This window comes from Anabrus simplex, chromosome 3 (genome assembly GCF_040414725.1).
Source record: "Anabrus simplex isolate iqAnaSimp1 chromosome 3, ASM4041472v1, whole genome shotgun sequence".
NCBI classification, from domain to species: domain Eukaryota; kingdom Metazoa; phylum Arthropoda; class Insecta; order Orthoptera; family Tettigoniidae; genus Anabrus; species Anabrus simplex.
In genome coordinates, this window is record NC_090267.1 from 466,153,707 (window position 1) to 466,297,885 (window position 144,179).

The 144,179-nt window shown below is 40.5% G+C and overlaps 1 protein-coding gene across 1 annotated transcript; it reads left to right on the top strand.

The window, feature by feature from the left end:
* The first annotated feature begins 58,890 nt into the window (after positions 1–58,890).
* On the top strand, positions 58,891–109,608 carry LOC136866527 (EARP-interacting protein homolog). Its single transcript, XM_067143575.2, has 7 exons — positions 58,891–58,965; positions 59,153–59,378; positions 62,030–62,274; positions 68,896–69,077; positions 76,573–76,698; positions 86,381–86,542; positions 105,360–109,608. Exons 1-7 carry the CDS (start codon positions 58,924–58,926, stop codon positions 105,520–105,522), a joined length of 1,146 nt encoding a protein of 381 aa, XP_066999676.1. The 5' UTR covers positions 58,891–58,923; the 3' UTR covers positions 105,523–109,608.
* The last annotated feature ends 34,571 nt before the right edge of the window (positions 109,609–144,179 follow it).

The following is a 144,179-nucleotide window of genomic DNA, read 5'->3' on the forward strand; positions in this document are numbered from 1 at the left end:
ACCACTTCCAGGATGGCTGAGGTAGGAATCGAACCCACCTCTACTCAGTTGACCTCCCGAGGCTGAATGGATCCCGTTCCAGCCCTCGTACCACTTTTCAAATTTCGTGGCAGAGCCGGGAATCGAACCCGGACCTCTGGGAGTAGTATAATTGGACAGTTCGGCGGCCACCTCCACCTCAGGCTCCCAGTGGCCACCTCCACCTCCACCTCAGCCAGAGGCCTCCCAGTGGCCACCTCCACCTCCACCTCAGCCAGAGGCCTCCCAGATGCCTCCTCCACCTCCACCTCAGCCAGAGGCCTCCCAGAGGTCTCCTCCACCTCCCGCGGGAAATTTGAATTTGTAAACAAAGCCACGTGCTTTTTGACAGCTGTCATCGACAACAACGCATCGCTAACCTCAGTACTGCCATCTTGACGGGGCTAAACCTCAGTAGTGCCAACTTAACCTAACTAGCGCGAGGTAAACAAAGCCACGTGCTTTTTGACAGCCACGTGCTTTTTGACAGATTTGTAAACAAAGCCACGTGCTTTTTGACAGCTCTCATCAACAACAACGCATCGCAAACCTCAGTACTACCATCTTGACGGGCCTAAACCTTAGTGGTACCAACTTAACCTAACTAGCATGAGGTAAACAAAGCCACGTGTTTTTTTTGACAGCCACGTGCCTTTTGACAGATTTGTAAACAAAGCCACGTGCTTTTTGACAGCTGTCATCGACAACAACGCATCGCAAACCTCAGTACTACCATCTTGACGGGCCTAAACCTTAGTGGTACCAACTTAACCTAACTAGCATGAGGTAAACAAAGCCACGTGTTTTTTTGACAGCCACGTGCTTTTCGACAGATTTGTAAACAAAGCCACGTGCTTTTTGACAGCTGTCATCGACAACAACGCATCGCTAACCCCAGTACTGCTATCTTGACGGGCCTAAACCTCAGTAGTACCAACTTAACCTAACTAGCGCGAGATAAACAAAGCCACGTGCTTTTTGACAGCCACGTGCTTTTTTGACAGCTGTCATCCGCCATCTTTAAACTACAGAGCACCATGCTGCCCTCTTTCGTCACCTGTCATCGGCAGTGCTGCCATCTTGACGGGCCTAAACCTTAGTGGTACCAACTTAACCTCACTAGCTCGAGATAAACAAATCCACGTGCTTTTTGACAGCTACGTGCTTTTTTGATAGCTGTCATCCGCCATCTTTAATCTATAGAGCACAGTGCTGCCCTCTTTAGCTACTTACCTTTGAAATGTGCTGGCGGATAATTTGAAAAATGCTTTTCGACAAGCAGCCATCTTTAATCCAGAGAGAACAGTGCTGCCCTCTATGTGGTGGCGGCAAATTGAAAAATTCCACATGCTCTTGTTTGAAAACAAACTCACGTGCTTTTTTGACAGCTGTCATCTGCCATCTTTGAGCACAGTGCTGCCCTCTTTAGTTTGAAATGTGGTGGTGGTAAATTCCACGTGCTCTTGTTTGGAAACAAAGCCACGTGCAGCTGTCATCCGCCATCTTTAATCAACAGAGCACTGTGCTACTATCATGCGGGCAATTTCATCACCTGTCATCCGCCATCTTTAATCCACAGAACACCGTGCTGCCCTCTTTATGGCTACTACCTTAAGCACGTAGTAGCGGACAATTTTAAAAGTTCTGTTAGCTATCATCCGCCATCTTTAATCAAGAGAGCACCGTGCTGCCATCTTTAGCTAGATACCTTTGAAATGTGGTGGCGGCAAATTGAAAAATTCCACGTGCTCTTGTTTGGAAACAAACTCACGTGCTTTTTCGACAGCTACCATCCGCCATCTTTAATCAACAGAGCATAGTGCTGCCCTCTTTAGTTTGAAATGTGATGGCGGCAAATTCCACGTGCTCTTGTTTGGTAAACATAGCCATGTGCTTTTTTGACAGCTGTCATCCGCCATCTTTAATACAGAGAGCACCGTGCTGCCCTCTTTAGATGTAAATTCGTCACCTGTCATCCGCGGTGCTGCCATCTTTAGCTAGATACCTTTGAAAAGTGGTGGCGGATAATTTAAAAAGAAAAATTCTACAGCAGCCCTCTCTCGACGCTAATTGCATAAGATGGTGGCTATACATGACTCCTTAAGGGTGCTTACGCAAGATGGCTGCTATACACAGGCTCTTATGAGACGCCCTTGGGATGCTTGCACAAGATGACAGTTATACATGGCTCCTTATGAGATACCCTAGGGATGCTTGCGCAAGATAGCGGCTGATCTTATGGGACGGCTTAAGGGTCCTTGGACAAGATGGCTTGAGACGCCCTAAGGATGCTTGCGCAAGATGGCGGACACAAGATGGCAGCTATACATAACTCCTTATGAGACGCTTTAAGGGTGCTTGCGCAAGATAGTTGCTACTCTTATGAAGAATGCTAGCTTAGAGGCTAACGTGTCGTGATAGTTCGATTCATTAAATTTAGGGCTTAAATGCAAAATGTTAAATATATCGAAAACGGTGCACCGTAGAGCAAAATGGACAAAATTTTTCTGCCTAATACCCAAGTTCGCAGTATGAGGAACAAGAAAATCATAGTCTAATGATGGGATCAACGGTTCGGTTCCTACTTAGGCCCTTTGGCATTTGCTCTGTTTTAGCTTGTATTGAAGCGAGTCTTCGTAACATGATCAGGTCTAGCTATGGTAGAGAGTATAACGTACCGTGCAGGTTCGATTCATTAAATTTGGAGGCTTAAATGCAAAATGTTAAATATCTCGAAAACGATGCATCGTAGAGCAAAACGGACAAAATTTTTCCGCCTAATACGTAGGTTCGTAGTATCAGGAATAAGAAAAAACATAGTCTAATGATGAGATCAACGGTTCGATTCCTACTTAAGCCCTTTGGCATTCGCAGCTATCTATTTCTACAAGATGGTGGCTGCTCTTATGAGAAACAAGATGCCTTGAGACGTCCTAGGGATGCTTACGCAAGATGGCAGACACAAAATGGTGACTATACATAGCTCCTTATGAGACGGCCTAGGGGTGCTCGCACAAGATGGCGGCTACTCTTATGAAGAAAGCTAGCTTAGAGGCTACTGCGCAAGATAACAGCTGCTGTTATGCATGTGGTGGAGGGCAATTTGAAATTCTATGTGCTTAATCAACAGAGCACCCTGCTGCCCTCTTTAGCTGAAATGTGGTGGTGGATAATTTGAAAAATTCTTTTGACAGCTATCATCTTTAAAAACAATGGCGACTATACATAGGCTGTTAAGGTCTTATCATTCTCCTCCTCCTCCTCCTCCTCCTCCTCCTCTTCCTCCCCCCTCCTCCTTCTCTACCTCCCCCTCCGCCTCTTATGTCAAGGCATAGCTTTATATCGAACAAGTTTAAACCTGCATCGCGAAGGCAAGCGTGTGCAGCGATAACATTATTGTGCATGTTTAGACATTCGAAACATAAGAAGAGTAGAATCAAACGCTGTACTCGATACGACATGTGATCAGAACATTGATTGATGCGTTCAGAAAAACAAAATAAGTGATCAAGACTAGAATCGAACAATGTACTCAATACATCATGTGTTTAGAATATGTCAGGGGATACGCTTGTTCTAAGAAGATCAGATTGAAACATAACAAGACTAGAATAGAACACTGTAATCGATGTTGTTAACTTCAACATGTGATCAGAACATTGATTGATGTGTTCAGAACACAAAATAAGTGATCATGACTAGAATCGAAAACTGTACTCGATACAACATGTGATCAGAACATTGATCGATGTGTTCAGAACACGAAATAAGTGATCAAGACTAGAATCGAACACTGTACTCAATACAACATGTGTTTAGAACATGTTAGGGGGTACCCTTGTTCTAAGAAGATCAGAATGAAACATAACAAGACTAGAATCGAACACTGTAATCGATGTTGTTAACCTCAACATATGATCAGAACATTGTTTGATGTGTTCAGAGCAAAAGTACAATTTTGATGATTTGCTTAGTGTAAAATCAAAAACTATGGAAACACACTGTGCACATATCGCGTAGCTAACTCGCTCAGTAAGCAATATTGCAAAACTACAACTTCAATGATTTGCATAGTGTAAAAATCAAAAACACACTGTACCCATACTGCGCAGCTAACTCGCTCGGTAAACGATATAGCCAAAGTATAACTTCAAATTATTTACCTTCCATCATTCGTCTTGTGTGTAAAAATCAGTCGAACAAGTTATCGCATAAACATGGCTGAAAAAAAATCGTGATAGGGTATGGAACCCAGGGGTTACATCGTATCAGAAGGGCAAAAAGGATGAAAGGACTCTTCCTCCTCCTTACCGCACATTCCTTGGCTAAAGGGCTAATGGGCTAAAGGGCTAATGGGCTAAAGGGCTAAAGGGCTAATGGGCTAAAGGGCTAATGGGCTAAAGGGCTAAAGGAGCAACAACCTCGTCGATCGCTATCAGCAAGAACGCTTGTACTTTGTTAAGTGTAGAAAATTAATCTTTATTTGTAAATGGTTTCATGTTCAGAACAAGGAATGGAAAATCCCCGAGGTGCGATGAGTTACGTTTTTCGAACTAGTGTTTGGAACACTGAACTTTTCAAGATGATAGCAGAGAGTTTAGCAATGTTCTGTTGTTGGATTTTAAATTCCGCGCTACAACATGCATAAGGTGGTAGCCTTGAGGTTTACCGCCGTAAAGATGGCAAGAGTGAGGTTAACAATGTTCTGTTGTTGGATTTTAAATTCCGCGCTACAACATGCATAAGGTGGCAGCCTTGAGGTTTACCGCCGTAAAGATGGCAGCAGTGAGGTTAGCGACGCTCTATTGTCCTTCAAAGTGAGGTTAGGGTTCGTCAAGAAGACAGCTGTCAAAAAAGCACGTGGCTATGTTTACCAAACAAGAGCACGTGATCGTGACGTCACGGTCACGTAGTATGTTGCCTCAGCATGTAAAGTTCAATGTCTACACCTACGTAGTTAACACTCTGCTATGTTCACAAGATTTTTTACACATAACTATTCTTTATACTTTAAGTTCATGCACATAGGCTATGCTAAGATAGCAGTACAAACACATGCGAACTTTGTACATTCTAATGGAATAAGTTTAGTACTGTGTGCATCATGGATACATGATGTGTGCACGCATTTAATCTTGACTATACGTAATGCTGCTGCTTTGTTTACAAGATTTTTTATACATTGCTATTCTTTATGCTTTAAGTTCGTGCACGCACAAGCGATACTCGTACGCTCTAGCAGGAGAAGTTTAGTACGATATTCGATACATACATTATCGATAGGTGATGTGTACACGCTTTAGAACATAGATCATCTTTATGCTTTAAGTTCGTGCACAGGGGTTTGGGATACACAAAAGCGATTGCTACAAGCTCTAGCGGAAGAAGTCTAGTACGATAGTCGATGCATGTAAAATCGATAGGTTATGCTAAGATAGCAGCACACTTACATGATTTTAGCACAATCTAGTGGAAAAAGTTTAGTATGATAGTCGTTTCGTGCAAAATCATTAGGTAATGTGTAAACGCTTTGAAACAAGGCTATTCTTTGTACTTTAAGTTCATGTGTATGAGTTATGCTAAGATAGCAGCACAACCTAGCGGAAGAAGTTTTGTACGAGAGTCGATACATGCAGAGTCGATAGGTAATGTGTACACGCTTTGAAACATGGCTATTCTTTGTACCTTAAAGTCATACGTATAGGTTATGCTAAGATAGCAGCACAATCTGGCGGAAGAAGTTCAGGGTGATCTGTACACGCTTTGAAACAAGGCTATTCTTTGTACTTTAAGTTCATGCGTCTTAGTTATGCTTGCGATAGTCGATGCATGTAAAATCGATAGGTTATGCTAAGATAGCAGCACACTTACACGATTTTAGCACAATCTAGTGGAAGAAGTTTAGTACGAAAGTCGATGCTTGCAAAATCATTAGGTAATGTGTACACGCTTTGAAACAAGGCTATTCTTTGTACTTTAATTTCATGCGTCTTAGTTATGCTAAGATAGCAGCACAATCTACCTGAAGAAGTTTTGCACGAGAGTCGATACATGCAAAATCGATAGTTGATGCGTACACGCTTTAAAACATGACTATTCATTGTACTTTAAGTTCATGGGTATAGGTTATGCTAAGATAGCAGCACAATCTAGCGGAAGAAATTTAGTACGAGATTCGATGAATGCAAAATCAATAAGTAATGTGTACACGCTTTGAAACATGGCTATTCTTCGTACTTTAAGTTCATGTGTATAAGTTATGCTAAGATAGCAGCACAACCTAGCGGAAGAAGTTTAGTACGATATTTGTTGCATGCAAAGTCGATAGGTAATGTGTACACGCTTTGAAACATGGCTATTCTTTGTACCTTAAGGTCATGCGTATAGGTTACGCTAAGATAGCAGCACAATCTAGCGGAAGAAGTTTAGTACGAGAGTCGATGCTTGCAAAATCGATAGGTAATGTGTACACGTTTTGAGACATAGCTCTTCTTTGTTCTTTAAGTTCATGCGTCTTAGTTATGCTGAGATAGCAGCACAATCTACCTGCAGAAGTTTAGTACGAGAGTCGATACATGCAAATTCGATAGTTGATGTGTGCACGCTTTGAAACATGACTATTCATTATACTTTAAGTTCATGGGTATAGGTTATGCTAAGATAACAGCACAATCTAGCGGAAGAAATTTAGTACGATATTTGATGCATGCAAAATCAATAAGTAATGTGTACACGCTTTGAAACATGGCTATTCTTCGTACTTTAAGTTCATGTGTATAAGTTATGCAAAGATAGCACAACCTAACGGAAGAAGTTTAGTACGATATTTGTTGCATGCAAAGTCGATAGGTAATGTGTACACGCTTTGAAACATGGCTATTCTTTGTACCTTAAGGTCACGCGTATAGGTTACGCTAAGATAGCAGCACAATCTAGCGGAAGAAGTTTAGTACGAGAGTCGATGTGTGCAAAATCGATAGGTGATGTGTACACGCTTTGAAACATGGCTATTCATTGTACTTTAATTTTATGGGTATAGGTTATGCTAAGATAGCAGCACGATCTAGCGGATGAAGTTTAGTTCGATGGTCGATGCATGTAAAATCGATAGGTGATGTGTACACGCTTTGAAACATGGCAATTCATACTGCTGCTCTGTTCCCAAGACTTTTAAGCATAGCTAACCCTAATACTGCTCTTAACGACGTCGAGCTAAGGATTGATTACGTGACCGTGACGTCACGACCACGTGATCTTGTTTGGTAAACATAGCCACGTGCTTTTTTGACAGCTGTCTTCTTGACGAACCCTAACCTCACTTTGAAGGACAATAGAGCGTCGCTAACCTCACTGCTGCCATCTTTACGGCGGTAAACCTCAAGGCTGCCACCTTATGCATGTTATAGCGCGGAATTTAAAATCCAACAACAGAACATTGTTAACCTCACTCTTGCCATCTTTACGGCGGTAAACCTCAAGGCTACCACCTTATGCATGTTGTAGCGCGGAATTTAAAATCCAACAACAGAACATTGTTAACCTCACTCTTGCCATCTTTACGGCGGTAAACCTCAAGGCTACCACCTTATGCATGTTGTAGCGCGGTATTTAAAATCCAACAGAACATTGCTAAACTCTCTGCTATCATCTTGAAAAGTTCAGTGTTCCAAACACTAGTTCGAAAAACGTAACTCATCGCACCTCGGGGATTTTCCATTCCTTGTTCTGAACATGAAACCATTTACAAATAAAGATTAATTTTCTACACTTAACAAAGTACAAGCGTTCTTGCTGATAGCGATCGACGAGGTTGTTGCTCCTTTAGCCCTTTAGCCCATTAGCCCTTTAGCCCATTAGCCCTTTAGCCCTTTAGCCCATTAGCCCTTTAGCCCATTAGCCCTTTAGCCAAGGAATGTGCGGTAAGGAGGAGGAAGAGTCCTTTCATCCTTTTTGCCCTTCTGATACGATGTAACCCCTGGGTTCCATACCCTATCACGATTTTTTTTCAGCCATGTTTATGCGATAACTTGTTCGACTGATTTTTACACACAAGACGAATGATGGAAGGTAAATAATTTGAAGTTATACTTTGGCTATATCGTTTACCGAGCGAGTTAGCTGCGCAGTATGGGTACAGTGTGTTTTTGATTTTTACACTATGCAAATCATTGAAGTTGTAGTTTTGCAATATTGCTTACTGAGCGAGTTAGCTACGCGATATGTGCACAGTGTGTTTCCATAGTTTTTGATTTTACACTAAGCAAATCATCAAAATTGTACTTTTGCTCTGAACACATCAAACAATGTTCTGATCATATGTTGAGGTTAACAACATCGATTACAGTGTTCGATTCTAGTCTTGTTATGTTTCATTCTGATCTTCTTAGAACAAGGGTACCCCCTAACATGTTCTAAACACATGTTGTATTGAGTACAGTGTTCGATTCTAGTCTTGATCACTTATTTCGTGTTCTGAACACATCGATCAATGTTCTGATCACATGTTGTATCGAGTACAGTTTTCGATTCTAGTCATGATCACTTATTTTGTGTTCTGAACACATCAATCAATGTTCTGATCACATGTTGAAGTTAACAACATCGATTACAGTGTTCTATTCTAGTCTTGTTATGTTTCAATCTGATCTTCTTAGAACAAGCGTATCCCCTGACATATTCTAAACACATGATGTATTGAGTACATTGTTCGATTCTAGTCTTGATCACTTATTTTGTTTTTCTGAACGCATCAATCAATGTTCTGATCACATGTCGTATCGAGTACAGCGTTTGATTCTACTCTTCTTATGTTTCGAATGTCTAAACATGCACAATAATGTTATCGCTGCACACGCTTGCCTTCGCGATGCAGGTTTAAACTTGTTCGATATAAAGCTATGCCTTGACAAAAGAGGCGGAGGGGGAGGTAGAGAAGGAGGAGGGGGGAGGAAGAGGAAGAGGAGGAGGAGGAGGAGGAGGAGGAGAATGATAAGACCTTAACAGCCTATGTATAGTCGCCATTGTTTTTAAAGATGATAGCTGTCAAAAGAATTTTTCAAATTATCCACCACCACATTTCAGCTAAAGAGGGCAGCAGGGTGCTCTGTTGATTAAGCACATAGAATTTCAAATTGCCCTCCACCACATGCATAACAGCAGCTGTTATCTTGCGCAGTAGCCTCTAAGCTAGCTTTCTTCATAAGAGTAGCCGCCATCTTGTGCGAGCACCCCTAGGCCGTCTCATAAGGAGCTATGTATAGTCACCATTTTGTGTCTGCCATCTTGCGTAAGCATCCCTAGGACGTCTCAAGGCATCTTGTTTCTCATAAGAGCAGCCACCATCTTGTAGAAATAGATAGCTGCGAATGCCAAAGGGCTTAAGTAGGAATCGAACCGTTGATCTCATCATTAGACTATGTTTTTTCTTATTCCTGATACTACGAACCTACGTATTAGGCGGAAAAATTTTGTCCGTTTTGCTCTACGATGCATCGTTTTCGAGATATTTAACATTTTGCATTTAAGCCTCCAAATTTAATGAATCGAACCTGCACGGTACGTTATACTCTCTACCATAGCTAGACCTGATCATGTTACGAAGACTCGCTTCAATACAAGCTAAAACAGAGCAAATGCCAAAGGGCCTAAGTAGGAACCGAACCGTTGATCCCATCATTAGACTATGATTTTCTTGTTCCTCATACTGCGAACTTAGGTATTAGACAGAAAAATTTTGTCCGTTTTGCTCTACGGTGCACCGTTTTCGATATATTTAACATTTTGCATTTAAGCCCTAAATTTAATGAATCGAACTATCACGACACGTTAGCCTCTAAGCTAGCATTCTTCATAAGAGTAGCAACTATCTTGCGCAAGCACCCTTAAAGCGTCTCATAAGGAGTAATGTATAGCTGCCATCTTGTGTCCGCCATCTTGCGCAAGCATCCTTAGGGCGTCTCAAGCCATCCTGTCCAAGGACCCTTAAGCCGTCCCATAAGATCAGCCGCTATCTTGCGCAAGCATCCCTAGGGTATCTCATAAGGAGCCATGTATAACTGTCATCTTGTGCAAGCATCCCAAGGGCGTCTCATAAGAACCTGTGTATAGCAGCCATCTTGCGTAAGCACCCTTAAGGAGTCATGTATAGCCACCATCTTATGCAATTAGCGTCGAGAGAGGGCTGCTGTAGAATTTTTCTTTTTAAATTATCCGCCACCACATTTCAAAGGTATCTAGCTAAAGATGGCAGCACTGCGGATGACAGGTGACGAATTTACATCTAAAGAGGGCAGCACGGTGCTCTCTGTATTAAAGATGGCGGATGACAGCTGTCAAAAAAGCACATGGCTATGTTTACCAAACAAGAGCACGTGGAATTTGCCGCCATCACATTTCAAACTAAAGAGGGCAGCACTATGCTCTGTTGATTAAAGATGGCGGATGGTAGCTGTCGAAAAAGCACGTGAGTTTGTTTCCAAACAAGAGCACGTGGAATTTTTCAATTTGCCGCCACCACATTTCAAAGGTATCTAGCTAAAGATGGCAGCACGGTGCTCTCTTGATTAAAGATGGCGGATGATAGCTAACAGAACTTTTAAAATTGTCCGCTACTACGTGCTTAAGGTAGTAGCCATAAAGAGGGCAGCACGGTGTTCTGTGGATTAAAGATGGCGGATGACAGGTGATGAAATTGCCCGCATGATAGTAGCACAGTGCTCTGTTGATTAAAGATGGCGGATGACAGCTGCACGTGGCTTTGTTTCCAAACAAGAGCACGTGGAATTTACCACCACCACATTTCAAACTAAAGAGGGCAGCACTGTGCTCAAAGATGGCAGATGACAGCTGTCAAAAAAGCACGTGAGTTTGTTTTCAAACAAGAGCATGTGGAATTTTTCAATTTGCCGCCACCACATAGAGGGCAGCACTGTTCTCTCTGGATTAAAGATGGCTGCTTGTCGAAAAGCATTTTTCAAATTATCCGCCACCACATTTCAAAGGTAAGTAGCTAAAGAGGGCAGCACTGTGCTCTATAGATTAAAGATGGCGGATGACAGCTATCAAAAAAGCACGTAGCTGTCAAAAAGCACGTGGATTTGTTTATCTCGAGCTAGTGAGGTTAAGTTGGTACCACTAAGGTTTAGGCCCGTCAAGATGGCAGCACTGCCGATGACAGGTGACGAAAGAGGGCAGCATGGTGCTCTGTAGTTTAAAGATGGCGGATGACAGCTGTCAAAAAAGCACGTGGCTGTCAAAAAGCACGTGGCTTTGTTTATCTCGCGCTAGTTAGGTTAAGTTGGTACTACTGAGGTTTAGGCCCGTCAAGATAGCAGTACTGGGGTTAGCGATGCGTTGTTGTCGATGACAGCTGTCAAAAAGCACGTGGCTTTGTTTACAAATCTGTCGAAAAGCACGTGCCTGTCAAAAAAACACGTGGCTTTGTTTACCTCATGCTAGTTAGGTTAAGTTGGTACCACTAAGGTTTAGGCCCGTCAAGATGGTAGTACTGAGGTTTGCGATGCGTTGTTGTCGATGACAGCTGTCAAAAAGCACGTGGCTTTGTTTACAAATCTGTCAAAAAGCACGTGGCTGTCAAAAAAACACGTGGCTTGTTTACCTCATGCTAGTTAGGTTAAGTTGGTACCACTAAGGTTTAGGCCCGTCAAGATGGTAGTACTGAGGTTTGCGATGCGTTGTTGTTGATGAGAGCTGTCAAAAAGCACGTGGCTTTGTTTACAAATCTGTCAAAAAGCACGTGGCTGTCAAAAAGCACGTGGCTTTGTTTACCTCGCGCTAGTTAGGTTAAGTTGGCACTACTGAGGTTTAGGCCCGTCAAGATGGCAGTACTGAGGTTAGCGATGCGTTGTTGTCGATGACAGCTATCAAAAAGCACGTGGCTTTGTTTACAAATTCAAATTTCCCGCGGGAGGTGGAGGAGACCTCTGGGAGGCCTCTGGCTGAGGTGGAGGTGGAGGAGGCATCTGGGAGGCCTCTGGCTGAGGTGGAGGTGGAGGTGGCCACTGGGAGGCCTCTGGCTGAGGTGGAGGTGGAGGAGGCATCTGGGAGGCCTCTGGCTGAGGTGGAGGTGGAGGTGGCCACTGGGAGGCCTCTGGCTGAGGTGGAGGTGGAGGTGGCCACTGGGAGCCTGAGGTGGAGGTGGCCGCCGAACCCGCTTATTATACTACTTCTGGGGGTGGCAGCTAATCACACTAACCACTACACCACAGAGGCGGACTCTAAAAGTTCTCAGGAGGTCTATCCTCATTTTGAGACATCATCTACAGGCTACTCATCCGAATAAAATTACTGGCCTCAAGTCCGAAACAGGCTTAAATAATAAGTTTTGGAGCAATTATTTTTCAAGTTTTTCTTATAACTTTTTAAATGTTTTTGTAGCTGTAAACTTCATTAATTGTTGTTTAGAATTGTTTACATTTGTAGACGTAACTTCACATTTATTTTCATTTAGCAGCGTACAATGATTCGTAGTTTTCTTTGTTAAAAAAACAAAAGATCCCACTCTTGACGTACGTTTCTTTGCTTATTTCAAAGCCATCGAAAACAAAACTAAGGAGTAACAAGAATCAAAGAGGTTACACTAACTGATCTCACACAACAATGCATGTTATGCTTCGCAAAGAAGTTGATGGAGTTCTTACCTTAATGTCATCCATGTGTTTAGTTCCTTTCTGAATCATTATCAGGTACTGTAAAGAAGGGAAAAGTTCATGCATACACTGTCTACAGTTTACAATATTCGGATTAGCTCCGTCGCAATCGCATTCGATGTGATTTTCACTTCGCTGCTTGTAATGTCGTCGACAACGTCTGCATGAAGCTACATCGATTGACATCTTACTGTGGAGAGGTAGGATATCCCAAAAATCATCTTACGAAAGTAGCAGCGTACGTAGATAAAAATCCTGGAGGTAAACATTGAATCAGATGTTCTGGCATCTGATATAAGGTTCTATGTTTATAGAGCATCTTAATAGCCTCACTTACTTGAGTGAGGTAAATAAGATGCAGCGTTTTAGTTTCGCTGGTAGGCGAACAGCATGCACATTCACAGTTTTGTTTGTTATCAAGACGATTGTCTGTAACCGTCTAGTCTTTTTTTTCTTTCCGTTCCACAGTGTACGGTGTAGAAGCACACGCTAATGATCCTGATAATGAGCTATCCTTATTTATAGTCTTGTAACAATATTCGTTAGTGGATGGTAAGTGACATCACTCATCCCCCTGTGGGTGGGGGCGGTAGAATAACACCCACGGTATCCCCTGCCTGTCGTAAGAGGCGACTAAAAGGGGCCCTAGGGGCTCTGAACTTTGGAGCGTGGGTTGGCGACCACGGGGCCCTTAGCTGAGTCCTGGCATTGCTTCCACTTACTTGTGCCAGGCTCCTCACATTCATCTATCCTATCCGACCTCCCTTGGTCAACTCTTGTTCTTTTCCGACCCCGACGGTATTACGTATGGAGGCCTAGGGAGTCTTTCATTTTCACGCCCTTCGTGGCCCTTGTCTTCCTTTGGCCGATACCTTCATTTTTTGAAGTGTCGGACCCCTTCCATTTTTCCCTCTGATTAGTGTTATATACAGGATGGTTGCCCAGTTGTACTTCCTCTTAAAACAATAATCACCACCTCCACCATCTGACATCACTTATATGAATAATAAGACAATAGGCTGTTGTGTTAGCAGGAATATTTTCAGATGTTTCAAATTCTAAACGAATATCGACAGGAGATTATTGTATTGATTCTTTATGATGAGAGCAGTCTATAACTACAATCGGTGCTTTATTTTTAAATTCTTCAGGTGAAAATGGAGGACGATCTTCTTTCTGATAATACGATGATTGGAATTTACAAAACATATCATAGAGCAAACCAATTTTTTTTTCAAAATTAATGTCCATGTTTTCGTAGGGATACGTAATTCCGTTGAGATATCTATATATAAAAAATAAGAATTTTGTCTGTACATTGATCAGAATTTTAGAAGGATGGTATTTCTGTATCGGTCGTGTCCAAAGTAGCAAGGAAGTGCACTTTTTAATTTTCCGTAATGTCTGTCTGTCTGTCTGTCTGTCTGTCTGTCTGTCTGTCTGTCTGTCTGTCTGTCTGTCTGTCTGTCTGTCTGTCTGTCTGTCTGTCTGTCTGTCTGTCTGTCTGTCTGTCTGTCTGTACATGCATCACGAGAAAAAGGCTGAAGAGAATTTAATGAAAATCGGTATATTAAATCGGGAAATAAGTCGCTAAAATCTAGGCCATAAATAATCTTATTCAATCTGAGAGAAATGGTAGTTTAGTGGAAGGCCTAAAATTTAATTATCAAATATTTATGTTATTAGTAGTTCTATCTTAATGAAAATCGATATGAAAAGTGAGGAAATACGTCGCTACAATCTAGGTTATAAATAATCTTATTCACGCTGAAAGAAACGGTAGTTTAGGGGAAGGCCTACATTTAAAATCTCAATTTTTTATGTTCTTATTGGTCCTATCTTAATAAAAATCGGAATGAAAAGTCGAGAAACAAGTCGCTAATATCTAGGCCATAAATAATTTTATTAACGCTGAGTTGAATGGTAGTTCAGGGAAGGCCTAAAATTTAATTCTCAAATATTTGTGTTATTAGTGGTCCTATCGACAAATACTACATTACTGAGGTTATATATTATTGAATTATTTATGTCTTATACATTGTTACCGTACCGGCTATGATAACAGAGATATTCATGAATTTGGACCTTTGTGTCTAAGTCCATATCAGCGCCAAGTCACGAGAAAATGGGTAGACAGAATTCAATGAAAGTCGTTATGTACAGTCGGGGAATAAGGAACTACAGTCTTCGCTATAAATAATTTCGTAAGACGCCCTAATATCACAGAGTCGAAAGAAATCTAAATGTGAAGGCCTACATACAATACAGAAAGCTCATAACATTGAATAACAATAACATTACATTGACTATTGTTTGTTGTGATGTGCTTTGTGTCTTCTGTTGTCAGCCATGTCTGATAGATGGGATTACTGCTGTATACCGAGTATTTTTTATTTGCTTTACGTCACACTGACACACATAGATATTATGGCGACGATGGGATAGGAAAGGGCTAGGAGTGGAAAGGAAGCGGCCCTGGCGTTAATTACGCTACACCCTCGTGTGAAAGTGGGAGACCACGGAAAACCATCCAAGGGCTGTCGACAGTGGTTTTCGAACCCACTACCTCCCGAATGCAAACTCACAGCTGCGCGCCCCTAACCACACGGCCAACTCTCTCGGTCGTACTGAGTATAACAGCCTGCCTGAATATTGGCGGGAAGTAGCCGGAGAGTTAGATAACTTTCTTCTCAAGCATGCCATTCCTCTGGTTCATACATTTCCTGATACTACTGGTACGTAACAAACTGGTTCATCATAGCATTCGATCTATTCAATCCCTACCTTGAGGCACTGATTGGAATGAGCAGTGTGCATATTTAATGGAACAATGGCAGAGGAGTGTTCACGGCTGTCTGCGGCCTGGTCATACCAGCACTGGAACTTTGGACTGTTAGATCGGCATCGTAGTACTGTTGGTTAAAAGTGAGAAAATGTGCGGTTTTTCATTTGAGCGAGTATTTTATATGATAACATTGCTTTTAATCCCTACATTCCTACTGACGCTTTTGTAATGGCCTAAGTTAACTAACTATACTTAGGAAAACCAGTCTTTCTTAGAATCCCGTAGCGAAGCACGGGTACATCAGCTAGTAGTCTAATATTTCTTAATTTACAGTGATCAAACCCTGGGCTATCATTTCTATGGTTGAATTTACGATGGTTTTGAAATCCACAAATAATATACAAGGCCTTTTAGTAAAACGTGACGTTTTAACAGCCCAGCTATGCTTGTTTGTAGGTGGTAACAAAGGATACTCATGCAGCTCCCAACTTCGAAAATGTATAGGTAATGGTGTATCATTTTCTGCCATCTTGAGCAATCGAAGTTTTTCTCGATCAGGTAATGTTACATGTGGAATCCTCCTCAATATACGATGAAGAGTAATTTTCGGTGGTGAATCTGCTGCTTTAAGAGAACTGTAATCACTTCGATCACGGATCAGAATTAGCTCTTGTTTTACGTTGATTATAATACTTCTAAAATCATCAGCAAAGCCGAGAATACGTTTTATTGGTAACATATTAGAAAAAGTACCGTCCTGATTAATCACCCAGTTGTTATTAGCTTTCGGACAACATCCTGCCATCCGTAAAATCACTATAAGAAGGGCAGAGTTTCATTGCACTTGTAATAGTACCAACATTCTCCGATCTATTTCCACATTGCTTACTTCACAACGCGCTTCAGAAAAGAGAAATGCTAGACCATGGTTGTTAAATTGAGATGTACTTGGTCCACTTCCATCTGCCTTATCTAAGTTTTCGTGTGGTAGGTTTTATTAATCTTGCTGATTAATGATAAAGCGAATTTCATCACTGTTATTGAGTTCAACCGTAAAAGGTTGATAAGAATGAAGCTCAGTTCGTACTAAACCTTCATGAGTTTCTACTGTGTTCATAACGTCTAGCATTTCTTCTATTTTGTTCTAGTAGCGCATAACCTAAATTTAAGAGAATCTGATTATGGTCATCTGTTAACTCGTTGAGGCTTTGCAAACACGTAGTATGTCTCCTGAATGTACACCGTGTTTTATAGATTTTTCATGATGGTTTAAGATGAAGTTTGTAAACTAGGTACGTGTGTCGATCTAAGTTAATGAGCTGATTATATTTATTCTTAAATTTAAGAGTGATGTTACTAGTGTTTTACAGACACGGGATGATAAAGAATTACTGAGAGTTTCTCACGAATGGTATAACCACTTTCCTCTGTAATAATAAAGTCGTGGAGGATGTGTGAAATTTGTTGATTACTATACAAATCTGTAATAATATTACAAGTGATGTTTACGTGATGATCATCGAAGGGTGTTGTGGGTTGGTCAGACTTATAACGTACGTTCGGTATGAGCTCTCTTGGTTAAAATCCAAGCAATAGTCCAATCCAGGTTGTGATTTGATGTCAATCTTGAATGAAGACTCAATAACACATTTATGTGTGATGTTGCTCACAGTAACTGAGAATTTTTAATTATTATTGCTAAAACTCTCATCATTAAACTGTTCAATTAATGTACTTCCCACCGACTAGCTCAGAGACAGGCGGTCTCTCGCACGAACCCGGATGCTAATAAAACTGTCGTTAATCTATCCAAGAAATCCTTGGACGAGAACCAAACAGCAGTTCTAGCTAGGGGTCTTAATTTCGCTGTCGCTCCCTCTAAAATTCCCAATGAGGAGTTAATTACTTCCGTTGAGACGGCCATCTACAAACTACCTACGGATGAGGCTGAGGAGTTAAGACAGAAATATGTGAGACTCATAAGGTCCGCTGTTGAACCCGCGCCCAATTTAACAAGAGGCGAAAGGAGAACTCTGAAGGAACTGACCATTCTCTCAGCTGATAAGGGTAATGCGACAGTGGTTATGGACACTGAAGAGTATAAGATCTCGGCTATATTGTCAGAGCCTGTTTACAGAATGAGCTCATGTGACCTCACCACTCGTGTGTCCAATGCCAACGTGAAGCTCTTAAGGAAATCTTTAATTCCAAAAGAGGAGGCTAAACATCTGTCCCCGGGGGATGCAGTGCCACCTAGATTAAATGGACTGCCTAAGATCAATAAAAAGGATGTTCCCCTCAGACCTATTGGTAGTGCGATAGGTTCTCCTATGTATGCTCTGGCTAAATACCTAAGCAAATTGCTTCAGCCACACATAGGGGTACTGAATCATACGCCAGGGACTCTCGGTATTTCGTCAATAAGCTGTTATCCATAACCCTTCAACCGAATGCACTTTTGGTGAGTTTCGATGTGGAGTCCTTGTTCACTAAAGTGTCGATTGACTCGGTCATGTCACTCATTGAGCACCTGTTCCATAAGGGCATTGCTAAGCTATTTTACCACTGCATGACTTCCCGCTATTTCTTGTGGGGTGGGAATGTTTACGAACAGATGGACAGAGTAACTATGGGAAGTCCACTTTCGCCCGTAGTGGCTAATTTTTTTATGGAGCATTTTGAGGAGGAGGCTATTGCTTTGGCGCTCGTCAAACATCTGATATGGTGTAGGTATGTTGATGATGCATTTGTGGTCTGGACAGAAGGTCCTGAGAAACTTCATCTATTTCTAAACCGCCAAAATCAGCAACATCCTTCAATTAAATTCACTATGGAGATGGAGTCGGAAGGACGCCTTCCTTTCTTGAATGTCCTAGTAAGAAAGAAACCGGATGGCTCCTTAGGACATACCGTCTATCGTAAGCCTTCCCACACAAATCGCTACCTTCATGCAGGTTCTCACCACCATCCAGCACAAAAACAAGGCATTCTCACGACACTCGCCAAGAGGGCGAGACGAATTTGTGAGCATTCAAATATCCAGGTGGAGATGGACAGGCTCAAAGTCACGTTCAAGGGTAATGGTTACAGCGATTTGCAGACTCATAGAGCCCTGCAACCCAGAGAAACGACCAAGTAAAGCTCACAGAAGGAAGAAGTGAAGGGAACTGCCTAGTTGCCTTACATTCACAACAACACAGATTGAATTGCCAAGGTCCTCCGCAAACACAATATAAAAACCGTGTTTGGTACCGCCACTAAAATTGTTCACAGTCTGAGTAAAACCAAGGACAAGTTGTCCCCACTTTTACATCCTGGGTTATACGAAATTCCCTGTATTTTCGGTAAGGTATTCGTCGGCCAAACATGCCGGCCAATTGATACCCCTATCAAGGAACATGAACTAATATTCGTCTCAACCAGCCAGACAAATCGGCAATAGCTGAGCACGGCTCTATTGTCGGGTCATGATGTCATGTTCCAAGATGCTCCAATTGGGAACATGCATCATTTTCAAAAATATTTTTTTTGAAAAGTACACTAATGAAATAGTACGTAAACGTATTACATTGTGGTATGTTGCCTTGTTTTCTACCATTAAAAAAATATTTAATAGTGCCTTTCCGCAAGGCGAGTGAAACGGCCTCTGACGTAAGCGGCGCGCTGTGACGTCACGATCCAGTACCGCATGGAGCTCTACCAGCCGTTGTGCATCAGCCGTTGCTAAAAGCCGATTGTTTATTATTCATGATCGCGAATAACTTCGATATGACAGAAGAAAGGTTCAAAACAGCACAGTCAGACAATCTACCATGTGTAGATGTCATCATTCTTGAAAAATGTGACTTTTGTGGCCGCAGAAATTCGCGGATAACAAGCAAGTTTGTAAGTGGCGTCTTTTATATACGTGCAATGTACTGTAAACCATAGTATTAGGATAACAACGAACCTGGATAGATATCACATCACTTTCAACATTTCCTTCTAGACTGATTCCCCTATTAAAGAATAACATTACTAATGCTGAAAGCCCGAAAATGTAAAGTAAGAAATCGGATTTCAGCACTAACATAAACATATAGGTAGCATTATAGTACTAGTCCGCTTCTGTGGTGTAGTGGTTAATGTGTGCCACTCCCGGAGGCCCGGTTTCGATTCCCGGCTCTGCCATGAAAGTTGAAAACAAATAGTACGAGGGCTGGAACGGGGTCTACTCAGCCTCGGGAGGTCAACTGAGTAGAAGGGTTTCGAATCCCACCTCAGCCATCCTCGAAGTGGTTTTTCGTATTTTCCTACTTCTCCTCCAGGCACCTAAGGACACGGCCGTTTCCTTCCCTCTTCCTTGTCTATCCCTTCCGATCCTCCCATCCTCCAACAAGACCCCTGTTGAGCATAACAGGTGAGGCCCCCTGGGCGAGGTAATGGCCCTACTCACCAGTTGTATCACCATACTCAAAGTCTCACGTTCCAGGACAGTGCCCTTGAAGAGGTAGAGGTGAAATCCCTCGCTGAGTCCGAGAGAAAACCAACCCTGAAGGATAAACTGATAAAGAAAGAAAGAAGGAAAGAAAGAAAGATCATAGTACTATAGGGCTATAATCTATCATTCCCAAAAATATATATATATTTATGGTTGGGACAACTGGCCTACCCACTTCCGGGGCCCATGAAAGAGAATTAAATATCTTTGTGGAGGGAAAAAGTTAAACATGATAAAGGTAAATATGACTTCATCTAGTTTTCACAAGTCGGGCTGAGTGGTTCAGACTGTTGAGGTGCTGGCCTTCTGACCCCAACTTGGCAGGTTCGATCCTGGTTCAGTCCGGTGGTAGTTGAAGGTGCTCAAATACGTCAGCCTCGTGTCGGTAGATTTACTGGCACGTAAAATAACTCCTGCAGGACTAAATTCCTGCACATCGGCGTCTCCGAAAATCGTAGAAGTAGTTAGCGGGGCGTGAAGCCAGTAACATTAATTACATTTGGCTTTTAACAAGCTGAGCAGATCAGGAAAGAAAAGTGTCCTGGTGACATTTTAGTCGCTCAATACAGGAATGTCTTTGGGTGCTGTGACTTTTTTTTTTTTTGCTGTTTGCTTTACGTCACACCGTCACATAATGGCGACGATGGGACAGGAAAGGCCTAGGAATGGGAACAAAGCGGCCGTGGCCTTAGGTACAGCCTCAGCATTTGCCTGGTGTGAAAATGGGAAACCACGGAAAACCATCTTCAGGGCTGCCGGCAGTGGGGTTCAAAACCCACTATCTCCCGGATGCGAGCTCACAGCTGCGCGCTCCTAACCGCACGGCCAACTCGCGCGGTATTTTTACCCTTCGGTTTATTGACTTGGCTTGTATAACCTAAAACTTGGGCTAAGTTGGATTATATTTTAAACACCTACATCACTATTTTCACCTGTGTGCAATTATGTTATTTATTTCATTAATATTATGATAATTATTATAATTGAGCATTGTTAACTTATAAGACTCCAACAGACAAGCATTGGTTTTGTGTAGAGTTATACATTTGTTAAATTCACGTCGTTTCTTTTCATGCTGTACACGCCTATTCTTTGTTACATTATAGGGTATTTAGATATAGCCTAAATTTCTTTACCAATTAAGCTCTTCAATAAAGACATACATAACTGTCCCATGCCAAGATATATTGGTAGAATTAGAGCTGTCAAAATGGTTCATAACCCCTTTGATTTATTATCTTGACATGGATCACCCAAAACATAGGTTAGGTTTGGAGAATACTTTAATGATCAGCATTATTTAATGCACCGTTTATTAATTTCATATTCCAAGATGTAATTGAAGCATTTAAATAAAGCATCATACATTAAAATTTAAAGTTTTACCACTAGAACAGCTGACATGGAAAAGTGATTTGAAAATTCAAACAAATTCATCTTACGTTAAAATCTTCAAAAAAAGTAAACTGTAGACTTTTCCGATATATCACCAGCATTTATCCAGCTCGCCAATATCCATTTCTCCCTAGTTTTAGCGTCTTTGGAACGTTTATAAACAATTTGTTTGGGATGGTATGCGATGTGCTATTGCACATCGGAACTCTACATCATTTATAAGTTTTCTGCCTCACTGTCTGCGCAGGATTCATTTTAAGTCTAAAATATACCACTCAGATTATTATCCAATGTATAGACCTCGAATTTAACCATACTAGACACTAACGTAAAGTAGAAATACGCGAAGTGTATCCTGCTTCTCACAGCACACTACGTGTTATTTCGTCTGCTAATTCAGTCAACCTGTACGATGACGTCAGGCCAATGAGATCGCGTACTTGCGTGACGTGACATTTTCGTAGATTTTTATCATGTTTGGAGTTATTATTTGTACATTCTGATCACATTTTTGAATTCTGCATGCAATTTTGTATCAGATTAGCATATTTTTAATTAAAACCCCGGATCATGCATGTTCCCTATTCCTACCCACACTAGACACTACAGGTCTAGTGTCTACGGGAAGCTGTGGAAATACATAGAAATCCCAATAATTTCAACAGAGACACTGGCTATCAATTGCCAGCCATTAAAGTTTTACGTAGGTAGTTTCCTTCCCTGTCCCTTCACTACTGTTATTTCGTCTCGGTGTTTTCCAAATTCGTACGTTCCTCATCGCCAGATGTTTCATTCCAGGCTTGTGTCAATGTCATACACCTATCAGTGTCACATGTTACGTACACGTTATGTGACCCCTTTAGACTGATTCTGATGGTTCTGTCAGTTTCCGCTTCGAGCCATCTGGTGGCGAATGAACGTACCATTTTCACTTCTATTATAACTTCTAAATTTCAAAAGCTCATTGTTTAAGAAGCCTTTCCCGTGGACAGTCGAGAATTTCTTCTGATGACGCAGGGCACAGTTCTCTGCGAAACGTTAAGAATTTCACCTTATTTTCTTGACACGGCATAAGCCCAAAAGCCTATACAGTATCATGTCTATAAGTACGGGCCGTGAAAGCATCAATGGCAACTTTCAATGTAGTCCTGAATATCGTCTACTGAATAATTGCCTAACGGTAGCGTTAGCATATGCTCATCGTAATAGAACTTGTTTACGCCATCACGCACATTATAGATTTTACTGTAGCTTTCAAACGACACAAGTCCAAGACTATGTGGCTGATGGCCGAGTTCGATCGGTGGTGTAAAGTAGACGGTTGTTTCAGGTCTTTCTCCGCGTACAGCGAACGCTCTTACATCGTTGGTCATCACGCGCACACTGATGTTCTTTGTCTACAGCCTGGGTTTGATATAAGAACATAAGACATAATCATCCGCACATGCGTGTATTGAATTTTTGCAAACGGTTTTTATTGTAAACAATGTCTGCACTGCTTCCGAAATAACGTATGAGCTCAAATGGAGGAAGTATGTCCCCATAGCTATCGAAATACCATACTTTAGATTTACGTTTTACGTAGGCAACGTAATGAGTTCCAGGTCCGCGACTGTTGTGTAAGTTAATTACAACACTTTCACGTGGGCATGCTGGTAGTTGATCGCCCATATACACACCTTGAAAATAATGAATTCATAGTTGTATAGCAAACGTAAAATCTTCCTCGTGGGTTAGAGCTCGATGTAGCAGTGCATTCAGTAGACGTTTTTTGTGATATGTTTTGAATGGCGCTAGTTTCATGTGTACGCCTTTGCCTCGTAATGCAATTGCCTCCATTGTCTTGTTATGGCGTTCACTTCCTTTCAACTGCTACTTCGCTTCTTCTACAGTCTTTACAGTTCTTGCTACAGCACTAGCACCACCAAGCAAAGACCCTAAAGCTGCTAGTCCAGCAAACAGCGCAGGAAGAAATCCTCCTCGTTTTGGTACAGGAATAATTTATGCACGTTTACAAAAATTGCTCTGCACTTTGGAAAAATTCTCGCACTTGCTGCGCGTAGTGCCTTATTAGTGGCTACTCGCGGATTGTATTCCCCTCGAGTAGCTTTTCGTGCAGCCTTTTCAACTTCTTTCCATCCAACTGTTTTAGTTATATTCTTCATAATCTGTGGATATCGTTGTTTCACCATTCTGTACACGACTTTACTCGTCAAGAGCGTTTTATGAACTGACAGTTACTTGTTGTTTCGTTTAATATATATTACTATGGGCTACTCAATTATTCATTTGCCATGAAGATTATAAAGCAGCAAGACATACTACCTGTTGTGACATAGCGCCACATCTCTTACCTAGTTCTGGTACAACTAAATAAAGGCGTCATGGAACGTGGTTTTCATTTTACTATTCGATGTATTATAACTGGCCATCGGGATGCGGGAAGACAAATCTTTTACTCACACTGATCACCTCTTTAAAAGGTACACGCTTCGAGAATATTTACGTTTTCTCAACGTCACTCTATCAACCACTATATACTATTATACAAATTGTAATGCACGATCTAGTTAAAGATGGATTGAAATATTTTCAATTTAATCCACATGAGCAAGTACCATCACCGGATGATGTGCTTCCCAATTTTCTTATAATCTTTGACAATGTCGCAGCAAAGCTGCAAAACGGCATTCGTACATACTTTAGTATGGGACGACATAAATATGTAGTTTGCATCTATTTATGTCAAACCTATTCTCGTGTGCCTAACCTATGACGATCATGTTAACACTGATATGACATTCAATGACTTTAAACGTATATGTGATACATGCTGGTCATCACATCGTTACGGCTTTTTAGTTATTGATAAAGGAAGTAATATCCATTATTGACGATATCGCATGGGTTTTGATTTTTTTATATGCATTTACACAGAGTTACAGTCGCCACTTGATCAAAAACCACCATCATGTCAACATCCAGCAAAGAGATTACAAAACATATAATCCGTGCCCGAAACAGTATTCGACGAAAATTCAAAGTGCTTAAACGTATTCAAGCAGGCATTAAAGAAATTTTTATTCTACTTCATTGCCCCAGTCTACTACAAGTTTTGTTTCTATGCAATCATCTTATAATAAACAGAAGCATGGACAAGAAGAGCATGAAGAAGAAGAGAAGAGGGATGAGGAAGAGGAGAATCAGGGTAGGGATGAAGAAGAGGATGAGGAAGAAGAACTTAACGATGCTTCACCATCTAAGCATGTTAAGTTTTTAATTACAGATGTTATTGCTGAAACACCTAGTACATCAACACAAGGTCTACCTTCTTTGTCTGAGGTTATGATCACACCAGAGTATTGTAATCAGTTTAAGACTTTTATTCGAAATACCTATGGATCTCTCTTTACTCCTTACATAGAAACATTATTCAAAATACCTATGGATCTCTCTTTGCTCTTTATATAGAAAAACTCTTTACAGGACAAACTGACACAACCTACGGTATTCGCTATGAAGACGACTGTTTCTGAATAGGTAATGCAAATGTTAATATTAATAGCAACAGACTCATCGTAAAAGGTGTTACCTATAAACCTACTACTTATAACTTTTTTTCTCACGAATACCTGACAAGGATATAATTTTACAAGATGATCTTAAAAAATATAAAGCAATACTTTTTGCTACTGACGACGTAATTAAAAGAGGACAGAAGGTGTAAATGCAAATAAGTGTCATATGTATCGAAAGTTTATTTTTAAGCTTTTTCCGTCATATCAACCAACTGCACGTGGTATTAATGTTATCTAGAAGCCTTTGTTGCCGTACGTAGACGTAAAATATTGCAATGACCCTAACTTACTCGTACAACGATTACAACTTCTAAAAGCTTCGCAAGATGCTGGTCAGACAGGTCACGAATAAGAAATTCTAGAAATAGAGAGAGAGAGAATTATGTCATGCGGGTATTATCACTGCCTTCGTAATATACGGGCCGTACTTTAGGAAGTGCGCCAAGCCCATCAACTGATCAACTGAGGCGAGCTAAGCGAATGTTACAAACTGTACTTGTGAATGTAATCCATAAGGATTGGGAGAATTCTTTGGATTACTGGGACTGTTGAAATACAGAACTTTGTATTTAAGTGCATTGCATGTTTGTTCTTTAAATTTATCACATCAGGATTTACGTAAACAGCTGTTATTAAGAAAATGAGACCTCATAGTTCAGGTTAGGTATGGTATATTCACGTGGTGAGTAATACCAATTCAAGGGACGTAATACTACTCGTGGATTTATTAATTTAATTGTTTTTGCGGAAATATGTCTTGCGAATTTAAATACAGTGTGTGAAAATTCGCAGTCGCTACAATGCTAAGAACTTGTGCGTACCACGGCGAAAATACAACTATACAGGTAAATATATACTAATATTTTTAATTTTCTTCATATGAGGGGAAGTTACCGCACCTTTATGAAAAACGAAAATCCCAACCGAAAGTGTAGGCTACCTGTTACGAAGAATAAAGGAGTATGTTTCATTCGTTTTTCCCTAGCTGATGATGAGTTCTGCTTTTGACTTTCTTGTTACACAGATTTACAGCAGGGCTTTTTATTGTTAGTACAGAACAAGCATGAAATTGGACAGTAACCAATCGAACCTACACACGGTTATTTCTTGGGTTAATGATTTTGAGTATCCACTGCCTTTTCTTTCCAAAATTAATGGAAGTAAAAACAAAACCCAGTCTAATAATGTACAACTAAATACTATTTATAAAACCTAACCTGCTAAATAATTTTAGCATTCTTACGCATACATTTTAAAATTTTAAAAATTAAACTATTGCTGGTAGATAACAATAAGATGTTGGGAGCAATACACCTTAAAAATTAAGTAATTAATACGTACCGTAAGTAATAATTAAGAAATTATTCCTCGGCAATTTCGGTGAATGTGGGAAGTTACTAACAGATCTTTCTGGTCAGTGCATTAATATTCGGGAAAACGTGGGCTATTCCTAAACAAAAAAATGATACAAATGTTCGTGTTGAAGAAAGGGTCTCGAGAATGTCTTCGATGGGAGTATTCGAGACCAAAATGTCGAAGTATTCGATTCTTACAAGTTCTCGAGATATCTCGAGTCCTGATAAAAGTATTAAAATACTTCCGCTCGAGGTATTCAGTAATGATTATCCCAAAGCGAGACCACATTGGTCTCTCTTTATGCAGTATCCGAGAACAGTGAGGATAAAAGCGCCATCTCGGAACGTAACTCAGAACTACCTCTGTATTCATCACCGCTGTCTCAATCTCTATAAAAATAAATGACGCACATTTTCTGGAAAATGCACTTAAGGAGGTGAACATTTTTTAAAAAGCGGGTGATATTTTAAAACGAGTGTCTTCTCTTCTACCGGTTTTCCCACACCTGTGGGGTAGTGGGTGCGAACTGTGCCGCACATGTGGATTTGACGCCAACCCTCTGTGTGGGGATGTAATTACTATTGCGTATTCCTGTTGTGTATGGTAATGTGGGGTGTTGAATGAACATGACGAGGAGAGTGTTGGGACAAACACAAAAAACCTGTCCTCGAGCCAAAAGAATTATTCACGCGCGATTAAAATATCCGACCCAGCCCGGAATCTAAACCGGAACTCTGTGAACCGAAGGCCTCAATGATGAACTCTCAACCAAGAAGTGGGGCAGTTTTTAAAATTAGTATATCTACAGTGTATCCCAAAAACTTAACACGTTACAGGCGTGAAAATTAGTATTTGTAATCTCCTCTAGAAATAAAGAACCCCCTCCCCTTTTTTTTACTGTTTCTCACATGTAGAGTTCCAGATTTAGCTCTGCCAGTAGCTTGGTCATTTAACCCCCAAAATGCAATGCCACAAACATTGTTTACAAAGAGGTTCTGGCGTAAATGAAATGCAATTTTTCGGCGAGTTTTTATACTTTAGGGTTTTTCAGATAATGTCTTAGTGCAGTACGGAGGAACAATTAATTTTTATCAACTTACGAAATCCTCGCGAGCGGAGTCATGGGTAACAGCTAGTGATGGGGTAAAGAGAGTAATGCACATCATACGAGTATTTACCTAATATGTATTCGAAAGCTTCTCTCAAGCGGAAGAACGAGAAGTTCTAGATGTATTCGAATGCTTCTCTGAGACAGAAAAAACAAGATTCTCTAATAGAATCTTACTGATTCAGCTAATGCGCTAGTATCAAGTTGTATTGATGGTTATAGGTCACTATCGTAAAGCAAATCACTTACAATCAATATTGTTCGCTTTCTTCATACTTCCTATAAGGGGAAAAAAAAGTATTTTATTTAATTTTTATTTTATTGCGACGATGGGATAGGAAACGTCTAGGAGCGGGAGGGAAGTGGTCGTGGCCTTAATTAAGGTACTGCCCCAGGATTTTCCTGGTGTGAAAATGGGAAACCACGGAAAACCATCTTCAGGCCTGACGACAGTGGGATTCGAACCAACTCTCTCCCGAATGCAAACTGATAGCTTCGTGCCCTGGCCCACTCGGCCAGTCTCTCTCTCGATGATGATGATGATGATTGTTGTTTTAAAGGGCTTAACATCTAGGTCATCGTCCCCTGATGGTACGAAATGAGACGAAATGCAATGACAAAATAAAAATCCAAAATCCTTCACTGACCATACTTCAAAGTGTGAGGACGAAAAATGAACGGATGGATATGAAGTTAAAACAATCAGTAGAGACGACCCGCAATGCTTCAGTCTCAGAAACTGACGTAAAACAATAGTAATACTGACCAAGGGACTGCTTTTAGAGCTCAGTACTGAATTGATGATGCTTGCAAGCTAAAGGGGTCCAAAATATAGGTCATCGGCCTCTTATAATGGTACTTATCGCTTGGAAAGTAGAACCATGGTATTTGACATGGTGCGGTACTAATCAAAAGTATCGTAGACTCGCGGTATTCCACACATTATGGTACTACCCACAGGTAAGAAATTCGCACATGTAATACAGTACAGACCTATGGTGTTTCACACATAGCGGCGCCATTTACAGGCAACGCAAACCTAGGGTTTTCTTCACGTAAGTGTACTAACCACAGGGACTCGTACTATCCCGTGCTGTTCCTTATATAGTGGGTACTAATCATAGGCAAGCCAGAACCCTGGTGTCGCTCATATAGTGCTACTAATCACAGGTACCGTAAAAGCTTGACCGCACGGTGCTCCTGATTGCTACTAATCAAAAACTTATTTGGTACCTAACATAGTGGTACTACGCGCAAGTAACAGCGACCCATGGTGTTCCCCGCGTGGTGGTACTAATCACAAGTAGTTTCATGGTTCTAATTCAATCATCGCTTGGTCACCCCTTTTAGTTGCCTCTTACGACAGGCAGGGGATACCGTGGGTGTATTCTTCGTTTGCGTCCCCCACCCACAGGGGGTAGTGTGTTTGGTCCGCGAGAGATATTTTATTTCACTCAAGTCCGCCGGCTAGCCGGTTAGGACCCCCTATCTACCACCTGGGACGCGCCACGTAGGAGTATCACCTCTCCCCCTGCTACGCCAGCGTAGTAGGTTCGTGGGCCAGTGTCTCGGTGAAATAAAATGTTTAACACAATTGATATGTAATATATACATAACACATGAATGAAAATACACATTTTGACAACAACCAATGGCGTAATATCAAATTTATATAAAATAGCTGCAATTTCAAATTTCTTAATTGTTAGTCAAATAATATATTCACCATACAAAACTAGCCTTTATTAAAGCGCTTCCTGGACACTAATTGTTCTTGATGTCCAGAGCTTGCTTACATTTCAGTTACTCGAGTAATGTAAGATTCGAGAACTTGGTTTCGAATGCAAGTTTCGATTCTTGAATGTTCTCGGATGCATAGTAATCGATTCTGGAAAGTATTCGATTCTGCTCATCACTAGTGCCAGAAGTTTCAATGAAAAGAAAAACAAGAACGCTACTGTATTTATGGCCGTCTAGAGTTATGGAGGTAAACTATATTATTATTATTATTATTATTATTATTATTATTATTATTATTATTATTATTATTGTATGTTCAGTCTTCAGCCCTAAGGCTGGCTGGATCCTCAACAGCTCCGCCATCAGCTGTCATAGATGGCCTAGGCATTACTGAAGAGGCGCACTAGGGAAATGAGGTGCGAGATAGTTTCCTGTTGCTTTCCTCACCGAGCCAGAAGTTGCTATTACATATCAGTCTGCCAAGCCCACTGAAATGCATGCACCAACCGACCCTATGAGCATCATTTTCACACCGTTCATAGCAGGGACTGGCTGCAGAAGTAATGGCATTACTAGCATCGCTCATACCTCGGTCATTTTCATATTGTCAAAGCCAAAGATAAGACAGAGACAGATCAATGAAAGTAACAAAATTGCTCTAGCCCATACCAGAAAACATAGCGCACTGTAAACACTAGGTCCTGCCAGCAAAGGCACGTTTGTTGTCTCCATATTTGTAATAATGCATAATAATTATGTGTTGGGTAGTTTGACGAGTAAAACACTCAAGTTTTGACCGCGTAGATCGCACTACAAACCAATTTCTCCTAAAATTACATAGACCTGACTTACGAATTACGATGCGATTCCAGGTGTTAGTGATTTCACCTCTTAAATTAATACAACATTTGTGAATATTCCATTATTACAAGGTACAGACGTATCAAGTCTTTGCATTGCACGGGTCGGACGGAGGAAACAGTTCGCCTCTTTGCGTGGCGTCATGGAGGTACAGTACGGCCTGTAGATCACGAAAGCAATGGTATTATTCAGTAATGGCTCGTCAAGGTAAGACCTCGCCTGTAAAGATAACCATCGCACGCGAGTTACATAAAACAGCACGTCGCACTTACAGCCTGGACCGAGCTCGATAGCTGCAGTCGCTTAAGTGCGGCCAGTATCCAGTAATCGGGAGATAGTGGGTTCGAGCCCCACTGTCGGCGGCCCTGAAGATGGTTTTCCGTGGTTTCCCATTTTCACACCAGGCAAATGCCGGGGCTGTACCTTAATTAAGGCCACGGTCGCTTCCTTCCAATTCCTAGGCCTTTCCTCTCCCGTCGTCGCCGTAAGACATATCTGTGTCGATGCGACGTAAAGCAAAATAGCAACAACAGCATAGCCTACAGCCTGGTGTACAAATGGGAAAACACGGAAAACCATCTTCGGGGCTGCTAACAGTGGGGTTCGAACCCAAGGTCACAGCTGAGCACGGCTAACTCGCTCGGTATACGTGAATGTAAACATCGTGGAATTTAAACAAAATAGAATAGACGCCTCTTTTAATTTCCGAATGACCACATACATTCGCCGGAATTCGAACCGAAGATTATTCAAGTAATTGCATGGATATTTAGACCATATTCGTAGTTACCCCATCTTGAACTGGAGAAGGTAATTTTGGGTTTCTAATGATCTCTACTTATTTCGTTCTCACTTAACCTCTGAGTTTATCTTCAGCCTCTGGACTCTACGGAAAATTATTTATCTTTCTGTCGTGACAATCGTTATCTGGAACTAACACATTATATGAAAATATTCCTTACAAACTGTACCATACGTGCAGCGGAGGCACGTTGATAAAATGTCTGGAGGTTCACTGCTTTGAAAAATAATGTGTTCGGATTTACTGTAACCTGGTGTTTATATTGATATAAAATAATGAAATCACTTGATTAGCAACGCGACTTCAGCTTGAAGAAGTTGCCAAAACAATAAGTAATGAAAGAGAGAGAGAGAGAGAATAGGTCTATGACGTGAAATTACTTTAAGTTAATCCGGTTTCCTCTGATTTTGAAGACTTCTGCTTGTCTAGGGATAATTGCTTCAAGAATATGTTAGGCAGAATGCTGTTATTTATGTCTTGACGCATTTTTCTGTTTACCATTCACAAAACACATTAAAATTAATCACATAGACTACGTACACCTATTGATGCTATCCAAACCGTAATTACTAAAATATTCTGGATCGCTGTAGTTAATCACATCAGAACTGCAAAATCATGAAATTAAAATCCCTTCAAAACCTACCACCACAGACATAAAATAATAATAATAATAATAATAATAATAATAATAATAATAATAATAATAATAATAATAATAATAATAATAATAATAATAATACCCGTGTGGAGATTTACCGGTTACCTCCATCGGGCGCGTCCCATTGGAACTGGGGAAGCTCGCTGGCTCTGCCGCCAGCAGAGTCAGAGCGTAGTAGGGAAATAAAATACCACCGTGAAAAAAAAACTGGTCCCTTGCCAGGGTTACGGCGAAGACTGGTAAATGACCAGAAGCAAGAAAACATCTTGAGGCAACATCTAGGGCTAACAACCCTAGTTGTAAAAGGATGGGTACCCGTCCAAAGCAAAGTCAAGTCAAAAAGCTTGATGGCACAACATTTCAAGAAACATACCCCAGGGGGTAAATCTTCGGATAAATCCCTCGTCGTGAACGCCACGGCGCACGAGTCTCGTTCGGATTCTGGGGGAGACTCGACATCATGCAAGAGACGAGTCGGAGCGTCTCGGTGTACCCCGAAGAGTCAAAAACTCAGGCCAAAATCTAAAACCTTTCCAGCAACTTTCAACATAAATTCACTTACACAAACTGGCAAGCTGAAAACCCTCACCAAAGCTCTTCACGAAAATCAGATATCCATAACGGCCCTACAGGAAACAAGGTACCCAGATGAAGAGATTTTTGAATCCGAAGGCTACCGATTTTTCAAGAGCAAAGCGCAAAGAGGAATCCTCAACGGAGCTGTAATGCTTGGAACCGCGTTTGCTGTTAGAACCAAGATCCTTAAATCGGTTGCAAATTTCGAACCTGTGAATGACAGATTGTCTATACTCACAATTAAATGCGCGAACAAAAACTACGCCCTAGTTAACGCACATGCTCCTACAAACGGTAAGAACAAGTCTGATCTAGACGAGGTTGATAATTTCTGGGACCTACTGGATGAAAAATTAAACAAAATTCCCAAACACCATGTCAAGCTTCTTTTGAGTGACTTCATTGCCCAACTAGCTCGTGAACAGAAGTAAAAGAAATATATAGGAAATTTCTCTGCTCACAAAAGAACCAATCCAACGGCAAAGACTGGTGTCCATTTGCAAAAATCACAACCTGCAGGTAATGTCGATCTACTTTCACCATCTACCCAGACAGCAGATGACTGGGCGATCTCCCGTCCAAACTCTCGGAGAGTTCCAAATAGATCATGTTGCATTCTCAGGAGAAACAACCCTGGGTTTATGAATGACAAAGTAAAGAAAGGCATCAATGTAGCCTCAGATCAATATATGTCTCTGATCAAATTCAAACCAATTGCTGCAAACACAAGGAAGACAACCAACCAGATCACACGCTTCGACAACGATACACTTCGGCAAAGGATCGAGGAGTTCCAGAAGAAGGCTAGACCAAATGACTGTGACTTTAACAACACCAAAAGTCTCCTCGTTGAGGCCGCCAAAGACGTTGCAGAAAACAAGAGAAGCAAAAAGCATACCCGGTGGAATGATACCTGCGGATCAGTCCTCAAAGAAAGACTCAATGCGTGGAAACAGTACTACTCTACGAAATCAGAAACTGATTGGGAAACCTAAAATCCCAACGTGCCCAAGCGGTTAGGGTGTTCAGAACTGAGAACTGAGAAATAAGAAAAGACTCTCATTGAAAAGATAGACCAAAACTTTAGGAAGAATGAAAGCATAGAGTACTACAGAGCCTTCAAACGCAAACTCACTGGCTCTATGCTTTGAGCGAAAGGACGGCACACTGGCGACGTCAAATGAATAAAATTGTAGCATTCTGGCAGACTACTTTAAGAATTTACTTAATTGCTCTAAAGCGCAAAGCTCATTGAGACCAAGGAACCCTTACTCAGGTACCCAGATTCCAGACCACCCGACAGAGATGAAATCAATCGCCACATTGCCCGTCTCAAAAACAACAAAGCGCCGGGGGGAGACTCAGTGGTAGCAGAACTATGGAAATATGCCCCAGAGGAATCACTTGATATCTTGCAAGAGCAAACAGAAGAAATTTGGAGCAAGGAGACCCTACCCGAAGATTAGAAAACAGCTTTGATCCATCCATTACACAAAAAAGGTGGCATGAAGAAAATCAACAACTACAGACTTCCCGTAACTACCCGTGACTTACAAAATTCTATCACTTGCCATCCTGGAACGTTTAGAAGCACAAGTCTGACATCAGGTAGGTGAATACCAAGGTGGGTTCAGAAAAAGTCGCTCAACAGCCGAACAGATCGAAAATCTCAAAACGATCATCAGATATTATACACTAAGATCCAAGCAGTATGTGTCTGTCTTTGTGGACTTCAAGAAAGCGTACGATTCCATTGACCGGTAAGTGCTATTAAACATCTTAAATGAATTTGGAGATGATTTGAAACTGTTGGCATTAATTAGAGCCACCCTAGCCGATACAAAATCCAAGGTGAAGTTCCACGGATGTCTCTCGCATTCCTTTGACATCAAAACAGGAGTCCGACAAGGTGATGGGCTATTCCCGATACTCTTCAACTGAGTTCTTGGAAAGATCATCAGAACCTGGCGGGTGAGATTACAGGAAACCAACTACAGTCCACTAAGAATAGGAAACAAATCCAAGGGGGTCACAACAGATTGCTCAGAATTTGCTGATGATATTGCCGTGTTCTCAAACGACGTAGAAAGCGCTAGAGCTCAAGTTGAAATGTTAAAGGAAATTGCCGAACAAACTGGTCAGCAGATACCGTTTGAGAAAATAGAAGTAAGGACTAACATCAAAGAGGCCCCACCAAAACTCCATGCAAAATACGGGGACATCACCCGAGTAGACAAATTCAAATACTTGGGTGAGATCATCATGCAAAATGGACTGGACAAAGAAGCACTTCAGGAACGAGTACGCAAACTGGAAATAGCCTACCAAACATCCCGCACAAACTATAACAAAAAATGCCTTTCCCAAAACACCAAGATACGTCACTATGAAACAGTTCTGAAGCCAGTAGTTATACATGCAGCCGAAACCCTATCTCTAAATGCCAACCAAGGACTCCTTGAAGAACTGGAGAAAAAAGAGCGCAAAACTGTGAGAGGAATCTTGGGATCAAAGTACAGAAATGGAATCCATCAAAATAAATACAACGAGGAAGTCTACAGAAAAATAGAGAAAATTACCGACACAATCAGAAAAGGACGAGCACGATTTTACGGTCATCTGAAAAGAACGGACGGAAGAAAGTTCATTTAAGAAATCCTTCACTTATTTGTTCAAACCCCAAAACCACAATTTCCTGGTTTAGAAATACCAAAGAAGACCTGCAAATGCTACACATCTCAGCTGAAGACGCCCTTAATAGAGATCGCTTCGACAAGAAAATATTGACGAACAGGCTAAACCGAGACGAGCAACCGAAGAGAAGACACGGTACACATTGGACAGAGGAGTGTAAGCAGACGCACTCACAAAGAAAGGGGGAAATTTGAGCTCTAAAGAAGGCCAGGTTCAGTGTCAAATGCAACAAGACTTAACGTGGTCCTTGATGGCCCCAGCGAATTATATATATATGTGTATATATAATGTTGTTGTTGTTGTGTGTGTGAGGTCATCAGTCCATAGACTGGTTTGATGCAGACCTCCACGCCAGCCTATCCTGTACTAACCTTTTAATATCTACGGTACTACTGCATCCTACATCTACTCTAATCTGCTTGTTATATTCATACCTTGGTCTACATCTACGGTTCTTACCGCTCACACTTCCTTGAAAAACCAACTGAACAAGTCCTGGGTGTCTTGGGATGTGTCCTATCATCCTATCTCTTTTCCTCGTCAGATTTAGCGAAATCGATATATTCTCACCAATTCGATTCAGTATCTTTTCATTCGTGATTCGATCTATCCATCTCACCCTCAGCATTTTTCTGTAACACCACATTTCAAAAGCTTCTATTCTATTTCTTTCTGAGCTAGTTATTGTCCATGTTTCACTTCCATACAATGCCACACTTCAGATGAAAGTCTTCAGAAACATATTTTTAATTCCTATATCAATGTTCGAAGTGAGCAAATTTATTTTCTTAAGAAAGCTCTTCCTTTCTTGTGCTAGTCTGTATGTTATGTCCTCCTTACTTCTGCCATCGTAGTTATTTTTCTACCCAAGTAACAATATTCATCTACTTCCTTTGAGATTTCATTTCCTAATCTAATATTACCTGCATCACCTGCCTTCGTTCGACTGCACTCCATTACTTTTGTTTTGGATTTATTTATTTTCATCTTATAGTCCTTACCCAAGACTCCGCCCATACCATTCAGCAACTTCTCGAGATCTCCTGCAATCTCAGATAAAATGATAATATCATCGCCAAACCTCAGGGTTTTGATTTCCTCTCCTTGGATTGCGATTTCCTTTCCAAATTCCTCTTTGATTTCCTTTACTGCCAGTTCTACGTAAACATTAAAAAGGAGGGGGGCAAACTGCAACCTTGCCTCACTCCTTTCCTGATTACTGCTTCTTTCTCAAAGCCCTCGATTCTTATCACTCCAGAATGATTGTTATACAGATTGTAGATAATTCTTCGTTCTCGGCATCTGATCCCAATCACCTTCAGAATCTCAAATAGCTTGGTCCAATCAACATTATCGAATACCTTTTCTAGATCTACGAACGCCATATACCGGATCTTCAACCTGAATTCCGCAAGGACGAGGACGACGATGAAGGACACTAGTTGTGGTGGAGGAAGAAGAGGATAGTGATACGGATCAATCAATGGATTCGGGAGTAGGTGAATCGGACAATGACGGAGATGATTTCAGATTTTATTTGGTAAAGACTAAGACACAATCTGGTGTAGGAAACCGGTTATTGAACCAGGCAAAACTGCTGTAGGTCGAGAAAAATAATATTTTCCCGGTCCAAAACGAGTAGCAAGGGGTATCAGAACTAAACTTGGTGCGTTTCTAAAATTCTTTGATTTTGATATCATTCACAATATCGTTTCATGAACAAATATTTTTTTTATTTTTTTATTTTTTATTGACAAATTGCGCTCCATCACCGATTTTGTGTGTGTGAGAGAGAGGGAGACAGCAATGATAAAACGAGGACAGATATAATGGCTCTACTTAGGGTTTTATTACTGTTCGAAGTGAAAAAAGGAAGGCACACTAACGCTGCTTTTTTGGCTAGTATGTCGCACCGACACAGATAGGTCTTATGGCGACGATGGGACAGGGAAGGCCTAGGAATGAGAAAGTAAGCGGCCGTGGCCTCAATTAAGGTACAGCCCCAGCATTTGCCTGGTGTGAAAATGGGAAACCACGGAAAACCATTTTCAGGGCTGCCGACAGTGGGGTTCGAACCTACTATCTCCCGAATACTGGATACTGGCCGCACTTAAGCGACTGCAGCTATCGAGCTCGGTACTAACGCTGCAGAACTATGTAAAGTAGACAGCACTGCTATGCCTATCCAAATAGCCGATTTTTTTTTTTTTTTTTTTTTTTTTTTTTTTTTTTTTTTTTTTTTTTAAGGCGAGCACTTCTATTTGATAGTGTGCAATTGTCAACTGAATTATTCGCATAGTGAGTTCGTCAAAGTAGACAAAATGGTCGTAGGATTTCGAGGGCGCTGGGGTTTTGTGCAGTATATGCCAAACAAACCGGCCAAATATGACATAATATATACGCCCTGTGTGACTCATCGTATATGTAATTTTTAGCTGTATTTCGGAATTCAGAAACCAGGTCCTTTTGTGACGTCCAATAAACGAACCGAAACGTTGCTACCAAGAACTATTACTCCAGTTATGATTTGGCAACGTACCCTCAAGAAAATGGCCTCATATTTTCACATTTCTTTCCAAAAATGTGCATTTAAGTAATATTTTATACTAGCCGCACTCCATTCAGGGGCTGCCTGACCGAGGCGGTAAAGGCGTGCTCGGTTCGCCCGAAAGGACGTGGGTTCGAATACCCGTCACGAAGTCGTAAAATTTAAGAAACGAGATTTCCACTTCCGGAGGTGCACATGGCCCTGAGGTTCACTCAGCCTACACCAAAAATGAGTACCACGTTAATTCCTGGGGGCAAAGGCGGCCGGGCGTAGGGCTAACCACTCTACCCCATCAAGTGCCGAGGTTACGGATAGTGGAAGCCTTTACCTTCCACCGCTCCAAGGGCCTTCATGGCCTGTACGGAGGTGACTTTGCTTTGCTTTCCTTTGCTTTGCTTTGCTTTGCTTTGCTTCGCACTCCATTCGGCGCGCGCCCGTCCGTGTAATATCTAAAGGCGCGCCCACCGGAGGGTTAATCACCTGTATTCTTTTCTGCCCTTTTATTTTCTTGCATTCTTGCATTTTCGTCGTTCATCAATCAGGTCTAATATCTCCTGAGTTATCCATTGATTCTTAGTTGATCTTTCCTTCATCCTAACATTGCTTCAGCAGCCCTACTGACCTTAATTTTCACGACTGTCCATTCTTCCTCTATTGTGTTTACTTCAGCCTTTTCATTTAGTCCTTGTGCAACATGTTCCATGAAACAATCCTTCACACTCTTCTCTTTCAGCTTGTCTAGATCCCATCTCCTTGCATTCCTTCCTTTCTTCAATTTCTTCAACTTCAGATGGTATTACATGACCAACAAGTTGCGATCAGGGCCTACGTCTGCTCCTGGGAAAGTTTTGCAGTCCAACATCTGGTTTCTGAATCTAATCATAATGAAGTCTGTTTGATACCTTCCAGGGTTTCCAGGTCTCATTCACGTATACAGCAGTCGTTTATTGCTATTTGTTTTACGTCGCACCGACACAGATATGTCTTACGACGACGAAGTGATAGGAATAGCCTAGGAGTGGGAAGGAAGCGGCCGTGGCCTGGTGTAAAAATGGGACACCACGGAAAACCATTTTCAGGGCTGCCGACAGCGGGGTTCGAACCCACCAACTACATTTAACTTTATTCTATCCATCTCTTTTTTTTTTTTTTCAGATTCTCTAACCTACCACAACGATCCAACGATGCAAGCTCACAGCCGCGCGCTCCTAACCACACGACTAACTCGCCCGGCGCCGTCGTTTGTGGTGTTTGAACCAAGTATTAGTAAGGACAAAATTATGATCGGCGCAGAATTCAACCAGCCGACTTCCTCTTTCATTATTTCTCGTAATCAGAATTCTCCTACTATATTACTTTCTCTTCCTTGGCTTACCACCGCATTCCACTCTCCCATCACAATTAGATTCTCGTCACCTTATACATCTTGTATCAAATCTTCTCTCTCTTCATACAGTATTTTTATTTCTTCATCATCCTTTGATGTATTAGGCATATAGACCTGCACTATTGTGGTGGGCATTGGTTTGCTGTCTATCTTAACAACAAAACTCCTTTCACTATGCTGGTCGTAGTAGCTTACCCGCTGCCCTATTTTCTTATTCATTATTAAACCAACTGCTGTGTTTCCCCTGTTTGATTTTGTGTTGATAATTCAGTAGTCTCCTGACCAAAAATCCTGTTCTTCCCGACAACGTACTTAACTTATACCAACTACATTTAACTTTATTCTATCCATCTCTTTTTTTTTTCAGATTCTCTAACCTACCACAACGATCCAGACTTCTAACATTCCACACTCCGACTCGCAGAATGTCAGTATCCGTCTTCCTGATGATCACCTCCCTCTCGTGTAGTCCCCGCCCGAAGATCCGAATGGGGGACTATTTTATCTCCAGATATATTACCCGGGAGGAAGCCATCATCAGTACATTATTCATCCAGAAAGAGCTGCATGTCCTCGGGAGTTAGTTACGGGTGTAGTTTCCCGTTGCTTTCAGCCGTGTAGCAGCATCAACACTATTAAGTCATGTTGAGTATTATTACTAGGCCATATCAGTCAATCATCTAAACTGCCGCCTTTGCAGCTTCCGAAAGGCTGCTACTCCCTTTTCGATGAACCATTCGTTAGCCTGGTCTCTCAACAGATACCCATCCGATATGGTTGCACCTGCGGCTCTGCTATCTGCTTCATTGGGACGCGCAAGCCTCCCCACCGCAGCAAGGTCATATGGTTCGCAGGGGAGGAATAATAATATACGGTAATAATAATAATAATGTCCGCCTCCGTGCTGTAGTGGTTAGTGTGATTGGCTGCCAGCCCCGGAGGCCCGGGTTCGATTCCCGGCTCTGCCACAAAATTTGAAAAGTGGTACAAGGGCTGGAACGGGGTCCACTCAAGCTTGGGAGGTCAACTGAGTAGAGGTGGGTTAGATTCCCACCTCAGCCATCCTGGAAATGGTTTTCCGTGGTTTCCCACTTCTCCTCCAGGCAAATGCCGGGATGGTACCTAACTTTACGCCACGGTCTTCCTCCCCAGTTGTTTCCCCCGATCCAATGTCTCACGCTCCAGGACACTGCCCGTGAGTCGGTAGAGGTAGGATCCCTCTCTGAGTCCGGGAGAAAAGCCAACCCTGAAGGGTAAGCAGATTAAGAAAGAAAGAAAGAAATAATAATAATAATAATAATAATAATAATAATAATAATAATAATAGTAATATGTTTTCTTTCTTTTTTTCTTAATCCGTTTACTCTCCAGGGTTGGTTTTCCCCTCGGACTCGGAGGGGAGGGGGAGTCCACCTCTGCTACCTCAAGGGCAGTGTCCTGGAGCGTGATATTTTAATTCTAGGGGATACAACTGGCAAGGAGAACCGGTACATCGTCCAGGTGGCCTCACCTGCTATGCTGAACAGGGGCCTTGAAGGGGGATGGGAAGATTGAAAGGGATAGACAAGGAAGAGTGAAGGAAGCGGTCGTGGCCTTAAGTTAGGTACCATCCCGGCATTTGCCTGGAGGAGAAGTGGGAAACCACGGAAAATCACTTCGAGGATGGCGGAGGAAGGAATCGAAAATCCCTCTACTCAGTTGACCTCCCGAGGCCGAATGGACCCCGTTCCAGCCCTCGTACCACTTTTCAAATTTCATGGCAGAGCCGGGAATCAAACCCGGGCCTCCGGGGGTGGCAGCTAATCACAATAACAATAATAATAATAATAATAATAATAATAATAATAATAATAATAATAATAATAATAATAATAATAATAATAATAATAATAATAATAATAATTGTACCGGCGGTACACCTCCCCCGGCCAGTTAAACTGTGCGCCTTCTATAAGGTCATTTGTGTCAACAAACTTGAACTGGTGTACTACAAGATACCTTGGTCTTCAACAGCTGTTAGATGTCTCTATCATCGGTTTAATTGCTCCCTCTAGCGGGATAAACTCTAATTATTTCATTTTAAAAAGTTCATTTTCAATGTTTATTAACCTGGTTCTTCGGATTTTTTAATTTACCGAAGTTGTCAACACTGCAGCTGGTTCCTTCTCGATTTTAATCAACCTATCAGATTTTTTTATACATCTCCTTTAGCCAATTAAAAACGGGGGTATGTAAACGAATCCAGCCTATCAGTAAAGAATTTCTGGAAGTTTCCCCTAAAAGTACTGTAAAAGCAGGGCACTTTAGGGCTGTGTTGTCTTGATTGCTCCAGTGATATAAGTTCGGCGTGTCCTAAGAGAGGCAGGGGCGCGGCCTGCGTATGGAAGGCACAGCAACTCAAAGTAATGGCAGAATTTTCATAGATATGTGATAGCTCCTGCGCATAGTCTGAGGGGGAGGTTCAACCCCTTTTATTTAGTGTAAATTTCTAAATCTGGTGGTTTAAATGTAGAATTTTTGGCAAGTCTGATGACTCTGTTCTGTTCAACTCTGGGAAATATGAAATGTAAGGGAACAAAGAGTGATTTCTCTGTCTTCAACTTGGCATGGGGTGACTAAAGTTTTCAAGACCTCTAATTTTCCTAAAACTTATTTGGCATAAACTTTTCTCATTTAGTCACCCACAGCATAGTATAGGACTAGCTTCTGTATCTTTGGGCCATAAGCCCACTTGGAATTTTAACTATTTCTCGAAGGAGTGCAGGTGTTTCTCCTCATTGCATTTTGTTTATAGCCGGTTACAACCACCCTTTTCTTTTCTCATTAAGGCCATTTAGTATGAGCAATCATGTCCCTGTTTATTCTGTAATTGTTTCTTGTGTTAGTTCCCTTTGGGGACAGTGAATTATGTAACTGTTGTGCAAAAGATAAGTCAACATCGGGCAACTGTGTACAGATACTTTAATTGAGGCCAACCGATTAGTTATAAGGCGGAATTGGAGTGCGCCATAAGAAACTAACGCCTCTGCGAGCCGGGACTATGGCATATTTGGAGCGCAGACTCCTATGTTTTGTAAATGGTCGGAGCAAAACATGCTCTTGTAAAATATTGTTCCTGTCAAGAGCAATAACGCTATTTTCTATGTAAATCAACCAAACTGTCAAGAATCGTAAATTTTGTACCTGATTTTCGGACTTCTAAGTCCCTGTTATTGCTAGAGCTGACGAGCTCTTTAATGTGTGGTTATTCATTCTGATTTTCTATTTATCAATTTTTAAACTAGAAAAACAAGGAAAGAAGTTAAATTCATAACTTTTGTGTTAAGTTCCTTCTGCTCTAGTTAATTCCTTACCCAATCATTCAAATCAGGTGCTTCTTATCGCTCTGTAATCCACGATATTTCCTTATCAATAACAATTTATACTTCTCGGTGCCACTATAATGGACGTAATGTTTGTATAATGCTTTCATCTGGATTCATATGGTCAATGTTCTGTCAAATTTATTGTAGTGGATCTTTATCAAGACCAAGATTTGCATTATACATACATACATACATACATACATACATACATACATACATACATACATACATACATACATTATCATTATAGACTGTTATGCCTTTCAGCGTTCAGTCTGCAAGCCTCCGAGCATTGTAGTGGAATTTTTATCGAGCATTTTTCTTCGCATGTTATTATTATTCAACTTCAACATATAACCTACAAGTGGTGCCCCTTTTAAGTTGAGCAACGTAGTGGAAGGTTGGGTGATCAATCCCAGCGGGAAATCAGGTCGTCGAGCTGATCAATTTTTGGGGAAATGCAAAGATAGTCAACAGCTACAACGGCGGAAGAGGAAAATAATTCCCAACAGCGAAGAAGGTGGATAACTATATCTGATGCAACTTAAATACATTAGCGTCTGTACTGGTATCCAGCGGTTAATGGTCAGCATCTTTTAGCTCAGTGTGCTCGGCTGGAAATACCATGTCCCAAAGACCTCAACAACCTCAGTAGAATAAGTCAGGGATTCTGCGGCCTCCACATCCACGGGCCCTCTGCAGAGGCCTCCTCCACCTCCACCTCCACACGCTCTCGGGAGAGGCCTCGGCCGCATTGACTGCGCTGGCTAAGAGCGCTAGCCTAACCTCACATCCGCCATCTTGGAGGGGCTTAACCTAACTTTTTATGCGCAAGAGAGCTAGCCTAACCTCATGGAAGGCTTAGCCTCACTTTTACAGCCGGATGCCCTTCCTGACGCCTAAGAGAGCGAGCCTAACGTCACATCCGTCATCTTGGAGGGGCTTAACCTAACTTTTAACGCGTAAGAGAGCTACCCTAACCTCATGGATGGGCCTAAACTCAGTTTTACAGCGGGATGCCTTTCCTAAGGCGAGCATAACCTCACATACGTTATCGTGGAGGGGCTTAACCTAACTTTGACGCACAAGACAGCAAGCCCAATCTCATGGAAGGGCCTAACCTCAGTTTACGGCCGGATGCCCTTCCCGACACAAATGCACAAGATGGCGGCACTGAGGTTAGCGATGCAAGATGGCGGCTATACATAGCTTCTTATGAGACGGTTTAAGGACGCTTGCACAAGATGGTGGCTGCAAGATGGCTGCTATACATGGGCTCCTATGCGACTCCCTAGGGATGCCTACGCAAGATAGAGGCCGAAAGATGGCGGCTATACATGGTTTCTTATGAGACGGCTTAAGGGCCCTTGCACAAGATGGCTGCTATACATGGCTCTTATGAGACTCCCTAGGGATGCTTGCGCAAGAGGGCGGCTATACATAGCTCCTTATGAGACGATTTGAGGGCGCTTGCACAAGATGACTGCTATACATAGGCTCTTATGAGACTCCCTAGGGATGCTTGCACAAGATGGCGGCTATACATAGCTCCTTATGAGACTCCCCAGGGACGCTTGCGCAAGATGGCGGCTATACATGGCTCCTTATGAGACGGCTTAAGGGTGCTTGCGCAAGATGGCTTTTGCTCTTATGAGACTCCCTAGGGACGCTTGCGCAAGATGGCGACTATACATAGCTTCTTATGAGACGGTCTAGGGGTGCTCGCACAAGATGGCTGCTGCTCTTATGAGACTCCCTAGGGAAGCTTGCGCAAGATGGCGGCTGCTCTTATGAAGAAAGTTAGCTTAGAGGCTACAGCACAAGATGGCGGCTGCTGTTATGCATGCGGTGGAGGGAAATTTTAAATTCCACATGCTCTCTTGACAGCGGCCATCTTTAATCAGCAAAGCATCGTGCTGCCATCTTAGCTACTACCTTTGAAATGTGGTGGCAGTAATTTGTACGTGCTTTTTTGACAAGCTGCCATCTTTAATCAACAGAGCATCGTGCTTCTATCTTTACGGATACTACCTTAAGCATGTGGTGGCGGGTAATTTCAAAAATTCTGTTAGCTATCATCATTAAACTATGAAAGGATAGTGCATTCGAGAACCTAACCTTCCATCTACCATCTTGAGGGGAACTATCTTCAGTTTACGACAAGATGCCCTTCCTGACGCTAATTACACAAAATAGCGCTTAGAGGCTACTACACAAGATGGCGGCGGCTGTTATGGTCTCCTCCTCCTCCTCCTCCTCCTCCTCCTCTTCCTCCTCCTCCTCTGCCAAGGCATAGCTCTATCGAACATGCATCGCTAAGGCAAGAGTGTGCACGTGTCGTAGCGATAAAATTATGTGCATGTTTAGACTTGCAGATTACAAAAGAAGTGACTGAAACATAACAAGACTGGAATCAAACACTGTACACGATGTCGTTAACTTCAACATGCGTTCAGAACATTGTTTGATGCGTTTAGTTCACCAAATAAGTAATTAAAACATAACAAGACTAGCATCGAACACTGTACTCGATACAACATGTGTTTAGAACATGTCAGGCGATACCTTTGTTCTAAGAAGATCAGATTACAAAAGACGCTATTAAAACACAAGACTAGAATGGAAAACTGTACTCGATACAACATGTGTTTAGAACATGTCAGGGGGTACCTTTGTTCTAAGAAGATCAGATTACAAAAGAAGTGATTGAAACATAACAAGACTAGAATCGAACACTGTACTCGATGTCGTTAACTTCAACATGCGTTCAGAACATTGTTTGATGTGCTCAGTTCACCAAATAAGTAATTAAAACATAACAAGAGTAGAATCGAACGCTGTACTCGATACAACATGTGTTTAGAACATGTCTGGGGATACCTTTGTTCTAAAAAAATCAGATTACAAAAGAAGTGATCGAAACATAACAAGACTAGAATCAAACACTGTACTCGATGACGTTAACTTCAACATGCGTTCAGAACATTGTTTGATGCGTTCAGATCACTAAATAAGGGATCAAAACACAACAAGACTAGAATCGAACACTGTACTCGATACAACATGTGTTTAGAACATGTCAGGGGATACTTTGTTCTAAGAAGATCAGATTACAAAAGAAGTAATTGAAACATAACAAGACTAGAATCGAACACTGTACTAGATGTCGTTAACTTCAACATGCGTTCAGGACATTGTTTGATGTATTCAGATCACTAAGTAAGTGATCAAAACACAACAAGACTAGAATCGAACACTGTGTTCGATACAACATGTATTTAGAACATGTCAGGGGATACCTTTGTTCTAAGAAGATCAGATTTCAAAAAAAGTGATTGAAACATAACAAGACTAGAATCGAACACTGTACTCGATGTCGTTAACTTCAACGTGTGATCAGAACATTGATTGATGTGTTCAGAACACTAAATAAGTGATTAAAACATAAGACTAGAATAGAACACGATACAACATGTCAGGGGATATCTTTGTTCTAAAAGAAAAATAATAAGACTAGAATTCTGAACAGCTTGCGCAAGATAGCGGCTGTTATAACCTCCTTCTTCTCTTCCTGCTCTGTCAAGGCATAGCTTTATGTCTCTATCGAATATACAACGCGATCTGATGCATAAGGCAGTGCACATATCGCGTAGCCAACTCGCTCAGTAAACGATAATATGAATATAGCAAAAGTACTTCAATGATTTGCCTAGTGGGAAAATCATAAACTACGGAAACACAATGAGCACATATCGCGTAACTAACTCGCTTAGTAAACGATGATATGTATACAGCAAAAGTACAAATTCAATGATTTGCCTGGTGTGAAAATCAAAAACTACGGAAACACACTGTGCACATATCACGTAGCTAAGTCGCTCAGTAAACGATAATATGAATTCAATTATTTGCCTAGTACGAAAATGAAAAACTATGGAACACCCTAGGCCGTCTCATAAGAAGCTATGTATAGTCGCCATGTTGCGCAAGCGTCCCTAGGGAGTCTCATAAGAGCAGCAGCCATCTTGCACAAGCACCCTTAAGCCGTCTCATAAGGAGCCATGTATAGCCGCCATCTTGTGGAATTAGATAGCCGCCATCTTGCGCAAGCGTCCCTGGGGAGTCTCATAAGGAGCTATGTATAGTCGCCATCTTGCGCAAGCTTCCCTAGGGAGTCTCATAAGAGCCTATGTACAGCAATCATCTTGTGCAAGCGCCCTTAAGCCGTTTCATAAGGAGCTATGTATAGCAGCCATCTTGCGCAAGCATCCCTGGGGCATCTCATAAGAGCCTATGTATATCAGCCATCTTGTGCAAGCGCCCTTAAATCGTCTCATAAGGAGCTATGTATAGCCGCCCTCTTGTGCAAGCATCCCTAGGCCGTCTCATAAGAGCCATGTATAGCAGCCATCTTGTGCAAGCGCCCTTAAGCTGTCTCATAAAAAGCTGTGTATAGCCGCCATATTGCGCAAGCATCCCTAGGGAGTCTCATAAGAGCCTATGTACAGCAATCATCTTGTGCAAGCGCCCTTAAGCAGTCTCATAAGAAGCCATGTATAGCCGTCATCTTGCGGCCGCCATCTTGCGCAAGCATCCGTAGGGCGTCTCATAAGAGCCTATGTATAGCAGTCATCTTGCATCGCTAATCTCAGTGCCGCGATCATGTGCAATTGGTGTCGGGAAGTGCATCCGGACGTAAAACTGAGGTTAGGCCCTTCCATGAGGTTAAGCTTGCTGTCTTGTGCGTCAAAAGTTAGGTTAAGCCCCTCCAGGCTAGCGGATGTGAGGTTAGACTCGCCTCAGGAAGGGCATCCAGCTGTAAAACTGAGGTTAGCCCCTCCATGAGGTCAGGCTAGCTCTCTTACGCGTTAAAAGTTAGGTTAAGCCCCTCCGGGATGACGGATGTGAGGTTAGGCTCGCTTTCTTAGGCGTCAGGAAGGGCATCCAGCTGTAAAACTCAGGTTAATCTCCTCCATGAAGTTAGGCTAGCTCTTTTACGCAAAAAGTTAGGTTAAGCCCTTCCAAGATGGCGGATGTAAGGTTAGGCTTGCGCTCTTAGCCAGCGCAGTCAATGCGGCGGAGGCCTCTCCCAAGAGCGTATGGAGGTGGAGGTGGAGGAAGCTTCTCCCGACAGCGTGTGGAGGTGGAGGTGGAGGAGGCCTCTGCGGAGGGCCGGTGGAGGTAGAGGCCGCAGAATCCCTGACTTATACTACTAACCTCTGGTCCTATCTGGTCATGGCAGTCACCAGGTCAAACCAGTCAAGTACAAGCAAACATGAAGTGTGCAAGCAAACACAACTCTACCCCAGGTGGTACACAATGCACCCGTCAATAGACAGCAACTGAACTTCGGTTTCGGGGGAGTGCTGGCAAGCACAGCTGAGAGTGTCGGAGATCTCTGGTCACCTTCCATACAAACAGAAAACATTCATTTAACTCTAATTATCAATACCGCATCCGGGAGAGAGTGGGTTAAAACCCCAGTGTGGGCAGCCCTGAAGATGGTTTTCCGCTGTTTCCCAATTTCACACCAGGCTGCTATACTACATCTCCTTCATTTCAGATAATGAATAGGAGAACATATTTGAAGTTCTCTGGTGGCATATGCATTTTCGTATAAATCACTTTAACTCCCAAATCGTTGGCAACATAAATACGTACTGTAAGTGACAATATCCTCACTTTTATAAACCTCAAAAAGGAATAGTAATTGAGAAATGCACTAGGATAGGCACCAACAAAGACATTTGATTTGGTCTTATCCGAAACAAAGCTCATCAAGTACACGGAAAAAATTATCCTCGAATGTTTTAATGCACCTTAATAAATTATTTGTAACTACGAAATAATCACGATGCATTAAATACACTTGATCTGAAAGTGACTGCAACTGCTGTAACATAAATTACATCCAGACACATAATACGATCGACACGTCCTAATATATCAAAATAGTTTTAAAAACAAATTTCAATAAATACATCACTACACTAACGTTTCCTAATCAAACCAAACGAGCAGAAAGAACTAAACTGATACTTCGCACATGCTCATGTTTACATTTGAGCAAACCGATCGCGTCGCCATTTTAGTTAATATCGATAGCTGCATTAAGGTCTGATATATTGTAGTATTTGCATCCGGAAGAGAGTGGGTTCGAATCCCACTGTCGGCAGCCCTGAAGATGGTTTTCCGGGGTTTCCCATTTTCACACCAGGCAAATGCTGGGGCTGTACCTTAATTAAGGCCACGGCCACTTCCTTCCAACTCCTAGGCCTTTCCTATCCCATCGTCGCCATAAGACCTATCTGTGTCGGTGCGACGTAAAGCCCCTAGCAAAAAAAAAGTATATTGTAGGTAGTTGGTCTTATGTGGATTCTTCCATTCTTGTACCGTCCCTTCCTGTCATCAGAGTTGTGGTAGCGAGATGTTGCTGATGGTATGCAGTCGGGGAACAGAAATAGATTTCGGTACTCCCATGATAATTCTTACACATCCATAACGGTAGAAATAAATATGGCAGACCTGAAGTTGGTCTTCTGTGGTTTCCCATTTTCACACCAGGCAAATGCTGGGACTGTGCCTTAATTAAGGCCGCGGTCGTTTCTTTCCCGCTCCTAACCCTTTCCAGTTCCATCGTCGCCACAAGACTTAGTCTATTTGAGCCGGTGCGACGTAAAGAAAATTTTTAAAATACGATAGAAATAATCATCGAAATATTTAGGTCTACCGTATATACATTTACCAATCACCCTTTCGCATCCTTCAGTTCTATTTCCAATTCTCGCATTGGAACCGCCCATTAATATTATCCTAGCCTTGCTGTTGATGATGATGATGATGCTTGTTGTTTTAAGGGGCCTAACATCGAAGGTCATCGGCCACTGCAAGCCTTGCTGTTGACTCTGACTGTGATGTCACTCAATGCTTCACAAAACTTGTCAACGTCATCTTCATTTGGACCCTCACATGGTGAATACACCAAGACAATTCTCGTCATAATTCTTCCAACGGCCAGATCTACGCACATAATACGCTTATTTACGTGCCTAACAGAAACTATGTTGTGGGCAATAGTATTCCTAATAACAGTCCTATCCCACACTCTGCCCTTATCTTTCTAACACCCGTCAAGTACCGGTACACTTTATAATCTCCTATTTCTTCCTCGCCTCTTACCCGAATATCACTTACTCCTAGCACATCCAGATGCATCCTCTTTGCTGACTCAGCCAGTTCTACTATCTTTCTTCCATAAGCCCCATTAATATTGATAGCTTCCCATCGAATTCCATTTCGTTCGCCAAGTTGTTTCCCAGGAGTCCCTCACCTGTCAAATGGAAGTGGGACTCCGTTACTCCCATGAGTCCGAGGCTTGCTTAAAACGTTCTGAGCGTACTCGGTGAAAATTTGTTGAAGCAGAATGCTACCCATACTTACACATTGTCTCAGCAATGATCTCTCCTCTAACGGGTTAGGGATCACCGGTGAATTGTATAGCCCTACCCGCCTGAGGACAGGCAGGGCCATAACTCATAAAATGTACTAGGACGTGACTACAGTAACCCACGTAAAAAAATAAAAAATAAAATACAACTGGTTCGATTCTTCGAAGAATTAACAAACGAAAGAGAAGGCCGTGAAAATGGAAGACCCTAGCTTTCACAAACCTGATAACGCCGGGACCAGAAAAGAACAAGGACTAAGGTAAGTCGGATAGGAAAAGAAACCCGTCTCATATCTGCTTTTTCCTTTATCTATTACTTACGGCGATATTACAGTTGTTAAATACATTTTTATCATAGTATATTAATGGCACAGTAGAGCGAAGGTCAGAGGAAGGTGAAGCGACTCTCTATGTCAAACCCCATGTTTCATACGTAGCGTGAATCGAACTGGGCAGTTCCCGGCTGTCCGACTCGTTGGGTGAATGGTCAGCGTACTGGCTTTCGGTTTAGAGGGTCCAGGGTTCGATTCCCGGCCGGGTCGGGGATTTTAATCTTAATTGGTTAATTCCAATGGCTCGGGGGCTGGGTATGTGTGGCGTATTCAACATTAGAAATCATCCTAGGTAGGGCCCTCATCTTCACAGACATGCAGGTCGCCTAATAGGCCGTCTACTAGAAAAAGACCTGCACCAGGCCTCTGCGGAGGCCATACGCCATTATTATTATTATTATTATTATTATTATTATTATTATTATTATTAGTTCCCGGCTGGCAAATTAAGCACGTTTGAATACATTACGTTTTCTCGATAATTTACTTGTCCGTTTTTCAAAATTATCACAGAGCTGAATGTATAATATTCTGTAAGTTATAGTCCATAGCATATATATCGAAAACAACGTAGTTCTGTTTAAAAAAAAAAAAAAGTCAGTACCGGTACTGTTATCTCAGCAGATTCTGACACCCGGAAAGGTGTTGCAAGTTCAGTCGCCTCAGGCGACCTCCTTCCTGTCCTTCCTCTCTATGAGTTATCGATATCGTGATCGAACGGTCGCTTGATTTACATTTAGATAAATATCGAAAGGATCAATGTCTTCGTGTTGTCTCCTCACTTGGTATCATTACTGAAAGTGAAAACAGAATGTCGTTATGTTGAACGGTTCACAAGTTATTTGCGGAGAACAACTTAGCTGAATAACCCTATATAATTAATCAATCACATCTAGAAGAAAAGTTTGAGGTTATCTACGAGTTCAATCAGATGCACATCACAGGGCAGAAAAAGTTGTTTCTGACGAAGTCAATGCTTTCTCCGTCCCATTTGCTTCAATCATCTGATCAACAAGAATAAAGAGATGTCAGAGAGCTAATGTCACTTTTAAGTTCATCACGTTCATTTCACGTGAAACAGCCTCACAACTCACAGGGGTCATTCAGTGTATTCAAGTGGACAAAACCGATTCAATCTAGATTCCGGTCAAAAGGTCATCAGCATTATCTATTATTTTCTACTGAAAGAAAGTCCTCTTTCATACACAGTAAATGCAGCTACACGTGACTTCTATTGATCGTGGATAGAAAGCTCCATTGAGCACTGAATTTTCGAGGTTCATTAAGCCTACTCCAGAAATGGGTAGGTACAAGTTTGATTCCTAGAAGAGACCGAGCGAGTTGGTTTCGTGGTTCGAGGCATGTAGCTGTTAGCTTGCACTCGAGAGAGAGAGAGGGTTCAAGCCCCTTGTCGGCAGCTTGAACGTGATCGTCTGTTGGCTTTCGATTTTCACACCAGGTAGATGCTGGGGCTGTACGTTAATTAAATCCATAGTCGCTTCTTTCCCAGTCCTAGCCCTGTCCTATTTCATCATCACCATAAGAACACTCTGAATCGGTGCGACGTAAAACAATTAGCAAAAAAAGAAATCTTGGGGGTGAAGGCCTTTAGCTAAACACACTATCCCACTTTCAAGGACTTTTTCCCAAGCGACACACCAGATGTCGAGATGAGCCTTGGTGGCTGGACAAGAAATATAGTTCATTCGTGTGTTCCATACAAAATTTCAGCTGCGTATGGCGAATGGTTTGGGAGGGCTAAGAAGAACAACAATTTTAACAGTTGTTAAATGTCAATATCGTAAGATATCTATATGTCAAGAACTTTTGAACTTTTCGTCATACAAAGCAAAATCGCATATAATTCAGAATTGCTTGAATGCAATGTTATCTTAATGATCGATGTCTTTATAAAATATTTAAATTTAGATATCTGCTATTGTAAAATTCTACTTTGGTAAAGTACGGAACTGCCTACCAACGGGAGTCGAACCGGCTAACCACCGTGTCAGACCGTATAGACTTCACGTCTAAACGAACATGGACATTCAGGTGGGCTAACACTTCCGACGTTATGTGTCCTTAAATCTCACAACTACAACGTTGATAATATTCTGATGATTAGAGAAGTTATAAAACAATATTTAGTGTGATTAGCTGCCACCCTCGGAGGCCCGGCTTCGATTCACGGCTCTATTCACGAAATTTGGAAAGTGGTACGAGGGCTTGAATGGGATCCACTCAGCCTCGGAAGGTCAGCTGAGTAGAGAAGGGTTCGATCCCCACCCCAGCCATCCTCGAAGTGGCTTTGCGTGGTTTCCTACTTCTCCTCCAGGCAAAATGCCAGGATGGTACCTAAATTAAGACCACGGCTGATCATTTCCTCTTCCTTGTCTATCCCTTCCAATCGTCCCATCCCCCCACAAGACCCGTATTCAGTATAGCAGGTGAGGGCCGCCTGGGCGAGGTACCGGTACTGGTCCTCCTCCTCAGTTCATACCCGACCAAATATCTCACGCTCCAGGACACTGGCATTGAGGCAGTAAAGGTGGGATCACTCGCTGAGTCCGAGGGAAAAAGCAACCCTGGACGGTAAACGGATTAAGCAAGAAAGAAAGAAAGAAAACCATTTTAAGAATTGCAACTGAAGCAAGATAATAGAAAACACTCACTTGCGCCTTGAATTAGGACTTTTCATAATATTTGTCTCCTTAACCAACACTAAAGGCAGCACCACGGTCTACGGGTAGCGAGCCAGCCTCACACCGGGAAGACCCGGGTTCGATTCACGTCTAGGTCAATGATTTTCTTCTGAATCTGAGGGCTGGATCGAGGTCTACTAAACTACGATAAACAGGGAATGCCGTGGGTGTTATTCTACCGCCCCCACACAAGTGGAGGCAGAGGTTCTTCTAGTAATTCGCATATGCCGGGGTTTCAGATGTACCGTACTTGTCAAGGTATAGCCTAGTCAATCACTGGCGTAGCCAGGGGGGGGGCCCAGGGGGGCCGGGCCCCCCCCAAAATATTTCCTGAAACTAGAGCAAGGATTAGCCGTTGTTTTACGTACGCTACGAACAACTTAAGAACGTACGCCGAAATGTTAAATTAACGTAGCGACAAGAATCTATTAGTAGGGCTCAATAGGGACATACACAATTCTCCATATTTGTACTGCTTGAATGAAAGGAAGACACTTAGGATTGTGATGCGCGAGGATATTTTCCTGTAGAGGCCTCAGTATTGGGAATGAAACCGTGTATTGACAAATGTCAAGACATGAAGAAAGGGCCAATTAGCAAGGGATTACTCAGTAGGGGGCCGGAACGTGACCACCGAGATAACGGGGGCCACGTCCAGAAACAGATGCAAGCTTACAACATCGTGTCAGCTTTTGCAGATCGGTTCCAGGAAACAACAATGTCCTAGGGATCCTCGGGTTGCACCGTGGTTGAGAGATGTGCTGTGTTTGAGTTGCAGCGTTGGGAAGACTGTGACAGGATTGTGATCTGCACGTTAGCTCCTCGTTTTGTGCCATATACGTAACATTTTGAAGAGGGACCGTTTTGTTACTGAAAAGCCAACACTATGTGCATCCTCGGTAAGTTATGAAAGAGGTTTTTTTTAAATTCTTACAGTGCCAAGACAATCGCGGATGCGTGCCTAAGTTCGATAGGTAGGCCTATATATTTTGTCAAATGCCCGGGGACTGATTGGAACCTCAAATGGCACCATCAAAAGTGCGGGTAAATACTTTATAATTGACGGGCATGAAAACTCCATTCCAATGCTTCTATCTTCTCATCAGGACGGCCCAGGCTTGAATCGCAGTCGATACATGAAACATTTTTAAAATGGGTAGTCACGTTCTACTGATACGGATTCTACTTAAAACACTAGATCCCTTCCCTTACCTTTCTTTATACTTTTGAGTCAGAACCGCATCATTTATGGTGGTGTATTTTGAGTATCCAACCATTCTTCGGACTTACCTTGTACCTTAAATGGTGAGTGGATGCAGTGCCGTACCCACAAAATAATTTCAGTGGGTGGGGTGTAAGTCCGGGCCAGTAGTGTGGATACAACTTTCCCTTGAAAGGGGCTGTGAAAAGATTTTTTATTTTTTATTTAGAATTTGCTTTACGTCGCACCGTAGGTCTTCAATGGCGACGATGGGAAAGGAAAGGGCTGAGAGTGGGAAGAAGCGGCCGTGGCCTTAATTAAGGCACAGCCCCAGCATTTGCCTGGTGTGAAAATTGGAAACCACAGAAAACCATATTTAGGGCTGCCGACAGAGGTGTTTGAACCCACTATCTCCCGGATGCAAGCACACAGCTGTGCGCCCCTAACTGCATGGCCAACTCGCCCGGTCAATATGAAAAGAAAGCCGGTCCTACCGAGTGCGGTGAGGGATCTTCAGTAGATATTGTTGGTTTTGATTGTTACCATGTACAATCATAGCTTTTTTCCTTTAACATAAACTGGCTGCATTATTGAAACTGTTCGTAAATATCGTTCTTCGTTTGTGAGGAAGTAGAATCTTCATTTAATTTGTCTTAAAAAATAGGAACCACTTTGGTACTACACCCCGTGAAGGTGACTACCTTCCAGGCCGTATATATTTCGATTACGAGAGACTCAAGGAAAACTCTACTGCACCCCAAAACAAGGCTGTATCCTCCCCATCCCATGCCTTTCTTAACTCTGTCAGTGCCGGGAATTGAATGCAGGATGTCTTAAGTCAAATTCGAAAATAAGGAGACCTAAAAGTACCAGCCGGCCCCACAGTGTACGGGTAGCATGCCTGCCTCTTACCGGAGGCCCCGGGTTCTATTCCCAGCCAGGTCAGGGACTTTTACCTGGATCTGAGGGCTGGTTCGAGGTACACTCAGCCCACGTGTTTATAATTGAGGAGCTATCTAACGGTGAGATGGCGGCCCCGGTCTAGAAAGCCAGGAATAACAGCGGAGAGGATTCGTCGTGCTGACCACACAACACCTCGTAATCTGCAGGCCTCCGGGCTGAACAGCCGTCGCTTGGTAGGCGATGGCGCTTCGGGGCTGTTACGTCATGGAGTTTAATTTGGAAAAGTGAACAGAGAAGGAAGCGACACCCCTGCAAGGTTCCTTAGCTTCCAGCTAGTTCTTCTGTCCGGCCTCGTGCGTTTAGGACAGTAAGAAAACGTACGCCTTAATAAATGCTCCTCATAAAACCTTTGTAAAAATACTAGCTGCATCTATTTATAACAATAATCACAAACGCCTCCTTTTCATGTGGCTCAGTTGGTTGAGTCGCTGTCCTTCTGAGTATGAGTTCGCAGGTTCAAATCCCGGGTTGGATCGGTAACCCTTAAAACGGTGTTGAAATGGCAACAGCTCAGTGTCGTTGATTTCTGGCACGTTAATAAAAATTATAGATACGAATATTAGCGTCACGAAACTCTAACTTTATACTACAATATTTTATATCCCAGACTTGCGTGGAAAAGTAATTAACAATTTACTTTACGTCACCCCGACACAGATAGGTCTTATGGCGACGTCGGGATAGGAAATGCCTAGGAGTGGGAAGGAAGTGGCCGTGGCCTTAATTAAGGTACGGCCCCAGCGGGAAACCACGGGAAAACATTTTCAGGGCTGCCGACAGTGGGGTTCGAATCCACTATCTCCCGGATGCAAGCTCACAGCTGCGTGGCCCTAACCGCGTTGGAAACTAACAGGACAAGGTAAACCCTACATAGCATTTGTTGTAACGTGTATTTTTCTTTACCAACTAACAAAATATCTATACCCATACGCTTTACATTATTTATTTATTTATTTATTTATTTATTTATTTATTTATTTATTTATTTATTTATTTATTTATTTATTTATTTATTTATTAGTGCCTTCAGTACAGTGGCGAAGTTAGGGCTCCAGGCCCTCTTGTACACTTAACCACATACTAATCAAAATCTTAAATAAAATACTGAGATTCTTAAAATAGTTAAAACTACATAAATTAATAGAATTTAAAATAAATTTAAATAAATTACTTACTAAATATTCGGTGGTGGGGTCATGTGAGCCGAATGCAGGAGGATAGGTTACCTAGGAGAATAATGGACTCTGCTATGGAGGGTAAAAGAAGTAGAGGTAGACCAAGACGACGATGGTTAGACTCGGTTTCTAACGATTTAAAGATAAGAGGTATAGAACAAAATGAGGCCACAACACTAGTTGCAAATCTAGGATTGTGGCGACGTTTAGTAAATTCACAGAGGCTTGCAGACTGAACGCTGAAAGGCATAACAGTCTATAATGATAATGTATGTATGTATGTATGTAAATTAATATTAGAACTAATTTATATTAAAAACTCTTAAACATGGCTATTCCTCAGGAACGCACACATTCATATTTCAACCATTCAGTCAGCTGTCCTCAGCAGGTAGTCTCGGCAGGTGACCTTAAATCGTGATTTAAAAAAGCTAGTTTCTCTGACCTGAACTGGCAGGGAATTCCATAATCTGGCGACAGTCACCACAAATGATCTAATAATTTTATTTGTGCGGTGCAGTGGAATAGAAAGAATGGATCTAGAACGTGTATTAATGTTGTGAAATGATGATAAAAAGACGAATTTAGAAGAAATATACATTGGCTGACTTTCAGCTACCACTGTGATCACCATCGTTAAAGTGTGCAGCTGCCGACGTTTATCAGACATCAGCCATGAGACAGCCTGATAGTATGGGGTGATATGAAAACCGTACGGTACTCGATATTGTAAATAAATCGCAGGCAGGAATTCAGTGCTCGTTGAAGTTTAAGTGTTTCTTCTCTCGTCATGTCAACTAAAACAACGTCACAATAATCAAGAATAGGGAGAATGAGTGTCTGTATTAGTTTGGCCTGTAGCTCAAATGGAAATACATTCCTCTGTCGTTTAAGAGGGTGAAGTACTCCAAAAATCTTTTTACGTATTTCTTTCGTTTGATCAGACCAATCAACTGTTACATTCATCATTACGCCGGGATTTTTAACCGTTTTACTGTAGGGAATAATGTTACCATTCAGTAGGATAGGCGGGACTGCGACATTGTTTGAGAAGCTCAGTAATTTTCGTGATCAAATTATAATTGTCTGAGTTTTTTTGCAGTTTAGTATAAGAGAGCTTCGTTGTGCATATACACTGAGTCGTCGGAGGTCCCTGTTAATATCTTGTCTTGCAGTGTCGATATAGCCTATTTAAAGATCGTCAGCACAGAGGTCATGTGTGTTATTTCCTGTCACAGATGGTATGTCATTGATATAAATACAGAAACTTAGGGGCCGTAGAATACTGCCCTGTGGGGCAACACTAAGTTTCATTTTCCATTTAGAGGCCTTGTCGTTTACTGTTACACGCTGTTGACGGTTACTCATAATGTTATGTATAAAAGTAATAGGAATATCATATACACCTGTAGTCTTTGATTTTATCGAGTACAAAGCCTTTTAACCTGATTTTCTGTGACACTGTGAAATGTGAATGGCAGATTGGCTGGAGGGGAGGGCGGTGAGTCGGTGCAGTTAATTTGGGTAGGTTGAATATTTATTCTACTAAAGAAATCGTTCAGTTCGTCAAGTGGAATGTCAGGAGTTGTCTGTCTCTGTTGATGTTTTCCTATTCCCAGAGCTCTAAGTTGGTCCCATGCGCGATTAGAATTTAAGTTGTTAGCTGAAATCCGAAAATATATGCATTTTTTAAATTTCTGATTAACTGCTTTGTGCGATTTCTTAAGATGCGGTTAGATTCGAAGTCTGTGTCATCTAGAGTTTGTTTATAATGTCGAAATAACGAGTCACGGTGGGCCATCATTCTCTTGCCTTCATCATCTAGCCATGGACAAGAAGGACGAGAAACCTGTATTCGACGCGCGCGCTTGCGTTTGTGTGTGTATCTTTGCCGCATTATTTGTATAAAATGTCACTTCTTTATTGCCTATCACATGACCATTATTATTATAACATTACCGTATTTGTTCTAAACCAGAATATTGCATCCTTACTCAAAGTGTTTATACTTGCATTCATTTCACTTCTACGCGGAATATGTGGAATGCTGCAGTTATGTTGGGATGGGAGTAACAGAGGTAGCCGAGGGACCGGGGCTTGTCGTCCAAGGAGTCCAGACACCCCAGGAGTTTTAACGAAAGTTCTTTCATTGAGCATTTTATATATAATGTGCATTAATATTAGCTTCTGGAGTCTGACTCATTGGCTGAATGATCAGTGTTGAGGCCTTCGGTTCAGACGGTTCGGGGTTCGATTCCCGGCTGGGTCGGGGATTTTAATCGCGTTGAATAATTCTTCTGGCTAGGGACTGGGTGTTTGTCCCAACATATTCATATTCAGACAACATACTACATTACCAACCACCAAATAAACACACAACACTGATCACATCCCTCTATATAGGGTTGGCGTCGGGAAGGACATCCGGCCGTAAAACAGGGCCAAATCCACGTGTGCGACACATTTCGCACCCGCGATCCCACAGATGTGGGAAAAGTGGGGAAGGAGAAGAAGGAAATTACTATTAGCTTCCGGAATCCGCACGAATCCACCACTCTTACTTGGATCCAAGGACACTCATTTCCTTTTTCGGTATTCTACACCACCTAAACTATGGAAGTTTGGACACCTATCAAAATAAAATTCTGGATGAATGGGCCCCCCCCAAACTGAAATCCTGGCTACGCTACTGTAGTCAATATTTTGATAACCAGCCTCCTTTCATCATTGTCCCAATTCGAATTCCATATTCTCTGTACCTACTGACGGGAACAACAACCAACAAATTAGTAGAACCATGAGTACTAGTAGATGGTTAAACTCATGAAGAAAAAAAAAGAAGATCGTTCTATTCTCCTTATTGTTATTTGTTCCCAATCTAGGACTCTAGGACTAACATAAGCCGGACGTGTCTCTAGCTCTCTACCAAAGCGCTTCTCTGCTTCCAAAGAGAATATGTATCTGCTTCCTCCTTCCTGTCCTTCCTCTCTACGAGTTATCGATATCGTGATCGAACGGTCGCTTGATTTACATTTAGATAAATATCGAAAGGATCAATGTCTTCGTGTTGTTGATTGAAACATGGAAGATGACAAGTCTATAATTTATGGGTTAGAATTCCAAGTAAGTTAATATATAAACGATTATGTGAAAAACATAATTTCCTTCTTACTAAAAACATCTGCGTAAAATTTCCTGTCATATAACAGGGCAAATTGTGATTCTATCGTATCAAAAGTAAGTTTGTAAACGCCCCTTAACCTAAACGTCAATCTAAGTAAACAGCATATTGACAAGCTTTCTGTTTTAGGCTAGGGCTCTTGCATCTCAAGGAGCAGACTCAGATGCTGTACGATTCCTTGTTGGAACCCAGTCACTTAAGCTTGCAAACAACCAAGTGCATATTGTGGAATTAAATGAAGAAACGGGTACCCTTTCGACCCAGGTATATCAGCATGCTGCTGGTGAACTGTGGGCCTTAGCTGCTTCCCCAACCGATGCCAACCAGATTATCACTTGTTTTAACACTCTTACAGGCAAGACTAATGTATTTGCTCAATATAGTTGACTTTGGTGCTGTGAATAGTGAATAGCATGTTATTTTGTACCATACAGCTTAAAGAATTCAGTCTGTCAAGATTTGCAGCCTAAGTGTTGCCTTAAATTATGAACAGTTAAAATCAAGATAACTCTATAGAAATTGTATTTGTAGCTCTTTAACCATATTCTTCACTGTACTCTGTTCATGTCTTTTCCTCATAATGTCAGATACTGTATAATTTCAGTATCTTCAGTTCTGAACCTGTTTCAAAAATACCTATTCCTTTCTTCCCGAATGTTAGTATTAAATTACTTACTTGTATGCACTACGGGCGAGATGCTAGCGACTCCGCTGCAGACCTACAGTTTTATTGCTAGCAGATTAGTTAGTAGCTTATATACATTTGTCAGTCATGCTAGGCCTACTAGCTTTTGATGAGATGCCTCTTAGTGACAATCCATTAATCTAGATAGATCTGGCTCGTACTGACATTCCTTTGGCCTAAATTGTCAGTGATGCATAATAAAGAGCATTCCCAGCAATTGAGGGGGATGTAGTACTTGCAGTTTGGCGAGTCCCTAGCCTTGCAAGTAATACAAAGTAATATTTGTATGATTTACTTTTTAAATACCTACCGGTAATATGATTTAGGCAAAGTATACAATCCCCTCTCAGCCAAGACCAGAAGAGCATGGCGCATGATAGTGTTATTTTTTTCTTAGTCACTTACCTTTCTTCTTCATGTGATTATAAACTGTTGACTAAACACTTCAAGGTGTGTGTATATTAATTACTGGTCTGTGCACGTCTTGGATAGCAACAAAATCTGCTTGTCTAACATGTTAGGTATGCATTAGCATAAAGCCTCACAAAGGAAATTTGCCTCTGCCATGTCACATCATTGGCTACAGCAAAGTAGTTTTTATTGTTTCGTGAGTTTTGGTGGTGATATCCACCTGTTTTTAATCCTGGAAGCAATGCAATATTTAATACATTTCAGCCAATGGCAGCGATTCTTCACTCAGGATGTATGGAAAATATTGCACGATTTGATATTTTGCTGTAAAAGCAAATATATTATTGCAGCGGATTGGTGGGTCCCTAACATTTGCAATGAATACATCTCTCTCTCTCTCTCTCTCTCTCTCTCTCTCTCATCTTATGAACTCAAACTTGCAACAATTTTTTTTTTCTATTCTGGTGACACTTTACCTCAACCTCAGGTTGGCAGGATGTTGCAATCACAGTGAAAAATACTTTCCTCATCTCTGTCAGATACAATTATATAGGGTAATCAATCAGCAGCTTAACTGCTGGTCAAGTTTCCCGTGACAAAGCCAGTCTGTTCTGATGGGAGCTGATATTTAATAAAAGGCTTCAGACATTCATTTATGTGATGTGATATAAGTGAAATGGTTCAATAATTCCCACACCTCCTTGTTGATCCCCTTTTTGTGAAGTGGTTCTAAGATGATGTGAACCAGTCTTGTGGCCATACACGCCTGTCCCATACCTTGCTGCAGATTAAGTGCACTAAACATATTCCCTCTTCTCCCACTTAATCATTTCCTCATAGATGCCATCACTTCCTGGTGCTTCATGATTTTTCAGGTGTTTAATTGCTTCTTCTACTTCTCTCCTCGGTATTGAGAGCTCTGGTTCTAAGTCAGACTGATTAGGGAATGTGAGGTTTTTTGTTTTGTTTTGTGTAGCTATTTCTAACCAGATAACGAGGGTGGGCAGCGTTCGCCGTGTATAGGAAAGCTGTGTGTTATTTTGTGGGTGATAGTGTTTTATATGGTGTGTGAGTTGCAGGAATGTTGGGTACAGCACAAACATTTGATCGCCAAGCCAGGGAATTAACTATATAAGGTTAAAATCTCCAACTCAGCTGGAAATCAAACCCAGGACCCTCTGAAGTGAAGAACACTAAACTAAAACACTTAAAAAATTACACTGTATGTCTACCCATCAGTCCCATTTCTCAATACAAGGTCGGGGATGAAGTGAGATGAAATTTACATGGCATGTTCCTACAGCCAAATGCCCTTTCTGTCTTCAACCATTCAGCCAAAGAGCTGGGACAAAAGTAAACTCATGACCTCATCTCGAGGTGGTGCGCACTCCCAGTGGAAGTGAGCTACATGTACTATTTAAACCACATACCAACCCTCCTGCCATTCTTAAATCTCTGGCAGTACCAGCAATCGAAACCAGGTCTTCAAGAATGGCAGCTAATATTAATTTCATCTTCATTAGCTCTTCAACTGAGGTTGAAGACAGAAACATACCATGTAAATTTCATCCCGCCTCATCCCCGACCTTGTATTGAGAAACGAGCCTGACGGGTAGACATACAGTGTAATCTTTTCAGTGTGACTTTTCAAATATACATGCCACAAAATATTCAGTTTTAACAGCTACAGATTTTGAGAACTAGAATTTAATAATTCAGAAATTACAAAGAGTGATTTATAATTCAATCTGTCTTCAAACATACAGCCAGTAATATTTCAAATTATATACTTAATCATGAAAAAAATCATGTTATGAAAGATTCTGATATGAATTGTTAAAAATAAACTATAAATTGGGTCTGCCCGATCTTTCATTCATAATGTATTGGCGTTTCCTGTTTTTGACCAGATGAGAATGTATGCTGCATGCGGTCTGTTCTCTGGCGCATTCCAGTGCCAAGTTCTCCTACTGGAGGAGGTGAACAGCATGAAGAACACCAGGTCCCACCTTTGGAGCAACTCTGTATGCTAGATACTGAGCCATATGGACAGGATGTGAAGGTTACAGTGTTTCATCCCACCGATGGATCTCGAGCTGTTACTGTTGTGGACAATCACTGTTTGCTCTGGGATTTAGCTCAGGATAACAGCAAGGTACGGTGTTCTCACTCAGTGAAGGTCATAGTGAAAATATAGGATCTTGTAATGTTTGATCTGTATCACTGTCAGAATCTTGGCTGATAAATCACTCATTCTTATTTGTTTCCTTAACTGAAATTGTATTAACCCTTAATTAGTTTGCATAAAATGTTGAATTGTGGATTGATTGCTTTCCCATACTTCTGGTAATATTCTCATCATATTTCCTTTCCTGTCTCGCAATAACATTTGATCTCTTCTAAGTACAGTAAAACCTTGTTAACCAAGTCCTCTTAAACCTGTACCAGTTTTGAAAAAGAAATTGTGTTCTTTAGCATAGTAAATGAAGACTTGTTTTACAGACGATAAATTTCTATTCTCAGTAGGTACATTACTCAAATTCTCCTGCCAGCGGGTGAGTTCATTGCACTCACCTCACCTGGTGACCCAACCCTCTCTTTCCCCCACCCACGCCTCGCACTTGACATTGACCAAGAAACAACGTTCCTCAGTTACACTGCAATCTTGGTAGTGTTCGCGAGTTTTCCTAGCGTCACAGTCAAGGTAGAGTATCGTTGTGCTGTTTCATTTGCTCATTGTTCGCGATGGCGAAAAAAATGTAAAAACAATGCTGTGACTGTGGAAAAGAGGATGGAAGCATTATCAAGAATTGATAAGGGAGAATCATTAAAGAGCATTGCTGCTGAATTTGGAGTAGGAACATCGACCGTATCTGATTGGAAAAAGAACAGAAAATGCATTGAAGACTTTTGTTCCAAGATGATTTCTAAGGACAGTTTGCATAATCGATGTAAAGCCAAAACTGCTAAACAAGAAACACTGGATGAAGCATTGTTTGCCTGGTTTTGTGCTGAGAGAGAACATGGTTTGCGGATTTCTGGACCCATCATCTAACAGAAAGCATTGAGTTTGAACAAACAGTTGCCCCATGGAGATCCAAGTTTTACAGTTAGCCAGGGATGGTTGGACAGATGAAAAAAAACAGCATGGAGTGCGTCAACTTACAATTACTGGGAAAAGCTTGTCAGGTGATGTTGAAGCAGCAGAAAAATTTAAAAGAGTGTTTGAAGACGGCAGATCCAGTTTACAATGCCGATGAATCCGGTTTATTTTACCAGATGTTGCTGAGTAAAACGCTAGCCTCAAAAGTAGAAGATTCAGTGAAAGGGTATAAAAAAGGTAAAGACTGCCTCACCATAATGGCTTGCAGTAATGCGTTGGGAAAGCACAAACTTCCTCTCCTTATAATAGGGAACTCTAAAAAAACCTGTGAATTGAAAAATGTGAAACAAGATTCATTGCCTGTCGTTTACAGCTCACAAAAAAGTGCTTGGATAGTTAGTGACATTTTCAAACAATGGTTTTTCCAGAATTTTGAGCCATAAGTAAAAAAGATAGTTGATGAAGTGTGGCCTTCCCAACAAGGCGGTTTTGCTGATTGACTATGCACCTTCGCATCCATTTGTGAATGAACTAATCAAAGATGATATTTCAGTGACGTTTTTATCACCTAATGTAACTTGTTCAACCGATGGACCAAGGAGTTCTATAAAAAATAAAAAAAAGTGTACAAAAGGCAAATGGTAAGTTAATTGGTAGAGAACGAAGGAGAGCATGGTGTGGTAGAGGTGCTGAAATCCTTTAACGTAAAGACTCTTATTTATATTGTTGCAAAAGCTTGGGACCAGGTTGGAAGAGAAACTTTGATAAAGTCATGGAAAAAGTTGTGTCTGGTGTGTGTGACTTGCCAGAAAAGAAGATTGAAGAAAAAGAAAAAATAAGTGTGGAAGAAGATTTTATAGACATTTTAAAAATATTGATGGCTGTTCCGTTGTTGATGAAGAAGACATTGACAATTGGTTGCAAATCGACAATGACGGAGGTTATAAACTGATTACAGAGGAAGACATTATTGCATCATGCAGTGTTACTGAAAATGAAAATGAAGAGGATTCAGATTCAGACAGTGTTGATGAACCGTCGTTATGACCCACGCAGAAGCAGTAGCAAACATAGAGAAATTGATGGTTCATTTCGAGAGTCAAGCCGAAGCATTGCCAAATGAACTTCTAATGTTAAAGCGGATGCGAGATTGTGCTGCTCGTAAGTGATACACTAAACTGAGACAGCAGAAATTCACCGCCGTTTTTACTACCAACTAGTTTGTAGCTATATTGTGTACAGTGCAAATACATAGGCTATTACAGTGCATACAGTGTATGTGTCTTCAGGTGAAAGTGTGCCAATAATAATTTCTGAACTCACTGAAAAATATTTCGGTGACGTACATGTTTTTTATCGTTTTTTTCCATCATTCTCTGTATAACCTGGACTTTCGTTAACTCGGATCGGCCCTGGTCCCAGTTGATCTGGGTAAACAAGGTTCTACTGTAATACAAATTTGTAGTTGAGAATTTTTTTTAAAACATATTGCTGCCCTAGCTCAATACTAAGACCTTAAAAATGAGATTTTAAGGTATACAGTGGACAAGGATATAAAGCATAATGTTACAAATAAACCAATTCAGTTCAGCCATGATTGATGACACTCACTAATTGCTGTCTGTTTACAAGTCTCCATTCTGCACACACAGCAGGGAATCCCAACTCGTTCGAATTATTTGAGAGGGCTTTAATCCTACACACAAGATTGCCTACAGTACTTTCACTTCTCCAACTCCAGTCACCCTATACAGCAACTGCATACAGACAGGTTTGAACACTGGACTATTCGCCACACAACACATGATGATTGTTCTGTGGTTCAACTCCAGAGACAATCCCGTAACTCATACAGTCAAATGCAGTGAACAACTAAAGAGCAATTGCTCAACAGTATTCACGATGACTATTGACACAGATCCAATTACATTCACGATAGCTGCTTCAATCGCTGACTCACGGCAGTCCTCATTCTACAGAAGCACACACAGAATATTCTAAGGCAGTACACAGTCTTTTTTCCCGTACACCACCTACACTCTGGCTACTCGCTGGACACTCCGACACAACAACCAACCACAACTCGTTCAGAACTCGGTGGGACAACGGCTCCAGTAATACTGTCGAATGAAATCTGATTCTAATTGATAAGTATGATCAATCGATATGAATTTTCTAAACCATCATTTCTGTGTAAGAATTCTAGGTTGTTCCTGTGATGTACTTTGATTTTTCTCACTCATGTTCTAGCTTAACTTTGCTATGTAAATATCAACAGTGTTTGAAGTGTTACAATTATACTGCCAGATGTCTCACGGCGATGCATAATCAGTTCATATTTTCTTCGTCAGAGGTTTGCAATACGAATCTCAAAGATAACCAAGGTCTACCGATTCAGCACTAGGGAGCCTTTATCTTGTTCATGATCTTCCAGTTGGTCTTCTTCCAGATTATGTCCATTCCAGAGCTGTTCTTGGTAATCTTTCTTGTCCTATTCTTTTGACGTGGCTGAACCATTTCAGCCTATTTCTCTTCATAGTTTCTTTTAGGGGATTGATCGTAGCATGTTTTGTAGTAGCGCATTAACATCGCTTTTAACAATCAAACGAGCCTTGGATCGAATGTAAAACCAATACAAAAAAAAGGGACTGAATAATAATAATAATAATAATAATAATAATAATAATAATAATAATAATAATAATAATCATTATCCTCATACTCAAACCTTTGCCCTACCATCAGTTTAGAACTTTTTTGTTTTTCTCGAATGGTTTAACGTCACACTAACACATTGAAGGTTTTTGATTACACAAGGATGGAAAAGAGCTTGTATAAGAAACATAGCAGCTGTTGCCATAATTAAGGATCAGCCCAGCATTTACTTAATGTGAAGATGGGAAACCATAGAAAACCATTTTCAGGTTGGCAACGATGGGATTCAAACTCGCCATCTTCCAAACGAAAGTTGACTGCTACACGGCCCGAACTGCACAGCCTACTCATTCAGTAACCTTGTTCTCATCAATAAATTGTCATAGGCCATGTTAACACACATGCCTACTTCCACACTGCAAGTGCGTCACTGTTTAATTTTTTAAATAAACTGCCTGTGCTTCTTTCCCAGTTAGTTCCCTTGGAGGCTGAATGTTTCTATTTGTCTTACTTCATTTACTTATAGTACAACAAACTGTCAGGCATCTCAAAAACAGGCATAGTGAATGCATTTTTCCACAAGGTTTGGTATCAGGAAAGGCACCCAGCTGGAAAACTGGGCTTAGTCCACATATAGAACCGACCCCATGTAATTCGAAAAATGCTAAGAATAAGATGATAGGCTATGCTTTCAATGAATGGTTTTTCTATAAAGTTGAAACAGTCCCTGCATTACTGTATACCTTGCTAGTTTGATGGTAAGTGTGTAATAGACAGTGCCATTGACCATTTTAAATACCAGGCTGAGTGGCTCAGATGGTTGAGGCGCTGGTCTTCTGACTCCAACTTGGCAGGTTCCGATCTTGGCTCAGTCCGGTTGTATTTGAAGGTGCTCAAATACATCAGCTTCGTGTCAGTAGAGTTACTTGCACGTTAAAGATCCCCTGCAGGACTAAATTCCGGCATCTCAGCATCTCCAAAAACCATTAGTGAGACGTAAAAACCAATAACATTATTATTGCCATTTAAAATTTTAAGAGATATGCGTATTATGTATTTGGTACATCCTTTACTTCAAATCTGGATGATATGGTAATATTTTAAAGTCCAGAAGTGATTATGGTACTCTGATGTATATTGAATTTGCTACCGTACTTTGGTATGCACTGATAACTGAAATGTACGTACAAAAAATTACAAAATTTTGAAATTTTTGGAAGAGATAAGTATACAGGGCAATTCAAAATGATGGACCCGATTTCATAAATTTATTCTGTGAAATCTAATAAACATATCATAATGTGAGACATGTGCTAAGAACAGTAAACTCTCAAGGTTTTTTTTTTTTTTTTTTTTTTTTCCAGTCATATCACAAGTGTTCTATGTGAGCACCTCGCATAACACGACATACATCAAGCCGATAGTCTATCTCCCGCCAAACCTTGTGTGGTGTGTCGCGGCCAATCTCTGCGATGGCTGCTGTGATGCGGGCACAAAAGGTTATCCAATGTTAGTAGAAGAGATGGTACGTAAACATGATCCTTTACGAAACCCCACAAGAAGAAATTACATGGGGTTAAGTCGGGGGAACGCGGTGGCCAACGAATGAGAATTTGATCCTCCTGAGATGCACGACCTATCCAGCGTTGTGGCAATGTCTCGTTGAGATGGCTCTGAATGTTGCCATGGTAATGCAGAGGGGCACTATCCAGTTGAAAGATGAAATCTGCACTATCCTCTTCGAGCTGTGACAGGCGCTATTGTTGCAGCATATCAAGAAAAACATTTCCTGTCACAGTAGATTCAAATGAGGAAAAAGGGTCCATAAACCTTCTCATGGGAAATGGCACAAAACACATTCACCTTGGGAGAATCACATTGGTATTCCACAACTTGATGTGTATTACAAGTTGCTCAGATCCTTACGATGTGTCTATTCACAGTCCCGGAAAGGTGAAAAGTCGCTTCATCACTGAAAATTATCCTTTCGGAGAACCCATCCTCTTCTATTAATGTGAGAAAATCAGCACAGAAGGACACTCAAGCAGCATAATTAGTGTCTTTTAAGGCCTGCACCAGTTGCAAGTGGTAGGATTTCATAATGTTTCCGCAGAATGCACCAAAATGTTGCCTGTGGAAGTTCAAGTTGCCTCGCTGCCTGGTAGGTGGACTTCTGCGGACTCCACACGAAACTGGCGCGAACACTTTCCACTGTCTCTTCCCCGGTCGAAGGACGGCCACTCGACTTTCTCTTACAGATGCAGCCCATGTCTCTGAATTTTGCATACCATGCATGAATGGCTTTTTCAGTAGGTGGGTCTCTTCCATACCTGCTACGGAAATGGCGTTGAACACTGATCACAGACTTGTTTACATGGTAATCAAGCACACAGAACGACTTCTGCTCTCCAGCCACAGCCATTTTCTTTACTTGCTTCCTGCGCACTCGTAACGGCTTAAAAATGAAATCACATGGGATGAAACTAAACTTTGAGAGTTTGCCTTTCTTTGCGCATATTTCACAGTATGATATGTTCATTAGATTTCATAGAATAAATTTATGAAATCGTGTCCATCATTTTGAATTCCCCTGTATTGCTATGGCTTGGTTTTAAAAGGGCCAATGTCATTTTTTATCGAAACAATAACAGACACAAAAGCAGTTTATCCTAGCCTACAGCATATTAAAAGGTCCAATGTCTCCTATAAATAAAAACAGTTTAAGTTTCATTAAATAAACCCTTGCCAATTATATTTATACATAATTATGTTAGATTACCAACATAGGTTACAGACCTTAGAATTTAGAAAAAATATGATAGAAAAATTTTGTATTTAGTCAGTTGATTTTTACAGAGAAAGTGTACACTTATTTAAAATTAGTTGTTGAAAGAAATAGTTGGAAAACTATAAGCAAAACTTCAAATGCTCATAGCTTGAAAACATGTTTTTTTGATATTGGCCCTTTTAGAACAAAGCCACAAATTTATAGCAACATATTGTTTGGTCCTTTTTCAGCTTGTGTCAAACATATGCCTAGAAGGAAAAGGCCAACCACGATTTACAACTGGTAAATGGAATCCTCATCATAATTGCACTCAGTTCACTACAGTGAATGACTGTCATGTTCGTAGTTGGGACCTGCGCTCTCCACAGAACCACGCATGGTTGATTGAGGGAGCTCACTCTCAGCTAATCAGGTATTGTGTTACTGTATGTCTGCCTTAAAAGATGAAAATGGGTCAAAAAGGGATAACAGCATTAATGTAATAAATCTTATTGTATCTCTTCAATATATGTTGTTCTTTAACATTTAACAATCCTCAATCATTAATTATTGTTACCTTTTAAGAAACTCTTCATTTTATGAGTATTTCCATCACTTTTAGTCTGGTATTATAATCTAGTCTCTCAAATGGTACACTTCTTTTTCTTCTATTAGCAGTCCAGTCTCAGTATAGTGCCTCTATCCCAGAAACTTCAAACAACAATTTATCCCTGTTGCAAAGCATCTTCACCATGACTTTACAAACATTTTACATCTTTTTTAGTGAATATTTGTGGTCCCACTCTCTAATCTCATATCAGTCAAACAACAAAAAGAACCCATGTCACTACAACTTTGCTGAGTCTTGGCCTAACAAGCAACCACTGCACAGCCCAAAGGCCTGCAGAGTACATGGTGATGCATGGTCAGCACGAGAAATTCTCTCAGCCATTATTTGTGGCTTTCTAACCCTGGGCCACTATCTCATCACCAGATAGCTCCTTAGTTGTTCCTATGTAAGCTGAATGACCTCAAACCAGCCCTCAGATCCAGGTAAAAATCCCTGCCCTGGCCAGAAATCGATCCTGGGACCTCTGTGTAAGAGGCAGGCTTGCTAGTTCTAGATCACAGGCTGGTCTCTCATTGTTGTTATCCTCAGCCCACAGCCATTCACTCCTGGATGTAGGCCTCTTCCATCGCTTTCCGTGTGACTTTGGTAGTGGCTCTCCGCAACCAGTCTCTCCCTGCAGCTCTCCCGATGTCGTCTCGCCACCTCAGCTGCTATATGCCGGCATTCTGCCTGGTGGTTCTCAGTTGCTACTGGAGGATTTACTTCATCCACTGTTTATCTCTTATCAGTCATTAAAATAAATATAAGAAACCTTCAAATGAGACCATTGTATTCATATAGATGTGGAAATATCATTCTAATAATGTGTCAGACTATTTGTGTTCTACTTCTGGCATTTTCATGACTTATTAGATATCTAAGAGATTTTCTGGTATACATTTACTTGTTTTTAACGAGCTATGATAGAAAACGTTTTACATAATCACAATGGGAAAAAATGTGCAATTTTTTTTTAAATTTCCTTTCAGAATGAAGAGTGGGAAAACTATGTAAAGGGGTGGGTAAATACAGAACTCAATACAGTATGATATGCTACACACTGATCAGAAGAATCTATTGTAAGTGAGAAAGTCTGTAATGAAGATCATAGGTTGGTATGTCTTGGTCAACAGTGTTCTACATTTTACGGCAAGACTTGCAGGTGCTCAAGAAGTGTTCATAGTGGGTGCCTCATCAGTTAACAGAGTTGCTGAAGCAGACACATTATGAGATTTCTGTATCCACCTGGATTGATTTCAGCACAAAGGGAACAACATGCTCTATCACATTATTGCAATTGACAAAACCTGGGCACAAGCATACAAACCAGAACTGAAATGTTAGTCAACTGAATGGCACTGCCCAATGTCACAACAATGACATAAGGTGCAACAGAATCCATCACCCACAACGGTCAAGTTAATTTTGTTGTATAACAGCCAAGATGATCTTGAGTGTCATCCTGTTCATGAGGAGTCACGCTGTTAATGCCCAGTGCTACCACACTTTTCTATATCGTACACTTTGACTGAAACATCCATACCTCTCCATGATAATGCTACAGCCCATAATTTCACTCCCATCAAGGACCTTGTACAGATCTAGGGAGTGCGAGCCACTAGGCTAAGTAAGCTCTCCCTCCTATTTTGGCCAAGTCTTCTGTAGTAAGTACCTTACTGTCTTTCCTTAAAACTGGCTTGAAAACAAATAAAACATAATGCTAAAATATTGAAAGTGGTTAGTTTGAAATGGAAGTGCTAAACTTTAAGACATGAATTCTCTTTATTTGACTGTGAACAATTTATCAGTCAGTTAGGCTTGTACAGTATTTGGTTTTGTCTGTATATTCATGTGGATATAATGACATTGAAGAAATAATAATTTGGGTTTTTTTTTTAATACAGTGAGGGAGAGATGATTTATTATGTGTGCAATTGATTGAAACTTGTAATACTCAGGGTAATACTTAAGGCTAAAAATAGGAAAAATCTCTTATTGACTTGAGACTTTTACATATCCACATTTTAAGGCAACTTTCCTACATTTATTATTAGCAAATTAAATAATGATGTCATCAAAAAATAACCTTCCTAAAAATATCACTTTCTTGAGGTGATGTAAGGATGAGGACACAAAATGTACCAACTAAATAATTTATGTATTCAAGATTATCAGTAATTAATGTTGTTAAGTTTGAACATGTTTAACTTGTGAATACAGTAGACATCTGCTATAGCGAGAACTCCGTTGTAACAACAGATTTTTATGTCCCTTGAAAATCCCTGTATTAAACTGTGCATTATCCTTCGGTTACAGCGAGAACCCTATCACTGATGCATTTGTTATTACGAGCAATTTAGCATGCGTTATTTTTTCCATTATCGTATTTATGCGCTCCAGCAATTATATCGAATGCAATCGATATAATCTTCGGTGTAGTTTTCGCGCTATGTGAACCAGCGAGCTCTCTCATCGACATTCGAACTTGAAGGGGATGTCAGAGTCGATTAGTAATACTCGTCGATGGGAGTTCTGTAAACTTAATTCGAAAATGAAAGAGAACATGTTTCCATATTTTAAATATGTAAACAACGTGGCCAAAAACAGAAGTTAGAAATAAAGGCTGAAGTAAACGATCATGTAATTTAAATGCTATGTACCGAAATTAAGTAAGAATGTGATACACCTCAAAATATGGCACAGAGTGGATGACTGATTTCAGAGGTTAGTTTATTCAATAAAATCTTGATAGGATGTTTCTGCAGGGGACAAGGAAAGAGAATGTGTTAAGCGAGAAAAACTATTGAATACACGAATCAGAACTATCAAACAGGGATTTGTAAACACTTCATAATTTATTTATTTTTCTTTTTTTCTGACAAGCATGCATTTTACGTCGTGTATGTACAGGTACAGTGAAACATACAGGCTATTCACTGTTTCTAAAGATGAGAATATTAAAATACGTGGAAAATATGAGATAAAAAATACAAAAACCTTTTCCACTGGGACTTATTAAATAACAGTGTGTAAAACACCAGACAACAAATATAAAAACATTTGCACTGGGGCAGATAAAAGTATTAGAGCATTATTTGCAGATCACACACACTCTTTGTAAAACAAATGTAAGCTGAAGCCTTATATTTCGGACCAGTGGGTTATTAAACGTTTTCTGGTCTCACTCTTCGACCATGAATTATGTGTAGTTTAAACTCGGCCATGTGTGAGAGGATTACTTTGACCTTTATCTCAAATGTGACAAAACGTTGATCGACTAAAGTAGAAACTCGAAGGTGCGAGTTTCAACATACGCACAACTGTTGAAGGATGCCTATCCACTTTCTGCATTTTAATTTTGTCTTCACCACGATTTTTCCAGTATCCATAACTGGGCTACACAAGTATTTGCTACCCTTCACTGTATCACTCAACACAGACTAAATTTCTAACTACCGGGCGAGTTGTCCGTGCGGTTAGGGGCGCACAACTGTGAGCTTGCATCCAGGAGATAGTCGATTCGAACCCCACTGTCGGCAGCCCTGAAGATGGTTTCCTGTTCCCTTTTTCACACCAGGAAAATGCTGGGGCTGTACCTTAATTAAGGCCACGGCTACTTCCTTCCCATTCCTATCCCATTGTCACCATAAGACCTATCTGTGTCGGTGTGACGTAAAGCAAATATTTTTTAAAAAATTTAAAACATTTCTAACTTCTGAATGAAATGTGAAATACAAGCACAAACAGGCTTTCTGGGTTATTCAGCAATATCAGTGAAAACGGAGAGCAAAATTGAACTTTCCAGAGGCTAACAACTTGCTTCCCAAAGTTGTAATTTACCCTGTAAAGTTAAGGAATTCCAAGGCCATTTCTTGTTATCGTGCAACTTTCTCCAACCAGCCTCCTATTGTGAGGGCTTTAATCTGTATTGTAATTCACGTTCCTTTCACAAGGGATGACAAAGAACATTTTCAGGGCTGGGAAAAATGTGATCCTGCTAAGCGGTAATAGTGAAAATTTGTGATGTGATAAGTGAAGTATTTTTATATAGAATTAATATGACGTGAATTGGGACTTTGAATTTACAACATGCTAAGCAAAATCCACTAATGAGGTTTCGCTGCATTTTCTCGCATTTGGTTCAATTTCGGAAAGGCTATTCCCATGCAAATTTATAGCAAAAAGTTTGTCATTAGGTCTACTTTACTGGTGCTTGAAATATGTAGGTTAAATTAGTTTAGATAATGCTGTTTGAATTAGAAAACTAAAACATTTGCCACAGAAGCCATTGGAGTGAAACTACAGTTTTTTAGAATGAAATTGAACATATACGGTCATGTTGTCTCAGAATTAGAAAAATTACTACCGAGTAAGCCGCAGTATGGAAATCTGCAATAACGCAAGTTTTGAACAAACTGATTGCTGTTTCATACCGATATTTTCATTTTATTTTCAATTTTATCTATTTTCTGCAGTGTGGAACCCTAGGCTGTAGCCTAGTTAACTTACACCAAAATCCGACCTTACGTGTGCGTGTAAAGTCTTAGAACACACTCCTTCTTCACCAGATCTCAGCTCATGCAACAATGATTCCATTCTAAAACTGAAGAAGCCATTGCATGAGATTCACTTTGCAGAAATGACAGCCATCATAAAAGGAAAATGCTCCATTGACTTCTTCTCTTCCAGTCACTCACATATATCAGGAGGGTTAGTATAAAATAGTCCAGCTAGAAGATAATTAGTAGAGGCGGGATGGGGAATTTTAAATAGGACTGACTGACACCAACAGAAGTTGCTATTTGCTTTACATTGCACCGACACAGAGAGGTCTTATGCCAACGATGGGATAGGAAAGGCCTAGGAGTGGGAAGGAAGCAGCCATGGCCTTAATTAAGGTACAGCCCCAGCATTTCCCTGGTGGGAAAATGGGAAACTACGGAAAACCATCTCCAGGGCTGCCGACAGTGGGATTTGAACCCACTATCTCCTAGATGCAAGCTCACAGCTGCGCGACCCTAATTGCATGGCCAACTCGCCCGGTACCCAACAGAAGTGGAAGGAAGAACATAATACTATGAAGTAAGGAATAATAATATGCTCCATTTTCTTGTTAAATCAAAAGAATTTTATTGTGTATAGGTATATCTATTTTTCAGTGTGCTTTGGTCGGTCGGTCGGTCCTGAAGTGTAGACATTCTTAGAATATTGTGTACTTCACACTGGGCTTGAAGATATCTTCTTGTTTGAAGGTTTAGCATTGACAGTTTAAGATATGAAGTGATATGTTCTCGCAGTTTTACATTGGAGGTGAATCAAATGCCAGAATTTTGAGCTTTCTGCAGTCTACTGGTTAACTGTGAGTTAAGGTCACTAAATACAACATCACAATAATCGAATAAGGGCAGTATTAGAGACTTGACTAGGTTAATTTTTGTTGCCAGAGGTAGAATTTTTTGATCTTTGCAGTGGATGGAAGGATCGATACAAGTATATTTTACATGCTCTGCCCACAAGAGGCCTTAATAAAACATAACTGTTGACTTTTATGTATTATGTATAAAAAATATTTGACCATATGAAATAGTGGATCATATTGTATTGTATTGAACAGGTGGACTTATAATATTGTAATAATACTTGAGACATGTCCTTGGATAGTCGAAAACTATCTGCTGAGTAATAACAAAGGTAACTCGTAGCGAGAGTTCGTATTAACAGGAAGCTAGTATTAGGCTTAGACTTGGAAGGAACTTGCATTAATATTCTTAATTAGCAGAATGCTAAGACGGACGTCGGAGCACTGGTGAGGACTTGAGGAAGTAGCTGAATGCTTAACTCGGGGCTCGACGTAGCTACGGGTATCAGGGAAAGTGAGGCAATGTGTAGAGGTGAGACCTCACGGCCAGAAATCAGTCCACCTGTTCAAACACATTTTAAAGAGGATGCCTCCGTGTCTGACTTGCGGTGTGGTCTGGTCGTTGGACACTGGGGTAGTCCTGGAGAGTCGAGGAATGTTGCTCCTTATATAGCGCTGGCTGATGTCACAGATGAGCATGCCAGACGCAGTGCAGTCACCTCGTAGTCTCTGGAAACATTGGTGATGCGGCGGGCTGCGGAGCTTTAGGTGCGGAGGACACACACAACAATAACTTCCAATTTTTTTTCTATTTTACTCAGTGCAGCTTTGTTGCCATATAATAATGCAGTATGGCCTCCGGAGAGGCCTGGTGCAGGTCTTTTTCTCTTAGACCGCCTGTTAGGCGACCTGCATGTCTGTGAAGATGAGGGCCCTACCTAGGATGATTTGTAATGCTGAATACGCCACACACACCCAGGCCCCGAGCCACTGGAATGAACCAATTAGGGTTAAAATCCCCGACCCGGCCTGGAATCGAACCCAGGACCCTCTGAACCGAAAGCCAGTGCGCTGACCATTCAGCCATCGGGTTGGACGCCACATTATTCAATGTCAGGAATTATTTCATTATGACATTTTTCCCTGACTCTTGCCTACTAATGTAATTGTGCTGGTAAAAGTAAACCCATGTCCTCATCCTGAGGTGGTGCAGCTCTTTTCAGGCACACCCCCAATGGAAATGAGCTGCATATACCATTCCAACCACATACCAGCCCTCATGCCATTCTTTAATTTCTGGCATTACTGGGAATTGAACCCGGGCCCCCAAGGATGGCAGCTAATAGTGCTGACCATTACACTACGGAGGCAGACGTGCTGGTTAACATATTCAATCCTAACTGCTGCTGTTCAATTTTTGAAGCGCTAGAAAATCGATGACTCTGTGTCATCCACAAGATTTATAACTATGAGGTTCTTTAGTGTGTCAAAACCAATTCAGGATAAATGAAATGAGAAAATATTTGGAGGGAAAAAACACTTAGTAACAGATTATACCTGAAGGAAATTTAATTCTGTTTTTAATCAATTCAGGTGTTGTAATCTATTATTACATATTTTTTATGTAAGGTATTTCCAGGTATTTTTCTAATTATTTTCAACAACTGAAGAACCTCACAGTTCTTAAGTCAAAACTGAAAAGAAATGGCTTCCAGTATAACAAATCAGCCAACTGGTGATAGATCTGACAAAATTAAACCTGGCAGCTATCTTAGCTCAATATTTCTATTGGTCTAAATTAATGTATAGGTTGCCAAAACACCCGTTACCTTTACCCTTCTTTATGAAACGTACTTGTAATATCAAATCATCGTAGATTTTTGGATTTGCTAGTGGTATATTTAATTTTATTGATTCCAATGTAATGTAATGGTTTTCATTCTGATGTAATACTTGTAGAGATCTGGATTTCAACCCAAACAAGCAGTACTACCTGGCTACTTGTGGAGATGATGGATGCAGCAAATTTTGGGATGTTCGAAATCCTTCTGAACCTGTTGTATCTCGCTCAGATCACTCTCATTGGTAAGTTTTGTTTTCTGGTCATGAACTTCTTTTTTTTCAGAGAAGAATCATAAGTATAATTAAAATTAATATTGAGAAGAAACAAGGACATTTCTTGTAGATGTATGTACCGAGCAGATTGGCTGCGCGGTTAGGGCCGCACAGCTGTGAGCTTGCATCCGGGAGATAGTGGATTTGAACCCCACTGTCGGCAGCCCTGAAGATGGTTTTCTGTGGTTTCCCATTTTCACACCAGGAAAATGCTGGGGCTGTACCTTAATTAAGACCATGGCCACTTCCTTCCCACACCTAGGCCTTTCCTATCCCATCGTCGCCATAAGACCTATCTTTATTGGTGCGCCGTAAAGCAAATTAAAAAAAAAAAATATGTAGATGTATGTCTACCCCTTAATCCTGTTTTCCTGATATGGGGTTGGGGATGAGGTGAGATAAATTATACAGCATGTTTCTACGGCTGGATGCCAAGGAAGTTTCTTGTAGATACCTATAACCAGGCAAGTTGGCCGTGCGGTTAGGGTTGCATAGCTTGAGCTTGTATTTGGGAAATAGTGGATTCGAACCCCACTGTCAGCAGCCCTGAAGATGGCTTTCCGTGGTTTCCCATTTTCATGCCAGGCAAATGCTGGGGCTGTATCTTAATTAAGGCCTCAACCGCTTCCTTCCCAATCCTGGCCTTTTCGTATCCCATAGTCGCCATAAGACCTTTATGTCGGTGCGACATAAAGCAAATTATTTAAAAAATAGACCAAAGTACACGTATTTATCAACCTGTCTCCTGCGTTTTAGAAAAAGTATTATTGTAAATTATAATGTATGTTTTGTCTACGTTTTATTGTATTGGTTAATCTGGCTCCATGGCTAAATGGTTAGCATGCTGGCCTTTCGTCACAGGGGTCCCAGGTTCGATTCCCGGTAGGGTCGGGAATTTTAACCATAATTGGTTAATTCCGCTAGCACTGAGGCTGGGTGTGTGTTGAAAGTTAGAAACTTCATTCAGATCTGTATTGAACTGGGATTACAGTAAAATGAAAATGTTAAGGGTCCACCTTTTCAATACATTTCAATTCATTGTATTAGAAAAGTGGAGCCTTAACATTTTCATTTTACTGTGTGTATGTGTCGTCTTCATCATTTCATCCTCATCACGATGCGCAGGTCGCCTACGGGTGTCAAATCAAAAGACCTGCATCTGGCGAGCCGAACTTGTCCTGGGACACTCCCAGCAATAGAAGCCATACGCCATTTTCATTTTTTGTATTGGTTAGAAATTCTTCAGTATTGTGAGACTTAAGAAATGCTTGATAAGAACATTTCTACTTAATGAGTGTTGTGTAAAACCACTAGTAAAATAAGAGCAAATAAGATGCCTTGGTAGAATGTTCAAATCATTATCTCCTGCCACTTTTCCCATACTTTGGTGGGGTCATGGATGCAGATTGTCGCATATGTGGACTTACACCTGCTTTATGGCGAAGTGCCCTTCACTGTTTATTATTGTGTGTTTTAGTGGTGGTTAGTAGTATGGTGTACTATGTATATTTGAAGAGAAGTGTACTTGAGAAACACAAATACCCAGTCCCTGAGTCAGAGGAATTAACCAGATGCAGCTAAAATTGTTGACCTGGCCAGGAATCGAACCCGGGACCCTCTGAACCGTAAACCTCAACACTGACTATACAACCAAGGAACCGCACATAGAAGGTTCAAACAAAGAATTCAATTAAAGGAAAGAATAAAAATAAGATAGATTAGAAATTAAGGGAATGGCTGGCTCCTTGGTTGAATTGTCAGCATAGTGGCCTTCGGTATAAGGGCCCCTGGTTCGATTCTCGGGGACTTTCACTTTGCCTTTTTAACTCCTCTAGCTTGAGAGCTGGGCATTTCTTCATTTACAAACAACACACCACACAACAAACCACCATGGAAACACGCTGTCCACATAGAGTTGGTGTAGGGAAAGGCATCTGGCCATATAATTGAGCTAAATGTACATAAAAAGCTGATCCCAGGTATTTGAAAAAGGGCTAGGAACAAGAAGAGATTAAAGAGTTGGAAGGGAAGAATTAAAAGTGAAATTCAGAAATGTAGAACTGTGAAGTTAAAATTAAGATAATAGCAAGAGGAAAGAAGATAAGAGCAAAGAGGATATGAGTGGTAGAGATGATACTTGATACATTTCATTGCAATTTAAGGATCTCATATTTGGGTTGTTCCGTATTGTAAGGAGAAATATAAAATTATTCCACCTTGGTCAATACAATAAAATGTGCCTTAACTTTTATATAAATTCACATAACTGGTACATGTTTTGGCCTTGGAAATTTTGTTGTTGACCAAGATGGCAGACTAGGAGTTGAGTGAAAAGAGCTTCAAATTGCTCAGTAAATTAGTCTTCTTAAAAATGTGAAACCATGGAACAATACTTACTATGGTCTTAGCCTTGGGGGCGTAGGACAGTTCCTTAACTAATTGATGTTTACATTTCTAAGCAAACAGTGGGGGGGGGGGGGGGGGGGAGCAGAAGGGCATCTCAACATTTTGAGTGAGATTATTGGAATGGAAATCATTGTGGAAAAAAAGTAAGACAGTGGGGTTTACTAGAGGAGAGGAACTAGAAATAAGGAATAAAACTTTGAAATTGTGGAGAGGTTTTAAATAGTTGGGAAGTGAACTAATGCAGGATACGGTGCTGGGAACATGGAGATCAGTAAAATGATTCAACAGGGAAATGCATTTTTTTCAGAGTGAGAAACTTCATGTTGAGGAAGGAAGTACCAATGAAGTGTAAAAAATAATAATGTTATTTGCTTTACATCCCACTGAATACTTTTATGGTTTTTGGAGACGCTGATGTGCCAGAATTCAGTCCTGCAGGAGTTCTTTTACGTGCCAGTAAATCTACCTACAGAAGGCTGATGCATTTGAGCACCTTCAAATACTGCCAGCCAGGATCGAACCTGTCAAGTTGGAGTCAGAAGGCCTGTGCCTCAACCATCTGAGCCACTCAGCCTGGCTTGAAGTGTAAAAAGTTATATATAAGATGTAACTACATCTTAGATCTGCTCTGATCTGCTTGTTATTTTCATACCTTGGTCTATCCCAACCGTTCTTACTGCCTACACTTCCCTCAGAAACCAACTGAATAAGTCCTGGGTGTCTTGAGATATGTCCTATCGTTCTATATCTTCTTCTGTTCAAATTTAGCCAAATCGATCTCCTCTCACCAGTTCAGTTCAATATCTTTACATTTGTGATTCGATCTACCCTCTTACCTTCAATTCTTCTGTAATACCACATTTCAAAAGCTCATATCTCTTTCGTATTGAGCTAGTTATCATTCATGTTTCACTTACATACAATGCCACGCTCCAGACGAAAGTCTTCAAAAACATCTTTCTAATTCCTATATCAATGTTCGAAATGAGCAAATTTCTTAAGAAAGGCTTGCTTGTGCTAATCTGCATTTTATATCATCCTTAATTCTGCCATCATTAGTTATAATACTACCCAAGTAACAATATTCATCTGCTTCCTTTAAGACTTAATTTCCTAATATAGTATTTCTTGCATGACCTGACTTTGTTTGACTGCACTCCATTACTTTCATCTTGGACTTACAGTATTTATTTTCATCTTGTACTTCTTCTCCAAGACTGTGTCCATACCATTCATCAGTTTCTCCAGATCTAATGCAGTTTCACATAACAATATATAATCAGCAAATCTCAAGAATTTTGATTTCCTCTCCATGAAGTGAAAGCTTGACTGCAACAGAGGAACACAGACCAAGTGATCATACATAGAGGATTCACATCTCTACTTCAAACACTTGACGTGTACATTAACAAGTCTTTCAAAGTGCACTTGAAACAGTTATATCAGTTATATACCAAGAGGGTGGTAGATAGCAACCAAACATGCACGCCACCAGGAATATCAAGAGACCTGACGTAAAGCAGATATGAGCTACTGTATTGATTTCCTAAATGGTGTAAGTAACATGGTAACATCGTATATCAATTCTTTAAAGGATCCTTTATGTACTGACAAAGTGGTGTATATCTTAGTTCAAAAATTATCTTCATGAGAGCAACACACAGTTGGCATCTGGAACGAATTGCGTTAGTGCTTCAGGAATTTAGTTGTGTACATCCAGCACACGTGGTCCTTATTCTGGTTGACAAATCTATGTTCTCTCTTTCAACCAACCAAAATAAATCCAGGTTGATTTTCTGTAGTTTTTTAATTGTAACCACATTGGAAAGTTGTCCGACTGAAATAAAAAGGAGAGAAGTATTAAAATATGTCAAAAATATTTAGTTACTGATTTGAACTAGAAAAGCAGCAAAATATTAGCTTCAAAACTTTGTTTTAGCAATATCATTATGCTTTTTTATTTGGAGTCCATGTTATAAAGCAATATGTTGCAAATAAATTATTGCTTTGCATTGGATACGAATATTTGACAAATTTTTTGCTCAGAAGCAGTATCCAGGTTTATCTATGTGCTTCCTGGAATTTACTCTGAGATCAAATGCAAATCTTTAAATATCACAAAACTGCAAATTTGGATTTGCACCACTTGGGAAACAAACGACTCGTATGTGAGTGGATCAAGATGTGTGGTACCCGATTATGCCAGAACTTCTAGTAGAGAGTTTCAAGAAGAGTATTATATCAAATGCACTCTTTTGTATTGAGGACGACTTCTTGTGGAGTGAGGAGAATGGGGAGTGTGGTGGCGGTGATGATGATGGCGAAGGTGAAAACAGAGAAAAGATACATAATTTTCAGTGATAGGAACATAAGCTCACTGGACAAAAAATTTACTCATACCTGGAGAAATCATTACAAGCATCATTTAATACCATGTCACTCTACCTTTAGACTTGATAACCACCTGGATTCAGTTAGGAAGTGAGTCCACAAGGTTGTGCACGTACGTCACATCCAGGTTGTCCAGCTCCACGGCTAAATGGTTAGCGTGCTGGCCTTTGGTCACAGGGGTCCCGGGTTCGATTCCTGGCAGGGTTGGGAATTTTAACCATCATTGGTTAATTTCGCTGGCACGGGGGCTGGGTGTATGTGTTGCCTTCATCATCATTTCATCCTCATCACGACATGCAGGGCGCCTACGGGAGTCAATTCAAAAGACCTGCACCTGGCAAGCCGAATATGTCCTCAGACACTCCCGGCACTAAAAGCCATACGCCATTTCATTTTACATCCAGGCTAAGCCTCTCGCTGAGGATTTGATCGAGCAAATCTGCCGAACTGCAGGGATGCGAATGTCAGTATTTTACCTGCTGTTCCAATATGTACCATAGATTTCCAATAGGGTTCAAGTCAGATGATTTTGCAGGACAATCAACATGTACTAGGGTGGGGGAGTGTTCATAAAACTAGTCACGTATATGTCCAGCCTGATAAACTTTGTTGTTGTTGTTGTCATCTTGAAAATTCAGGGTATCAATAGTATACTCATCATGCAGATGTTGACTGAAAGACACCACCTGATCATCCAGAATGTTTAAATAAACATGCTGGTTCATTTTAATGGTCATCTCAGTGAGCGGACCCAATCCATGATACGAAAAACACAAAACATCACAGACCCACCTCTGGCTTGAACCTGACCTTGCACACATCCAGGATGAAATGCTTCATTTGGCCTTCAGTGCACTCGACAATGTGTGTCATTGCAATACAGGAAAAAATGTGATTCGTCAGACCACGTTATGTTCTGCTAGTCAGCTACTGTACACGTTCAATGATTTCTAGCCCATTGAAGACACGCAGCTTTATGTGCCTGTGTGAGCAATGGCCTCGTGCCAAATGTTCATTGCATACAATACCCGTTGCAATGTTCTCTTGCTAACAGGTTGGGATGGATCTTCATTCACTGACTGTAACAATTCCTGTCGTGTTTGGAAGCGATTTTGATTGACAAACCGTGAAACCCATCTCCGGGCCCTCACAGTCAGGATCCTTTTCCGACTACAATTCTGATGCTGTGTTTCGTGGCCACGTGTAGTATACCACTGCTTGTAGCCACATTGAACAGTCCACTGTGAAACATTGACAAATCCAGCAACTAAGCGCACCGTATGGCCATGGGCACGGCCAAATACGATTGACCCTTTTTGTCACTCTGTCGCACCCTTACATCTACCCATGTTTACGTACACTGTCCACTTGAAACATCAATGTCTCATTGATTGCTACTGCCTTATGATCACTCCATCTGTACAGGTTTAACAATCCATCTGTGCGTGTGCACTAGGGTGACTCATTTTTTGTCTGGTGAGCTTATTATTTCACTGTTGAAGTGAAGAAAATCATTTACTATTATTGTTTAAGTGAAAAAAATCAATTTGTCAGTTAGTATATTGATAACTGTCATGTTGCAATAAGTGGCACAGTTCCTACATTCCAACTCCGTGAAGTGGCTCATGAATATGGTAGAAAACTATGTTGAACTGAATTTTGATAGTGCATATTTTCCAGTTTATTGTTCATGCTTTGGTGTATGATAGGTAGGGCCCGGATGTTTATGCAGTAATAGGTTAGAATGCAAACTTCCTGAAGCGAGTAACAAGTATAGTCTACCTTCACAACGACTATGCTACGGGGTTTGCATAAACAATAGGGGTACAGCCCATCAAAACCCCTATAATTTATGTTACTCATGCTACATTATGGAAGAGCGGGTGGCCGACACTTCCTACTAACCAAATTAGTTTGCAATCTAAGCGGTTACTGCATAAAAATCCGGGCCCTAATGATAGGGCATGAATGCATGCATATTTTGTGATTTGTTAGTACACAGAAATCCGGGCACAGTAGAAGTCCTCTATAGCGAGAATTCATAATGGAGATAAAATTCACTCGTTAAAGCGGATTGTCATTACATCCGATTTTTCGTATAAGTGGAAAAAAACCCATACACATTAAAATCGGTATGAAACAGCAATCAGTTTGTGCAAAACTTGCATTTTTGTGGATAATATCCACACTACGGCTTACTCATTTGTTATTTTTCGAAATCCAATATTACATGAAGGTTTGTGTAGTTTCATTGTGAAAACAATTATAGTACTGTTCCAGAGGCTTCTGTAGCAAACATTTCCTTCTTCAAACAGAGTTACCTAACCTAACCTTGTATGTGTCATGAAAACATATTTCAAGCGCTAGTAGAGAAATGAGAACTTGCTCGCTACAAATTTACTATTCTCTGAAATCAGTGATGTACTCTGCCATATCTTGAGGTGTATCACATTCTTACTTAATTTCAGTATATAACATTAAAATTAAACAATTGTTTACTTTTGCCTTTATGGTATTTCTAACAAGTTAACAACTGCTATCGGCCACGTCATCTACACATTTATTATGAAAACGTGTTATCCTCTTTCATTTTGAATTTTGCTTTAGAGATCAGCAGTTGAAGGGTATTACTAATCAACTTTGACATCGCCTTTGAATAAGAAAACCGAAACATTTTCCACAAAATGTGATCCATCATCGAACCATATAGTTTTCTCGCTACGTACACTTGCGAGCTCTCTCATCGACATTTAAACAGCGTCATGTAATCTAACTTAACCGTACTATATGTATCATGAGAACATCTTTCAAGCACCAGTAGAGAAATGATAACATTCTTGCTATAAATTTACATGGGAATAGCCTCTCTGAAATTTAAACAAATGCGAGAAAATATAAACTAACCTCTGAAATTAGTGATGCGCTTTGCCATATCTTGAGGTGTATCACATTTTTACTTAATTTCAGTGTAGAGATTAAAATTAAGCGATCTTTTACTTAGCCTTTATTTTTGATGAGTTAACGACTGCTGTCGACCACGTTATTTATGTATTTGTTACGAAACCATGTTCTCCTCTTTCATTTCTAATTTTCTTTACGGAACAGCAGTCGACGGGTATTACTAATTGACTACTCTGATATCGCATTTGAATGTCGACAAGAAAGCTTGCAAGTGCACATAGTGAGAAAACAATACCGAAGGTCGTATTTTGTGGCAAACGTTTCAGTTTTCGTATTGAAACAGCGTCAACCTTCCCTAACTTAACCGTGTATGTACCATGAAAACATATTATATCAAGCGCCAGTAAAAAGCGATAACCTTCTCACTATAAATTTACATAGGAATACCCTTTCCAAAATTTAACCAGGCTCGAGAAAATATATTCTAACCTATGAAACCAGTGATGCGCTCTGCCATATCTTGAGGTGTATTGTATTCTTACTTAATTTCAGTGTAGAGTATTAAAATTAAGCGATGCTTTGTTTTTCTAACGAGTTAACAATGGCTATCAACCACGTTATTTATGTATTTGTTACAAAAACATGTTCTCCTCTTTCATTTCTAATTTTCTTTACGGAACAGCAGTCGATGGGTATTACTAATCGACTCCTCCAACGTCGTATTTGAATGTCGACGAGAAAGCTTGAAGTGCACATAGCAAGAAAACTATAGCGAAGGTCGCATTTTGTGGCAAATGCTTCAGTATTCTTATTCAAACAGCGTCACCTAATCTAACTTACGTATTATATGTATCATAAAAACATATTTCAAGCGCCAGTAGAGAAATGATAATCGTATCGCTATAAATTTACATGACTAGCCTTTCCGAAATGTAACCAAACACGGGAAAATATAAACCAACCTCCGAAATAATACACTGCCATATCTTGAGTTGTATCCCATTCTTACCTAATTGCAGTATTAGGCATTTTAATCAAGCGATCATTTACTTCAGCCTTTATTTTTAACGAGTTAACCACTGCTATCAGGTACATTATTTATGCATTTATTATGAAGACATGTTCTCTTTCATTTTTCTTTACGGAACAGCAGTTGACGGGTTTTACTAATCGATTCCGACATCACCTTTGAATGTTGACGGAGAAAGCTTGCTAGTGGATATAGCGAGGAAATGATACCAAAGATGATCGATCACATGCAATATAATGGCTGGATGCATAAATATCGGTAATGGAAAAAAAATTGCGCATGCTTAATCGCTCGTAATAACGGATGCGTCAGTGATAGGGTTCTCGCTGTAACCGAAGGATTATACACAGTTTAATATAGGAATTTTGAAGGGACAGAAAAATGCTGACGTTATTACGGGGTTCTCGTTATATCTCGTACTCGCCATAGTGGACTTCTACTGTATACAGGGTGTAACAATAAGGTACGACCAAACTTTCACCATTGAAATGCTGACAGTGTTGATTGATGTTTAAGCACTTATAAGATAAGGAAAGAGTCTGTAGTACTGTAGGAGCTTGTATCAGTGCTAATGGAGTACATTTTGAACATTTCATGTGGGATGCTGGTACATGTTGTTCCTTTGTGTTTCCCATGATTAATTTACTAGGTGGAGTTGCAGAAAACTAGAAGCCTACTAATGTGGAAAAAATTAATTCCGGACCCATCTCCATATATTTTCTTCTATGTGTGAGGGATGTGTCCTGAAAGTTTGGCCATACCTTATTTTTACACCTATGTGAGTTATATTAATTTTCAGAGATTGAACCATCTTTAAATTTTGTTGGTTTTGTAAACAGTGTTTGGCTATCATATATTTTGTTTGTTTGTCTACGTTTGTTTGTTCACTTCTAAAATTGATATGTTATACTCCCTTTTTTTTAGGGTGTGGAGCATTCGCTACAACCATTTCCATGATCAGCTTGTTTTGACATCAAGCAGTGACTTTAGAGTCATATTAACCTGCATGGCATCTATTTCATCTGAGCCATATACGCATGGAGGAGATGAAGATCTCAATGAGTCTGAGGGAGGCCATAAGGAGAAGTAAGTTGAATACAGATGAAACTGGTTAGGACATCCCTCTCTAGCTCGTTACTCTGGTTATTGCATCATTATTCCTAATTCCCAGTTCATGTCCTATTAAATACACGCTAAAGAAACCTCAATAGCACATTTATGTCATTCTTTAGTATGTTTGTAACTCGTACCATAAGGAATTTAAATTAGCATTCCCGGCCATGTCGCGCGCATGATGCGACAGCTGGCCTAAGTAAGGATTTGGTAGAGAACTTCATTTCATGGCCGCAGACTACCCTGACTACATAGCGCGCTAGTGTGTCGGCCTACAGCTATGCTATTATGCTGCAATGAAAGTGGTATGGAGAAATTGACGCTGTTCATGATAGAGAAATGGAAGAATCCTCGCAGTTTTAAGAATGTTCGTACCTCTCCATGCCAGTACACAGCAAATACTAATGCTTAGATGACATCATTGATTTTTGAGAACTTTTTGCGATCACTTGATGCCAGAATGGGAGTGCAGCAGAGGCCTGATATGGGGTTGGGAATGAGGTGAGAAATTATACAGCATGTTTCTATGGCTGGATGCCAAGGAAGTTTCTTGTAGATACCTATAACCAGGCGAGTTGGCCATGCGGTAAGGGTTGCATAGCTTGAGCTTGCATTTGGGAGATTGTGGATTCAAACCCCACTGTCAGCAGCCCTGAAGATGGCTTTCCGTGGTTTCTTATTTTCATGCCAGGCAAATGCTGGGGCTGTATCTTAATTAAGGCCTCAACTGCTTCCTTCCCAATCCTGGCCTTTTCCTATCCCATAGTTGCTATTATAAGACCTATCTATGTCGGTGCAACATAAAGCAAATTATTTTAAAAATATACCGAAGTACACGTATTTATCAATGTACCTTAATTAAGGCCACGGCTGCTTCCTTCCAACTCCTAGGCCTTTCCTATCCCATTGTCGCCATAAGACGGTGTCGGTGCGACGTAAAGCCAATAGAAAAAAAAAATTATAGTTGTAAACCCTTGTTTCTTTGTCTTTATCATAATTATTTTTATGTTCAAACGTAACTTTAAATTTAATAGCATAATTTTTTCCTCTTTATGGTGGGTTCTTTTTTCGGTCCCCACAGAAACATCCTAACCAGTTACTTTATTGTATCCAAATGCAAGACTTCTGCATTCTGTCTTTCACACCATTGTAAATTCAGCTAAATACATGTTTACCATATTAGAATATTTTTTGGACCCATGGAGTTCCCCTTTTCTTGTTTTTTTCTTTCTTATGTTCCTAGTCTTTTACCACCTATCATCCTGTCATCATCATCATCATCATCATCATCATTTCCCCTTTCCCAGCTCATATCAGGTGGGGACAAAAATAGTTCATCTACACTTCGTCCCATCTCTCCACCATTCCTCATCCAACACTGTGTTCCAGTTTAAGTTCTGTTGTCCTATGCTATTCTTCACAGAATCCAACCATCATAATCTTGGTCTTCCTCATGCTTGTCTTGGCAGTCATCCACCTGACATGTCCAAACCATCTCAGTCTGTTCTGTTCCAGTTTGTCATTTAGTTTTTGCATGTTTTTATGGCCAGATGCCTTTCCTAAAGCCAACCTCAGTTGAGGAGTAAATGAAGATGAATTGAATGATGGTGAATGGCATCGGGCAAGGAGGTGGAAGGAATCAGGTGTGGCCTATGAATAGAAACTGTCCTGGCATTTGCCTGGAAGTGAAAATGGGAAACCACAGGAAAATATTCTCAGGACAGCTGGCAGTGTGGTCCAAACCCACTCGCCTGCTGAATACAGAGCTGGGCTGCATAGCCGTAGCATGTAAATGCAACAACTCTGCTCAGTAAAACTTACTAGTGATTTAAAAAAATACCTAGTTTCAGGAGTGTAATTCATCCTTCTTGTGCAGAATAAAGTGGTAATCTTGTCCTTTGAATGTTGATTTTCTTCTATTTTGTTCTTCTTTTACTTAAAGTTTCCTTTTCTTTAAATTTAAAGAATAATGCAATTTTACTGGATTTTGTCATCCCACGAACCTACTACGCTGGCATAGCAGGGGGAGAGGTGATACTCCCACATGGCACGTCGCAGGTGGCGGATAGGGGGGTCCTAACCGGCTTGCCGGCGGACTTGAGGGAAATAAAATACAGTACCTCTCGTGGACCAAACACACTACCCCCTGTGGGTGGGGGACGCACTTGTAGAGTACACCCGCAGTATCCCCTGCCTGTCGTAAGAGGCGACTAAAAGGGGCCCAAGGGGCTCTCAACTTGGGAGTGTGGATTGGCGACCACGGGGCCCTTATCTGAGTCTTAGCATTGCTTCCACTTACTTGTGCCAGGCTCCTCACTTTCATCTATCCTGTCCGATCTCCCTTGGTCAACTCTTGTTCTTTTCTGACCCCGACGGTATTAGAGCATTCGAGGCCTAGGGAGTCTTTCACTTTCATGCCCTTCGTGGCCCTTGCCTTTCTTCGAAGTGATGGATCCCTTCTTTCTTCTTCTTTTTTCTCTCTCTCTACCCCCTGTGGGTGGGGGTCGCAGACGAAAAATACACCCACGGTATCCCCTGCCTGTCGTGAGAGGCGACTAAAAGGGGCGACCAAGGGATGATTTTCTTAGAACAATGAAACTCCTTTGATTATTACCATCATGCAGAGAACACCATGAGTCGCCTTTACTTGCGAGTTTTACCAGTATATTACGTACGAAGTAGGTTTGTGTTTAGTAGCAACAGGGGGGTGAATCAGTATGGGTTTTCCAGTACCCGTGAGTCGTACCCATGTGAGCAACACCGCGGGTCTGGGCGTTGCCTGTGAGTTGTACCACTATATGAGCGACACCGTGGGTCTGCATTGCCTGTGATTAGTACCCACTATGTGAGGAACACCATGGGATAGTACAAGTCCCTGTGGTTAGTACACCTAGGTGAGAAACCTCATCGGTTTGCGTTGGCTGTGAGTGGCGCCATTGTGTGAGAAACACCATAGGTCTGTGTTATCTGTACGAAGTACAATACTTGTGAGTAGTACCATCTTGTGTGGAACACCGGGAGTCTTCGCTACTTTTGATTAGGACCCCAACATGACAAATACCATGGTTCTACTTTACTCGCGACATGTACCAGTCTGAGGGGCCCTAGACCTGGAATTTGGACCCCTTTAGACATCAAGCATCCTTGATTCAGGGTTGTGCTTTATAAGTGGTCCCTTGGTCAGTAATACTATTATTTATGATCTTTTTTTGAGTCGAATCCACTGTTTTTTGTTTGCTTGTTTCTGGGTTTTTTGGCTTTTTTGGGTTCATGTTCATCCATTCCTTCTTCATGACATTTTTTTTATTTTGGTCAGTGGATGATTTTGAACTTTTTATTGTTATTTCATTTTGTACCATGTTAGGCCCCTTTAAACAACAAGCATCATCATCATCGATTTTGTCATCTCAAGAATAATGCTCATTAACATTCCTTGACTCCTTTTCCCATGATGACTCAGCATCATGTGAACGTTGTTTTATATATAATACAATATATATTTTGGAATGTATGAAACCAATCCTTGGAGCTTCCTGTCAGTCGGTCAGTGTGAACAGCTATCATGAAAATTGAAGACCACTAACAGGAATATTCTTGGATAGTACCTTAATAAACAGTTCTCAGCAGTGTCCACTTCCTCCTCATGTAGTTCCTTCTGTGAATTAGTGGTAGAGTGTCAATCTCTGGATCCCAGGTTCAAACCCAGTAGAAGTGGTTGAATTTTTTAAGGATGGAAGAAAGTCAGTTCAGCACTCCATGTTGAAGGATGTCGGCATGTAAAAGATTTCTGGTGACAGTTTTGATGTTTGCCCAACAAAATTAAAACTCAGCCATTGATTTTCACACCAGGCAAATGCTTAAACATTAATTAAAGCTTCAGTTGCTTCCTTCCCAACATCACCATAAGACCTGTTTGAGTTGGTACTATTTAAAACTTAGAGCAAAAAAAAGTTTCATAATTGCTCTTAAGAAATGTTGTGCCAGTGTTCTTGTTCAACATGGGTTGATATTTTAATAGTGGCAACTATTTTTTATTTATATACATAGCATACTTACAACATTAGGCATTTTACAGGCCTTTGAAGTAATCACCACCATTGTGTAGCACTCGTTCCCAGCTATGTGGAAGCCATTGGATGCCGTTGAGAGCACCTGATATCTGGAGGTCATGGACGGAGCGGTCGGTGGCTTGGAGAATGTCATCCACTGTGCAGAAGCGGATCCCTCGAAGTGGTACTTTCATTTTAGGGATGAGATCATAGTTACAGGGGCTGAGATCCAGAGAATAAGGGCCATGTTAAAGCACTTCCCAGCCCCAGCAATTGAACAACTTAGTCACAGCTCCTGCTGCATGCAGCTTTGCATTGTCATGCAGAATTATGGGTGGGTTATTCAGGAAGTGCCCTAGTTTTTTTCTTAGAGCTGCTACCAGGTTTGTTTGCAAAAATGCATGGTAATACTCCGCATTAACGGTACTCGTCGAGGAATGCTATGCTTTATGATAACACCATTTCGGTCGTAGGCAACGATCAGCATGGTCCTCACATTGGTTCCAGTCAGCCGAACCACTACTTTTCGTGGTGACCCGTGATGATACTATCCGTTTGATTGACATTTCGTGTGCAGTTCACAAGTTCTGGCCCAGGTCTCATCAGTAGTGAAGGCCTCACCATTCATAGCGCTCCAAGTGCGTATGAGCTGCAACATTTCACAGCCATTTTTGATGTTCGGTCAAATCATGTGGAACCCATTTGGAGCGATTTTTTGCATTCCCAGCCGCTTCTTCAGGATTTGCAGCATAGTCGAAGGTGCCAGTCCTGTATCGTTGGATCAGTTCATGAATTATGGTGTTCCGATCCGCCAGCATTAACGCGTTCACATTCTGGATGTTGTCATCACTTACTGCAGGAAGACCAGGCCACGGCATGTCTGTCGCATTTTGTCGCCCGTCTTTGAAGGCTTTGACCCACCATGCTACATTACGCCACAAGTCTCTTGCAATCCTTCGTAACACTGTCTTGCATTGTGACCTCTAGTGTATTCAACTTTCAGCCAGCTCCTCTGATCTTACTTCGAAATCATTACTGCTGTGTACTCCATGAGCACATGCTCAGAACTGCATTCTTGTTGCTGTCACAGCACATGTGCATGGCATCTGGAGGGTGAGTTCATTTACGCCGAAGGAGAGTGGATATCTAAGCTACCTCAGGTATACATTATATTGCCTGGCTACATTTCATGGCACTGTTACAGCATAGTTGCCACTATTAAAAAATCAACACATATACATAGTCTTACCATAAATACTGTCCCAAACGTTTAAGTAAATTGACACAAAATGGTTAGAGATATTTTAATATCCTAATAACAAGTGTTACATAGATGCATTATGAACCATAACCACAAATAATTATTCAAAATGGCCACCATTTGCACGCACACAGGTCTATGTAATAGGATTGAAGTGCGATCTACACGGTCAAAACTTGAGTGTTTTATTCGTCACCGGGCGAGTTGGCCGTGCGCATAGAGGCGCGCGGCTGTGAGCTTGCATCCGGGAGATAGTAGGTTCGAATCCCACTATCGGCAGCCCTGAAAATGGTTTTCCATGGTTTCCCATTTTCACACCAGGCAAATGCTGGGGCTGTACCTTAATTAAGGCCACGGCCGCTTCCTTCCCACTCCTAGCCCTTTCCTGTCCCATCGTCGCCATAAGACCTATCTGTGTCGGTGCGACGTAAAGCAACTAGCAAAAAAAAAAAAAAAAGTTTTATTCGTCAAACTACCCAACACACAATTATTATGCATTAATACAAATATGAAGACAACAAACGTGCCTTTGCCGGCAGGACCTAGTGTTTACAGTGCACTATGTCTTCTGGTATGGGCTAGAGCAATTTTGTTACTTTCATTGATCTGTCTCTGTCTTATCTTTGGCTTTGACAATGTGAAAGTGACTGAGGTATGAGCGATGCTAGTAATGCCATGACTTGTGCAGCCAGTCCCTGCTATGCCAAGTATTCCGGGTTTTCCGTAAAATGTGCGGATTTTGAATTTCTGCGCTAGGTTGCGCTTTTTGCAGTCAAATTGGATTTGTTTCACTTTCGATAGTAGCTGGTAATAAGAGATGCGGTGTTTGAAATTTGACCAGTAAATGTATCGATAATCACATTATCGATTATCACCGTTCTTTTTTCACCTGTTCTACCTCAACTGCTACTTCATTCAATGAGATATTCCCAAGCAAGTAGAAGGCTGTGATTTTGAAGAAAAGAAATCCGTGAAAAGTAGCAGGCTGTTAATTTATATAAAACAATTTTAGTAACTGCGTCATGCTTCGTAGCAGCTGGAAGGCTATGTTCGTGTGCATGTGTAACATTGGCAGTAGTTCTGAAATTGGTGGAATTGTGTGACGAATTTCTAAGCAATTTAGTATTTTTGGTGGTGTCTATAATGAGTTTAACTAAAAAACGATATGATCAGTCTTTTCGGAAGGCATATTCTGTTTAATTTCCTTGTTTTATACGATCACAGAAAGTGTTCCCAGTGTTAAGTGAAAACAGATGAGCACTCATCAAGATGTAACTTTGTGTAAGTACCGTATTTCACAGCATAATCGTCGCCACCGCGTAATCGTCGCATCCTTTATTTTCAATACAAAAATCGGACTTTAAACCTTTAATTACATAATCGTCGCACGTCCAAATTTTGTTCACTAATCTGGTTAAAAGGTAAATGGAACTGCAACGTAAGTTGCACATGAATGCGCAATTTAAATACGTGTATGGTTTATGGGCAATTTGGCAACACAGTCACGTTTGCGACATGTTGCACAACGTATAAATAAATAATACCGGTATATGTACGACGCATGGCTTACCGGTAGACTATCGGCAGTTTGACAACGTGGTCGCGAGACAGTGTACTATTTATTCACCACCTACATATTATGCTTACCGGTATGCTATCGGCAGTTTGACAACATGGTCGCGAGACAGTGTACTATTTATTCACCACCTACATATTATGAGTTCCCATTTGAAATACGTAAGGCTGTAAGTTATCGCTTATCGGCAGTGTCGCCAGGAAATACCGGCTAGGTAGGTTGAATGGACCTCGAACCAGCCCTCAGATACAGGTAAAATTCCCTGACCCGGCCGTGAATTGAACCCGAGGCCTCCGTGTAAGAGGCAAGCACGCTACCCCTATACCATGGGGCCAGCTCCTGTGTTATTGCGCACGAAGTGAAATCCAAGACGATAACGCAGATTTCCACGGAATTATTCAGCCGAATTATTTACGATGTCTCAGTTGTCATCGCTAGACTCTTATCTTACTACTACGTCATAAGTGTCCGGGCATGGGATGAAAACTTTTATCCAAGCAGTCAAGATAATTATTATCCAATGCTATTAAAGTTTTATTTTATAAACTCGTCAGTAATGTAATGTAAAATCATCAATAACTGGGAAGAAATATTAACCTAATTACCGTATGTTTAAAAGAAATTGAAAAAAATGAATGTTACTGACGTCTCGGAATACAGTCAACTATACAGTAGATCTACACCGCGCTAGCTAGAGCTCCGGTTTGCGAGCTTTGCGCAAGCGCAGTAGTGTGTCGCAACCAACGAGCTAAACTGATAAATTGTTGCATGCTTCCTTGCTGCCTAACAGTATTGGCTGCTCTGGAATGGACAGATCACAGATGCATTTATTTGTTTCAGATTTACGTGATTACTGTAGACATGTGTGCGGCATAGCCCTAGTGTAGGCACTCCACTCACTCTGCTTGCTGTACACGGAAGCTACGCGGACGGTGATGCTCTTTTATTTTTAGTTCACGGGATTGCCGATAGAAGCGTCCTTTACGATCTGCCGGCGATCTGCGAACTGTTGCCAACTGTTTAGGAAATGTCCAGCGGACTGCTGCGAAATTTGGTGCCGTCTTTTGTTACTTTCTTCAGGTCCAGGGCTAGCACCGTGGAATGCAAACAGCAAAATGGAAATCAACAGAAAAATAGCATGATCCCTGGACCAATAAATCACTAGTCCATAGTATTCTTCTTGAAATTTCTTTTAGGTTACAACCACTAAATAACTTTTTTTTCTTGCCGTGCGGGCAGTATGCGCCGCGGCGATGAGCCTGTTGAAGGGAGTGTGGCCCCCGAAGGGGGCCACTGTTCTCATGACGGAGCTTGACCTGGATTTGGAATGATAGGTTACAGCTACTAAATTACATATTTTTCTTGGTAGGTTTCTTGCTGCGTTTTTATTCTGCGCGGGTTGGTAACGGAACCAGCGAGTTACGAATTATGGGAATGACGTCATGTCGGCCAATGGCCGTGCTCGTAGCTGGCCGGCTAATGGCCGATGGCGCGTGAAAACTTTCGTTGTGTTATAAAAGTAAACATATAATTTTGGGCGGGTTGGTGGGTCCCTGGCATTGGTAATGAACACATCTCTCTTCTAAAAGGATTTTAAGGTACAATTCATATATATTTCTTGGCGAAGTTGTGTGTTATATACTGGAGTGCCTAGGGTAGGGCGCTACCAACTATTCTGCGGGCTTCAAGCTAAGCGTAATTGCCTTCGCTGAACAGCACGGGAACAGAGCTGCAGAAAGAAAATTTTCTGTGAGTGAAAAGTTGGTGCGTGACTGGCGGAAAGTAAAAAACAAGCTAAAAAGCACAAACCCTTCTAGACGCGCGTTTAGAGGTCCTAAAACAGGGAAGTTTCCTATAATTGACGAAGAAGTGTTTAGGTACGTCAGTGAAATACGTAACAATGGCTGCAGTGTATCATATGAAATGTTACAAATTAAGGGACAGGAGGTAGCGCGCAAACACAACATACCGGTAACTCAGTTTAAGGCGACTCGTCGGTGGATTAAGGGGTTCATGCGACGACACAATCTGTCAGTGCGAAGGAGAACAACATTAAGCCAAAAGTTGCCTGCTGATTACACGGACAAGATTGTAAATTTTCACCGATTTGTCATACGTTTGCGCAAGGAAACTTCGTACTTGCTTTCGCAAATCGGTAATGCCGATCAGACTCCAATCTTTTTTTATATGCCTCGCAACAGCACTATTGCGCTAAAAGGATCACGGAGTGTATTAATGAAAACCAGCGGTAGTGAGAAGTTGCGATGCACGGCAATGCTAGCCATTACAGCTGACGGGAGAAAGTTGCCGCCTTACATCATTTTCAAGAGGAAAACAATGCCTAAGAATATACAGTTTCCCCGTGGAATTCTTGTACGAGTGCAACCAAAGGGTTGGATGGACGTAGAACTCATGCTGGACTGGGTTAAAACTGTGTGGAATAGAAGACCTGGTGCACTACTAAAACAACCAGCTCTGCTTGTTTTAGATAGTTTCCGAAGTCACCTCGTGAACGAAGTGAAGCAAATTCTCACTACAAATAAGACACGACAGATAGTCATTCCTGGTGGCCTAACATCTGCTTTGCAGCCACTAGACGTATGTGTTAATAAACCCTTTAAAGACCACTTACGTCGATTTTACAACGAATGGATGATGAGCGGCGATCAGCAATTGACGCCCGCTGGAAATATCAGGCGTCCACCCTTGGACTTGTTATGCTCGTGGGTGAAGAAGAGTTGGGATCTTATACCACCTGAACTAGTCTCCAAGAGCTTCAAAAGGACTGGGATTTCGAATGCACTAGACGGTTCCGAAGATGATGCAGTGTGGCAGGGAGAGGAAGAATCTGATACTGGTATTAACAGAGGCGAGGACGGCGCATCAGATAGCGAAACCTGCGATAGCGACACCGAAGATTTGGAATAAATTGCGTACCGGTAAGTCCGCATTTCACAACAAAGCGATAATTTTTTGCAAGTGTAATATTTTAACTTTAATACTCAAATTAATGACAAATTAACTTAATACGTTCATTTGTTGGAAAAACGTTTGCCGAATTGTTGCCAAAAATTATGAATTTTGTTTTAGACTATTTTAATTATTTTGATGTATAAACGCGAGTATTACGTGCATCTTAAATTTGTATCAAATACAATTTAGTTATAAATACATTTTTTGAGTAATACAAATACTGGTATTAAATATTCATCGTATAATGGTCGCACCCTACAATTTTTTTCGAAAATTTTGGTATAAAAGGTGCGACGATTATGCCGTGATGTTTAATTTCAGATGTGATTATAACATATACAGTAAAACCTCCATGCATCGTTATTTAGGGGGCAGGGGGAAAATGATGATGGATGCGGGAAAACTATAAATATGGGTAACATAAAAAATAGTGGGAAAGCAAAATAATAAAATACAGGTACTGTATTGGGACATTTTTGTTATGCAAATATAATATTATTATTATTTATTTATTTATTTATTTACTTACAGAGTTTACGCCCACATTGGAGCACTTAAATCAGACTACAACAAATTTGTCTTCCTTTTCTTCTCCCAAAAAGTCTGGAGTCTGTTTGACCTGGCTGCCCTCTCCACATCCGTTATAACATATCGTTTCCTCTGTACAGTGGTCAGAGGAAGCCTGATGCATTTATTCTTCAAAATACAACAATAAGGGCGCATGGCCTCTGGAGCCGGGTGCAGGTCTTTCGAGTTGTCGCGTGATAGCCGATATGAAAATGTGGCCCTGCCTAAGATGAATTCTAATGTTTAATTCGGCAAACAGACTGCCCCCGAACCATTGGAATTAACCAAGGAAAGTTAAAATCCTCAACCCAATCGAAACCCCTTGAACCAAGGCCAACACATGCTAACCATTTAGCTCATACTATACTTACCGGTATCAAAATATTGTAACCATGATATAGGCCTACGAGATGAAAATAAAAAGCGAGACTTTTACGTCGTTTCGTTTGACATTTCTTTACACATTTCGTAATACTTTAAAACCTTCAGTTCTCTTATTGTAAATTAAAGATATATATATATATATATGGATATTACGGCGATAACCTGTATTTAGGAAAATATTCCATAGACCCTTTGCAAACGATAGGTTAGAAATCCAACACGACGCGGCTCCCGCAACTCAGCTCAAACGATGTCACAGCAGTTAGAAATTCAACGCGGCGTGTCTCGAACGATCTCACAGCGGCTTGTGCGAAGCTGCCAACTTAGGAGCTAGTTACAAGACTAGGCTATGAGAAAAGATTATTGGTCTGACTTGGTTAGGTCCGATTTGTAATAAGACTATTGGGCAGAGGGCAACAAACCGGTCAACAGGCCCCTAGCATCCCACACACTCCACAAGGTGACTAATTAAAACGTATCTGGTGCACTGCACAGTCTTCTCTGTTTTTCAACGATGTTGGCGCCCTAGCCAGCCTACACAGAAAATGGTGGCATATTTGAGTTTTGCGATGTCTACGTTTTAATTCTTGTAAATAAGAATACTTCTAGGGGTTGGTTAGTGTGCCAAGGAGAAGCGTTGGCATCAGGAGGCTCGTAGTGAGGTTGCATGTGAATAACCAGCGCACAGCACTCCAGCCTACAAGATCCTTGTTAATGACTAGCAACTCTGAATCGCTCGTACATTCTCGCGTAACAGGTTGCTGCTATTATATGCTAAGAGTATTGAGCAGTCCCTCTAAATTCAAAAAACTTTTGCGTATATTTTTCTTATGTATGATCGATCAATGCTGGGAAAATTGTGACCGAGGACAAATAATTTTTTGACGATCGATGCGATGAAACGCAAGTTCGAGAAACGATCGATGCGGGGAAATTTAACATTGGTTTATATAGAACATTTTTGGGACCGAATAAATTCACCTATGAATGCGGGAAAATGACAGTTCCGGGAACGATGCATCGAGGTTCTACTCTATTTGACTTGTATTAGTATTGTTTATAATCTCGTCCCCCTTACCATCCTTTTTCATTATGTTTCAAGACTGTTATGCATGTGCGTGTTGTTAAAAATTTTCCGCTCAAGGATCTTCTGGATTTCTCTTTTCGAAAGTTGGCAGGTATGATATATATTTATATATATAGCATCTTCTCACAAGGAGCATAACACTGCTTTCATTGACTGAGGAGAGGAGAAGGGGGATTCTCCATTTTTTATTTTTAAGTTTTTTTTGCTGAAAAATATCAAAGGAGGCCAGTTAACTTATATGGAGTTACTTAAGAGTCCTTTAGAGTAAAGGAGTGGGAGGACTAAAATGTTTCTAATCTTTGGCATTGAAACAGTTGTCAAATATGGTGTGGTTGCCAACTGTGAGGAGTATCAGTTAACATATGGTATAGTTTACAGGAACTGTGATGACCACACAAATGTTCAGCTAGTGTGTTAAGTAGGTCAGTGTAAAAGACCAGACAGAAGTAGCACTATACAGTAATTGATACGTGATGGTAGTGAAGATGTAGTCACGGCATCTTTTCAAACAAAGATTTATTGTGTCCCCGACTGTGATTCTTTGGAGCTACTTTCTGATGTCAGTGCCATCACTTGCTCCCTCCTCTCAGTTGGATTGAGCCCTCTCTCCCAAAGTTTTATCATCTCCCAACTCTGAACCACCCTCCTTACACACTGCCCTTCTCTCTAATTGTTTTTAAACTTGTTTCTTTATAGTGTGTCAGATCCAAAGTTCCGAGACTTATTACAGGTCATTCCCAGCCTCTATACTTTGTGATATGAAATGGCGTATGGCTTTTAGTGCCGGGAGTGTCCGAGGACATGTTCGGCTCACCAGGTGCAGGTCTTTCGATTTGACTTCCGTAGGCGACCTGCGTGTCGTGATGAGGATGAAATGATGATGACAACACATACACCCAAGGCCCCGTGCCAGCGAAATTAACCAATGATGATTAAAATTCCCAACCCAGCCGGGAATCAAACCCGGGACCCCTGTGACCAAAGGCCAGGACGCTAACCATTTAGCCATGGAGCCGGACATACTTTGTGATAGCTGAGTGTTATAGTCATTAGTTTCTCCCTGAGGCAGCTGAAGTTTGAATCCCTGCCAATTCTAGTGGGGGTTTTGAAATGAAAAGTCACAACACTGTGGTTTGGATTCTGTGTAAAACTGAAGTCAGATGAAACTATAAACTTGCTTGATTATTTTAAATAAGTAGTTTATTTGGCAAAAACTTAACAATGTATTGCAATGTTAAAACACATGTGGGGGAGAATTCAAAACCTCTCTTTATTTGACACCAGGCTGAGTGGCTAAGATGGTTCCGGCGCTGGCCTTCTGACCCCAACTTAGCAGGTTCGATCCTGGCTCAGTCTGATGGTATTTGAAAGTGCTCAAATATGTCAGCCTCATGTTGGTAAATCACCAAGAATACATAACAAGGCCTCTCATAAGCCACAAAATGAAAACACTATAAAACAGTTACACAACCAGAAACAACATATGCAACTGAGACCATTTTCAAAACAATTAACATTGCATAAATAGACAGGATACTCAATATTGAAAGAAGAAGAATCAGAATGTGCATAAACAAGAACTACCAAGAAAATGAATACCGGAGACTACCTTCTAATGAAACAGTCTACAAGGAAATGGAACTGGTTATGAGCACTATCAGAAAGAAACATTTACGTTTTTTCAGTCTTTTGAAACTAAAGGAAGATAAAGAAAACACTAGAAGAGACCTGGAAGAGAAAATATATTCTAAAATGCTGCAAATAGTAAACAACATTTTGTTGCAAAACACTAGGAATTATATGGAGAGAAAACATTTTTATTAATAGCATAATATATTATACAATTTATTAGAAAAAGTTAATTACTCGGAAATGCCTGGAAAATAAAATATTTTAACTAAAATGTTTTCTGTTCCAGGCATTATTTTCCAGGCATTATATTTATTTATTTATTTTATTTACAGAGTTTACGCCCACATTGGAGCACTTAAATCAATCCATATACACTACAGTCTTCACAATAACTTCCTCTTCTCTTCCCAGAACTGCTTCCTTTTTTCTGACGTGGCCATTCATCTGTAATGGTGTACTGTTTTCATTTGACTGTTTTTAATTTTAGTCTTGTATCTCTACTTCTCAGAATCCTCTTCTCTTTTCTCTCTGCAATTTGTTTCATTGTTATATTCAGCTCTTCTAAATCGTTCTGGACCTCAACAAACCAATTGTTCTTGGTTTTACTTTTCCAAAATAAATTGAATAATTGTTTCAGTAGTCTGGTCTCTGGTGGTCTTACTATGTGGCTGAAAAAGGCAATTCTCTTTTTTCGCGTTGTATCCACAATTGATTCATTTTCCCGATAGACTATTTCATTAGGCAGCAGTCTCCATTGTCCATTTACTTGATTTTTTTAAATTTATGATTATCCTGATTGATGTTCCTTCTGTCTATTTTTTTGGATTTTATCCGTTGTTGCTTTGGTATTCAGCTTAAACAGAGTTTCACTTGCATAAGTTGTTTCAGGTTGAACTACTGAACCATAATATTTAAATTTGGTGTTTATCGAGAGAGATTTCTTCTTATATGTTGACCATGTGACCCGTTGTGCTTGTCTCAGTTTTGTTGTTCTGTATTCTATTGAGGTTTTCTCATTTAGGTTCCAAGTTATAATTTCCCCAAGATAGTTGAACTTTTTTACAACCTTAAGTTGTTTGTTATCATTTAGTTGAATGACAGGGGTGTCCACCTCAAAAGTTGGCATAATTTCTGTCTTTTCAAATGAAATTTGTGATCCCACTTTTGCCGCAATGTTTTCTAGTTGTTCAATTTGGACTTTAGCCTCTTCCACATTATTTGCCAGTAGTGCAAGATCGTCTGCAAATGCTAAGCAGTTTCATTTTATATTTCCACCAATCTTGATGTTCGGTTGGCATTTCTTTCTCCATTCTCGCATGACCTTCTCCAGTACACAATTAAACAAAATAGGTGAGAGACCATCCCCCTGCTGAAGACCAGTTTTGTAAATGGCTCTGACAATTCTCCTCTAAATTTAACTTTTGCTTTAGTATTCTTGAGAGTGATTCCAATAAGATTTGTCAGTTTTCTGTGAACACCAAATTTTTGAAGGGTATTCAGTAATAACTCCCGATGAATACTGCCATAAGCTTTTTTGAAGTCAACAAAAGTGATGACTAGGTTCTTACTCCAAGCTCCTTGATACTTCATAATCCACTTAAGACTGATGATTTGATCTGGACAACTTCTGCCTGGCCGAAATCCTCTTTGGTACTCTCCAAGTTCTTGGTCCAGTTGTTCCTGTATTCTTGAGTGAATAATTTTAGAAAAGATCTTATATGTGACATCAACAATTGATTATTTAATTTATTTATTTATTCATTTATTCATTTATTCATTCATTTATTTATTCATTTATTCATTCATTTATTTATTTATTTATTTATTTATTTATTTATTTATTTATTTATTTATTTATTTATTTATTTATTTATTTATTTATTTATTTATTTATTTATTTGGACCACTTTAGTTAGTTTTATCAAAAAGAGGTTTTTCAGTTTTCTGTCAGACAGTACTTCTTTACACTCTCAGATCTTAACTTACTTTCTTCATCTGAAATAACCCATCCCATTGTCTGTCTGTTGATCTTGATTTGTAGTCTGGTTTGTTTGTAATTTTATTGATTTTGTCTGTTTTTTTTTGTTTTTTTCTCTATTGCAGTTTTATTTCTGTAATCCATCTAATGTTGCTCTTAGTGTTCCATAATTTTTCTATAATGTCCTGATGATTCTGTTTTCTGGTGTCCTCACTAGAGGTATTGTGTCTCCACCAATGATATCTATATGGATATGGGTCTGAAAATGCTTTATTTCCATTCTGTTCTTTATTTCCATGGTAACAGAGGGCATCTTGAACATTTCTCATAAGAAAGAGTTTCATAACATATGCTGGTACGTTCTGGTCCTCTGTGTTTCCCATGCTTAATGTGCTATGTAGAGTTGTAGAAAATGAGTTTTAACATGCAAATAAAGTGTTTCTGGACCCATGTTTTAACATTCCCCCAAAAGTCTACTTGCTTCTTCATTTAACTTTGTCGTTGACTTCTGCATCGCCGCCATACTACCAACACCTTGCACCGCATGCCTCGGTCTCTTCACTCATTGCGTCATCATTATGTCACAAATACGTCATTTTCTGCCGACTTTCTCAAATATTTTCTTATATCTCCAGAATCTTCCACGTGCTCTGTATATACTGAGACTTTTCGTCCCTTCCTCATACCAGTCTTGACAGTGGTGTATGTCGAAGGTTCAACACCTCGCCGTGCTGGTGACGCCTTATTATCATCCTGCACCCAGAACTTATTTGGACACACTTGGTGAGAAAAAACATTTTATTATTTGTTGGAGCTTAGTTTCCCAGAAACCGAGCTCGATAGCTGCAGTCGCTTAAGTGCGGCCAGTATCCAGTATTCGGGAGATAGTAGGTTCAAACCCCACTGCCGGCAGCCCTGAAAATGGTTTTCCGTGGTTTCCCATTTTCACACCAGGCAAATGCTAGGGCTGTACCTTAATTAAGGCCACGGCCGCTTCCTTCTCAATCCTAGCCGTTTCCTGTATCATCGTCGCCATAAGACCTATCTGTGTCGGTGCAACGTAAAGCAACTAGCCAAAAAAAAAAGTTTCCCAGAACTTTTCTGGATCTGGCGCCTCTTGCGTCTATTCAAGCCATAATATATTCTCATAACTTTGTGCATTTGGTGCGAGTGCTATGCTTGATTAGTTCATACAACTTGTTTTGGAATTGAAACATCACGATGTCTGACTGTTGGAACATTAAGTGCAATATTCTCCACCAATGTGTTACTCTTTCTTTATTGTGATGATACTTTTCTAAATATTCCATCTTTTTACTTTGCTAGGCAAGGTCCCTTTTGCATAAGAGGTCCCTTTTTCCATCCCTGCCTGTTATCTCCATTTCCGCAAAAAAAGGTTCTTCTTCTTTCAAGGTGCTTAATATTGTGTAATTGTACTTGGGTATCTCATGTATATCTGAAATGTCTTTATTGTAATCACTGTTTTGTGGCCATTTCAAGTTATTGATATTTTATACTTTTCTTGAGTCTTAATTGAGGTTCTTATTGCTGCACTAGTATATTGGTCCTTTTATGTGCTGTTTGTAATTTATTTATTCAAAATACAATTGTTATTGAACTTGTTATCGATTCTTTTGACATCCTAAGTTTGAATCCTTTAGATTTTTACACGCTTCCTGAACTCTACTTATTGGTTCTTCGTCCTATTATTATTATTATTATTATTATTATTATTATTATTATTATTATTATTATTATTATTATTATTATTATTATTATTATTATTATTATTATTATTATTATTATTATTATTATTATTATTATTATTATTATTATTATTATTATTATTATTATTATTATTATTATTATTATTATTATTATTATTATTATTATTATTATTATTATTATTATTATTATTATTATTATTATTATTATTATTATTATTATTATTATTATTATTATTATTATTATTATTATTATTATTATTATTATTATTATTATTATTATTATTATTATTATTATTATTATTATTATTATTATTATTATTATTATTATTATTATTATTATTATTATTATTATTATTATTATTATTATTATTATTATTATTATTATTATTATTATTATTATTATTATTATTATTATTATTATTATTATTATTATTATTATTATTATTATTATTATTATTATTATTATTATTATTATTATTATTATTATTATTATTATTATTATTATTATTATTATTATTATTATTATTATTATTATTATTATTATTATTATTATTATTATTATTATTATTATTATTATTATTATTATTATTATTATTGCTTACTTTTTCACTATTCTAAAATATGGTTCCAAGCTAATAACACCTCTGAATTCTGCCTATTTGAATCTTATGTTACATCACACACGATTAGCTGAGCTAACCACCACTACCTCCACCACAATGTCCAGATAACATATTTTCTTTGTCTACAAGTGAGGAATGTGTCCTCAGATTTTGGCCTATCGTATTGTTACACCTGTATACAAATCTCTTCTGTAGTGTAGCAATAACAGCAGTCATCATCATCATTTCCCCTTATCCAGCTCCTGCCGGGTCGGGGTATTTATGGCACTTCTCCATCTTCCTCGATCTTGTCCCAGTCTGAATTGCGTCTTCTTATGCCACTCTTCACTGATTCAATCCACCTTGTTCTAGGTCTTCCTCGTGCTCTCTTGCCCTCGCACTTTGCCTCCAGCATCTGTCTTGGAATTCTATTCTCCTCCATCCTCTTTACATGTCCAAACCACTTTAGCTTATTCTTTTAAACTCTCTCATTTAGCTTTCCTATCCCAACTTCCTTTGTAACATCTTCATTTCTCACTCTGTCTTTCCTATCATACTACTTAGGAATTTCATCTCACTGGCTTGAATTCTACTCTCTTGCGTACTAGTCAAAGTCCAAGTCTCAGCTGCACAAGTCAGTATGAGTATATAGTACATTATGTATATTATCTCTTTATTTTTCCTTGGTACTCCAAACAAGTTTTCTTATACTTTGGTAGAATGCATTACCCTACTGTACCCCCCTGCTAATCTCCATGTCCACCCTAACATTTTGCATTAATTCACTTCCGGGGTATTTAAAGCTGTCCACAATATCCAGACTCTGACTTGCAATTTTCACAGTGTCCTTTCCTTTAAATTTAGGAGATGGTTATGATATTTGGATTCAGTTCATGTCACATCTATGAGAGTTTCTTGTATTGAATTAACTGATGTATTTCTGTTTAATTCCAGGCTAGAAGATGGAGTACTGGCTACTTATGATGAACATGAAGACTCAGTGTATAGTGTTGAGTGGTCCACAGCTGATCCATGGACATTTGCTTCTCTCAGCTATGATGGAAGATTAGTTATAAACAAAGTGCCACGTGCAGATAAATATAAAATCTTGTTGTAATTCAGTGTGTTATTTAATATGGATTTAAATCAGAAAGAGAAGAACATGAAAGGAACGGATATAATAGGATGAACACAATGGCAGGTCAGTGTGTGAGGAGGGAGCAACAGAAATAGGAAACGAGGACAAACATAGGAACACAAAAGGACGAGGACAATCTCCACATCTTCATACCCTGCATGTCCACAATTAAACTGACAGTGTTCACCGCAGCACAGCACGGGCTGTATTGATCATAGGAGCCTGAAATTTTGTAGATATGTTAGTTTACCAATGTGCTTGCAAATCATGCCACAAACTATATTAGTTTCATGTTTTGCTACCTGGTGAAAATATGGTGCTGTAAGCAGTGGTAGGGTCGCAGGAAAGATCAAACACATAATGGTGGTTCTGGCACGTTTATTAGGATTTATGGTTACAAACACTGTTTGATATGGCCTCCCAACTCAGCAACATGCTGCATCCGTAATATGGCATGAACGACAGTTGTCCTTGAGGATGGTTACCTACTTGTACTTCCTCTTAAAACAAACACCACCACCATCAACAGCATATCAGGTGAAATCAGAGCTTCATGTCGTCGTATGCTAGCCTTTAGATCAGGCAGAGAATGGATATGTCCCTGATAGACACGATCCTTCAAATATCCCCACAACCAGAAGTCACATGGATATAGATCAGGGGATATTGGAGGTCACACATCTGGAGAATACCCAGAGATGATGCAGTCATTACTGAAGGTTTCTCGCAGCAAATCCTTGACCTGGCAAGCAACATGTGGTGTTTCTCCATCTTGCATGAAAATAACGGTGCGGTCACAGTTGCGTTCTTGCAAAGCTGGAATCACATGTTCCACAAGGAGGTCCGTATAATGGGCAGGTGTCGCTGTACACCTAACAGGCCTACGAGGGGTCATCTGAACAAAAAAGAAAATGGACCAAGAATGAAGGAGCTTGTAAAACCACACCAAACAGTCACACATAAGCTGAATGCAATGATTTTTCCTGCAACAACCAAGGAAATGACAGAAGATAATTCCACTGGAAGAACATTCTTACATCAGAGCTACGGAAAATTGCATGTTCTGACTGATTGCAGTGCCACATTTTTACCTGGTGGCACGACTTGGAACTAATGTCTTTTGTGGGATAATTTCCGAGCGCATTGGTTATTTAGCATATTTACAAAATTTCAGACTCCTGTCATTACAGCCCATGCTGTGCTGCCATAAACACCATCGTTTTAATTGTGCACACCTGGTAGAAGGGCTGTCTCCTCATCAATCCAAGTTCCTCTACATCCATCTCCTGTCAGCTCCCAACAAGCTCATTTCTACTTCTCAGCTTCGTCAGGAGGGTGGACATCAACACTCATTGATGGAAAAAAAAAAAAATATATATATATATATTAACCCCCTAATCAATAACAATCTCTGTATACAGCAAAACCCCTATTTAATGTTTTTACAGGGACCTCATTTTTTCAACCTTAAATGGGGATTTACCTTAAATTGAGGTTTTAGTAGAAATCACAGCTTTTCCAGAGATCTTTGCCTGTATTAACATAAATTGTACCATCATACATTTACACAGTGACAACAATAAAACAAGGAGATATCTACCCTACACACTGAACTGTTGTTACAGTTTGTGCTTCATTTTGACAGGTTTTTGTCAGTGAATGCAAAACTTCATTAGATACTCAAAACCTTTAATGTAAGATCAGTAAACTTCAAGATTGATAAAGACAATTAGGTTTGAAAAACATAAATTAATTGAGAATGAAAAATTGTTTGAAATGAAATAAGATGGATATCATGTTGACCTCCATACCTTATTAACAAAATGCTACAGAGAACCTGGAAAATGTGAAAGAATTAACATAAAATTGTGATCGATCACCTCATTAAAAAAAATTACTTCAATTAAACTTCAACTAAAATAAACCTAACTACAGGTTTAATCAGATGCTGAGAACTTCACTTCAACTGCGTAACTTCGTGTAGTTAACACCCGTTACTACCAAGGGGCCGTCCCAAGATTGGTAATTACTTATAAGACAAACTTAAAATACTCGCCAAAAAAATAGAAATTCAAAGATAAATAGGTGGCAAAAATGATTTAAAAGAATAATATCACCAACATACTCCTCTGCATTCCAAGCAAAGCAACTCCTATCAGTTCACTTCAATTCAATCATTAATAACAATCAAATCAACATGTTGCTAGGGCAACCAAAAAACAATGCAAAGCATCCTTCCCAATCAAGAAAGAATACGACCAGGCACAAAAGATAAATATGCCCCAAAATACACAGAACGGCAAGGAAAACATAAGAATCAGAGCAGAAGTACTCACGAAATTAAAAACAGGATAAGCAAAAATGTGATAAAGGCAATACCCTGGAAAAGCCACCTTGGTTCACAAGAAAATATTACAATTTTTGGCCTAAAAAAAAAAAAAAAAAAAAAAAAGTTATTAAATGTAAAATGAAGTCTTGTTAAACTGTCCACCATGCATTTTCCACGCTCCAAGGAATAATTTGGTTAGTAGAACCCATCACTAAGTAACATGTGAGCAGTCACAGCGCCAAGTTAGAATTCAAAAATATTATCATTATTATTATTGTACTTGACCTGGTTGAAGTACTTTTGGCACTCACATCACTTTTTTCGTCACTTTATATCAGAACAGTATTCCATAGGTACATACCTTTTCCAGACTCAAAATTTTTCTAATGTCCAAACCTGCAATCGTTGTTGGTGTTGTTGTTACCATGAGGCGACTCAGCTTACCGTTCACAGGAAGAAATGCAGAAGAAGCAATTTCAAAAACTAATGGTAGTTGAAACATAATAACAGCAGAGGCCAACCACAACTTAGAGGGTAAGTAATGATACCCGTAGAAGGTGAAATTCACCCAGGATCTATCATCAAGACCCACACCATCGCGTAGGAAACTTCTACACATCTATTCTCCATGGCTTCTCAGCTGGAACTAAAGTGTCAGCACGCCAGGCAGAGTAGCTTCACCAGAGAGCTCGTGGCGCATGCACAGATGGACAGAGGCAGTTACGGTAAGCACAAGGTGACAGTGAATGCCACTTTACATGAATTAATTAGAGTTCTTTGGCAAAAAGCCAGTTGATACGAATTTCAATGGTAGACATACCAGTCCAAAAGAGGTTTACCCGGGAGGTCTTATTCACATAATACTGTGACAGTGTGAAGAGCTGCTAACCCTGGAGGGCTGGAACGGGGTCCGCTCAAACTCGGGAGGTCAACTGAGTAGAGGTGGGTTCGATTCCCACCTGAGCCATTCTGGAAGTGGTTTTCCATGGTTTCCCACTTCTCCTCCAGGCAAGTGCCGGGCTGGTACCTAACTTCAGGCCACAGCCGCTTCCTTCCCTCTTCCTTGTCTATCCCTTCCAATCTTCCCATCCCCCACTAAGGCCCCTGTTCAGCATAGTAGGTGAGGCCGCCTGGGTGAGGTACTGGTCTTCCTCCCCAGTTGTATCCACGACCCAGTGTCTCACGCTCCAGGACACTGCCCTTGAGGCAGTAGAGGTGGGATCCCTCGCCGAGTCCAAGGGAAAAACCGACCCTGGAGGACAAACAGATTAAGAGGAAGAAGAAGAAGAATGCTATTTGCTTTACGTCGCACCGACACAGATAGGTCTTATGGCGATGATGGGACAGGAAAAGCCTACGAATGGGAAGGAAGCAGCCGTGGCCTTAATTAAGGTACAGCCAGGCTGAGTGGCTCAGACGGTTGAGGCGCTGGCTTTCTGACCCCAACTTGGCAGGTTCGATCCTGGCTCAGTCCGGTGGTATTTGAAGGTGCTCAAATACGTCAGCCTCGTGTCGGTAGATTTGCTGGCACGTAAAAGATCTCCTGTGGGACTAAATCCGGCACCCCGGGGTCCCGAAAACCATACAAGTAGTTAGTGGGACGTAAAACAAATAACATTAATTAAGGTACAGCCACGGAAAACCATCTTCAGGGTGCCGACAGTGGGGTTAACCCACTATCTCCCAGATGCGAGCTCACAGCTGTGCAAAACTACTTTGGTTGTTCTTATAACGTTATATATTGCACCCGCTCTTGCAACGGTCAGTGCAAGATTATCCCGGTAGCTCATTAATTCTTCTCAGGGTATCCTTTTTCCGCCCATAAAATCTGAGATTTTATATCTAATTATTTAACGTGGTTTCGGAAGAGAAATTGGCCGCTGGGGTACTCGTGATGGGAGTATCAATATCCACGAGAATGACGACCGATATCTAGAAATCATCTCGCATTTCGTTTCGTTTGTAAGAACTTGTCGCATCCGGGAGATAGTAGGTTCGAATCCCACTATCGGCAGCCCTGAAAATGGTTTTCCGTGGTTTCCCATTTTCACACCAGGCAAATGCTGGGGCTGTACCTTAATTAAGGCCACGGCCGCTTCCTTCCAACTCCTAGGCCTTTCCTATCCCATCGTCGCCATAAGACCTATCTGTGTCGGTGCGACGTAAAGCCCATAGCAAAAAAAAAAAAAAAAGAACTTGTCGATTGCTTACATCTAGAAAACTTAACAACTAACTTAACTCTAAACGTTAACAGAACAGAAATCATAACTCAGTCACATACTAAAGAAAATATATAAGATTATTTATTGACAAAAATTAATGTTCGAGATATAGTGAAATCTGGGTAGTATTAATTCCGTGTTATCTCATCATTTGAAAATAAGTTAGAGTCAGCGCTGGCTCATTTAAGATAATATAGTGGAACTTAAAAAAAAAATGCTAACATTCTCTCATTTATAAGTTCAAATTCCAATAAATACACATGTGAACCTTCGTAGCCATGTTCCGAAAGTATTACATTTTTTTTTTTAAATAATATTTGCGATCATTGAGCATTCAAGGAATCAAATAAAATTTTCATATTGTAAATACTGCTCTGTTAATTATTAAAGTTATCCTCACAACATATGAGGCATGTTTCCCAAGTATACACTTTCGCGTGTATTAAATTGTGGCAATGTTCACCGACCTTCCATTCATAAGTTAAAGTCTTTCATAGGTTTGAACTCCGAGTGTTAAGTAATATCTTTCTAGTGTGAACAAGTAACGACTTACGAGCTAAAGCAATACCACCCTCGTGCCTACGATATCTGGCTCCTAACTAACCATTGTAATATTCTTCATTTTTATATACTGAGTTAAAATCATATTTATCTGAGTAGAAATAAAAAAAAATCTAACTAACTCTTCGAATAGTTTCTAATCTACACACTCATCTATTAGTGGCTCAATGTACTCTTATGATCTGCACTGTCTCAATATTTCATTTATATACGTGCTACTGAACGTGTATGGATAGTATAGAATGCAGGTATTTCATATCAACCTGTAAGATCACCGCTCCACGAAATACTAGATATATAATCAATCATGAGTCTATTGCATCATATATAAGAACACTCTCTCTTACGCAGTACCTGTTATTCACCCAAGTCAAACACAATATCACTGTCACGATACACAATTCTACATAATTCATGTTTACCTTACCTTGAAATGGTCATCTGCGCGGAATTCTCTTCTTGACGTATATTTTCAAACATGGCATAGAAACTCACCTTATATTACTAATAAATCATTAACACGTCAAATTGCAATTCTTACACTTCCCGTAGAACATAACTAAATCTCTTCACTTAAACCATTCATCAATATATAATCACATTTCAATACACTACCGTCGATACTTTAACATCCTATCGGCTTCCATTTAGCCGCATGCATATAGCCATAACTCCGAAACCATATGCTAAATATTCAAGAATTGCTTAGCAAAATACGCAGTCAATAACCTCTATTTTTAATAACAGTAATATGAATTCATATGCCCTCTTTCTCTGACGAAAGGAATACTTAATTTGTCAATGATCATCGTATTGCGCAGGTAATTCGTGACGTAAACTATACTCAGGTAAAACGAGATTAATCGAACCTTTACTAGTAACTTAGACTCATTGATTCTAGCTCTACTCAAGTAACATACCTTTCTCTCATCGGATATTATTTCCACTGTCGATGTGCTAGTGCAGTATCCAGTATATGTCATATTGTCATTCTAATTCATCACTTCCATCTAATTTTAAAATCTTAAGTATTTCACACATTACTTATATTACACACGCGTTCTTAATTACTTCATAAATCACCAAACTCTCAGCACATGCCAAAATAGATTGAGGGTGCAGATTGCAAGAAACTACTCTACTATAGAAAAGTATGGACTTAGCTCGTCAGTTGCTACATCTGGTCTGGTGGTTGCTCTGTCCTTCACTTGCTGCTAGACCCTCAGATTGGAACTGGATCTCTGTCTGAACTGGACATTCGCGGTCATCTGCTGGTTACATAGCTCGTCAGACCACTTGGTATCATCCGGTCTCTCGGCTGGCCGATGCTCATCCAACGTCATCATCTCCACTGGTTGGTCTGTCCAATAATCTCCGCCTGGTCATCTGATTCGACGGTACATATCCCCAGTTCGGTCCATCTTGATGAATTAGCAGACAGTCATCATCATGTATCTGTTGACAATGAAAAGAATTCCCTGTGCGCAGTAATTAGTCATGATATTCTGCATTTTCTGTTATTTAAAATAATCATTAAAGTTTTTCTTTCTGTAAAAAGTTTTCTCCGTAAATAATTATTATTTTTTACTGCTACGGTAGTTATACTCTTCTCGTGTGTAGTTATTAAATATTTCACAATGGTGAATTCCGATTCTTTCGATCGTTACGTTGCTACTTGATATTCCAAATCCGTCGTATATCTCCAAAATTTATATATTTATATTTTTTTTCTCGGCTCATCTACTGGCATACAGCGATGAATACTTTAATTATATGCTGTCGCGAATATATATAATTAATATTCTTCTTCAGTAGGCAAATCTATTCTTGGAATATGTAGATCTGCTCGCATCTGCGTCTTGTCTACATGAAAGTAATTTTTTAGAGTCTCGTTAAACAATTCACCCGCTGCTATATTTTTTTAAAACAATTCAAATGAGCCTCTACTGTTCTCCAGTGTCTTCGAAACCTATCCTTTCCGTGACGTACATAGCCTCCTATACGTTGCATTGATACGAAGTTCATTGCCTTAGTAGATCGCATGGTCCATACCTTCCTACGCCGCCATTTTGTTGTTGGTCTACGAGATGCGAACGGGCACAATATGATTTTCCATAAAAGTTGGGAAAGATACCAAACTCGCATAAAAACACATTAAAATTGGTATGAAACAGCAATCTGTTTGTTTTAAACATTTTTGTGGATGTTTTCCAAACAGCAGCTTGCTCATTAGCACATATTTTCTAATTCCAATAGTCTGAACATGCATATTCAGTTTCATTCATAAAAATTGTAATAGTATCACTCCAGAGGCTTGTGGCGAACTTTTCCATTTTCTTACTTCAAACGGTGTTGCTTAACCTAGGTTTACCACGCAAGTATTATGAAAACATATCTCAAGCTCCCTCTAGAATAATAACATTTTTGCTATATATTTACACGGGAAATAGCCTTTCTGAAATTTAACAAGATGAGAAAGTACATAACCTAACCTCTGAAATTAGTTATGCATACTGCTGTATCTTGAGGAGAAGAAGTATCACATTCTTATTTTATTTCAGTACATAGCATTAGAATAAAGCAATCGTTTACTTCAGCCTTTATTTCTAAGGAGTTAACAACTGCTGGCATTGCAATTATTACCCAAACATATTATCCTGATGTTTGTTTACACAAGTTATTGTGAGGAGACCTCAGGCTCGCTCAAGATTGACTCGCTTGCGCGTAGCGAGGAATTGATACAGAAGATGATCGATCGCTTATCGCAGAGTCATATAATGTATTTCATACAGTGTATGAATATTGATAACGCTGCCATTGATGCTTTCACGGCCCGTACTTATAGACATGATATAGGCTTTTGGGCTTATACTGTGTCAAGAAAATAAGGTGAAATTCTTAACGGATAAAAACTAACACGCCCAAATTTGCCCGTAATAATGGATGAATTAGTAAATGGGTTCTCACTGTAACCGAAGGATATTGCACAGATTAATATAGGAATTTTCAAAGGTTATAATAACACCGTCATTAAAACGGGGGTTCTCTTCTGCTACAGCAGCCGCGGTGGGATGTGCATCTGAGTCAGGCATCTCACTTTAGCGTTAAGTGCCCGTGCTCTAAATTCCTCTTCTGCCTTGAATCATCCTTAGCAAGCTTATGGCATCTTTTTCATAGGTTCTTAAAGTCCCATAACCAAAACGAATAGAAATAAATATTTGAGAATGTTAACATTTCCTTAACGCTGAATGTGGGTTTAGCCCAATTGTGAATTACATTAAATTGAATATAAAATTACATCGCTCTTACGGAATAATTTTCGGGACTGGAAATTTCTTTCGTTAAATCGGGGTTATACTGTAAAAACACTAACGTGAATGTTTCACAAAACTCAAGCCCTTAAACCAGAGGGAGTTAAGAGGTGCGGTTTATACCAAAATCTTCCAAATCGTTTTAGTACAGGAAAAGCTTTGCATTTCTTGGAAAGTGAATGGAAATTTATTTCATGTAATTAATTAAATCACAAAAGCCACCCCAAGGTTGGCTCGACCTTGACGGACAGGTTGTTGCTAGGCGATACCAGCTTACTCTGTATCGTGATAGTTTGGTAAGAAATGCTGCATATAGGAGGATGGGAATATGCTGCCATGTTTTATGAAGTCCTAGGAGGTTCATGGAACTAGGCAACTTGTTGCCTGGTATTGAAAACAACATGAATAATTGTGTCCTGCATTCAAGTAAATTATGGCATACATTTTCATTACAACTGTATTTGCTCTTTCCTACACCATTAGAATTTTTTCAATGATAGAATTCTTTAATCATGTTATTCTATTTTTTTAATATGAAAGAACCGAGTCCTTTCATTTTATGTTTCAGAATTTTGAGAAAATTTACAAAAATGCCACCGAAATGAAAATCAATTGAGACTCGCGTAGCAATGAACATCATGCATCATGCAAACAAATTGTCATTTATGTAAGCAAATACAAATAGTGAGATCAAGTGAATAGACATAAGAATCTAGAAAGTAGAACATATTTACATTAATTATTTCTTCGTTTTGTAAGTGAAATTGCAAGTAAATGAAATAAGAAGAATGTAAATAAAAACAAACAAAAATAATGAAAAGTTTGTAAAAATTACATCAACTATAATTAATTGAAAAACGCATTTCATTTATTGAGGTGTAGCAGCGCATGCCAGATATCAACTAATATAATCTAAAAAGATTATTTATCTAACAAGTGTGGATATGTTCCAGTTCTTGGAGGCATCATCAGCACACAAAACACTTAAATAAGATCAATAGCACACAAATAAACACATTTGAAAGTTGTACAGTCAATATGGATCAATATGAGCGTTATTATTTGTAACTCATTGAGGGGCCATCTTGAAAGATCTTTGTCAGGTTTTTCCCTTTTCTTGTACTTGTGTGACTTTTTTCTTATCCTAACTTATCACACAGCATCAAGACTGAAGATCTCTCAAGACTGCGCCTCAATGAGTGTTGATGTGCACCCCCTGAGTAGTAGAAAGAAGCTCATTGGGGAGAGCGCCTATTTATTTGAAGACGGTAGTGTATGAAGATGTGGAGATAGTCCTTGTAATCATCATTATTATTGGCATGATACAGGCTTTTCGGCTTATGCACAGAGCCCTGTGTGGATATACAAAATAATATCCGCTCTTCCTTCACCCTCATCTGCGGATATTGTAAATATTTAACAACATTATACTATACCCAAGGTATTGAAACGGATAGGTCTGTTAAAATACTATAGGCATGACAGCTGGCACCAGAACCTCTACAGTTACAGGTTTATAAGGGATTTTCTCTTGCGGCAAGTACCAGCGTATTGACCTTTGTTCCTACCATTAATTGCGGGCAGGAGCCAGTTAGGCTTAGGTCAGATTTACAGCTGTACGGACTCAAGGCTGTTTATATATCACTATTCTCCCATACCCATGTCAAGGGTTGCCTAACCACAAGCAAAAACAAGAGTATACCTGAGTGAGAATCAATAAAGGTCATTATTTAGACCTTTTCAGAAAAATTATCCGCACTGCCATACAGTTCTGTATCCACCGAGACACTAACTAAATCCACGAATATTCGCATCCGTGCAGGACTCTACTTATGCAGTGTCAAGAAATTAAGGTGAAATTCTGTACGTTTTGCAGAGAAATTTACTCTGCGTCTTCAGAAGAAAATCTTGACTGTTCACGAGGAGGACTTCTCCAAGAATGAAGTTTGAATTTAGACATTAATAACAGAAGTGGAAGTGGTGTGTTCATTCGTCACTAGATCAATCAATTAATCAATCAATCAATCACTACTGATCTGCATTTAGGGCAGTCACCCAGGTGGCAGATTCCCTATCTGTTGTTTTTGTAGCCTTTTCCTAAATGATTGCAAAGGAATTGTAAATTCATTGAACATCTCCCTTGGTAAGTTATTCCAATCTCTAACTCCCCTTCCTATAAATGAATATTTGCCCCAATTTGTCCTCTTGAATTCCAGCTTTATCTTCATATTGTGATCTTCCCTACTTTTAAAGGCACCACTCAAACTTATTTGTCTACTCAGGTCATTCCACGCCATCTCTCCATTGACAGCTCGGAACATACCACTTAATACCAACATAGTTGGTCCGTTATTGGACATTATAAATTTTCCAGCTAACTAAAGTCTCTCATAGTACATTGGCATTGCTGGTGGCTCCAAGTAGCCTATGCAGTGGCCTCCACGGTATGCACAAGCCATGTGTCTTGGTAGGTGTGCTATTTACCAACTGATGAGCCCAATTTAGCACACTGGGGCAAAACGCTGGCTACCAGGAATGAGTTAGGTCAAAAATTTATAATGTCCAATAATGGACCAACTATATTGGTATTACAATTTACTCATTCGGGACAGATATTTCAGGATCCCTATGGAAATCTACATCTATATCAACATACCACTTAGTCGAGCAGCTCGTCTCCCTTCTCCCAAGTCTTCCCAGCCCAAACTTTGCAACATTTTTGTTACACTACTCTTTTGTCGGAAATCACCCAGAACAAATCGAGCTGCTTTTCTTTGGATTTTTTCCAGTTCTTGAATCAAGTAATCCTGGTGAGAGTCCCACACACTGGAACTATACTCTAGTTTGGGTCTTACCAGAGACTTTACATCCTTACTACAACCCCTAAATACCCTCATAACCATGTGCAGAGATCTGTCTGTACCCTTTATTTACATTCATATTTATGTGATTACCCCAACGATGACAGCCCACCATAATGAATACCACTTCCACTTCAGTTATTAACATCTAAATTCAAACTTCATTCTTGAACAAGTTTTCAAGATTTCCTTCTGAAGACGCAGAGCAAAGTTCTCTGGGAAACGCAAAGAATTTCACCTTATTTTCTCGACCCGGCATAAGCCGTGAAAGCATCAATGGTATCATTATTATTATTATTATTATTATTATTATTATTATTATTATTATTATTATGATTATTATTATTCATTTATTTATTTACACGGCGTGACTCAGACTATAAAGCCTGCTATTCTGCCAAACCATGTCTTGTAATGTACATACGCTATAATAGTAAACTTTACACCTAATTATAAAAGTACATTAAAGGAAAGAAAAAAGAAAACATATGTAAGATGACCCTAAATATAGAAAATTGTCTTAATGCATCAGTAAAGACAAATTTAACTCCACCAGTGCCAGTCCCAAGCCCGGAGCTTCATCTCGCAAGCGATGTGGAAGAAGGAGGGTTCATCTGCCTCCGGATGATAGCACCCTGTAAGGGCCCCTGTCTGGGTTACAGACGAAGAAGGCGACCAACAGCTTTCACAGAAATAGAATACATAACCTCACTGGTGTTTAAGGTGAAGAATCTTCTATCCCTGACAGTTGAGCTACAATCCAGACATATCTACTGGAACGGAACAACCCTAAGGCTTACAACTTTAGTGTTATCTTGAGCTGACCCCAGTCGGCTCCCCCAACAACTCGCATGATGGAAACATTTCTTACGGAAACTAGTCCAGGTGGCAGCCTCAAGAGGAAATCCACCACTGCTACAAGCAGTGCACTTGAGCCATCGGATTCTGGAGAGCCCAAACCACCCTGCATAGATGAGTCAGAGCATCTAGGAAACCCATTGCCATCACACGCATCCAAACTAAATACACCAAAATTAAGACCTAAATGGAAACACTTTTTTTTGGCACGCTGAACATAAATTCATTCCTAAAAACAGGAAAACTTAAACAACTTACAGACGTAATGGACCAGCAAAATATTCTGATCATTGCACTTCAAGAAACAAGATTCACGGATGACATCGCGATGGAATCAAGCAACTATAGAATTGTGAAAGGCAAGGTTGGCATAAGGATCATGAAAAACATGCCACACTTAGGAACAGCATTTGTAATCAATAAAAAGATTCTAAATTTGGTTGTAGATTTCCAGTCTCTAAATGGAAGGCTTTCACTACTAACCACTAAGTGTGCAAAGAAAATATACACCCTCATTAATGATCATGCGCCAATTAATGACGACAATCGAACTAACCCACAAAAGGTTGATGACTTTTGGGAAGAATTAGAATTGGTGACATCAAAAATTCCTGATAATCATGTGAAAATACTACTTGGAGATTTCAACGCACAGGTAGGACGACAAAAAGTCTACAAGAGAATAGTGGGACATTTCCCAGCTCATAGAAGAACCAGCAGAAATGGGCAAAGACTTACAGAGTTCTGTAGGAATTTTAATTTGAAACTGATGTCCACTCATTTCAAGAAGCTTCCTAGGAAACAAACGACGTGGGCATCACCAAACAAACTGTTAGGAGAATATCAAATTGATCACGTCGCTATCTCCCATAGAAGTCAAAAAGAAATCATTAATGTTAAAGTTAAGAAAGGAGCCAACATAGAAACAGATCACTATTTAACAATCATCAAGATAAAGTTTTTTCCCAGCAGCAAGAAGAAACGCACAAACAACAGATTACTAAGATTCGACACTCAAAAGCTGAAACAGAACAGCAACAAGTACCAAGAACTGACAAACATTGAAACAACTGAATGGAAGCAAATGCAGCAGACCATGATAGATGCAGCCAAAGAAACAGCATTACTCAAGAAATCACGAAAACATCCATGGTGGAATGAGAGATGTGAACAGGCAATATCACTCAGACTACAAAGATGGAAGAAATGGTACTCAACAAAGAAAGAGGAAGATTGCAACAGCTTCAAAGAAACAAAGAAAATCATAAGAGGAGAAAAAAGAAAATTTGAGAAAGAACAACTGGCTGCAATAGAAAAAAACTTCCAAAAGAATCACACAAGGGACTTTTACAAGACATTTAAGAGGAGCCTTTCTAAATACCAACCACCGACCTTGTGTTTCAAGAAAGAGGATGGCACCATCGCAACAGACAATGAAGAAAACTGCCAACTATTAGCAGAATACTTTAAACAGCTACTTAACTGCCCAGTGCCAGAGGAGAAGCTCGCCACAGAACATACGCAACAGAACCCAGACTCAACAGCGCTAGATGAAACAGAAATCACAAATCTAATCAAGAAGCTTAAGAACAACAAAGCAGCTGCTGAAGACTCAATAATGAGTGAACTATGGAAACATGTGAGCCCCCAAATGATCAGGAACCTATGCCAGTTAATGCAAGAAATCTGGAACACTTGTAAGATTTCCGGTGATTGGAAATTAGCCTTAATACACCCACTACACAAGACAGGGGATAGAACAGATGTTAGCAATTACAGAGGCATCTCACTCCTTCAAGAGACATACAAGATACTATCTATGGCACTGCTATCAAGATTAGAACTAGTTGAACACAAAATCATCAAAAACCAGGGAGGCTTTTGGAAGGGACGATCGTGTGTAGAACAAATTTGGAACCTCGAGACAATACTGAAGGACAGAGTTCCCAGGGGCAAGAAGTATGTAGCAGTTTTCGTTGACTTTCAAAAAGCATATGATTCAGTTGATAGGAGCACATTGTTTAACACCCTTAGAGAAATGGGTACAGATAACAAGACGTTACAGCTAATAAAGGAGACCTTAACAAACACATACTCAAAGGTTAAGTTTATGGGAGAGATATCAGAACCCTTTGAAATCAAGACAGGTGTAAGGCAAGGAGATTGCCTATCCCCACTGCTGTTCAGTTGTGTCCTGGATAAGGTCATCAAAGAATGAGAAAAAGAACTAGCAGAAAAAGGCATTAATGACCAGATAAGGATAGGATACAAGAAAGAGAACATCACTATCAACTGCTTAGCATTTGCTGACGATCTTGTAGTGTTATCAGAAAATATTGAATCGGTGATAATACAAGTTAACACTTTAAAGGAGGTAGCAATGAAAACCAGCCTGCAGATATCATTTGAAAAGACACATTTCATGACCAACATTAAAGAAGCCCCAAGATACATAGTAACTGTACCGGGCGGTACACCTCCACGCCGCTAATTTAAAATTTGCGCCAGTTGAAACTCCTCTGCTGGAGGAAGTCTGAACTTTATTGACGGTATTAATTTTTAAGTTTCTCAGAAGATGTCACTACGTGGAAATTTTGGAGTTTTTGAACTGTGCCACTTTTGATGTATTTTTGTTTTACCGGTAGTAAGAAGTGTGAACTTTCTCTTCTAGAGGACACTACTGAAAAACTACAATGGTGCACCCTAGTGAAAAGAACTATTTTTTGGAGAAATTTTTATTTCAAAAGTTTGTTTCTTGGTAAATTTCTTTCTGTTATTGTTTAAGTTGGCTGTATACCCCTCTCTTTCCCCTTGTTTTGTATTTAGCCAATCCCGAATTTCTTTAATTAATTTCTGACCAATCTGATGTATCTTCCCCCAACTTGAATATGTTGCTGTACCCTACCCAATGAAGTGATTGTGGGCGGGTGTTTTCTTCCCTAAAACGCCTCGAACTTTCCGCGAGAGTATATAAACTGCTGATTTTTGGGTCTCTGCGCCACTTCTGTTCCATCTCTCAGTGTGTAAAGTACATAACAGGGGGCGGGCAGCGCCTCTTTCTTCGGCAGCGGTCAACAACAAGGTAATGGCCGATTAATAACTTCTTTCTTTGCTAGCTCAGCAGTTTAACTCTCGGGGCGGGTCCGAAGTTTTTCCATAATGTAACCTTCCTTATAATGTAAAGACCTTTGGTATCTATTCTATCTTTAAACTACATATCGGGATAGAGAGTGCTTAACCCTCTCGAGCTCCCACTCATATTGTTTTGAGGTGAACTTATTTTTCTCAACCTATTCTTCTTTAACGTAATGTAAATTGTTTCTTTCTTAAGTCACCTCTTTAGTATGGGATTAGCCCTTGTATTAACGGCCTAGTGCCAAATAGGTTTTAAACAAAGAGTATTAGGAGCGCAAGTTCGCCTCCTCTCAAATTGTTATTTTAGAGGTCATGTAATTAATCTTTTCTCACTTAATAGACCTCAGTAGGTTGGGTATTTTACCCCTGTGTCTATGTCCTGAGAGGACAACTTGAAGGTGGAGTTTGGTGTGGCCTTTCAGAGGCTTAAAGTTTGAGAGCGAGTAGCTCTTTCTTGAAAATTGAGTGTTGTGTGCCTCGAGGAGGCTTTTCTGTGTAATTTGGAGCAAGTGCTCCTGAGCATGAATGGGGTTTTCTGCCCCTCTGTTAAAACTTATTTTGAAGTAAGGTTGGGCTGATTGCCCAAGCATTGTGAAGTCGGGGCGCGAAGCCCAAATCCAGTAAATTGTGTAACTACATTTTGTTGACTTGCTACTCTGTACCTGCCATGCTTGTTATTTCCTTAGTTTGAAAAGAAAATATAACCTTGTTAAATTTTAAATTAATTTTACTTTCGTAGCTTGAGACCTGTTCACCACCCCGCACCTTCTTTCACCTCTAACTACCGCAAAAACTCGGTAACAGTAACAACAAACAATGATAAGATAAATAAAGTTGTTAAATTCAAATACCTTGGTGAGATATTACAATGTAATGGGCTTGATAAAGAAGCAAACCGCGAGATAACCAGAAAAATAGAGTTTGCATTCTACTCTTACAAAAAACACATACAACAAGAAAGCGATCTCTGTTAGGACAAAACTACGCCACTATCAGGCAGTAATTCAACCAGAGTGCTTGTATGCTTCAGAATGCCTGGGATTAACAACCAGGAAAGACATTGAAGAAATTGAGAAGAAGGAAAGAAAGATTTTAAGAAAAATCCTCGGTCCAAAGAAATGTACTGACTCGTATCGATTATGCAGTAACAAAGAAATATATAAAACATACAGTAGGATTTCAGATGCCATTCGAAAGCAAAGAGTTAAATATTTTGGACATATTTCAAGAATGCCTGATGACAGACTTGCTAAGAAAATCTTTAACCACTTCAATAAGCCCAATAGGAAAGGCAGCTCTTATGAAAAATGGTTTGTTAACACGAAGAAGGATTTGCAAGAAATGAACATCACACATCAAGACATCCACAATAGAACCACCTTCAGAAAAAAGTTACACACATTTAAGGATTTCCTAGAGCCAGAAACAGCGACCAAGAAGAAACAACAATGAACGGCTGAAAGGAAAAAAGCAGCAAGCAGGAGGATGAAGGATTACTGGCGCCATCAGCGCCCATATGCCAGTTTGTAGGGGGAGGGGGGGGGGGGGGGCAGACCTGGTGGTACGTAGTATTTTTAATATTTTGGAAGATAAATGGCAACTTGTGTTCTGTGATAGAATAACCCACGGTGTTCCCTGCCTGTTGGTGGGGAACGGTAGTACCGCTTCTACGTAATACTGACTTTTACATCATTTTCTTGAAAGGAAAACACCTGACTAGATTAGATTTTTGCCTTTCCCTGAGAGCTGGGGGGGGGGGGCGCGGCCCCACCTTGCCCCCGGGCATGGGCGCCCTTGACTGGCACCAAAGAAAATTTAAATAATGAGGAGTTATTTACTTGGTCCACAGCTGGCCAAAATCGATGAATGAAGAAGAAGAAAGACAAATTTAATAATGAACCCCACTATCGGTAGTCCTGAAAATGGTTTTCTGTGGTTTCCCATTTTCACACCAGGCAAATGCTGGGGCTGTACCTTAAACAAGGCTATGGTCGATTCCTTCCCACTCCTAGCCCTTTTCTGTCCCATCATTACCACAAGACCTATCTGTGTCGGTGTGACGTAAAGCAAATTGTAAAAAAAAAAGAGTAATATAAATATATTCAGTTTTTTGCTCTAATACATAAGGTTCTGCATTTGCGTCACTTTGATGTGTACAAAGCAATACCCAAAAATAACTGGACACCATTTTAAAAATATATTGAATTAACTTTTCAAGTTACAAACATTAGTCACCTTCGAAGTACTCTCCATTAACACTAATACATTTGTTCAAACGGTTTTTTTACTGCACACAACATCTTTTGTACTCGTCCTTTTTGAATACCATGCAGCACTGCCTTTGATTCTCTTTTCACCTCTGGAATGTTTGGAAAATGTTTCCCTTTCAGCTCCCTTTTCACCCGAAAAAACAAAAAAAATCACAAGATGTGAGACCTCGTGACTAGGGTGGGTGAGGAGCGGTGTCATATGGTTTTTCGCCAAAAAAATCGTGCGCAGAAATAGCTGTGTGAGGTGAAGCATTGTCATGGTGGAAAAACTAGTCCTCACTCTGCCGCAAATCAGGCCATTTTAACTGAACACTCGCACAACAACCGCTTCAAAACACGTAGGTAGAAGACTTGGTTCACTGTTTGATGCTCACGGACGTGCTCTTAGTGAACAATGCTGTGAACATTGAAAAAACCAGATCAACATTGTCTTCACGGGCGATTTGACTTGCCAGATCTTTTTCGAGCGAGGAGCATTGGGTGCCGTCCACTGCGACGACTGTTGCTTTTTCTCAGGGTTGTACCCATAACACCATGATTCATCCCTGGTGATGACCGGGCGAGTTGGCCATGTGGTCAGGGGCGCGCAGCTGTGAGCTTGCATCCGGGAGATAGTGGGTTCGAATCCCATTGTCGGCAGCCCTGAGGATGGTTTTCCGTGGTTTCCCATTTTCACACCAGGCAAATGCTGGGGCTGTACCTTAATTAAAGCCACGGCCGCTTCCTTCCAACTCCTAGGCCTTTCCTCTCCCATCGTCGCCATAAGACCTATCGGTGTCGGTGTGACGTAAAGCCACTAGCAATAGCATCCCTAGTGATGATTTTGTGATCAGGAGTCAACAAGCAGGGGATGAATTTTGCCTCAATTCATCTCATTTGCAAATTTTCGTCTGAAGTGCTTTGCACTGAACTCCACGCAAGAGCAGATAGTTCAGCAAGTTCATCAATAGTACGTCTTTTATCCTTGTACACAAGTGCACAAAATTTTTCCACGTTTTTACTGAGCAAATAGGTTGTGTGGTTAGGGGTGCACAGCTGTGAGCTTACATTCGGGAGATAGTGAGTTTGAACCCCACAGTCGGCAGCCCTGAAGATGGTTTTCCGTGGTTTCCCATCCTCTCACCAGGCAAATGCTGGGCTGTACCTTAATTAATGCCACGGCTGCTTCCTTCCAACTCCTAGCCCTTTCGTATCCCATCGTCACCATACGATCTATCTGTGTCAGTTCAGTGTAAAGCAACTTGAACATTTTCTCACGTTTTCGTCAATTCTGGACATGGAAGGCCGGCCCAATTATGAACGTCTGCAATCAATATGTCAGCACATTTGAATGACAAACACTTGAGGTTTTTTTTTTTTTTTTTTTTCAAGGTATGTTCGTTATAAGCTGTAGACAGCATATCAGATGCGTCCAATGCTCTTTTACTGAGCACAAAAAATATTCTCGAAGAGGTCGAAAAAGACATCATACAAAACTGTCATGGGCTCGCTACAGACATCTCAAGCCATGCCGCTTCACATTCTGACTCAGAAGGGGTTACTTAACATCCACCTAGAGGGAGAAGCCCAAACTAGAAGAGTGACGCACTCAGCAAATTACGTCTGGTTATTTTTGGGTCCCCCTTAATACAGTCTTTCATTTTGTGATAGTTACATGTTTTAAAGAATAAAGTGTGGTTTTATTTATCCATTGCAAATTGAGTGAGATTTTGTATCAGATGAGGTAGGTAAGAAAGAAACAGAAGAAACCACATTGCCAGCTAAGAATAGAGGATTATGGAGGTCCATTTGCTAAGAAAACTGCACACACAAAAAGAATGGTACAATAATATCAGAAGTATCATTAGAGGTAGTTATTTTACTGAGTTGTATGGAAGTGTAAGTCACAGAAATGACCATGAGACCCATTGAATTCAGTCATATCGGTGTGACATTTTCAGAATGAAAGTAGGTAAGTACAACATGCCATAAAAGCATGTTGGACAATGTTTTCTCCAACTAGGAGTGTTTGAGAGGCCTCACAGTCAGACTAGGGGAGACTGATTGGACAAAAAGGCATTGTGTTTAACATTATCAAAAGCTGTTTCATAATTAATGGAGCAAGCAAAGACATTTAGCTGTAAGCAGGATATTTTCTACATGAAACTTGGATAGACACCAGGCCGTTCCTAGTACCAAGACTATTTCAGAACCCAGACTGGGTTGCTCTGATGTCTTCCTCTATTTTTCTCCATAATCAAGAGTGCAAGATTCTTAAAATCAGAATGCCACTCTTTAGACTTAGCAGCCTATAAACAGTACATTGGTTAGGATTCATTTTCTTTGGCAGTCTGATGAAGGTGGATTTCAGCCAGTCTACAAGGATGTTTCCAGTGTTATAGATGAGGTTAAATAACTTTAAAAGACGGCGTTAATATCTTAACACATTTATGTGATCTGGTCAGATCGTTTTGCCAGATTTTGCTTAGGATAAGCCTTCCTCTTCTACATCATGATCATCATCATTATGAGCAGATAACCCTGAAGAGATCTGCTACTGTATAGTTCCTCCATATTCCTACTTGCTGCTCCTTGTCCACTACAAATTTGTCACCGTCAACTAGCTTTTCACAGCCATTCTATTCCTGATAGTGAGCAGTATCACCTTGAGGAGTGCAGAAATGTATCAATGGGCTGAAGGAAAACAAGGCACCTGGAGAGGATGGAATTATGGCAGAGATGATTAAAAGATATTGGAGACCCACTGCATCAGCATTTGAAGTAGTGGTGGGCAGTCTAAGATGGGGATTCGGGACTAACACCGGCACTGTTTCTGGAAGAAATGTTGAGAGATCTCGAGAGCGTTGTCCCTACATTGTTTGGCGAGGAGCGTTTCATAGGCTTACAGGTAGCTAGAGCTGAATGTGAATGTTGTTTGTGCCGAGTATGCAAATAGTAATCACAGACCTTCTCCATTCCGTACATACGTGTCAACAAGCGACTGGAGCGTTCATTTCCTTCATTTCTATCGAGGTCTATTTTGATTTAAAGATAAAAGTTTCATTGTTCCGTATTGAAAAGTATCACAGTTAAATTGAAATAATAAATATGGTAGTCCAACCTATTCAATACAAGTAAATAAGAGATGTAGAGATTACATTCTTATTTAATTAAAAGTGGAAATGGTACCGGTTTCGACCCCAGTCTAGGTCATCATCAGCCGATTATAACTCGAAAAACAATGCTTAAGTAAGAAAGAAGTAAACGGTCAAGTCCACACAATATAATTTTTATATCGCCTCTTCAACTGATATTGTGTGGACATGACCGTTTACTTCTTTCTTACTTATGCATTGTTTTTCGAGTTATAATCGGCTGATGATGACCCAGACTGGGGTCGAAACCGGTACCATTTCCACTTTTAATTAAATAAGAATGTAATTTCTACATCTCTTATTTACTTGTATTGAATAGGTTGAACTACCATATTTATTATTTCAATTTAACTGTCTATTTTGATGCAGTATAACATAATTATCAGGATACGCAATCTGGCATTGTACGCAGCATTAAGTACCGTACACGAATGATTAGGCTAAGTACCGAAACTGACTACTACTGTAGGTACACCTACTAGAGGCTTGCATAATTCAAATTCAAGAGGGGTAAGATGCGCTTTGCTGCATATGCAACCACCATTACACATGTGTGAAGCATGTAATCTAAAATGCCTGAGTTTGCTCCGATTCAGTCAACAGGTAGGTGTATATACATCGTTATCAGACCCACATTAAGTATCATTTGACCACTGCTTGTGTTTACCGATATTTTAGTAACCAAGGAAATAATTCCTTACAATGTTATAGAACAGGAATGGCGAACTTATGACACGTGCCACTAGGTGGCATGAAAACATGACTTCTGTGGCACGTCAGACAACATACCATATATTTTAAGATCTTTAACATGTAATAAACTGGTCAAAAATAAGCAATAACATATCTTAACATTGTGCTTTAATAAAGAAGTATATATTAGTTAATTCTGTGGCCATTTAGGTTTTTTTTTTTTTTACAAACTGTATTACGTTAAAGCAAAAATATACATTTTTCTTACAATGTGTATGTTTTTAAAATTAATTTTTAGTTATGTCCACCTTGGTGGTGTAGTGGTTAGTGTGATAAGGTGCCACCCCCGAAAGGCCCAGGTCAGATTCCTGGCCCTGACAAAAATTTGAAACGTAGTACGAGGGTTGGAACGGGGTCCAGTCAACCTCAGGAGCTCAACTGAGTAGAGGGGGAGTTCGATTCCCACCTCAGCCATCCTCAAAGAGGTTTTCCATGGTTTCCCACTTCTCCAGGCAAATGACGGTGTGGTACATAACCTACGGCCACGGCCGCTTCCTTGTCTATCACTTCCGACTTTTCCATCCCCCACAAGGCCCCTCTTTAGCATAGCAGGTGAGGCAACCTGAGCGAGGTACCGGTACTCCTCCCCACTTGTATCCCCTGACCCAAAGTCTCAAGCTCCAGGGCACTGTCTTCGCTGAGTCCGAGGAAAATATCTACGATGAAGGGTAAGCGGATTGAGAAAGAAAGAAATTTTTAGTGATATTTACAATATAAAATAGTCCGCCTCTGTGGTGTAGTGGTTAGTGTGATTAGCTGCCACCCCCCGAGGCCCGGGTTTGACTCCCGGATCTGCCACGAAATTTGAAAAGTGGTACAAGGGCTGGAACGGGGTTCACTCAGTCTCGGGAGGTCAACTTAGTAGAGGTAGGTTCAATTCCCACCTCAGCCATCCTGGAAGTGGTCTTCCGTGGTTTCCCACTTCTCCTCCAGGCAAATGCCGGGGTGGTACCTAACTTAAGGCCACGACCGCTTCCTTCCCTCTTCCCTGTCTATCCCTTCTAATCTTCCCATCCCCCTGCAAGGTCCCTGTTCAGCATAGCAGGTGAGGCCACCTGGGCGAGGTACTGGTCATCCTCCCCAGTTGTATTGCCCAACCCAGAATCTGAAGCTCCAGGACACTGCCCTTGAGGCAGTAGAGGTGGGATCGCTCGCTGAGTCTGAGGGAAGAATCGACTCTGGAGGGTAAACAGATTAAGGAGAAGAAGAAAAATAAAATCATGAAACATTCAAAAGGATTTATGTTATGAAATCTAGAACCTAACTGAAATCAAATGAGGGGTTTCGCGACGATTTTCAAGGAAAATAACCGATGACATACCAGACAGTAAAAGTAATACACAGGACCTTAGTTGACACGCTAGTCGGTAAAGGTTTACCATTCGCGTCATAATTAGGTACTTCTCTATATGATGGTGCAATGTATAATGTGTCTAATTGTACACAACATTTAAGACGATGTCGTTAAGTCGTGGATGTCGGTTATTTTGAGGAGATGCCACATAACACAGCCTGCCGTGTCCTTTAACACCCACGGTATCCCCTGCCTCTCGTACGAGGCTACTAAAAGGGATCCCAGGGGCTCTGAACTTTGGAGCGTGGGTTGGCAACCATGGGGCCCTTAGCTGAGTCCTGGTATTACTTCCGCTTACTTGTGCCAGGCTCCTCACTTTCATCTATCCTATTCGACCTCCCTTGGTCAATTCTTGTTCCTTTCCGACCCCAACGGTATTAGAACACTCGAGGCCTAGGGCGTCTTTCATTTTCACGCCCTTCGTGACCCTTGTGTTTCTTTGGCCGATACCTTCATTTTTCGAAGCGTCGGACCCCTTCCATTTTTTCTCTCTGATTAGTGTTATGCAGCGTGCTTCAGCCACCCCTTCTAATGTAGTTTTATGCAGCCCACAATATTAATTCCGTCCTGAAAACATCTCCCTGCCGGTATGCTCAGGCAACACAACCGGATATCTTGGTATTTACGGCATCACCATGATAGGACGCCGTCATGTTATACTCGTATTAAACACTGGAAGAAATGTGTGTGCCTTCTAGATCAAATGAACCTGACACGCCGGTGAAGCACTAAATTGATATTGTGACCGCAGTGAACCTAATACTTCCTATCAGTAGCGGCGATTGGGAATTAAAAGTGCGGGGGCAAAAAAAAAAAAAATACACAGACAACAAACAGCACCCGGGTTTGTGAGATACGGGGGGGGGGGGGTATATACCGTATACATCAAAACAAAATAAAAGCTCTACAAAGTGTAATGTTTTATACTCTCTGAGCGAATTTCGACAGAGAGGTAAATGTTGACAGTTTACCAACTTAAGTGCGGTAATAATAGCTTTTCTTGAAATTGTAATTTAATACTACACAATAAAACTTATATATAACACCTACATTCAAACCTCATTGTTTAAAAACCCTTTCTCGTGAACAGTCGAGATTTTCTTCTGTAGAAGCAAAGTTCTCTGCGAAACGTAAAGAATTTCACCTTATTTTCTTGACACAGCATAAGGCCAAAAGCCTATATCATGTCAATAAGTACAGCCCGTGAAAGCATCATCGGCAACATTAAAACTGCAATGAGTAGGTATATTGGATAGTTCGGCAGCCGCCGCAGGGCTCCCAGGGGCCCGCTCCTCCGCCGCCACCCGGAAGGCCTTTCCAGGGGCCCGCTCCTCCACCCGCGGGAAATTTGAATTGGTTATTAAAGCCACGTGCTTTTTGACAGCTATCATGGACAACAGCGCTTCGCTAACCTCACTGCTGCCATCATGACGGGCCTAAACCTCAATGCCGCCAACTTAACTTCACTAGCGCGAGATTTGAATCGGTAAACAAATCCACGCGCTTTTTGACAGCTATCATCGACAACAACGCATCGCTAACCTCAGTGCTGCTATCTTGACGGGCTTAAACCTCAGTGCTGCCAACTTAACCTTACTAGCGCGAGATTTGAATCGGTAAACAATGCCACGTGCTTTTTTGACAGCTGTCATCCGCCATCTTTAATCAACAGAGCACCATGCTGCCCTCTTTAGGTACATATCTTTGAAATGTGGTGGCGGATAATTTGAAAAATACTTTTTGACAGCAGCCATCTTTAATCGACAGAGCACTGTGCTGCACTCTTTAGCTACATACCTTTGAAATGTGGTGGCAGGCAATTCCACGTGATAACAGCCATTTTAATCTACAGAGCACCGTGCTGCACTCTTTAGCTACTTACCTTTCAAATGCGGTGGCGGAAAATTCCACGTGCTCTTGTTTGGAAACAAAGCCACATGCTTTTTTGACAGCTACCATCCGCCATCTTTAATCAAGAGAGCACCGTGCTGCACCCTTTAGCTACTTACGTTTGAAATGTGGTGGCGGTAATTTCAACTTGCTCTTGTTTGGAAACAAATCTACATGCTTTTTTGTTGACAGCTGTCATCCGCCATCTTTAATCAAGAGAGCACAGTGCTGCACTCTTTACCTACTTACCTTTGAGGCGGACAATTTGAAAGAATTCCACGTGCACTTGTTTGGAAACAAAGCTACGTGCTTTTTGACAGCTACCATCCGCCATCTTTAATCAAGAGAGCACCGTGCTTCACTCTTTAGCTACTTACCCTTGAAATGTGGTGGCGGCAAATTCAAAGTGCTTTACAAACTCACATGATTTGTTGACAGCTGTCATCCACCATCTTTAATCAAGAGAGCACAGTGCTGCACTCTTTAGCTACATACCTTTGAAATGTGGTGGCAGGAAATTCCACGTGATAGCAGCCATTTTAATCTACAGAGCACCGTGCTGCACTTTTTAGGTACTTACCTTTGAAATGCGGTGGCGGAAAATTACGCGTGCTCTTGTTTGGAAACAAAGCCACATGCTTTTTTGACAGCTACCATCCGCCATCTTTAATCAAGAGAGCACCGTGCTGCACTCTTTAGCTAGTTACGTTTGGAATGTGGTGGCGGTAATTTCAACTTGCTCTTGTTTGGAAATAAATCTACGTGCTTTTTTGACAGCTGTCATCCGCCATCTTTAATCAAGAGAGCACAGTGCTGCACTCTTTAGCTACTTACCTTTGAGGCGGACAATTTGAAAGAATTCCACGTGCTCTTGTTTGGAAACAAAGCTACGTGTTTTTTTGACAGCTACCATCCGCCATCTTTAATCAAGAGAGCACCGTGCTTCACTCTTTAGCTACTTACCTTTGAAATGTGGTGGCGGCAAATTCGAAGTGATTTACAAACTCACATGCTTTTTTACACCTGTCATCCACCATCTTTAATCAAGAGAGCACAGTGCTGCACTCTTTAGCTACATACCTTTGAAATGTGGTGGCGGCAATTTGAAAAATTCCACGTGCTCTTGTTTGGAAACAAAGCCACGTGCTCTTTTGACAACTACCATCCGCCATCTTTAATCAAGAGAGCACCGTGCTGCACTCTTTAGCTACTTACCTTTGAAATGCGGTGGCGGCAATTTGAAAAATCCACTCGCCCTTGTTTGGAAACAAACCCACGTACTTTTTTGACAGCTGTCATCCGCCATCTTTAATCAACAGAGCACCGTGCTGCCCTCTCTAGTTACATACCTTTAACATATGGTGGCGGACAATTTTAAAAATTATTTTTCACAACAGCCATCTTTAATCAGCAAAGCATCGTGCTGCTATCTTTATCGTAGTAGTAGGCAATTTCTACGTCACAGCTGTCATCTTGCATCGCAAACATCAGTGCTGCACTCTTTAGCTATATACCTTTGAAATATAGGTGTGGATAATTAAAAAAATTCTACAGCAGCCATCTCTCGACGCTAATTGCACAAGATGGCGACTATACATGACTCCTTAAGGGTGCCTACGCAAGATGGTTGCTATGCATAGGTTCTTCTGAGACTCCCTTGGGATGCTTGCGCAAGATGGCGGCTATACATGGCTCCTTATGAGACGGCTTATAGATGCTTGCTCAAGATGGCGTCTGCTCTTATGAGACGGCTTAAGGGGCTTGCACAAGATGGCTTGAGACGCCCTAAGGACGCTTGCGCAAGATGGCGGTTATACACGATTCCTTATGAGACGGCTTAAGGGTGCTTGCGCAAGATGGCTGCTGCTCTTATCCAGAAAGCTAGCTTAGAGGCTAACGTGCCGTGCTAGTTCGATTCATTAAATTTGGGGCTTAAATGCATAATGTTAAATATCACGAAAACGGTACATCGTAGAGCAGAACGGACAAAATTTTTCCGCCTAATACGTAGGTTCGCGGTATCAGGAGCATGATAGCATAAGAAAAACATAGTCTAATGACGAGATCAACGGTTCGGTTCCTACTTAGACCCTTTGGCATTGACGGCTATCTAATTCTACAAGATGGTGGCTGCCCTTATGAGACAGCTTAAGGGTGCTTGCACAAGATGGCTGCTTCTCTCATGAGACACCCTAGGGAAGCTTGCGTAAGATGGCGGACACAAAATGGTGGTTATATATAGCTCCTTATGAGACGGCTTAAGAGCGCTTGTGCAAGATGGCTGCTATACATAGGCTCTTATGAGACGTCCTAGGGTTGCTTGCGCAAGATAGCAGCGACAAGATAGTGACTATACACAGCTCCTTATGATACGGCCTAGGGGTGCTCGCACAAGATGGTAGCGGCTCTTATGAAGAAAGCTAACTTAGAGGCTACTGCGCAAGAATGCGGCTGCTGTTATGCATGTGGTAGAGGGCAATATTAAATTCTATATGCTTGCGGCTATGTTTAATCAACAGAGCACCGTGCTGCTGTTTTTAGCTACTACCTTTGAAATGTGATGGTGGCAATTTGAAAAAATCTACGTTGTTTTTGACAGCTGTCATCTTTAAACAGTGGCGGCTATACATAGGCTGTTGAGGCCTCATCATTCTCCTCCTTCTCCTCCTTCACCTCCTCCTTTACCTCCTGCTCCTCCGCCTCCTATGTGAAGACAGCTTTATCGAACATGCATCGCGAAGGCAACAGTGTGCAGCGACAACATCATTGTGCATGTTTAGACTTGCAGATCACAAAAGAAACATAACAAGACTAGAATTAAACACTGTACTCGATGACGTTAACCTCAACATGTGATCAGAACATTGATTGATGTGTTCAGAACAGTACATAAGTGATTAAGACTAGAATCGAACACTGTACTCGATACAACATGTGTTTTGAACATGTTAGGGGATACCTTTGTTCTAAGAAGATCAGATTGAAACATAACAAGACTAAAATCGAACACTGTAATCGATGTTGTTAAATACAACATGTGATAAGAACATTGTTTGATGTGTTCAGAGCAAAAGTACAATTTCAATGATTTGCCTAGTGTAAAAATAAAAACTATGGAAACACACTGTGCACATATCGCGTAGCTAACTCGCTCAGTAAACGATATTGCAAAAGTAAAACTTCAATGATTTGCCTAGTGTAAACATCAAAAACACACCGTGCACATACTGCGTAGCCAACTCGCTCGGTAAACGATATAGCAAAAGGACAACTGCAAATGTTACCTTCTATCATTCGTCTTGTGCGAAAAATCAAAAACTACTGAAAAAACTATACTGCGTAGCCAACTCGCTCGGTAAACGATAATCTGATTTAGTTACAATAGAAAAAACATAGATTCAAACCCTGTTCTATTATCGCAAGCACGGAGAGTTAAATTAAACAGAACGATTGGTGCTATAAGAAATACATTGGTTACAATGAAGTCCCTAGAAGTCTAACAAGTTATCGCTTAAACATGAAATATCAGTCAATCTTTAGGCATGGGTTACAAGCATGTAGCTCATGCGGAAAGTAAAATTAAACACAACGCCAGTGCTATACGAAATACACTGTTTACATTTAAGTCCCTAGCTGTTTAACAAGTTATCACATAAACATGTAACATGAAATATCGGTTCGGAAACATGTTGCTTCAGTCTGTTAGCATGAGTTACAAGCGTGTAGCTTGTGTAGGAGAGGACTACTATGCAAGATGATTGCAAAATGCTGAACCGAAAAAATAATCGTGATAGTGAATTGAACCCAGGGGTTACGTCTTTTCATAAGGGCAAAAGGACTCTTCCTCTACCTCCTCCTCCTGACTGCGTCCTCCTCCTCCTCCTCCTCCTCCTCCTCCTCCTCCTCCTAGGGCTAATGGGCTAAAGGGCTATTAGGCTGAAGGACTAAAGGGCCAAAGGGCTCCTCTACCACCTCACCACACCCTCCTCCTCCCGGAAGGAGTTAGCTGAAGTTGGTACATTTTAACTTAAAATCCCTGAGGTGCGATGAGCTGCGTTTTCCTAACAGAAATTAGTATCTGCTTGATTGTTTTAAGTGTTTGGAACACTGAAATTTTCAAGATAGCAGCAGTGAGGTTAGCGATGTTCTGTTGTTGGACTTTTAATTCCGCGCTACGACATGCATAATGTGGCAGCCTTGAGGTTTAGCGCCGTAAAGATGGCAGCAGTGAGGTTAGCGATGTGCTGTTGTTGGATTTTAAATTCCGCGCTACAACATGCATAAGGTGGCAGCCTTGAGGTTTAACGCTGTAAAGATGGCAAGAGTGAGGTTAGTGATGCTCTATTGTCCTTCAAAGTGAGGTTAGGGTCCGTCAAGATGACGGCTGTCAAAAAAAGCACGTGGCCATGTTTACCAACGAGAGCGCGTTGTCTTGACGTCACGGTCACGTTCGTATGCTACGTCAGCATGCGAAGTTCAAAGTCCACACCTACGTAGTTAACACTCTGCTATGTTCACAAGATTTTTACACATAGTTATTCTTTATGCTTTAAGTTCGTGCACATACGTTATGTTAAGATAACAGCACACGTACAAGCGATGGTCGCACGCTGTATTAGAAGATGCATACATCATCGATAGGTGATGTGTACACGCTTTAAATCTTGCTATTCTTACTGATACTATGTTCGCAAGATTTTTAAACATCGGTATTCTTTGTGCTTTAAGTTCGTGGCCATAGGTCATGCTAAAATAGCATCACAAACACATGTGAACCTTTTACATTCTAGCGGAATAAGTTTAGTACGACAGTTGATACATGCATTATTGATAGGTGATGTGTACACGCTTTTAAACCTGCTATTCTTACTGCCGCTATGTTCACAAGATTTTTAAACATAGCTATTCTTTGTGGTTTAAGTTCGCTCACATATGTCATGCTAAGATAGCAGTACACGCATGCGATCGCTGTACATTCTAGTAGAATAAGTTTAGTATCATAGTCGATGCATTTATTATCGATAGGTGATGCGTACACGCTTTTAAACATTGTTATTCTTACTGCTGCTATGTTCACAAGATTTTTAAACATCGCTGTTCTTTGTGCTTTAAGTTCGTGCGTATAGGTTATGCTAAAATAGCACTACACTTATACGATTTTAGCATAATCTAGCGGGAAAAGTTTAGTACGATAATCGATGCATACAAAGTCGATAGGTGATGTGTACACGCTTTGAAACATAGCTATTCTATCTGCTTTAAGTTCGTGCGTATAGGTTATGATAAGCAGCACACTTATACGATTCAGTGCTACGCATGTTTATTTCTTTCTATCTTTTTTGCTAATTTCATACGAACGTTGTATGAACGACAAATTTTAAATACGGAGCTCCAACATAGTTCAAGAAGAAGAAGAAGAAGAACCTGGCTTACTACCCCCTACATGAAGTTTAGGCCTTGTTTGAGTAATTGTTCCCGCTATATGATTTCTTCAAGTGTATATTGTGTTTACTGTCGTGTGTCTCATTTAGTGTTCCGCAAGTTTATTCATTTATATAGTTCTTGCTAACTACATAAGAATATTGACTGGTAAAAATTATTACATAAGGAGCCCAAAAACAGTTCAAGAAGAAGAAGAAAAAGATTTTCTCACAATCTAGCGGAAGAAGTTTAGTACGATAGTCGATGCATGCATCATCGATAGGTGATGTTTACACGCTTTTAAACATGGCTATTCTTTGTGCTTTAAGTTCGTGCACATAAGTTAGCAATACACATACGCGATTGCTACATGCTCTAGCGGAAGAAGCTTAGAACAATAGTCGATGCATGCATCATCGATACGAGATGTGTACATGCTTTTAAACATAGCTATTCTTTGTGCTTTAAGTTTATGCACATAGGTTAGTAGCACACAATTGCGATCGCTGTACACTCTAGCGGGTAAAAATAGTCGATGCCTGCAAAATCGATAGGTGATGCGTACGCGCTGTTAAACATCGTTTTTCTTTGTGCTTTAAGTTCGTGCGTATAGGTTATGCTAAGATAGCAGCGCACTTATACGATTTTATCAGAAACTAGTGGAAAAAACTTAGTACGATAGTGGATTCATGCAAAATCAATAGGTAATGTGTACACGCTTTGAAACATGGCTATTCTTTGTACTTTAAGTTCTTGCGTATAGGTTATGCTAAGATAGCAGTACAATCTAGCGGAAGAAGCTTAGTACGATAGGTGATGCATGCAAAACCGATAGGTGATGTGTATACACTTTGAAACATGGCTATTCTTTGTACTTTAAGTTCAGGCGGATAGGTTATGCTAAGATAGCAGTACAATCTAGCGGAAGAAGTTTAGTACGAAAGTCGATGCATGCAAAATAGATAGGCGATGTGTACACGCTTTTAAACACGGCTATTCTTTGTGCTTTAAGTTCGTGCACATAAGTTAGCAATACACATACGCGATTGCTACATGCTCTAGCGGAAGAAGCTTAGAACAATAGTCGATGCATGCATCATCGATACGAGATGTGTACATGCTTTTAAACATAGCTATTCTTTGTGCTTTAAGTTTATGCACATAGGTTAGTAGCACACAATTGCGATCGCTGTACACTCTAGCGGGTAAAAATAGTCGATGCCTGCAAAATCGATAGGTGATGCGTACGCGCTGTTAAACATCGTTTTTCTTTGTGCTTTAAGTTCGTGCGTATAGGTTATGCTAAGATAGCAGCGCGCTTATACGATTTTATCAGAAACTAGTGGAAAAAACTTAGTACGATAGTGGATTCATGCAAAATCAATAGGTAATGTGTACACGCTTTGAAACATGGCTATTCTTTGTACTTTAAGTTCTTGCGTATAGGTTATGCTAAGATAGCAGTACAATCTAGCGGAAGAAGCTTAGTACGATAGGTGATGCATGCAAAACCGATAGGTGATGTGTATACACTTTGAAACATGGCTATTCTTTGTACTTTAAGTTCAGGCGGATAGGTTATGCTAAGATAGCAGTACAATCTAGCGGAAGAAGTTTAGTACGAAAGTCGATGCATGCAAAATAGATAGGCGATGTGTACACGCTTTTAAACATGGCTATTCTTTGTGCTTTAAGTTCGTGCACATAAGTTAGCAATACACATACGCGATTGCTACATGCTCTAGCGGAAGAAGCTTAGAACAATAGTCGATGCATGCATCATCGATACGAGATGTGTACATGCTTTTAAACATAGCTATTCTTTGTGCTTTAAGCTTATGCACATAGGTTAGTAGCACACAATTGCGATCGCTGTACACTCTAGCGGGTAAAAATAGTCGATGCCTGCAAAATCGATAGGTGATGCGTACGCGCTGTTAAACATCATTTTTCTTTGTGCTTTAAGTTCGTGCGTATAGGTTATGCTAAGATAGCAGCGCACTTATACGATTTTATCAGAAACTAGTGGAAAAAGCTTAGTACGATAGTGGATTCATGCAAAATCAATAGGTAATGTGTACACGCTTTGAAACATGGCTATTCTTTGTACTTTAAGTTCTTGCGTATAGGTTATGCTAAGATAGAAGTACAATCTAGCGGAAGAAGTTTAGTACGATAGTTGATGCATGCAAAATCGATAGGTAATGTGTGCACGCTTTGAAACATAGCTATTCTTTGTACTTTAAGTTCATGCGTATAGGTTATGCTAAGATAGCAGTACAATCTAGCGGAAGAAGCTTAGTACGATAGGTGATGCATGCAAAACCAATAGGTGATGTGTATACACTTTGAAACATGGCTATTCTTTGTACTTTAAGTTCAGGCGGATAAGTTATGCTAAGATAGCAGTACAATCTAGCGGAAGAAGTTTAGTACGAAAGTCGATGCATGCAAAATAGATAGGCGATGTGTACACGCTTTTAAACATGGCTATTCTTTGTGCTTTAAAATCATACGTATAGGTTATGCTAATATAGCAGCAGACTTATACGATTTTTTACAATCTAGCGGGAGAAGTTTAGTACGAGTGTCGATCCATGCCAAATCGATAAGTGATGTGTAGACGCTTTTAAACATAGCTATTCCTACTGCTGCTCCGTCCCCAAGATTTTTAAACGTACCTAATCATAATGCTGCTTTTAACGACGTAGAGCTAAGAATTGATTACGTGACCGTGACGTCACGACCACGTGCTCTTGTTGGTAAACAAAGCCACGAGCTTTTTTGACAGCCGTCATCTTGATGGACTCTAACCTCACTTTGAAGGACAATAGAGCATCGCTAACCTCACTTTGAAGGACAATAGAGCATCGCTAACCTCACTCTTGCCATCTTTACAGCGTTAAACCTCAAGGCTGCCACCTTATGCTTATTGTAGCGCGGAATTTAAAATCCAACAACAGCACATCGCTAAGCTCACTGCTGCCATCTTTACGGCGCTAAACCTCAAGGCTGCCACATTATGCATGTCGTAGCGCGGAATTTAAAATCCAACAACAGAACATCGCTAACCTCACTGCTGCTATCTTGAAAAGTTCAGTGTTCCAAACACTTAAAACAATCAAGCAGATACTGATTTCTGTTAGAAAAACGCAACTCATCGCACCTCGGGGATTTTAAGTTAAAAATGTACCAACTTCAGCTAACTCCTTCCGAGAGGAGGAGGGTGTGGTGAGGTGGTAGAGGAGCCCTTTGGATCTTTAGCCCTTTAGCCTAATAGCCCTTTATCCCATTAGCCCTAGGAGGAGGAGGAGGAGGAGGAGGAGGAGGACGCAGTCAGGAGGAGGAGGTAGAGGAAGAGTCCTTTTGCCCTTATGATAAGACGTAACCCCTGGGTTCCATTCCCTATCACGATTATTTTTTCGGTTCAACATTTTGCAATCATCTTGCATAGTAGTCCTCTCCTACACAAGCTACATGCTTGTAACCCATGCTAACAGATTAAAGCAACATGTTTCCGAACCGATATTTCATGTTACATGTTTATGTGATAACTTGTTAAACAGCTAGGGACTTAAATGTAAACAGTGTATTTCGTATAGCACTGGCGTTGTGTTTAATTTTACATTCCGCATGAACTACATGCTTGTAACCCATGCCAAAAGATTGACTGATATTTCATGTTTATGCGATAACTTGTTCGACTGCTAAGGACTTCAATGTAACCAATGTATTTCTTATAGCACCAATCGTTCTGTTTAATTTAACTCTCCGTGCTTGCGATAATAGAACATGATTTGAATATGTGTTTTTTCTATTGTAACTAAACCAAGTTATCGTTTACCGAGCGAGTTGGCTACGCAGTATAGATTTTCAGTAGTTTTTGATTTTTGCACAAGACGAATGATAGAAGGTAAATCATTTGAAGTTTTACTTTTGCCATATCGTTTACCGAGAGAGTTGGCTGCACAGTATGTGCACAGTGTATTTTTTATTTTTACACTAGGCAAATCATTGAAGTTGTACTTTTGCAATATCGTTTACTGAGCGAGTTAGCTACGCGATATGTGCACAGTGTGTTTCCATAGTTTTTTATTTTTATACTAGGCAAATCATTGAAATTGTACTTTTGCTCTGAACACATCAAACAATGTTCTTATCACATATTGAATTTAACAACATCGATTACAGTGTTCGATTTTAGTCTTGTTATGTTTCAATCTGATCTTCTTAGAACAAAGGTATCCCCTAACATGTTCAAAACACATGTTGTATCGAGTACAGTGTTCGATTCTAGTCTTAATCACTTATGTACTGTTCTGAACACATCAATCAATGTTCTGATCACATGTTGAGGTTAACGACATCGAGTACAGTGTTTAATTCTAGTCTTGTTATGTTTCTTTTGTGATCTGCAAGTCTAAACATGCACAATGATGTTGTCGCTGCACACTGTTGCCTTCGCGATGCATGTTCGATAAAGCTGTCTTCACATAGGAGGCGGAGGAGCAGGAGGTAAAGGAGGAGGTGAAGGAGGAGGAGGAGGAGAATGATGAGGCCTCAACAGCCTATGTATAGCCGCCATTGTTTAAAGATGACAGCTGTCAAAAAACAACGTAGAATTTTTCAAGTTGCCACCACCATATTTTAAATGTAGTAGCTAAAAACAGCAGCACGGTGCTCTGTTGATTAAACATGGCCGCGAGCACATATTATTTCAAATTGCCCGTCACCACATGCATATTAGCAGGCGCCATCTTGCGTAGTAACCTCTAAGCTAGCTTTCCTCATAAGAACCGCTACCATCTTGTGCGAGGACCCCTACGCCTTATCATAAGGAGCTGTGTATAGTCACTATCTTGTCGCTGCTATCTTGCGGAAGCACCCGTAGGGCGTCTCATAAGAGGCTATGTATGGCAGCCATCTTGTACAAGAGCTGTTAAGCCGTCTCATAAGGAGCTATGTATAGCCACCATTTTGTGTCCGCCATCTTACGCAAGCATCCCTAGGGAGTCTCATGAGAGAAGAAGCCACCATGTGCAAGCACCCTTAAGCTGTCTCATAAGAGCAGCCACCATCTTGTAGAATTAGATAGCCGTCAATGCCAAAGGGTCTAAGTAGGAACCGAACCGTTGATCTCACCAGTAAAATATTTTTTCATTTGCTATCATGTTCCTGATACTGCGAAGCTAAGTATTTGGCAGAAAAATTTTGTCCGTTTTGCTCTACGACGTACCGTTTTCGAGATCTTTAACATTTTGCATTTAAGCCCCAAATTTAATGAATCGAACCAGCACGACACGTTATACTCTCTACCATAGCTAGACCTGATCATGTTACAAAAACTTGTTTCAATACAAGCTAAAACAGAGCAAATGCCAAAGGGCCTAAGTAGGAACCGAACCGTTGATCTCATCATTAGACTATGTTTTTCTTATGCTATCATGCTCCTGATACTGCGTACCCACGTATCAGGCGGAAATATTTTGTCCGTTTTGCTCTACAATGCACCGTTTTCGAGATATTTAACATTATGCATTTTTAAGTCCCAAATTTAATGAATCGAACTAGCACGGCACGTTAGCCTCTAGGCTAGCTTTCTGGATAAGAGCAGCAGCCATCTTGCGCAAGCACCCTTAAGCCGTCTCATAAGGAATCGTGTATAACCGCCATCTTGTGTCCGCCATCTTGTGTCCGCATCTTGTGCAAGCATCCTTAGAGCGTCTCAAGCCATCTTGTGCAAGGACCCGTAAGCCGTCTCATAAGAGCAGACGCCATCTTGAGCAAGCATCCATAGGACGTCTCATAAGGAGCCATGTATAGCCGCCATCTTGCGCAAGCATCCCAAGGGGGTCTCAGAAGAACCTATGCATAGCAGCCATCTTGCGTAAGCACCCTGAAGGAGTCATGTATAGTCGCCATCTTGTACAATTAGCGTCGAGAGATGGCTGCTGTAGATTTTTTAAATTATCCACCACCATATTTCAAAGGTATGTAGATAAAGAGAACAGCACTGAGGTTTGCGATGCAAGATGGCGGATGACAGCTGTGACGTAGAAACTTCCCACTACTACGATAAAGATAGCAGCACGATGCTCTGCTGATTAAAGATGGCTGCTGTCAAAAATAATTTTTAAAATTGTCCGCCACCACATGTTAAAGGTATGTAGCTAAAGAGGGCAGCACGGTGCTCTGTTGATTAAAGATGGCGGATGACAGCTGTCAAAAAGTACGTGGGTTTGTTTCCAAACAAGAGTGAGTGGAATTTTTCAAATTGCCGCCGCCATATTTCAAAGGTAAGTAGCTAAAGAATGCAGTACGGTGCTCTCTTGATTAAAGATGGCGGATGGTAGCTGTCAAAAAAGCACATGGCTTTTTTTCCAAACAAGAGCACGTGGAAATTTTTCAAATTGCCGCCACCACATTTCAAAGGTATGTAGCTAAAGAGTGCAGCACTGTGCTCTCTTGATTAAATATGGTGGATAACACTTGTCAAAAAAGCATGTGAGTTTGTAAAGCATTTCGAATTTGCCGCCACCACACTTCAAAGGTAAGTAGCTAAAGAGTGAAGCACGGTGCTCTCTTGATTAAAGATGGTGGATGGTACCTGTCAAAAAGCACGTGGCTTTGATTCCAAACAAGTGCACGTGGAATTCTTTCAAATTTTCCGCCTCAAAGTAGCTAAAGAGCTAAGTAGCTAAAGAGTGCAGCACTGTGCTCTCTTGATTAAAGGTGGCGGATGACAGCTGTCAAAAATGAGCACGTAGATTTGTTTCCAAAGAAGAGCACGTTGAAATTTCCGCCACCACATTTCAAACGTAAGTAGCTAAAGAGTGCAGCACGGTGCTCTGTTGATTAAAGATGGCTGCTGTCACGTGGAATTGCCTGCCACCAAATTTCAAAGGTATGTAGCTAAAGAGTGCCGCACGGTGCTCTGTTGATTAAAGATGGCTGCTGTCAAAAAGCATTTTTCAAATTATCCGCTACCACATTTCAAAGATATGTATAGGTCAGCCGCTCGTTCTTGGCCGGTGTAATTCACGTGCGGAGTGGTCTCTCCACGCATAGCGAGCCTATAATTTTCTTCCCACTACGGTAACCAGTACATTTGACGTGCGCTGTGATTTCCCCGCGCAGGGCATGCGCATAATAATTATGGCCTCAGTTCTTTCCTCGAACTGACAGCGTGCGGACACCAGAGTAACGCGGACGGTAAGAATAGTGACTAGTGGTTCGTTTTTACTTCCTTACAATGCCTCCCGTTCATTCGAAACTAGCGTCGAAAACCTTGCATAGTCAATCACGTGAAATAATTTCGAATGTACACGAATTTATGAAGAGAGAAGCAGCGGCCGGTGAAGTGATGATCCCTTTGAAAAGGTTCAGGAAAGAGTCGTAAGGGCGACTCGTGTGTCTGAACGATCTGTGAGACGGATTATTAGGGAAAGAGAAGCCGCTGAAGAAACGGGAACATCATTTGGAACGCCTGAGAAAAAGCACGCAGTAAGGAAACGTATTACTGGTGTGGATGACTTCGACGTGTCTGTGATTCGCCGTACAGTGCATGACTTTTATCTTGTAGACATATGTGCGCCAACAATCGGCCAACTCCTTCCTAGACTTCAGGATGATGATAGCATAAAGTTTACAGGAGGGAAAACAAGTTTAAAACTTATCTTGAAGAATATGGGTTTTAAATGAAAAAAGAAACAAGAAACAACAGGGCTGTTCTGATAGAACGGCATGACATTAGGTCTTTGCGTATAGAGTTCCCGAAGGCGATTAAGAAATATCGAGAGGAGGGTCGTCCCATAGTTTATGAAGACGAGTCTTACATTCATAGTAGCCACTCAAGCCCTAAGAACTGGAGTGATGACACGGCAGCAGGTTTGATGACACCTGTATCGAAGGGCAGTAGATTAATAATCGTTCATGCCGGTGGCTCGTCGGGTTTTGTACCGAACGCCCTATTAATATTCAAATCGGGGCGGTCGACGGGAGACTACCATAATGAAATGAACTCTGAAAATTATCAGCGCTCGTTGACAGAACAATTAATACCAAATTTACAACCTAATTCTGTGCTGATAATATATGATGCTTCTTACCATAACGTTCGTCTGAACAAAACTCCAACCTCTAATAGTAGGAAAGATACCATGAAAGCATGGCTTAGAGGGAAAGGAATTCCGTTTGAAGAGAGTATGCTAAAGGCTGAATTGTACAACATTATTAAATTGCACAAACCGCTCCATCAGCAGTATCTCATAGATGTAATTATGGCAAGACATGGGCACACTACCTTGAGACTACCCCCATACCATCCTGATTTAAATCCCATAGAAATGATATGAGCTGACGTGAAACAATGGGTAGGACGTAGGAACACCACTTTTAAAATGGACGATGTTATTGCTTTGTGCAAGGAAAGAAATCGGAAAAGAGGAATGGAGAAAGGTTTGCCGTCGCACAGAGCAAAATGAATTAGAATATTATGCACGGGAAGGACTAATCGAAGATGCTATTGAAAGAATAGC

Excerpts from the sequence above, each read along its gene's own strand:
- LOC136866527 (XM_067143575.2), top strand. The coding sequence starts at position 58,924 with ATGGAAGATGACAAGTCTATAATTTATGGGTTAGAATTCCAA. Across the intron at positions 58,966-59,152 it reads TTTATGGGTTAGAATTCCAA|GCTAGGGCTCTTGCATCTCA; the intron begins GTAAGTTAATAT and ends TTTCTGTTTTAG. Across the intron at positions 59,379-62,029 it reads TTGTTTTAACACTCTTACAG|ATGAGAATGTATGCTGCATG; the intron begins GCAAGACTAATG and ends GTTTTTGACCAG.